The sequence below is a fragment of the Arachis hypogaea genome, chromosome 4, assembly GCF_003086295.3.
Source record: "Arachis hypogaea cultivar Tifrunner chromosome 4, arahy.Tifrunner.gnm2.J5K5, whole genome shotgun sequence".
Classification (NCBI taxonomy): Eukaryota; Viridiplantae; Streptophyta; class Magnoliopsida; order Fabales; family Fabaceae; genus Arachis; species Arachis hypogaea.
Window position 1 is genome coordinate 101,349,264 of NC_092039.1, and position 144,179 is coordinate 101,493,442.

Sequence of the window (144,179 nt, forward strand, 5' to 3'; positions counted from 1 at the left end):
TGGGGACAAGCAAGATTTAAATTTGGTGTTGTGATGTCAGGGCATCTTGGCCAGTTTCACTAGCCTTTTCTTTACATATTTTAGGTAGTTTCATGCATTTTCTTAGGTAATAAGCAAGTTTTTGGGTAAATATGCACTTACATCTTGATTCAAGCAAACATTGTGAACTTTACATGATTTCATGAGAATAATGCATTAATTGAATACCAATTTAGATGATGCAGGATCTCATAATCTAGAACAAAGCTTTGATGCACCTTGTTTGTTTGAAAATGAAGCATAGAAGAGCCACGTTAGTAGCCACGTTAGTACCACTAACGTGGAAAGGGAGCAAGCTTGCAACGTTAGTGGTAAAGTTAACACCATTAACGTCTTCGAAGGCCATCTTAACCCACGTTAGTTGCCATGTTAGTTGCACTAACGTAGGGACTAACGTGGAAGAAAGAAGAAGCTCCAACGTTAGTGGTAAAGTTAACACTACTAACATTGCAAAGGCCACAAACAACCATGTTAAGAGCCACGTTAATGCCATTAACGTGAGCACTAACTTGGAGAAAAAAGAATCGCCAATGTTAGTGACACTAACTTTGTTACTAACATTGGATCAGGCCAAGTTTACCGTCGTTAGTGGCCACGTTAATGCCACTAACGTAGGAGGTAACGTAGAGCAAGGAGTATAAGAAGCCAACGTTAATGACACTAACTTTGTCACTAACGTGGAATGGAAGGAGTTTTGTAACGTTAGTAACAAAGTTAGTGTCACTAACGTCTTCGTGCCATGGCATGCCTACATTAATGGCCACGTTAGTAACACTAACGTGGACCATTAACGTGGAAGAAAAGCAAGGGTGTAGCGTTATTGGCGAATTTAGAACCAATAACGCTATCAAAGGTTAGGAAAGGCTACGCTAGTGGTCACGTTATTGCCACTAACGTTAGAGTTAACATAGCTAAAAGGGGTTGGGATGTTAGTGCCAAAGTTAGTGTCATTAATATCTTCGAGCCAGAATTTATACTTAACGTTAACACCACTAACGCCTTGACTAAACGTGAACCATGCCTGACTCAACTTCTTTCTGCAAGCAAGCTAAGCCCACTGAAGACTATAACTACTTCAACTAAAGATCAAAGGCCCAGATCAAAGACTTGCAGAGCTAATAGAAGCTCAGAGGAGTAGTATATATAGGAGTAGTTTTGAACTAAGAGGGGGATTAGGATCTGGAGGATCCAAAATTGTAAACACTCTGTATATTCACTTTCTCTGCAATTTAGTTTACTTTACAATGCACTTTTCATTTTTGCTTTCCATTCCCAGAGCTATGAACAACTAAACCCCTTTTCATAGGGTTAGAGAGCTCTGTTGTAATTTGATGGAGCAATACTAGTTTTGATTCTTTTTCTTCTTTCTTTTCTCTTGATTTTACTAGAAAGCTTTCGATCTTCATCCAATTGGGTAGTTGTCTTGGAAAAGAGGCTATCCAGACTTGGATCTCCTCAGAACCTTGGAAGAGGAATGAGGAGATCATGCTAGAATGCTGTCTCATGCTGTACCGAATTGGGGTTTGGGTGGATATAGTGACATATAATCCTACCAACACTTTGATTCAGAAATGCATGTGGTATAATCAGTGACCACACTTCATCTCTTCCCATGAGCAATTAAATCAAGAAATTGGGCAATTGTTCAAGCTTAGAGAGATTGGATTGCCAAGGAATTGAGATCCAATCACTTAAGATTGCCAAGCAGATCAATGAATGCATTGATTGAGAAGAGATGAAAATGAACTTGATCCAGAGAATGCAACATCTCCTAAGCCTAATGAATCCCCCATTCTTGATCTTACCCATTCTCTTTAATTTCTGCTATTTACTTTGATGCTCATCTCCCTAATTTCCCATTTAAGATTCTGCAATTTACTTTTCTACAATTTATATTCCGCCATTTATTTTCAACACTTACATTCTATTCCGAGGGTTACCTAAAACTGTAGGTCGATCTCGGACAAGATCTTCTGTGCTGGTCGGAGCCGACGTATCCGGCAGGTGTATAGCAGCCGGAGCTGGTGTTCCCGACTTGTGGAATTGAGAATGCTGCTGATCCCTTGTCACCGAAGGGTGGGGGGGTACCTGCAAGGGACTCCGATGCTTAAGTTAGCAAGGGTATTAAACAGGTATTGAGTAGAATCAGAGTATGAGTTATACGTGGGTGCTCCAGTGTATTTATAATGGTGAGGAGTGGCCTTCTGTGGATAAGATAAGTTAGTTATCTTATCTTATCTTTATCTTCAAGTGAGGTCATCTTATCTTCAAGGGAACCACCCTTCTCTCTGTAGGCTTGGGCTGCCTTAGGATTTGGGGCGTGTTCCTCTATTTGGGCCCTTTTTTGGGCTTTCCTGGTGACTTGGCCGAGCTCTTAAGAAAGAGGTCGGGTTGTCCTGACCTAAAGAGGTCGGTCGCTTTGTCTGTCGACCATCCCAGGTCGGACAGCTCGACCCAGGGTATGAACAGTGCCCCTGCTTGAGCTCGGTCTTCTTTTTTTGAGGTCGAGTCCTTGACTTTGGTCCTTCTTTGGTGAAGCCGAACTCAAGCATCTTGTCGATTCCTTTGTAGTAGTTTTTGAATGTAGAACGTTTCCTCTAAAAGTGCGCGCTTTTATATCGGCACTTTGGGAACGTGCGAGGGTTTAATGCTTTCATTAATTTTAGCATTAATTACCCTGTTTCCCTTTGGCTCTTTACTTTGATTTTGAAAACCCAGAAACGGTTTCTCTTCTTCGCCCTTTTCATAACTTCTTTTCTCTGCTCCCTTCGCTCTCTGTTTTTCATCTGCGCTTCTACTTTCTTGTGCTGCGGCGTCGCTTGGCATTTTTTCTGGAGCTTCTGTTTTTGCCTGGAGTTTTGCAGTTTCGCATTTCTCCCTGCGACATTGCTCTTGTTCGCGTTCTTTCTTTTGCTTGTGAGAGGGCATTTCCAGATTTCGTCTTCCATCTTCAATTTCTTTGAAGCTTGCCGCTCTTTCAGGTTGGTACTAGCTTTCTCACTTCTTTCGTAGCTTCGTCTTCAGTTTTTAGGTGAAGCTTTGATTTTGCATGTTTGAAAGTTTGAATCTTTTCGTGGTCTTGTATTTGCTTGTCACTGTAACATGTTTTTCCTGTCTTTCTTTTATGCATTCTCTTGGCATTTCTGTCGAGGCTTTCTAGGGTTTTATTGTTGCTTCTGGTTGTTTCCTGTCTTTGATGATTTCTACTTGGCATGCTTTGATTTTTGGGAATGCTTTTTGCTTGGTTGACTTGTAATGACTTTTTGTGTTTTTCTTTGATGAAAAATGTTTGCTGTTTTGAATTCTTTCTGAGAAATGCTGGGGTGCAAGCTGTAGATCTTGCCTGGAAACCTTGCTTTGTTACTGCCTCCAAAGGATGCCCCAAGACTTTGGTTTGAGTCTTGGAGTTTTCCTTTTCTTGTTTCTTCGCCTGTATCGTATTGACCGAGTTGTTTTCTCCCATTGTCCGGGATGTTTTTAGTAACCCCATCTTCTTTTCTTACTTGTAGGATTAGTTGGCCTCATGTCTTCTCGCAATAACATTGTAGAGATGTCTTCCAGAGTTCCCGAGGGGATGTCCAATTGGCTAGAATCCCTTGTTTTGTTGTGTGTTTTTGTTGTGGATGCTGAATTTTGCACAGAGCTGAGGAAGCGCCAAAGGATTTGTGGTAACAATGCCCGTGAGGAGGATTACGAGCTTGTTGCTCCTGATTCTGATGAGAGAGTTTGTTTTCCGACTTTCATTGAGAGGGAGCGTCCCTTCTTCTATGCCTATGAATACTTCTTCAGTCAGTTGAACGTTACTTTTCCTTTTACTGCTTTCGAGACCGACCTATTGTGGTCGTGTAATATTGCCCCATCCTAGCTTCACCCAAATTTCTGGGGTTTTATTAAAATTTTTCAACTTCTCTACTGAGAATTAGATGTAACACCCTCTCAGACTCTTTTCCTTTATTTGTTTGTTTCTGCCAAACCTGGCAGTTCTTCAAAAAAGAAAGCTTCCTGGGTTTCCTTCAGGTCCACCCAGGGCCATAAAGTTTTTGCTATGTATGATGAGTCCTTTAAGGACTTCAAGAATTACTTCTTTAAGGTTCGTGCTGTCGAGGGGGCCCGCCCCTTTTTCCTTGATGAAAATGATGAGCATTCTCTCCCTCTAGAGTGGCAGAGGGATGTGAGAGTGTCTCGCTATAGATGGGAGATGCTTGATGATGTTGAGCGTGCCTTTTTTGTTGTTCTTGAGGATCTATGGGGAAACCACCCCATCTTGATACAAAAAGGTTTTTGAATGACCCGTCCTTGGTTCAGACTGTTTTGGGTACTTGTCTGACTTGTTTCTATACTTGTTTCTTAATTTTTCCTTCTTCTTATTAAGAGTGTAACTCTTTGTTGTGGCTGATTCTGTATTTGCAGAGATGTCGAAGAATAATGACCCCATGAGGGCCTTCAAAAAGGCAAAGAGGGCAACTGCTGCTCTGAACATCTCGGCCAAGGTGGTCGGAGAGGGATATTCTCAGGCCCCCGTAAGGCCTCCTGTGCCGAGTTCTCCTGGGCCGAGGAAAGCAATTTCTACTCCTCGGTTTCGTCAGGTTGATCCTCCACAGACTTCTGCCGCTGCTTCTGGTGCTCCTTCTAGTAAGAAGGAAAAAACAACTGATCCTTTCAACCTTGATGCTCCCAATTTTGATCTGGTCGAGTTTGTAGATCAACAAATCGGTCCTTATGGTGCCCTCTCTATGGATGACATATCACTTCTTCATCATTTTGATTATGTAACTCGAAGTGGTATTAAGTTGGCACACATGGGAGCGGCCCTATATCGAACTGCTCAAAGTCTTCCTCTTCATGCCACCAAAGCTTTTATGGAGGAGGCCAAACAGGAGTTTGATCGGATAAAAGGCTTGAAGGAGGAGCTCGAAGTGAAGGTGGCCAAGTTGGAAAAAGATCTGACGAATGAGAAGGCAAGTTCCCTCTCTTTGGCTGCCTCTGTGAGGCTGGCTGAGGACACGGCACTGAGGCATAAGGATAGCTATGTCACATCTTATCGGGAGGGAATGCGTCTGAAGGAGGAGTTGGAGAACGTCTGAGCTAATTACTCCGAGCTTCAAGGTCATCTTGTTGACAGTGTAACTGCTGCCTACGAGAACCTGAAGGAGCAAGTTCGAGTTATTGCTCCTGAGGCCGACCTTACTCTCTTCAGCCTCGACAATATTGTGAGGGATGGTAAGATTGTCTCTGATGACCAGGATGATGATGATGCTGACCCTCCCCTAGTGCCTTCTGTCAAAGTGTCGACCTCCTCGGTTCCTCCCGTTATGTCTAATCCAGATTGCCAGATTCTGAACCGGGATGATGGAACTGTAGATGCTGTGCCTATTCATACTTGCCCTCCTTCTCCCCGTACTTATGCTGCCGGGAAGGCTCCAGATCTTGGTTGACCTCCTTTTTTAAGTATTTGTGTAAATAGCCCAGTTTGTGGGCTTTGAACTCTTTTTTGTAAATGATGTTTTGTTGACTGTTGATACTCCAGTTGCTACTTTTAGCAACTTTATTTTGAAAAACAAAATGGTTTCTCTTGCTCTTGGGGTTGGCTTCAAGTGGCCTGTTGAGTCTTTGTTTTATGGTAACTGCGATATGCTTGCTTGCAGCTTTCTTTAGCATTTACCTGGAATTTTCAGAGTTGTTTTTTATCCATCCTCCTTTGATTGCTTTTGTGGCGAGGTCGAGGTCTTTCGGGTCGAGTTATCTCCCCTCTGTTGGTTGATTTTCTCAATTGATGTTTTTCGAGCAACCCCTTGGGATTACTTTTTATAACTTTTTGTAGCTTTAGTCTGACTTCTTCATGTTGGTCCCCGTTTCGTTACTAGGTGATCCTTTTTCTTAGATCTTGTTCAGATCTCTTTTGAGGTTTTACCTTTTGTAACTTTATCTTTTTCGGGCCGACTTCGTCATGTCAGACGTCGTTGAGTTACTTGATAATCCTCTTTCTTGGACCTTTGTTCAGGTCTTTTTCAGGGATTTATCTTTTGTAACTTTATCTTTCCAGGTTGACTTTGTCATGTCGGGCTCTATCGAGTTATTTGATAATCCTCTTTCTTGGACCTTGTTCAGGTCTCTTTCAGGGATTATTCTTGTTTTGTAGGAGTCGATCTCTTCTAAGTTGTTTTTGTAATCCTCTTTCTTGGACCTTTGTTAGGTCTCTTTCAGGGATTACTTTTGCAACTTGTCTTGTAGGAGATCGACTTCGTTAGGTCGATCTCTTCTAAGTTGTTTTTGTAATCCTCTTTCTTAGACCCTTGTTAGGTCTCTTTCAGGGATTACTTTTACAACTTGTCTTGTAGGAAACCGACTTCGTTAGGTCGATATTTTCTAAGTTGTTTTTGTAATCCTCTTTCTTGGACCCTTGTTAGGTCTCTTTCAGGGATTACTTTTACAACTTGTCTTGTAGGGGACCGACTTCGTTAGGTCGATCTTTTCTAAGTTATTTTTGTAATCCTCTTTCTTGGACCCTTGTTAGGTCTCTTTCAGGGATTACTTTTACAACTTGTCTTGTAGGAGACCGACTTCGTTAGGTCAATCTCTTCTAAGTTATAGCAATTCCTCTTTAATAAGGTTGGCCAGACCTCTTTCTAGGGATTTGCTGATAACTTGGGTTGACTTGGTCCGACTTTTTAGTGTCGGCCAGTCTTTTTAAGTTATTATATAGCAATCCATAAGACCTCGTCAAGTTCTTTTTGGGATCACTTTCGATAACTTCTTGCATTATTCTGTGTTCATCTTTGCCGATTTATAGATGGTGGTTTCTGTCCTGGTTTAATCGACCTTTAGGTGAATCGCGTTTTCACCTTTGTCGGTCGATCATTCCTATCGAGATCGTACAGTGAATCTGTTCTTCACTTTTTGTTCGATCCGTTGCTTTATAATCGGACGATGAATGCTTCAGATTAATGCGTCTTGGGAATTTGTAGAATATCTGAAATGTATTTTATTTAAAGAAAGTGCAAATATATACAAGCGGGAGTTTTTCATACCCTTAAGTCGGATTAAATCTCAATCTTGACGCCTCATTAAAAAACCTTTTCAGGAAAAAGAGTGCATCTTGTGATGAGATCTTTTACCTTTCCTAACTATAGTACCTTCTTTGGTTACAGGCGTGCCATGATCTAGGGAGTTCTCGTCCCTCGAGTTCGCACAGTCTTTAGTAGCCCTTCCAAGTACTTCTGTGACTCGGTAGGGTCCTTTCCAGTTGGATGCCAGCTTTCCTTCTCCGGGTCGAGTTGTTCCAATATCATTTCGGATTAAGATGAGATCATTCTCAGCAAAACCTCTTGGCACTACCTTTTGATTATACCTGGAAGCCATTCGCCGCTTTAGTGCTTCTTCTCTGATCCGAGCTTTTTCTTGGATTTCCGGAAGTAGGTCGAGCTCTTCTCTTTGAAGTTGAGAATTGGTTTGTTCATTGTAGTGGACTACTCGGGGAGACCCTTCCTCGACTTCTATTGGAATCATTGCCTCCACTCCGTAGGCTAATCGAAATGGTGATTCGTTCGCAGTAGAATGGGGGGTTGTTCGATACGCCCATAGGACTTGTGGAAGTTCCTCGGCCCAAGCCCCCTTTGCTTCTTGCAGTCTCCGTTTCAGCCCGGCCAATATGACTTTGTTGGCCGCTTCGGCTTGTCCATTGGCTTGGGGATGCTCGACGGAGGTGAACTGGTGTTTTATATTCAAGTCGGCCACTAGTTTTCTGAAGCCTGCATCTGTGAATTGGGTGCCATTGTCTGTGGTGATGAACCTTGTAACGATGTTCCTATATAGGAATTTCTGGCTTCTTTGAGCAGTGGCGTTGGCTAGGGGTTCTGCCTCGATCCATTTCATGAAATAGTTTACCCCTACTATGAGGAATTTTACTTGTCCCGATCCCTGTGGAAAGGGTCCGAGAAGATCGAGTCCCCATTTTGCAAATGGCCAGGGTGAGGTCACGCTGATGAGTTTTTCCGGCGGGGCGATGTGAAAGTTGGCATGCTTCTGACATGGTGGATATGTCTTTACAAATTCTGTAGCTTCCCTTTGTAGAGTTGGCCAATAGAATCCCGCCCGGAGTACCTTTTTGGTGAGAGCTTGCGCTTCAAGATGATTGCCATAAATGCCGCTGTGTACTTCCTCCAAGACTTCCTTTGTGTTGGAAGTCGGTACGCACTTTAACAATGGTATTGAGATCCCTCTTTTGTACAATGTGTTGTTTATGATAGTGTAGTACTGTGCCTCCCTTTTTAACCTCTTTGCCTCTTTTTCATCTGTATGGAGAGTTTCTGTTTTGAGGTAATTAATTATGGGGGTTGTCCACCATTGATCCCGAACTGTTATGGCTAGGACTTTTTCTTCTTCCAATATTGATGGGTTCTGCAGTACTTCCTGGATGAGGCTTCTATTGTTGCGCCCTGGTTTGGTGCTGGCTAGTTTTGAGAGTGCGTCAGCTCGGGCGTTCTGCTCGCGGGGTATGTGGCAGATCCTATATTCCCCGAGTTGTCCGAGCTGTTCCTTGGTTTTATCCAAATATTTCTTCATAGTAGGATCTTTGGCTTGGTAGCTCCCTGTTATTTGTGAGGTAACGACTTATGAGTCACTGTAGATGTTGAGTTTCTGAGCTCCAACTTATCTAGCCAGTTTCAAGCCAGCTAATAACGCTTCGTATTTCGCCTGGTTGTTTGAGGCCGGAAATCCGAATTTGAGGGAAAGTGATAAACCCATATTTCATGAGTTCTTTTGTGCTTAATTTGAGTGATTTATTCAATCTTTCACCTACTTATTCACATTAATTGCATGATTTTACTTTTCCTTCCTTATTATGTCATATTGTGAAAAACATGTTTCCTAAGCTTTAAAATTAATTGTTTTAATTACCTTTATTTCCATTCGATGCCATGATTAGTGTGTTGAGTAATCTCAGGTTTTCTAAGGCTGAATAACTTAAAGGATGAAAAAGGAAACATACAAAAATGGAAGGAGAAGGCAAAATGGAGCTTTAAGGAAACTGGTATCCACGCGATCGCATGGACGACGCGATCGCGTGCCAGAAGCGAAGAAGCAGCGACGCGGCCGCATGACTGACGCAACCGCGCGCCTCAAGTAGAACACCCACGACGTAGACGCGTGACCGACGCGACCGCATGGCAAGGAAAAGCTCCAGACGACGCGACCGCGTGACCCACGCAGACGCGTGACAGAGGCCACGTATCAGAATTCACAGAATACACCCCAGCGATTTCTGAAGCCCTTTTTGGCCCAGATCCAAGCACAGACAGTAGAGATTAGAGGTTATAAAGTGGAGGAATGCATCCATTCAAGGAGAGCTCGCCAATTTCTAGTTTTCATGATTTAAATTTAGTTTAGAGAGAGATTCTCTCTCTCTCTCTCTTTAGGATTTAGGATTTCTTCTTGTTGTGAAAGTAACTCTGGATCCAGGTTTAATGTTCTTTTATTTTCAGTTTACTTTTATTTATTTATTTGCTTTTAATATTTGAATTGATTTATGAATTATTCCATGTTACAGATCTCTATTTTGAATTAATGATATTTGAAGTATTTTCAGTTAAGATTGTTCCTTTGATTTAAGTTACTATTGCCTTCCATCTAAGGTCACCTCTATTATTCTAGCAATTTTACTTTTTCCCCTTTTAGTTTTGGTTAAGAAATCAGTAACTCAACAGTTATTAAACTCAACATATTTGATAATCGTTATCTTGCTAAATTTGAGCTGAACTTAAGTAATCCCAACCTTTTCTTAGAAAATAAATAGGATTCAAAGTTCAATTTAATTAGTCCCTTGACTTTCCTTTGCTTTAGTAAAGGTTGACCAAGTGGAGTTTAGATTCAACTTTCCTTATAGTTGAGAGAGATAACTACGTTGGACCTCCAATTTCTCATACCTTGCCCAAAAGTTTGCTTTACAGTATTTATTCATTTTTAATTGCCATTTAAATTATTTGTCATATAACATATTCCCACCTTACTTCCAAAACCCCAATTTACAAACTCATAACCAATAATAAGAACATACCTTCCTCGCAGTTCCTTGAGAAGACGACCCGAGGTTTAATACTCGGTTATCAATTTTAAAAGGGGTTTGTTACTTGTGACAACCAAAACGTTTGTACGAAGGAATTTCTATCGGTTTAAAGACTATATCTACAACGTGACTATTTTTATGAAATTCTTTACTGGCAAAAATCCTAACGTCAGAAAGCTCAAGTTGGGTTCCTTGGTTGCTTTCGATTATCACACCTGCACCACTTCCGGCTTTATTCGAGGAACCATCCATGTATATATTCCACTTTATGGGGATCTCCGGGGTGTCTGTGAATTATGCAATGAAGTCGGCTAGGTATTGTGATTTGATGGCTGTCTGCGCTTCGTATTGGAGGTCGAACTTGGACAACTCGATTGGCCATTGTAGGATTCTTCCTGCTAGATCTGTTTTCTGCAATATCCCCTTTATGGGCTGGTTGTTCCGAACCTTAATGGTATGCACTTGGAAGTACGGGCGAAGTCGTCGGGATGTGAGTATGAGAGCGTAGGCAAACTTCTCTATTTTCTGGTAGTTCAGCTCTGACCCCTGCAGTGCTTTACTAATGAAGTAGACAGGTTGTTCCCACCCTCGTCTTCTCTAATTAGTGCTGAGGCTATTGCTCAACTTCCTACTGCAAGGTACAATATGAGTGGTTCCCCTTCTCGTGGTCGAGATAGGATAGGTGGTCGTCCTAAGAATTCTTTGAAGTCTTGGAAGGCTTGTTGACATTCCGTTGTCCACTCAAAGTTCTTTCCCTTCCTTAAAGTAGCGTAGAAAGGGAGGGATCTTATCGCTGACCCTGCTAGGAATCTGGATAAGGTTGCCAGTCTCCCATTGAGTTGTTGTACCTCTTTGACGCAGGTTGGACTCTTCATGTTGAGTATGGCCTGTCATTTATCTGGATTTGCCTCGATTCCTTTTTGTGTGAGCATAAAGCCCAAGAACTTACTGGCTTCCACTGCGAAGGTGCATTTAGCCAGGTTAAGTCGCATGCCATGCTTCTGTATGGTGTCGAATACTTGAACCAAGTCGGACAGTAATGTTTCTTCACTTTGTGTCTTTATCAACATGCCATCCACGTAGACTTCCATGATTTTTCCGATGTGGTCTGAGAAGACCTTATTCATTAGCCTTTGATAAGTAGCTCCCGCGTTCTTAAGACTGAAAGGCATTACGATGTAACAATAATTTGCTTTGGGTGTTAGAAACGAGGTTTTTTCTTGATCCGGTTGATACATTGGGATCTGGTTGTACCCCGAGTATGCGTCCATAAATGAGAGATACTTATATCCCGATGAGGCATCTACTAGAGCGTCGATGCTTGGTAGTGGATAAGGGTCTTTTGGGCAGGCTTCGTTGAGGTCGGTGTAGTCGGTACACATTCGCCACTTCCCATTTGACTTTCTCACCAAGACGACATTTGCTAGCCATAGTGGGTACTTAACTTCTCTTATGAACCTTGCCTCTAATAGTGCTTGCACCTGTTCTGCTACAGCCTGAGACCGTTCTGGCCCGAGTTTTCTTCGTCTTTGTTGTATTGGCCGGGATCTCGGATAGACTGCCAACTTGTGGCTCATCAGTTCAGGATCTATGCCTGGCATGTCGGCAGCTTTCCATGCGAAGAGATCAACATTATCACGTAGGAACTGTATGAGTGATTCCTTTGCATCTCCTTTCAGGATCGTGCCAATATTAGTTGTCTTATCCGAGGTGTCTCCGATCTAAACTTTCTCTACTTCACCTTCGGGCTGAGGACGGAGTTCTTCTCGTCTCTGAACTCCGTCAAGTTCGATTGTGTGGAACTCTCCTCCTTCGCCTCTGAGGTTTAGACTTTTGTTATAACAGCGACGCGCCATCTTTTGATCTGCTTTTATTGTAGCTATCCCTTCTGCAGTTGGGAATTTCATACATAGATGTGGAGTTGAAACTATTGCGCCTAGTTGGTTTAACGTCGTCTGACCTATTAAGGCATTGTAGGCTGAGCTTACGTCGACAACGATGTAGTCTATCTTAAGTGTTCTGGACTGGTTCCCCTTTCCAAAGGTTGTATGTAGCGATACGTATCCCAGTGGTTGTACTGGGGTAGCCCCAAGTCCGAACAGGCTGTTCGGATATGCTCTTAGCTCTTTTTCTTCTAAGTTGAGCTTGTCGAAGGCAGTTTTGAATAAGATGTCGGCGGAGCTTCCTTGGTCAATTAATGTACGATGGAGGTTGGTGTTTGCCAGTATGATAGTGATGACCATGGGGTCATCGTGTCCCAAGATGATTCCAGATGCGTCTTCTATGGTAAACGTTATTGCTGGGATGTCTGGCACCTCCTTCTTTCCTTCGACATGGTATACTTCTTTGAGGTGTCACTTGCGGGATGATTTGGAGATTCCTCCTCCCGCAAATCCACCGTGTATCACGTGGACGTGTCTCTCTGGTGTGCGAGGTGATCGTTCAGACCGTCCGATATCTTCATCCCTTCTTCTTTTTCTTGGCTCTTCGTCCCGGTTGGCCAAAAACCGATCTTGTTTTTCTTCTCTTACTAATTTTTCTATGACGTTTTTCAGGTCGAAGCATTCATTGGTGGAATGTCCTCGAACTCGATGATACTCACAGTATTCGTTCCGATTCCCTCCTCCTCTTTTGCCTTTGAGTGGCCGGACTGGGGGTATTTTTTCGTATGGCAGACTTCTTTGTAAACATCTACCAAGGATAGCCTGAGAGGGGTGTAGTTATGATATTTTTTATTTTCTCCCCGGAGCGATCTTCCTTTTTCTTGGATTCTTTATCTTTATCTCAGTAGGCAGAACCGAACCTCGAGGCTTCCCCAAGTCGAAAATTCTCCTTCATGTTGATGTACTTCTGTGCCCGTTCTTTTACTTCGTCCAGGGATGCAGGGTACTTCTTTGATATAGATTGGCTAAACGGTCCTTCTCGTAGGCCATTTATGAGGCCCATAATGGCAGCTTCTGTTGGTAGACTTTGTATGTCCATGCATGTTTTGTTGAATCTTTCCATGTAGTTATGAAGACTCTCCCAATCTCCTTGCTATATTCCTAGTAGGCTGGGTGCGTGTTTAGCCTTGTCCTTTTGTATGGAAAATCTGGCCAGGAACCTTTTGGCCAGGTCGTCGAAGCTCGAGATGTACTTTGGAGGTAGGTTGTCGAACCATCTAATGGCTATTTTGGTAAGAGTTGTTGGAAAGGCTTTGCAGCGAACTGCATCCGAGGCGTCAGTGAGGTACATTCTACTTCTGAAATTGCTGAGATGATGGTTGGGGTCCAAGGTGCCGTCATACAGAGTCATATCCGGAAGTTTGAATTCCTTTGGGATTTTGGTCTTCATAATTTCCTTGGTGAATGGATCTTGATCCTTGCGAGGGCTGTCCTCTGGAGTGGATCGAGGAGCTTTAGTTTTGAGATCGGCTTCGAGTTTTAGAAGCTTATCTTCTAATTCTCGGCGTCGTCTTATCTCCCGATGTAGATCCTCTTCTTTTTTGCGTTGATGTTGGGCCTCTTTCTCAACTTGTTTAATCGATCTTGAAGTGCCTCTATCACCCCTGGATTTGATGAATTTTTGTCCCCGTTGGGCTCCGGAGTATCTTTGAGTATAGCATCCACGTTCTTGTGCGGCGTTCTATCTTCCAAACCTGAATCGTGGTCGTTGTCATGGTTGTCCGCCATGGTGATGGGATGACTTCTAGGTTCCCTGGCAACGGCGCCAATGTTCCGAGGGTTACCTGAAACTGTAGGTCGATCTCGGACGAGATCTTCTGTGCTGGTCGGAGCTGATGTATCCGGCAGGTGTATAGCGGCCGGAGCTGGTGTGTCCGACTTGTGGAATTGAGAATGCTGCTGATCCCTTGTCACCGAAGGGTGGGGGGTACCTGCAAGGGACTCCGATGCTTAAGTTAGCAAGGGTATTAAACAGGTATTGAGTAGAATCAGAGTATGAGTTATACCTGGGTGCTCTAGTGTATTTATAATGGTGAGGAGTGACCTTCTGTGGATAAGATAAGTTAGTTATTTTATCTTATCTTTATCTTCAAGTGAGGTCATCTTATCTTCAAGGGAACCGCCCTTCTCTCTGTAGGCTTGGGCTGCCTTAGGATTTGGGGCGTGTTCCTCTATTTAAACCCTTCTTTGGGCTTTCCTGGTGACTTGGCCGAGCTCTTAAGAAAGAGGTCAGGTTGTCCTGACCTGAAGAGGTCGGTCGCTTTGTCTGTCGAACATCCCGGGTCGGACAGCTCGACCCAGGGTATGAACACATTCCTTGTCATTTATCTTTTCTGCCATTTAGTTTTCTGCAATACTCAACTCAACTTTGCCCAGCTCAACTAGAACACCCCTCTAATTAAAGTTGCTCAATCAATCAATCCCTTTGGGATTCGACCTCACTCTATTGTGAGTTTTTACTTGACGACAATTCGATATACTTGCCGAGAAAAATTCGTAGCAATACAAGTTTTCGTGCATCAAGTGTGATCTGCCAGAATTTTTCATTACTGATCATTTTTACTTTTTTGAAGAGATTCTGTTATCAGTTTCATCCACCATCGTTAAAGGTCTTCAATTCAAAAAAATGGCAAATTATTATCTCTTTATAACATTTTTTGAATTTTAATGATGAGATTATAGCGGGATATTACATTATTAATTCAAAAAATGGATAATATGACAAGGGTATTTCCATCTTAGAATTTTTTTTGAATAAATAAAAAAAATTTTTAAAAGAAAAGAAAATGACACTATTTATTAGAATAAAAATTTTTTTGGGCCATTATGTGGTTCGCCTAACGGAGAGGCAATCTGCTTTTTACTTCGCCTAAAGATGAGACGATTTCCCTCTTTCTATCCAATTTGCCTATTATTTAGTCGATTTGTGTGCCTCTCAGACCCATCTTGCCTAATGTTGCTCAATCTGCATGACTCCTAAGCTCAGTTCGTCTATTGATTCGGCGATCTGGTGCACCCTCAATGATAAAATTCTAAGCTTTTTGTCTACAAATACTATTAAGTGTGAGGTAAATTTACTCGCACCAAATTTTTAAATTTTTTATTTGAATTAAATAAATATATAAATTATGAAAATACATAAAATATGAAGTAATTACTTAAATGCATAACCTTACACATCTTGGATGCTGAGAAGTAAGATAAAAAATATGCATATCTCGAGGTTTGAGACATCGTTCTATGACCGAATGATGCTGTGACATATCCTGGGTGCACCCGGAATATGTTTTACATGGAAGATTGAATACTGAGCACTCGAGATACATTTGAATTCAGAAGGAGGTCTTAGTACTCAAGATACGCGCAACATGCCTAATTTGGGTCTCAGCATCTGAAATATGCTCAGATGCATATATAAGGTCACAGCAACCGAGATTTGCATTGATTTGAATAGTTTTTAAAAATTTTGTGACTTTCTAGCCGCTTAAGTTCGAGTTCCTTAAGTACATATGACCCTTAGAGAATATGTTCGCGATGGAAACATCAACAAACTAAATGCTACTTGGCACGTAGATGGAGTTTTAGATTTTAAGGTTAGTAGTTCTTTCTTGTTTTATTTTCAGTGAATAATTATTTTAGATGTTTAGGTTTTAGTAACTTAGTTAATGTGGTAGGTATTTTGAGTAAGAAGTTCTATATTAATTTAGTCAAATATAGTATGTTTTGATATTTTGTATAATGTAGGAGAGTTGGGGGACTTCATGTTTGACAATTCCTTGATCTCTGTATTTGTCAAGCGGTGGAGGCCTGAGACATACACCTTCCACCTTCTATGGGGTGAGGTTAGCATTATGCTGTAGGATGTTGCCTACCACATTGGTCTGCACACTGATGGAGAGTTGATTGGGAGTTGTACCAGAGACTTCCAATAATACCATGGACATCCCACGTGGGAGTGGATTAAGGATTTACTTGGTGCCAGGCTGCCACCACAGCTAGAGGGAGGGAAAAAGGTTTTTGGGCTGAGAATGATCTAACTGAGGGATAGGATTTTACATATTCTAGCTGGGGAAGCTCCGGATACAATCGGTAAGTACACAAGGTACTACTTAATGATGCTTATCGGAAGGTTTCTTTTCACGAACAAGTCTTCTACATTTGTTCCTTTGAGGTGGCTACCGTTGTTGGAGGATTTCCATCATTGCAGCCAATTGTCATGGGGGTCTGCACTGCTAGCACATACGTACCACCCACTATGCACCGCGGCAGGGCATGATGTGACCGACATTGTGAGTTGCATGCCACTTGTTCTCTCATAGATCTGTCATAGGTTCCCATATTTTTGTCTGGCAGGATCTGACGTCTGAAGGATGCAGAAGTCATAGAAAATGAGGGGGTTGAATCTATGATCTTTTTTGCTTTAATGAATTAAGCCTTTAATATCAAAGTTACTGTTAAAATCTGTTTGAACTATGTAGCGGAAATTTTATGAGACAATTTCATTTTGTCTCATAAATATCAGAAAAAAAAATTTATAGAAAGAGAAGAAAGATGACACTTTCATGTATCCTGGTTTAGTTGCCTTGTGCAATGCAACCTACATCCAGTCTCCACCACAACAGTGGTAGAATTTTCACTATAGTTAAAGTATTACATACACCAATTTTTTAGGATTCCCTCAATCCTTTCTCTCTCAAGTTCTTATCTAACTTGACTTGGTTATGCTAATACCTAACTCTTCATTCTAAATTCTAACCTAACTTAGAAAGGGGCACCTCACAGGTATAAGACGCAAGACATAAGAAACAACCTAAAGAAATCTAAAATTACTCTAGGCTTTTCTCTCAAGTGTTTCACTCAGCCTTTTGTCACTCATTGGCTTTTTCTTGAATTCTCTCTTTTAGCCTTTTACCTCTAAAAATATTACAGAAAGATATACATTGAAAATAAAATACAGACTGTAAAATATAAAGGAGATTAATGCAATGACAGCCTCTATTGCTTTAAGTTGAAACGGATTCAGTTGACTCTAATTAAGTTCTTCATCTTGGCGAAATACTTCTTTAACTTAGAAAACACTGTCCAAAATTGATGAACTCTTCACAGAGAAACTCTTCAAAACAAACTCAATATTTGGTTCTCTCTCCTGGTCTTTAGAAAGATGAAGATTTTTCTCTTTGTACCTCTTTCCAAGTTGTTGTATTGATCTCTTCTGAGTTAACTCTTCGAGCTGTGTGCTTACCAAGCTTGTCATTTCACTTTCTTCAATTAACTCCCAAATTAGGGATTTTAAAACTGGTCTTTTTGCTTGACCGAAGACCTCAAATTAGCAAAGAGAAATGTTTCAATGGTAAACCAAACTCTGAACCCTGGAGCAAGTTCTGGGTCCACAAGAAACAACTTTAGCCTTTGATTCATAGCAGTGATTATCAGAAAACACTTTCTCCATTTATCCCAAATTGGAGTTGCAGAAATTTGGAGGAGTAAAGAAAGTAAATTGCATGCAAATAGAAATAAATCACCTTTATCCTCTTACTTAGCTTAGTTTACTTTGATTTGGATGATTAGACACTACCTTTTGAGTTTTACATTTCTCCTTCTTTCTTCTCTAGTGAAATGAACAAGAAGAATGAAGCTCTCTCTCTCTCTTTTGCTGTATTTGACCAAAGCAGGTAAAGTGAACGATGGCTTCAACTTAGATGAGGAACTTGGGCTTGGATAGGCTTCTTTCTGTTCAGCCCAAATGACTTATTCATCACATTTTATTTGGGTTTTGCTTGTAAATTTTGCACAGTATAGCAGCTTCTGTTTCTTTGTTCTATTTGTTTGGGCTGCGGCTATTTTATTTCTTTGGCCTGCAACACTAATCAAACACAATCAAAACTAATTAGGTGTTTAATCCAATAAAATAATAATCATCAATTTAAAATTAGTTATATACTTAACTCAACAACATTGTTAGGTTCTCACTTGCAGCTAAGTATATACTTATTGTAATTAATTTTTAATTTAACAAGTAGTAGGCATTGGATCAAGATTGCGAGAACCGGACCGGTCAATAAACCAGTGAGGTCATTGGTTCAATGATTCACTGGTTCGACCGGGGTTCAACCGATTTAATTAAATATTAAATAAAATTATTAAAAAACTTAAAATAATCTTAAGTATATAAATTTAATAATTTCTAACTTAATAAAATTTAATATTTCACATAATAAATTATCAATTACTTAAGATTAGAGGTTCACAAACAACTTCAAAGTTCAAACATCAAAGTTTATAACTAAACAAAAAATAAAACGTACATAATGACAAACCCATAATGTTCTACATTCAAAAGATACAATTACTAGCAAGTTTTCAACTAATCAAAGGTGCAACTCATCAAAAATCATAATTATCATTAAGTGTTCCAACATCTCCATCATAAATAGGTAATCCAAAGCCACCATCAACAGAAGTCCCACCAAAAGAAGCTGTATTTGAAGAATCAGCAACATTAGGGAAATCTTCATCAAGTTCCACATCTCCTCCATCTAATAAAATAAAATAAAAAACCAAGAAAAAATTAAAGTTACAACTTTACATCAGATATTGAGACAAAATGAAACAAGTTTTGCTATTTCAATCACCTTTAGGATATGAAGGCATAGCATTATCCGTATAAATTAAATTTTCAATGCCTTCGATGTCTCCATTAGTAAATTTGGGATCATCTTCATCCGGCATTACTGATGAGCGGATATTTTATACGCTTTTTGGGGGTAATTTCATGTAGATTTTAGTATGTTTTAATTAGTTTTTAATAGAATTTTATTAGTTTTTAAGCAAAAATCATATTTCTGGACTTTACTATGAGTTTGTGTATTTTTCTGTGATTTCAGGTAATTTCTGGCTGAAATTGAGGGAGCTGAGCAAAAATCTGGTTTAGGCTGAAAAAGGACTGCTGATGCTGTTAGATTCTGACCTCCCTACACTCGAAATGGATTTTCTAGAGCTACAAAAGTCCAATTGGCACGCTCTCAACGGCGTTGGAAAATAGACATCCAGGGCTTTCCAACAATATATAATAGTTCATACTTTGCGCGAAGATAGATGACGTAAACTGGCGTTCAACGTCAGTATCATGCTGCTGTCTGGCGTCCAGCGCCAGAAACAGGTTACAAGTTGGAGTTCAACGCCCAAAACACGTCACAACCTGGCGTTCAACTCCAGAAACAGCCCAAGCACGTGAGAAGCTTTAGTCTCAGCCCCAGTACACACCAAGTGGGCTCCAGAAGTGGATTTATGCACCAATTATCTTAGTTCACTTAATATCTGTGAACCTAGGTTACTAGTTTACTATTTAAACAACTTTTAGAGGATTACCTTATACCTCATGACATTTTCAGCTCTGAATTTTGTACACTTTGACGGCATGAGTCTCTAAACTCCATTGTTGGGGTGAGGAGCTCTGCAGCATCTCGATGAATTAATGCAAGTGTTTCTATTCCTCCATTCAAACGTGTGTCTTCCTATCTAAGATGTTCATTCGCGCTTAATTATGAAGAAGGTGATGATCCGTGACATTCATCACCTTCCTCAACCCATGAACGTGTGCCTGACAAACACCTCCGTTCTATATAAGATTGAATGAGCTTCTCTTAGATTCCTTAATCAGAATCTTCGTGGTATAAGCTAGAATTGATGGCGGCCACTCTTGAGGATCCGAAAAGTCTAAACCTTGTCTGTGGTATTCCGAGTAGGATTCAAGGATTGAATGGCTGTGACAAGCTTCAAACTCGCGATTGCTGGGCGTGATGACAAACGCAAAAGGATCAATGGATCCTATTCCAACATGATCGAGAACCAACAGCTGATTAGCCGTGCTGTGACAGAGCATCTGGACCGTTTTCACTGAGAGGATGGGAGGTAGCCACTGACAATGGTGACACCCTACATACAGCTTGCCATGGAGGGAACTTTGCACTTTGCCATGAATGGAATATTACATTACAGAAATTCAGAAGACAAAGCATCTCCAAAACTCCAACATATTCTCCATTATTAAAGTAACAATTATTTATTTCACGCTCTTTTATTTATCTAATAATTCCTACTGATAATTTCAATTGAGATCCTGACTAAGAATAATAAAATAAACATAGCTTGCTTCAAACCAATAATCTCCGTGGGATCGACCCTTACTCACGTAAGGTATTACTTGGACGACCCAGTGCACTTGCTGGTTAGTTGAGCGGAATTGTCAAGAATTGTGATTTTCAATTTCGTGCACCAAGTTTTTGGCGTCGTTGTCGGGGATTGTTCGAGTTTGAACAACTAAAGGTTTATTTTATTTCTTAGATTAGGAATAATTTATTTTTGTTATTAGAGTCATTAAATTCTGATAGGATAATTTTTTTAAAAAAAAAATTTCAAAAATATTATTTTTCTTTATCAATTTTAATCTTTTTCGTGAGTCTAGTGTCTTGTTATAAGTTTGGTGTCAATTGCATATTTTATATTTTTCTTTAAAATTTTCGTATTAGTGTTCTGTGTCTTCCCTGATCTTCAAGTTGTGCTTATTTATTTTTCTTGTTTGATCTTTAATTTTTCTTGTTCTGTGTCTCTTCTTGTTTCACTTGTGTTCTTTTTAAAGCATTAATCTTCCAAAAGGAATATATATATTTAGAACAAGTGTTACATTTACTCCCAATTGGCTAGAGCGTTGGTCTATGTTCTTGGCAATTGGGCATCTTCTTTTTAAAATCTTTTTTTCAAAAATAATTTTTCTTGATTTAATATTGTGCCAAACTTTAAGTTTGGTGTTTTCTTGTTAATCTTTTCATAATTTTCGAAAATTTTATTAAAGTCTTCTAAAAATTTTAAGTTTGGTGTTCTTTCTTTTGTTCTTGGTGTTCTTGTGAATTCTTGTGAATCTTCAAGGTGTTCTTGAGTCTTTCTTGTGTTTTGATCTTAAAATTTTTAAGTTTGGTGTTCCTTGGTGTTTTCCCTCCAAAATTTTCGAAAATAAAGAGCATTAGATCTAAAAATTTTAAGTCTTGTGTCTTTTATGTGTTTTTCTCTTTCATCATAAAATTCAAAATTCAAAAAAATATCTTTTCTAACTAATTTTAAACTATTTTTTTCGAAATTTTCATATAAAAATTCAGATTTCAATTTCAAAATTTTTCAATTCTTATCTTTTTTAAAAAAAATTATTATTATTATATCTTTTTCAAAACAAATTTATCTTTTTCAAATATCTTTTATATCTTTTCAATTTTCAATTACATCTTTTTCCTATCATATTTATCTTTTAAAATCTTATCTTTTTCAAAACTCCCTAACCACTTTTTCTCTCTCTTCAATTTTTGAAAATTATATCCAATTTTTTTAAAATCTTTTCAATTAATTAATTATTTTTGTTTTCAATTTTTTTCTATTTGGTTTTCTAATTTTCGAATTTTTATTTAGTTTTTCACTTACTTTATTTTATCTCCCTTTTAATTTTTGATATTCAAAAAAAAATATTTTTAATAAAATAGATAATATCAACATATATACCATCTCCCTTGCTCCATCATGGAACCAAGTGGAAATGAACAGTCCAAGAGGACTCTGGGATCATATGCTAACCCCACTACTGCTTCATATGGGAGTAGTATTTGTATACCTTCCATTGGAGTTAGTAGCTTTGAGTTGAATCCTCAGCTCATTATCATGGTGCAGCAAAGCTGCCAGTATTCTGGTCTTCCACATGAAGAACCTACAGAGTTTCTGGCACAATTCTTACAAATTGCTGACACAGTACATGATAAGGAAGTGGATCAGGATGTCTACAGATTATTACTGTTTCCATTTGCTGTAAAAGATCAAGCTAAGAGGTGGTTAAATAACCAACCTAAGAACAGCATAAGGACATGGAAACAGCTGTCAGAAAAATTCCTGAATCACTATTTTCCTCCTAAGTGGATGACACAGCTAAGACTGAGCATCCAAGGCTTCAAACAAGGAGATAATGAATCCCTTTATGATGCTTGGGAGAGATACAGAGAGATGCTGAGAAAATGCCCCTCTGAAATGTTTTCAGAGTGGGTGTAATTAGACATCTTCTACTATGGGCTTACAGAAAAAGCTCAGATTTCTCTAGATCACTCAGCTGGTGGATCTATACATATGAGAAAAACAATTGAAGAAGCCCAAAAACTCATTGATACAGTTGCCAGAAATCAGCATCTATACCTAAACAGTGAATCTTCCATGAAAGAAGAAGCTAAAACAGTAACTACTAAACTCTGTCCTGTAGATCAGGCTAATGAATTCAATCAGTAATTAGACTTTCTAACTCAGCAGCTAGCCGAATTCAAGGAAATACTACAGGAAACAAGAATGGCTAACAGGAATATGGAAGTACAGTTAAAGCAAAAAGAAAAGCAACTGTTAAAACAAATAACAGAAGAATGCCAAGCAGTTCAATTAAGAAGTGAGAAAACATTAAATACCTCACTTCAAAGCAGCAGGAAGCCAAGAAATGAACAAACGGCTACTCAAAATCCCTCTGAGGACAATCAGAGCCCAGAGAGGAATAATGCTGGCGCTGAACGCCAGGAACAAGCATGAATTCGGCGTTGAACGCCCAAAGGGAGCATAGTTCTGGCGTTCAGACGCCAGTAACAGATAAGGAGTTGGCATCTAACGCCACTCCAGCTTCCACCCCTGGCATTCAAATACCAGTGGGAGATCAGACACATACAAGTGCTGATAACAACCCTTCTAAAAAGGCTTCTCAACCCACTTTTGTAGGTAATAAACCTGCAGCAACTAAGGTTGAGGAATATAAAGCCAAAATGCCTTATCCTCAAAAACTCCGCCAAGCAAAACAGGATAAGCAATTTGCCCGCTTTGTAGACTATCTCAGGACTCTTGAAATAAAGATTCCGTTTGCAGAGGCACTTGAGCAAATACCCTCTTATGCTAAGTTCATGAAAGAGATCTTAAGTCATAAGAAGGATTGGAGAGAAACTAAAAAATTTTACCTCACTGAAGAATGCAGTGCTGTCATTCTAAAAAGCTTACCTGAGAAGCTTAAGGACCTCGGGAGCTTCATGATACCATGCACATTAGAGGGTAATTGTACCAAGCAAGCTCTATGTGATCTTGGGGCAAGTATCAACCTAATACCTGCATCTATTATCACAAAGCTTGGTTTGACTGAAGAAGTCAAACCAACCCGGATATGTCTTCAACTTGCTGATGGCTCCATTAAATACCCATCAGGCGTGATTGAAGACATGATTGTCAAGGTTGGGCCATTTGTCTTTCCTACTGACTTTGTGGTGCTGGAAATGGAGGAGCACAAGAGTGCAACTCTCATTCTAGGAAGACCTTTCCTAGCAACTGGCCGAACCCTCATTGACGTCCAAAAAGAAGAAGTAACCCTGAGAGTCAATGAGGAGGAGTTCAAGTTGAATGTTGTCAAAGCTATGCAACATCCAGACACCCCAAATGACTGCATGAGTGTTGATATTATTAACTCTCTGGTAAGAGAGGTCAACATGGCTGAGAGTCTCGAATCAGAGCTAGAAGACATCTTTAAAGATGTTCAGCCTGATCTGGAGGAATCAGAGAGAATAATAGAACCTCTGAAAATCCCTCAGGAAGAGGAGAAACCTCCTAAACCCGAGCTCAAACCATTACCACCATCCCTGAAATATGCATTTCTGGGAGAAGGTGATACCTTTCCTGTAATCATAAGCTCTACATTAGAGCCACAGGAAGAGGAAGCACTAATTCAAGTGCTAAGGACACACAAGACAGCTCTTGGGTGGTCCATCAGTGATCTTAAGGGCATTAGCCCAGCCAGATGCATGCATAAGATCCTATTGGAGAGTGACGCCAAGCCAGTGGTCCAACCACAAAGGCGGCTGAATCCAGCCATGAAGGAAGTGGTGCAAAAGGAGGTCACTAAATTACTAGAGGCTGGGATTATTCATCCTATTTCTGATAGCCCCTGGGTAAGCCATGTCCAAGTCGTCCCTAAGAAGGGAGGCATGACAGTGGTTCATAATGAAAAAAATGAACTGGTTCCAACAAGAACAGTTACAGGGTGGCGTATATGTATTGATTATAGAAGGCTCAATACAGCCACCAGAAAGGATCATTTTCCTTTACCATTCATAGACCAGATGCTAGAAAGACTAGCAGGTCATGAATACTACTGCTTCCTGGATGGATATTCAGGTTATAATCAAATTGCAGTAGATCCCCAAGATCAAGAGAAAACAGCATTCACATGTCCATCTGGAGTATTTGCATACAGAAGGATGCCATTTGGCCTGTGTAATGCACCTGCAACCTTTCAAAGGTGCATGCTCTCAATTTTCTCTGATATGGTGGAAAAATTTCTGGAAGTCTTCATGGATGACTTTTCAGTATTTGGAGACTCATTCAGCTCCTGTCTTAACCATCTAGCACTTGTTCTAAAGAGGTTCCAAGAGACCAACCTGGTTTTAAACTGGGAGAAATGTCACTTTATGGTGACTGAAGGAATTGTCCTTGGGCACAAAATTTCGAACAAGGGAATAGAGGTGGATCAAGCTAAGGTAGAGGTAATTGAAAAATTACTACCACCTGCCAATGTTAAGGCAATCAGAAGCTTTCTGGGGCATGCAGGATTCTTGGTGGACGAAATTGTGATCACTTGTTATGTATTTATAAAAGATGTATACTCTGAGGGCATTGTTTATTTTCTTCACAATCTCGTTCAACTAACCAGCAAGTGTACTGGGTCGTCCAAGTAATAACCTTACGTGAGTAAGGGTCGAATCCACAGAGATTGTTGGTATGAAGCAAGCTATGGTCACCTTGCAAATCTCAGTTAGGCAGATTAAAAATGGTTTATGGGTTTTCGAATAATTAATAATAAAAAGAAATAAATAATAAAAGGGATAGAACACTTATGCAGATTCATTGGTAGAGGTATCTTTTAAGTATATACAGCTGCTGCATGGCTCAAGCACGCCTGCTCTCCTACTGCTTCTACTCAATCCTTCTTACTCCTTTCCATGGCAAGCTTTGTATAGGGGTTCACCATCAACTGTGGCTACTTTCATTCCTCACGGGGAAATAACCTGTGCGGCTGTCACTCGCACAGCTAACCAGTCTGGAGGCATCACCCATGGCTGATGGCTACATCCCATCCTCGCAGTGAAAACTATGCAACGCACTCTGTCACAGTACGGCTAATCACCGGTTGGTTCCCGCTCCTACTGGAATAGAATCCCTCTTTTGCGTCTGTCACCAACGCCCAGCAGGTTAAAGTTTGAAGCACGTCACGGTCATTCATGATCGGAATCCTACTCGGAACACCACAGACAAGGTTGGACTTTCCGGACTCCCAGGATCCTACTCGGAACACCACAGACAAGGTTGGACTTTCCGGATCCAGATGAATGCCGCCAACTATCTAACTTATACCACGAAGATTCTGTTGGGGAATCTAAGAGATACGCATTCAAGCTCTGTTGCATGTAGAACGGACATGGTTGTCAATCACGCGCATTCATAAGTGAGAATGATAATGAGGGTAATCTGACTCATCACATTCATCATGTTCTTGGGTACGAATGAATATCTTGGAATAAGAATAAAAGAGAATTGAATAGAAGAAGATAGAATTTCATTAATACTTGAGGTACAGCAGAGCTCCACACCCTTAATCTATGGTGTGCAGAAACTCCACTGTTGAAAATACATAAGCAAAGAGTTCAGGCATGGCCGAATGGCCAGCCCTCTCTAACGTGATCACAGGATCAAAATACAATCCAGGATGTCTAATACAATAGATAAATGTCCTATATATACTAGACTAGCTACTAGGGTTTACATGAGTAAGTAATTGATGCATAAATCCACTTCCGGGGCCCACTTGGTGTATGTTTGGGCTGAGCTTGATCAATCCACGAGCTAAGGCATATCTTGGCGTTGAACTCTGAGTTATGACGTGTTTTGGGCGTTCAACTCCGGATCATGACATTTTTCTGGCGTTTAACTCCAGACAGCAGCATGAACTTGGCGTTCAACGCCAAGTTACGTCGTCATTCTTCGAATAAAGTATGGACTATTATATATTGCTGGAAAGCTCTGGATGTCTACTTTCCAACGCCGTTGAGAGCGCGCCAATTGGAGTTCTGTAGCTCCAGAAAATCCATTTCGAGTGCAGGGAGGTCAGAATCCAACAGCATCAGCAGTCCTTTTGTCAGCCTTCTTCAGAGTTTTGCTCAAATCCCTCAATTTCAGTCAGAATTTACCTGAAATCACAGAAAAACACACAAACTCATAGTAAAATCCAGAAATGTGAATTTAACATAAAAACTAATGAAAACATCCCTAAAAGTGGCTTAAACTTACTAAAAACTATATAAAAACAATGCCAAAAAGCGTATAAATTATCCGCTCATCAATTCTATAGGAGGTTTATAAAGGATTTTTCAAAATTGCCAAACCTCTGAGCAACCTGCTAGCTGCTGACACGCCATTTGTCTTTGATAAGGAGTGTCTGCAGGCATTTGAGACTCTGAAAGCTAAATTGGTCACAGCACCAATCATCTCTGCACCAGACTGGACATTACCATTTGAACTAATGTGTGATGCCAGTGACCATGCCATTGCTGCAGTGTTGGGACAAAGGCATGACAAGCTTCTGCACGTTATTTACTATACCAGTCGTGTTCTAAATGATGCATAGAAGAACTACACAACCACAGAAAAAGAGTTACTTGTAGTGGTTTACGCCATTGACAAGTTTAGATCCTATTTAGTAGGATCAAAAGTGATTGTGTACACTGACCATGCTGCTCTTAGGTATCTACTCACAAAGCAGGATTCTAAACCCAGACTCATAAGATGGTGTTGCTTCTGCAAGAGTTTGATATAGAAATAAGAGACAGAAAAGGAACAGAGAATCAGGTAGCAGACCACCTGTCCCGAATAGAACCTGTAGAAGGGGCATCCCTCCCTCTTACTGAAATCTCTGAAAACTTTCCAGATGAGCAACTCTTTTCCATCCAGGAAGTGCCATGGTTTGCAGACATTGCAGACATTGTTAATAGACAGAGAGTTAAACTTTATCTTGAAAGCAATTTTGAGCAAGAATGCTCAAAATTGAGACTTGATTAGAGCTCAGTAATAGTCCAGCTAAAGATAATAAAGAGCGCTTGCTGGGAGGCAACCCAGCCATTTACAAAATTTAATTTCTTTTGTTTTTGTTAATTTTTGCAGGTATGTGTCAAAGTATCTTCAAAAGGTAAAATAGCAATTGCTTGAATTCACAGAGTTACATGGGAATTTGGAAGCTCACTGGCGTGAAAAAGCCAGTAAGAAACGTTTTGGGCGTTGAACGCCCAAAAGAAGCATCCACTGGGCGTTCAACGCCAGTAAGGATAGCCATCTGGGCGTTGAACGCCAGAAAGGAGCATCTTCTGGGTGTTAAACGCCAGAAAGAATTTCCTTCTAGGCGTTTAACGCCAGAATTACAGCATCCTGGGCGTTTATAAAAACGCCCAGTGACAAAGGACTTCCTGGCGTTCAACGCCAGAAAGAAGCAACAGCTGGGCGTTGAACGCCCAGGAGAAGCAGCAATTGGGCGTTAAACGCCCAAAACATGCAGCATTTGAGCGTTTAACGCCAGGATGGTGGGGAGGAGGTAAAATTCGTTTTTCTTCACAAATTTTCTAAATTTTTATGTTTTAATTCATGATTTCTTGCATAAACATGTTTCAAAATGTCATCCTTTAAAAAATTTTAATCCTAATTTCTAAAATCCCTTTTTCAAAAATATCAAATATATCTTAATCCATAAACACAAATCTTTTTCCAATCCAACTCTTTTACAAATCTTTTTCAAACTCATCATATCTTTTGAATTTCGAAATTGCCTCTCCCTCTATTCCTCTCCTATCCTTTCTTTTGCTTGAGGACAAGCAAACCTCTAAGTTTGGTGTGATTTGCCATGATCACTGAGCTAAAACTCATCAAGATCATGGCACCTAAGGGAACAGGAAGAGCAAGGATGTGACTTGAAGGAACTGAAGCGTCAGAAATTATATCTTGAAGGACCAAGCACCCCACAGACTAGAGGAACATCCACTTCCCAAAATAAAGGTCGTTGAGTTCTAATCTTTGCCTTAACTCTGTGATAACTGTTCTTATTAGAAATTTACCTTAGAAGTTATATATTAGTAGTAGTAATTAGTATCTCTACTTTGATTTTAATTCCAATTAAGTTATAATTTATTTTTCTCATCATCATCAAACATGAATAAAATAGTATATTTTTAGAATAAAGAGGCAATATTTTTTTCGAGTTCTTAATAAGAAAAATTCTAATTATTTATATGTAGTGGCAATACTTTTTGTCTTCTGAATGAATGCTTGAACAGTGCATATTTTTGATCTTGTTGTTTATGAATGTTAAAATTGTTGGCTCTTGAAAGAATGATGAAAAAGAGAAATGTTATTGATGATCTGAAAAATCAAAAGAAATTGATTCTTGAAGCAAGAAAAAACAGTGAAAAAAAAATTTTGAAAAAAAAAGAGAAAGAAAGAAAAAGCAAGCAGAAAAAGCCAATAGCCCTTAAAACCAAAAGGCAAGGGTAAAAAGGATCCAAGGCTTTGAGCATTAATGGATAGGAGGGCCCAAGGAAATAAATCCAGGCCTAAGCGGCTAAATCAAGCTGTCCCTAACCATGTGCTTGTGGCATGCAGGTCCAAGTGAAAAGCTTGAGACTGAGTGGTTAAAGTCGTGATCCAAAGCAAAAAGAGTGTGCTTAAGAACTCTGGACACCTCTAATTGGGGACTTTAGCAAAGCTAAGTCACAATCTGAAAAGGTTCACCCAGTTATGTGTCTGTGGCATTTATGTATCCGGTGGTAATACTGGAAAATAAAATGCTTAGGGCCACGGCCAAGACTCAATAAGTAGCTGAGGTCAAGAATCAACATACTAAACTAGGAGAGTCAATAATACTATCTGAATTCTGAGTTCCTATGGATGCCAACCATTCTGAATTTCAAAGGATAAAGTGAGATGCTAAAACTGTTCAGAAGCAAAAAGCTACAAGCCCCGCTCATCTAATAAGAATCTAAGCTTCACTTAAAACTCTGAGATATTATTGCTTCTTAATTTCTTTTCATCCTATTTTATTTATCTAGTTGCTTGAGGACAAGCAACAGTTTAAGTTTGGTGTTGTGATGAGCGGATATTTTATACGCTTTTTGGGGGTAATTTCATGTAGATTTTAGTATGTTTTAATTAGTTTTTAATAGAATTTTATTAGTTTTTAAGCAAAAATCATATTGCTGGACTTTACTATGAGTTTGTGTATTTTTCTATGATTTCAGGTAATTTCTGGCTGAAATTGAGGGAGCTGAGCAAAAATCTGGTTTAGGCTGAAAAAGGATTGCTGATGTTGTTGGATTCTGACCTCCCTGCACTCGAAATGGATTTTCTAGAGCTATAGAAGTCCAATTGGCACGCTCTCAACGGAGTTGGAAAGTAGACATCCAGGGCTTTCCAGCAATATATAACAGTTCATACTTTGCGCGAAGATAGACAACATAAATTGGCGTTCAACGTCAGTATCATGCTGCTGTCTGGCGTCCAGCGCCAGAAACAGGTTACAAGTTGGAGTTCAACGCCCAAAACTCGTCACAACCTGGCGTTCAACTCCAGAAACAGCCCAAGCGCGTGAGAAGCTTTAGTCTCAGCCCCAGTACACACCAAGTGGTCCCCAGAAGTGGATTTATGCACCAATTATCTTAGTTCACTTAATTTCTGTGAACCTAGGTTACTAGTTTACTATTTAAACAACTTTTAGAGGATTACCTTGTACCTCATGACATTTTCAGATCTGAATTTTGTACACTTTGACGGCATGAGTCTCTAAACTCCATTGTTGGGGTGAGGAGCTCTGCAGCATCTCGATGAATTAATGCAAGTGTTTCTATTCCTCCATTCAAACGTGTGTCTTCCTATCTAAGATGTTCATTCGCGCTTAATTATGAAGAAGGTGATGATCCGTGACACTCATCACCTTCCTCAACCCATGAACGTGTGCCTGACAAAAACCTCCGTTCTATATAAGATTGAATGAGCTTCTCTTAGATTCCTTAATCAGAATCTTCGTGGTATAAGCTAGAATTGATGGCGGCCACTCTTGAGGATCCGGAAAGTCTAAACCTTGTCTGTGGTATTCCGAGTAGGATTCAAGGATTGAATGGCTGTGACAAGCTTCAAACTCGCGATTGCTGGGCGTGATGACAAACGCAAAAGGATCAATGGATCCTATTCCAACATGATCGAGAACCAACAGCTGATTAGCCGTGCTGTGACAGAGCATCTGGACCGTTTTCACTGAGAGGATGGGAGGTAGCCACTGACAATGGTGACACCCTACATACAGCTTGCCATGGAGGGAACTTTGCACTTTGCCATGAATGGAATATTACATTACAGAAATTCAGAAGACAAAGCATCTCCAAAACTCCAACATATTCTCCATTATTAAAGTAACAATTATTTATTTCACGCTCTTTTATTTATCTAATAATTCCTACTGATAATTTCAATTGAGATCCTGACTAAGAATAATAAAATAAACATAGCTTGCTTCAAACCAATAATCTCCGTGGGATCGACCCTTACTCACGTAAGGTATTACTTGGACGACCCAGTGCACTTGCTGGTTAGTTGTGCGGAATTGTCAAGAATTGTGATTTTCAATTAAATCTACTGTGTCAATGCTTTGAATGTCAATTGGATCATAATTCTTCTTCTTGCAATGCATTCTAGATTGAAGGCGTAGATTATAAGTGACATAAACAATGTCACTTAGCCTTTGATGCTCTAATCGGTTCCTCCTCTTTGAATGGATTTGTTCAAAGAGGCTCCAGTTCCTCTCGCAGTCGGATGATGAAGATGTTTGATGAAGAAGACGAATTGCCATTTTTTTCAAGTTAGGAGCACTCCCACCGTGTAGCCTCCACCATTCACCTACCGAATATGAAATTCAACCATCAATTCTCATTCAATATTTAAAAAACATTCAAAGTAAATTGAACATAGAAATATAAATACTTACCAGGTTCAAGTCTCTTAATTGCTTTCAATGTACTTTCCCTTCCAAAACTTCCTTTTCGATCTCGATACAACTGTATCTCTTGCATTGCAGCAACTGAGTCATCGCAAAGAGTTTCAATATCAAATAAATCAAGCAAAGATCTCAAGGTATTTGCCTTCTCAACAAACCCCTCACTATAGAAGAAATCTGGATTCAAAAAGTATGCTGCTGCATGGAGGTCACGCTTCAAATGCTTATCCCACCGCATTTTCAAGATACTTGTATAAGGTGTGTATGCAGATTTCCTATTTCTAAACATTGTCTTGATATTAATTTTGGCTCTTTGCATGCCCGCATACACGATACCCGGAGAAGGTTTCTCATCAGCATCAACAAGCCTCAATAACTTAATTAGAGGACCAACAAGCATAACAGTAGTAAAACAATCCTCCCAAAACTTACTATCCAAGATAATTGAACTAACCATCTTCCCATTGACACTCTTGGATAATTTATGAGAAGTGAAATATTTGTCCACCACCAATGTTTGCAAGTCTTCTTTATGATCATATATACTTTTCAAAGTAATGAAAATAGTAGCAAAACGTGTTACTCCTGGTCGAACAATTTCTTTTCACTCTTTTCTTTTTCTAAGCCATGACAAGAAAATCATATGATTGTAAACAAACACAGTCACTTTTGAAGCACGAGAGGCAAGGTCAGCTATGTGAGGAAGACTTGCTATGTCTTTCAAGATAAGATTGATGCAATGAGCAGCACAAGGAGACCAAAAAATGTTTGGATACTTTTCATGAATGAGTTTTCCAGCAGATACATAATTCGCAGCATTATCAGTAACCACATGCACAATGTTACTAGACCCAACCCACTCAATAACCTCAGCAAACAATTTAAACAAGGTATCGGCAGTTTTTATCATATCAGAAGTATCAACAGACTTAACAAATGACATACCAGCAGAACAATAAACTAGAAAATTAATTAACGTACGCTGCCTTTGATCAGTCCAGCCATCTGCCATCAGTGTACAACCAGTCCTTTTCCACGAGCTCCTATAACCTTCAACAAGCAACTGACATTCCTTCTTAAGATCGGCCAGCAAATGAACTCTCATTTCGTCATACGACGGTCCTTTGAAACCAGGTCCGATTGCAGCAACGCCGTCCAAGGTAGGTTGAAAGTAAGGCGATTGAATTGCATTGAATGGAATCCGTGCATCAATGATCCATCTTGCAAGCCCCAACTTAACCTTGTGTTTAACTTGTTTACTGGCCAAGATACTTTTCAAAGCTGGTTGAGAGCCTGGTGTAGTCCTTTCCTTAAAATCACTTCCAATTGAAGTAGCAGCAATCGCTCTTCTCTTTCCTTTGTCTCCCATTGTTGCAGGAGCCGGAGGTTGTACAGGATTAAGCACTTCACCCTCTTCTTCCACTTGAGTTTCACTTTCCACATCATAACAATCAGATGTAAATTTTTGCCTTATTTTTTTGTTTTCCTCCAAAAGCCTTTTGAATTGAAGTTCAACATCTTTAGTTACTTTGTTACAAACTTTAATTTGTCCAGGGATTTTTGCAAAATGATATTTCATTCTATATATCCCCCCTCCATTGTAAGTATTCAAGCAGAAAATACATGTATATTGAGCCTTGTTATTTTTGTCATACTTCACTGTAAAATACTGCCAAGCTGGATCAGATTTACCTCTGGATGAACCAGTTTGAGAATTTTGAACAGCATTATCTTGTGGCTGTGGGTTACTTTGTGATTGTTCCATCTATAACAATCAGAAAATCAAAGACAAGAAATCAACTTCAGAAAACCATGAAAATAATGAAGCAACAAACAGAACAGGCAGCATAGAGAATCAAAATCTATTTCCAGCAAACAGAACAGGCAGCATAGATCAACTTCATGCAGCTTTATAGTCACAGAAATCAACTGATTCAGGTAAAATAAAAATTTAAAACTATTTCCATTCAGAAGCATAAAAAATATTCATGAAGCAGCAAACAGAACAGGCAGCATAGAGAATCAAAAACTATTTCCAGCAAACAGAACAGGCAGCATAGATCAACTTCATACAGCTTGACAGTCACAGAAATCAACTGATTCAGGTAAAATAAAAATTTAAAACTATTTCCATTCAGAAGCAACAAAATATTCATGAAGCAGCAAACAGAAGCAGCAAACAGAACAGGCAGCATAGAGAATCAAAAACAAAAATCAAGATCAAAACATATTCATGAAGCAGCAAACAGAAGCAGCAAACAGAACATGCAGCATAGAAAATCAAAAACAAAAATCAAGATCAGAACATATTTAGAAGCAGCAAACAGATTAAAAGGGTAATAAAAGTGTTTGAGACTTAACACGACTTGAAAAACAGATTGAACCTGAAGCATATTTAACTGGATTCATATGTTATTTTTTAACTCAAATGCCCTGTTATTTTTTTTTTCAAACAGAACAGGTGAGCTCAGAATTCAGAAGGAAGCATGTTCAAAATCAAGAAGACGAGAAAATCAGTCTTACCAGAGAATGAGGAGGCGGGCTCGGCGAGCTCGGCAACGTTCGGCGATGAGGAGGCAGGCTCAACGCGGTGGTGGTCGCGGCTGTTGTGGATTGGTTTGGGTGGCAAATGAGGAGCACTGCTGGGTGGCGAATGAGGAGCGCTTTGGAATCTGGAGCTTGGTGGGCGGTGGCAATGGTGGCCTTGGTGGGTGAGGGGAGAAGAAAGGGGAGATCGGCTGATTGGTGGCTGACTAGGGTTAGGGAAGAAAGGGGAGATTGGCAATAGGTTAACGCGTACGCCTTTCTATTTTTTTTTAAAATAGCCAAAACAACGTCGTTTGGCATCTGAATTTCCAAACCCCTAAACTACCAAAAAACCGGACGGTTCTTCCAGTTTGCTGGTTAACCGCTGGTTTGACTGGTTTTTCCACCGGTTCTTTGCCGTTCGGTTTTTAAGGTTACCCGGACCGATTAGGTAACCGGTTCCCAATTTTTTTGGTTGAACCGGCCGGTCCGGTCCGGTTTTCAGAACCATGCATTGGATACGTCTTAATTATTGTAAGGGATAAGTATGATTTTGGTCCCCAACGTAGGGGCTAAAAATTTATTTCGCCCATCGCCTTTTTTTCGCTCCAAAATGGTCCCCAAGGTTTCAGTTTGTTTTAAAATCGTCCTTTTTACTAATTTTATTTTTTATTACCAAATTACCATTTATTAAAAAATTATAAAATAAAATAAATATAAAATAAATAAATAAATAAAGAAAAAAGAAAGGGATACAGGAAGAGGGGTGGGGAGAGAAAGAAAAGGGGGGGCGCAGAGAATGGGGCGCAGAAAAGGGGATGAGGGGAGGAGGAGGGAGGAGGGGGAGAGAAGGGGGACCGCTGCTGCACCACCGCCCCACCACCCCGCCGCCCTGCCGCCCTACACCACCGCACGACCACCATTTATTCTTCTTCTTCTTTTTTTTCTTCTTTTTTTTCTTCTTCTTCTTCTTCCCGCCGCCCTGCCGCCCTGCACCACCGCACCACCACCATTTCTCCTTCTTCTTCTTCTTCGCCCCGCCGCTCTGCCGCCCTGCACCACCGCACCACCACCATTTCTTCTTCTTCTTCTTCTTCTTCTTCTTCTTCTTCTTCTTCTTCTTCTTCTTCTTCTTCCCGCCGCCCTGCCACCCTGTACCACCGCACCACCACCATTTCTTCTTCTTCTTCTTCTTCTTCTTCTTCTTCTTCTTCTTCTTCTTCTTCTTCTTCTTCTTCTTCTTCTTCGTCGCCCCGCCATTCTGCTGCCCTACACCACCGCACCACCACCATTTCTGTGAACTGGATTTTTTGTGAAATTTTTGGATTTTTTGTGAAATTTGTTGTGGAATATTGTTGTTGTTGAAATTTGAATTTGGAATATTATTGTTGCTGAATTTGTTGATTATTCATGTTGCTTGATTTTGATTTTCTGATGTTGATGATGATGATGAACATGATGATAATGGTGGTGGTGGTGGGTTCTTGTTCAGCTTGAGCTTTTGGTTGATTTTGGTTGATTTTGGGGAAAGTTCTGATGATGATGATGACCATGATGATACTGGTGGTGGTGGTGGTGGTTCTGGTTGGGCTTCTGTTCTGGTGGTGGTGGTGGTGGTTGTTGATTTTGGGGTGGTGGTGGTTGATTTTGGGGTGAAGGGAGAAGGGTATTTTCGTCCGAAGGACGATTTTCAAACAAACTGAAACTTTAGGGAGCATTTTAGAGCAAAAAATGGTGAGGGACGAAAAAAATTTTCAACCCCTACGTTGGGGACCAAAATCATACTTATCCCTTATTGTAACTAATTAATTTCTGTTTGAAATATTTTTATTCAGCATAGGTTGGCAGGACTAGGGGAACAAAGTCGAAATCGCAATAATGGTAGAATCCAGACTCTATGTTGTCGCATCGATACCCACACATTTGACTATGTACGATATTTTTTGGTTTTTACATTAAATCATGCATTGATATACCGTTCCTAATTATTGTTCTTTAACACAATGTGCACAGTTTTGATGGATACTATATGAGGATCTCCAATTACGTCAGATTATGGCCGACTGGCTTATGAGTGACGTAAAGATATATACATGGAGGGCTGTTGTCCTCTCGTATACTTTCACTTTGTAGAGTTTCATCATGTTGACAGAGTAAAGAGACAGTTCGGGGGACAGTAGCACAGGTCAGCAGATTCGGTGAACATCGACGAGTATTTTTTCAAGACGACGGGAGGAGATGACTCTGGTGGCCTAACGTGCACTGTCAGTGGTAAGATTTATTCAGGGGCCGTTACCAGCTACAACACTTAGTTACCATCAATGGCCACCTGACTTTCGTTCGACACAGGAGTACCTCACTTGGTGGCAGTAGTCATGTAGAGTTAGATTTCTAACCATATCGACGACCTTCATCACAATGTTGAAGTCATAAATCCTTCCTAAAACAAAGAGGCCAATCCAACATCTCACGGGATAATGTACCCAAAGTATCCAATTACCAATTGCAACCCTCATTGTTTGGACTATACGCTGCATTTATACGATATCTCTTATCCTCGGCTGATTTGAACCGTGAATTGAAGTTTAAAACCATGTGCTAGATGTAGTATGCATGATATGCCGAGGGAGGATGCCATCCACTGTGAGGTACATTTAGACCAGCGCAAATAGCTTATGATCTATTTGATATGATAAGAATTTCAGGCTGCAGAGTAACAGCTGTCTCAGATTCGAAAGAAAAAACGACCATGACTCAGTTGTCTCAGATTTGACTAATGCGAAAGCTATGGACAGAATTTTGTTATTACCACCTTGAGCCACAGCAATTAACAGCACGCCCCCGTACTTTTCGTACAAGTGTATCTCGTCCACAAATACAAAAAGCTTGCAATACTTAAACGCCTCAATGCATGGAGTGAATGCCTAAAAGACCCTATCAAATTGGTTCTACTCTCCGTCAACTATGACTCTGTTGTAATAAGAAACAGCAATACAGTCGTGAATCATGCTTGGGAGGCATTCCTGCAAAGCTTGTAAGAGGTCGGGTATCTTGTTGTACGACTCTTCCCAGTTACCATAAATCTGAGCAATCGCTTTCTGCTTTGTCATCCACACCTTTCGGTATGATGGCTTGAAATGGTAACTCTGATGCACCGCACTTTGCAATACCAGGATAGACATTGATAGATCAGTCTTTATTATAGGTAACACGACTTTGAAAATCAAACTACTATCCAATTGAGCATGGTCCGGAGACATGATTGGTGCCAAACAAGTGTATGCTCTACCGAGCCTACGCACCTCTCTACAAATTACTTGTGGATGTCAATGTTCAGTACAACACATAATTAACGTAATAGACTTTAATTCATCCAAAATAAATCGTAAAATATACCAATATTTCAAGTTTTGACATAGTGCCACACAAAGACTCTATCGATAACCCTTGGTGAATTGCTTACAATGACAGTGGTATTTAAGCCTATCTAACTCCAAAACTCTATACTCCTCATGCCTTTGAATATTATAATTTTTCACCGCCATCAGAACTACATCATGGTTCCTGAACTTATGGTTAACTCAGAATTCTATCCCACCATCCGTTGTAATCATCCCCTTCATCGGCATTGAAAGTCCAACTGCATTGCGTCCAAATTCAAAGTGTGATAATGACTAGGAACTTCTAATAATCGAGGAATTGGCAAAGGGGGAGGCAAGAGAAACCGAGCACCACTACTAGTGAAAGTCTCCAACACATACTCATCAGAGGAAGAAGTATCACTAGACGACTCGAATTCGGAAACATAAGTTGAATCGCCCTAACTGTCTTCCTTGTCGGCACTATCACGAGGTTAGGCGCAGTGGATCGTGTTGCATCCAGCGGGACAACTTCAGCACTCGAAGGAGATGGCCTACCACAAACAACCGCGTCACACACCACATCATACCACTCCATCACATGTTGTGGCATTAGCCGTGCATGTACATCAAACATTACCCTCACATGCCGATCTCCGTCAATCCAAAATAACCTGTTGGTAAATCCACTGCTTGGAAGCGCGTGCATAAATCTATATGCAACCCACCCAACCTCTTTGGTACATATTCCCCTGTATTGTTCAATATGACCTGTCTTTAGCGGATGTAGGGTATCAACCCGGTTAGTGCGCAACATCACAGTTAAATCAGACTCGAAAAGCATTCCTTCATCACCGTGTTTTACTATCCCATTAGGAAAAACCACAAAAAAATGATTATTCTCCATGAGAATAAAACGGAAAGAAGAGCAAAAAAATAGAGTAATTCTCCAAAATATCTTGGGCGCCTCCTAAACCATAATACACATATCTTAAGTGTTGAGAGCCAAATTACACGTTTGACTATATCTCGGATGTTGAGGCCCAAATTAGGCATGTTACACGTATCTCGGGTGTTGAGACTCCCTTCTAAATTTAAACATATCTTAGATGTTCAGTATCCGATCTCCCATGTAAAACATATCCTAGATGCACCCAGGATATGTCACGGTGTCGTCCGGTCACAGAACAGTGTCTCAAACGTCGAAATATGCACATTTTTTATGGGTAAAAAACCTAAATAAACCAAAGAGAGATCTTTATTACCTAAATCAGCCAAAACAAGAAATTTTTCAGCAATCCACCAAGTAGCAAATATATATAATTCGAATCAACATGATTCAAACTCCAAATGCAAGTAATTCGAAACAACTTGATTCGAATTACGTTTAAGACAAATTGCATGTAATTTGAATCAAGTAGATTCGAATTAGTGAAGCATAAATCGAATCAAGTCGATTCAAACTAGTAGGCAAACATGACTAGAGGGAGTTCGAATCATATTGATTCGAATTACTCATTGTTGAAGTTCGAATTAACCTGATTCGAATTATCTATATATACTTCAACTTTGGTTGTTTCGAATTAGTGTGTTCCAGGGCTATGTATATATGTGATGAACGTGAGTTGCTCTCAAAAAGTACGTAGCATAAACATTAAAAAGGATTCTCTAAATTAACGTATTTTGCAAGGTATGTAACGGAACTAATATAAATAAGCAAAGTAACATAGTTCTCATAGTACCTGATACAATATAACCACTAATAAACATACAGACATCATCTGATGAAGTAAATGACTAGTACATATAACAGTGATAACTGAAATACATAAACATAAGTATGTAGCAATAGACACCAACAATGAACTAACAAACAAGACACTACACAAATCATCTAAAAAGATGCGATCCCGTGAAGCAACGTCGAGGAACCCGTGTCCTGTGACCTCTCCGGATCAGCGGCTCCTCATCCTCTATGTCATCCTCCTCATCATCCTGGGGTGGCTGGGCAAGTCTGGTAGGCTGGATATGTAACGACCGGGATGAAGAAGGCCCGACAACTGACTGTGATCCAGCACAAGCTGCTGATGGTGGTGTACCGCCCAGAGCAAAATGCTCAGTCTGAGGTACGGATGGAGGCTCATTCAGATCTACATCTAAATGTGCCTGTGACCCCGAAGTCTGGCCAATTCGACGGACAGCCTCATCCTCCTACATGATGGCAGTGATCTCGTCAAGGAAGTGGTCCCCACCGTAGTCGGCATCAAGACCATCACCGGCAAGAAAGTCTGAATACATGGTGCCCGGACTGACCCATGGTGTACTCTCATGTAGTGGATGATCGTCGTCAGGAACACCAACAAAGTAATCTCCGAGAGGCCCCTCCCCCAGTCCAGCGTCAACATGACCCGAAGTATCTCCCATAACTGACCCATGTAACTCTCCAGCAGCTCTGCCAGCATCGGGTATAACACCACCATGAGCAGCACCCCCCGCAATGGCATCGTCACCATGATCACCCCCGATATGGTGCGCTGCAGCCCCTCTCCGTCGGCCGCCACAACGCCGTCCTCGTCTACGATCCCTCCCTGCCTGCTCACCCTCCTCGATAGCATGGTCAAGCCACCTCTACTCCCGATTGCTACGCCGTGTCCCTACACGAGCTCTCCTGTCAACCCGTTGCCTATCGAAAACGTCGTCAACTATGTCCATGTTGGGAACTGTTCTGACACCCCTCTGTGTAGCCTCAACTGGAATAGGAATGTCTCTAGGATCTCCTAAGAACATCTCCAGTGACAAAAATCTCTTTCCGTGCTGACGCCACCAGTCCAAGAAGTCATGTGATGGCCCCGGGTCCGGCACAACGTCAAACCGAAGGACGTGCTCCACACGTGTCTCCTAGTGAAGATGCCAGTGGTGTAACTGGGACGGAAACCAACGATCACCTCCTCTACCATCCTTCGACATCAAGAAGTCGATGTTCAGGGCAGGACGGGGGCAAGCCTGTACTCCTCCAAACTGTGGTAACACCCGATCAACCTGGTGCCACTCAACCACGGCAAAATATATCAGCGAGATAACGGAATGCCATAAAGCCGTATGACGAGGCTCGAACACCTCCGGATGGACCACCTGAACGACCTCTGGTCTGCTATATGGCATCCAGATAAACTGAAAAAAGAATCCCCAATACATTAGAAGATCTATTTATGGAAGTCTAAAATTACATTGACTAAACATGGGTGCTTAGCATACTCACATCCCTAGGCTGTAACATGTCAATCCTCAGCCGGGTCATCTGAACCCGAGGTCCCTTCTCGCTAACCCCAGGATTGTAACCTGACCACATGAAAAGGCCGTTAATTTATGAAGTCAATCATTAGTGTAACGCGGTAGAATAACAATTACAGGCGATAACTTAAATTCATAGATTAATTAAACATAATATAATGAGATAGTCGTACCTGGATGCCAGGGGCCAGCTAAACGTATCAAACCCATCAGGCCGAAATCTAGGAAAACGCCAAAATATCCAGGACTGAAGTAACTGTAACAGCCCAGCTAACTTCACGACGTGTCTGTTGGCCACTCGGCACATACACCGGTGCAAGCGCGGCCAACCCCCAACTGTAGCCACCCATATCCTCAAGCCTAGCCACGTACGATAGCCATCTGATGTGAATACGATTGCCGGACTTATCGGCAAAAAGCTGAGTGCCCAACAACATCATGATATAGGCACGGGCAAAGCACCTAACTGTCTCCTCGTCTGCCCCCTCGGGGCACTCTCCGAAGGTCTCCTGGAACCAGCTGCAGTTCACTGCGAACTTTTGAATTTGGCTCGGGGGGGTAACACACCCAGCAACTCCTGGAACCACTGCCAAGTTGACCGACTACCTTGTATGTATACATGGAAATCCGTCAGGCAACCACTGACGTAATGTCCGTCCACTGGCAACCCCAACTGGTACGCCACGTCCTGAAGTGGGATCGTGCACTCTCCGAACGGCATATGGAAAGTGTGCGTCTCTGGACGCCACCGCTCGACGAATGCACTCACAAGTGGCTCGTCTAATCGGAACCATCTGTCGTTCAGTCTCGCAAGATGGTATAATCCGGCCATCTGCAAGTACGGAACGTACCGCTCATCCAGTCGCATTCCCTGCTGCCGCTGCATACTCGATATGCAGCGCCGGGGCTGCGAAATAAAAGGACCGCATGATTAGAACAAATTAAAAACTAGTCTTAAATCTGAAATTTTAATTAATTTTTACACTTAAAAAATCCTATACTTTAATTAATTAATTTCAAATTAACAACTACCATAACCACCTACGTAAACCGCTAACAAAAACTATCAACAAAACCACATAGAAAATCACTATACAAAACCGCATGCAAAACCACTTATATAAACCACTAGCAATACCACTTTAATAAACCACTACCAATTTCACTTTAATAAACCACTAAAATATAGTAACAACAAAAACCACTAAACATTTACCACTATTAAAAACAACTAAACATATACCACTATTAAAAACCACTAACCTCGTCGTTGATCACCCCAGCGATGTGAGCGACTCCATCCAAACGATACAGCCTTCCCGGATCGTCTCCCATCGCGTTAATCTGCCTCTTGAGTCTTTGTCAAACAGATTCTACGTCATTTTCTTTGGGATTTGGTGGGGTATGAGGAAGTGAAACTGATTCGAATGAGCTTGGTTCGAACTCCTTATATAGGCAACTTACTAGTAATTCGAATCAAGTTAATTCGAATTTCCGTTTGACACCAACAATGAGTAATTCGAATCAATATGATTCGAACTCCCTCTAGTCACGTTTGCCTACTAGTTCGAATTGACTTGATTCGATTTATGCTTCACTAATTCGAATCTACTTGATTCGAATTACATGCAATTTGTCTTAAACGTCATTCGAATCAAGTTGTTTCAAATTACTTGCATTTGGAGTTCGAATCATGTTGATTCGAATTATATATATTTGCTACTTGGTGGATTGCTGAAAAGTTTCTTGTTTTGGCTGATTTAGGTAATAAAGATCTCTCTTTAGTTTATTTAAATTTTTTACCCTTTTTTTATCTTACCTCTCAACATCCAAAATATGTAAAGTTACACATTTAAGTAATTACTTCATATTTTATGTATTTTCGTAATTATATATTTATTTAATTTAAATAAAAATCTCCAAATCTTACTTTCTTTATTTTTTTTTCACTCCTTTTTCTCATTCTTTTTATTTCTAAAATGTATAGAACGTGGTTGTTATTAATTTATTGTGATAGAGAAATAATATTAGATCAAAATAAATTGTTATATTTAATTCTATTTAAAATTTAAACGTTTTTTGTCTACATACTCTCTTGAAATGAGATGTTTAATAACATTAAAAAATTTTATTCTGCATGTCATGGATTAACAATACACAATATGAATAAAAAAATTTATTATAAATATTCAGTAAAAATAGATGACACTTTTTATTACACAAATATTATTTTGTGTTTTTATCGTATTTTTAAAAAATAAGAATCGACTTCTAATTTTGTTTATTAGGGACAATTTTGCCGAATTAAAAGGCGAACTACATTTGAGGCAAAAAAAATCTTAGTAAATAATACTCTTTCATTTTTTTTAAAACAATTGTTTTTTATTTATTTAAGGAAAAAAAAAACTAACATTAACATCTTGCATTCTTACCTTTACAAGGAGTTTCAAAACTTTCTCAAATTAGACCGACACACCAAAGTTTGTGATTCTGAGGACATATGGTTTCTTGCCAATTTGCCATTGAAAAGAAAAGAATGTTTAGTTTCATTTCTCACCAAAATCCAACTTCACTTTCGCCCTCTAAATTCAGCAGTTAGGTAAAGGGGAAACAAATGTAACAATGCCATTGAAAGCAAACCTCCAAGTGGCATTCAACAGATATCTCTCGTCTCCTCCCTCTTGTGATCTTTGCCGAACACATACCATATTATGTGTCCACATGTATTATAAAATATTACAGAACTTGGTCAACAAGAACTTTTTAAAACATCAGAATTAAGATTTCTTTATGGTGATGGAATTATCAATTATCAGCATCCTTCTTATTGTATAAAATATGAATGAATAACTTTTTTCTTTCTTTCAATTTTTTGTGTGAATTAAATTGATCGTTTAAATTTTTAGGGAATCAAAGTAATCCTAGCCTATTTCATTTTGATACCATTTTTTCATCTTTTGCCACTATCAACATGAATCAAACTACTTGAAGTTGGAGAACATATCCCGAACTAAGGTGATGCAAATTAATTAATTAATTCAAAAAATCTATTTTTTAATAAAAATTTGAGAAACCAATTTAATTTGTAAAATCTGAAAAATTAATTGCAGCATTTATTAATAATAAATTTAAAATTTGTTATCAATAACAATTACATTCATTAACCAAATTTAATATTTTATTCAATTATATTATTATAAGTGAGAATAAGTCAGAATCCAATAATTTAAATAACACGAGACTCACACTTTAGTATTTAATTTAAACCAAATTAGTTGACAAATATTTTAAAATAATATGCAGAAAGTCATATAGGTAACAAAATGTTATATAAACATCCAAATTTAACAATTATTCATGATAATTATATAAAAATGAAAAAATATGTTTCAGTGTAATTATAAAAAAATCAATTATTTACTTAACATTTTTCAATGTACAAAAATAACTGAAGATACTTTCTATGATATTAGTTATTAGGAGATGACAATGTGTTGGAGAATGAAGGCATGAGTCATGAGACAATTCCCACTCTTCACTCTCAAACTTCTCCAGATCTACATTCCTGAACTTCTGAAAATTTTTTCTCTCCATCTTCAATTTCCACCAAATATGTAATTCCATCGATTTTTATGAGGTTATTCTAAAAAAACGAAAAATATAATATATTAAGATAAAATAAAATTAATATTTTTCAATCATGTTATTACATATAATAACATATTACAAATTAAATATAAATGTTAAATAATTATCAAATTTAAAACAAAGAATGCATTATACCTTTAAAAATAAAATAAGTATTATAGATGTTGTACAATTTTCATTTGAAATACATTTTAAATTTATAGTATTAGAATATTTATCATAAAAATTGTTGTTATTAAAATATGAGATAATATTTAAATTAGTCCCTAAAATTATATTAACGTTTTAATTTGAAATTCAAAAGTTTGATTTACTTAATTTTATCCTCCAACTTAATATTTGTGACAAAGTTTTTTATCTTGTTTTTGTCACATAACTATTAATGGGTGCTGAGATGGACTTTTTAGATAACGATTGAATTTTTTTTTATCTCAATTTACACTCTACAATGCAGTTAATACTCTAATCATAATTTTACTTGAGAGATTTAAAGACTTTTTGGAGAATTCATTGAAGTAAAAAGTTTCAATAATTATATTAGATAACCATTAGAGAGTTTTATGGAGTAGCCATGAGTACATCTCAACATATCGAATTATCGATAATAATTTTGTGATAGAAATAGAATTAGCTAGAGACTAATACGAATCATAAATGTTAAATTAAGAGATTAAATTAAATGAATTAAAAAATATAAAAACTAAATTAAGCCACAAATATAATTTTAAAAATTAATTTAAATTTAAATATTAATTTCCTAAAATATGGTTTCATTTAGAACAACTAATAAAAAAAATTCAATCCCGCCTTGTCCGTGTAGTAATTTATTGGCGGCAAATCCTTAAATGAAGTTCAGTACCGCGACGAATTAGTTTTTAACCTGTCGGATTGGGGATACTGTGAGAAACCAAAAAATACATAAAAATTCACATCAAATTAATTAATATATAGAGTTTTATTCCTATTTTTAAATTTTTTTAAGATGTGTTTGTTTTTGAAATTAAGATTGAGATTGAAAGAATAGAATTAAATATTGTGTTTAGGAATTAAAAACTAATACTAAAATTTTAGTTTTAAAATATAATTTAATTTTTTCCGTACTAAAAAAATGAAAACACATAAAACTAAGACTTTTTAGAATAAAGGTTAAAATTTTATATTTTTTTTTGTAAAAATATTGAAACATAAATATAGAGATTTAATTTATTTTTTAAATATTTTAAATTTTAAATTTATTTCTTTAATTTTAATATTTATTGTAAATTAAATATAATATTAAAATATAATTTAATTTTATATATTTTATGTTAAATATAATATAAACATTTAATTCAATTTTTATTTTTATTTTAATTTTAATTTCTCAGTCTTTATTTTTTAATTTCGATCTCCTTTCTAAATGAGGTGTTTAGTAAATATGAGCTTAAAAGGAGATTTTTATCTCCATCCCCATCTCTACTTTGACGGCTAAATTTTGGTCCCAATGTCGTTCCGTCTTTAGATATTTCTACACATACCTCCTGTTATTCCAAGTAATAGTACATTGTCGGATACCATGTATGTTTCAAATAATATAATAAAGATTTTATAAAGAGAATAACTAAAAAAAGGAATAAGTCCAATTCTCCACACTAATTATTTCAAAATAATTTTTCTAAATTTGTATGGGACGAAGAAAGAAAGAAAGTGAGAGAGATCAAAATAACAAAAATTTATATATAATTATATTTATATAAAATTAATAATTAAAATTATTAAATTAATAATTTTTAATTATTAATTTTATATAAATATAATTATATATAAATCTATATTGATAAAAATTTATAATAAAAATAATTATGATAAATATATATTAAAATTAATCACTCAAGAATAATATTACACATTTAAATTCTTTTGTTAACTAAATCTAATCAAATTAGTTTAACATAATAAAAATTAGTTATACTTAACATTATTCAAAATTTTATTATTTAATTTGGTTAGACTTGATTCATAAAAAAATTTTGATGTGTAATATTATTCTATAAAAAATATTTATATTTATATAAGGTTTAATTATTTTGTTAGTCCATATAGTTTCATAAAATTTTCAATTAGATTCATATACTTTTTTTTAATTGGGTTCTTGCATCAATTTTTTTTCAATTAAGTTCCTTTTGATCGTAATTAACTTAATTGTATAAGAACTTAACTAAAAAAAATTAATGCAGAGATCCAAATAAAAAAAAGTGTAAATTAAAAAAATTTAGTACAAAAATTCAATTAAAAAAAATAAAAACCTAATAATTTTTTTTTAAAACTATAAGGACCAACAAAATAATTAAACATTTATATAATTAATATTTTTGTGTAAAAAAATTAATATTATACATCTAAATCATTTTATGAATCAAATTTAATCAAATTAAATAATAAAATTTAAAATAATATTTAATTATAACTCATTTTTATTATATTAAATTAACTTATTTAGATTACTATCATTATTGAAAAAAAAAAAAAATCAAAACTCATGAAAGTTGTAGACGAGAGTAGACCACCGCCAAGACCAATGTACCAAACAGGGGCAGCACATAACTAAAAACCAAAAACCAGCACCCTGTATCTCCTCTTTCTGTTTTATTACCACCACCACTCTCCCACTCTTCTTCACTCACCATCACAAACCCACCACCCTTCTTAGTTCTACATATAAAACCCCCCTCCTTAAACCACACTCTCACCAAGAATTCAAACCACAAAAAAAAGAAAGAAATACTTCAGAGTTCAAAACAACCAATCATTCTCTCATTTTCATTCTCCTTCAAACTCTCACTCCACCTCCCCAAACCGCCACCGTCTTCCACCGCCGCCATGGACACAAAGATTGGATCCGTCGACTCACACAAGCCCCCAAGCAACGACATCATCTCTTGCGCCAACAACAACTCCACCTCCGTCCCCTCCACCGCCATCTGCTCATCGGAGGCCACACTCGGCCGCCACCTAGCCCGCCGCCTCGTCCAGATCGGCGTCACTGACGTCTTCTCCGTCCCCGGTGACTTCAACCTCACTCTCCTCGACCACCTCATAGCGGAGCCAGGCCTCAACCTTATTGGTTGCTGCAACGAGCTCAACGCAGGGTACGCGGCTGATGGCTACGCGCGGTCGCGTGGAGTTGGCGCGTGCGTTGTGACGTTCACTGTTGGAGGTCTTAGTGTGCTGAACGCCATAGCTGGAGCTTACAGTGAGAACTTACCATTGATATGCATAGTTGGTGGTCCCAACTCTAATGACTATGGAACTAACAGGATTCTTCATCATACAATTGGTTTACCCGATTTTTCACAAGAGTTGAGGTGCTTTCAAACTGTCACTTGCTTCCAGGTACCATTTCTATACTCGGTTTTTTGAAGCTCGAAGTTGATCGGTTCAGTTGGAATGTATTGCAAGGTTTAGTTTTTTGGTGTTTTTTCTATGTAACTTTTATTTTTTTAAAGATTCCCTTAGTTATTTTATTATTATTTAAATATTTTTTGTTATGGGGATGATTCATGAAGTTTGAAATCTGGGGTGTTTTGCTGTTGTGATTATTCATCGGAGTTGGACATGGGTTTGTTGCTGGTTTTTTATTTTTTATGGAGGTTTTTTGGGTGATTAGACGATGTGAGGTTGAGACTAAACAGTTTTGACTAAACTTTTAATTCATATCTTGCTTTATCATATTCACGTATTCACAAAGACATGTTGATGCTGATGATGGGAGGAGCCATCCTTTTTTTTTTTTAAATTTAATTTAAATGATTGCTTTCTTTATTTGCTGGTTTTGGTGTTGGATGTGAAGTTGACGGGTTCTGGTGATTGGACAGAATGGTTGGTATGGTGATAGATTTGGTGAATAATTTTGGAATATTCCTATGACGGGCTTTGGCATTATGTGAATTTTTGCATATTTGGTTATTGTGGTGATTTTTCATATTATGTGAGTCTTTATACCACCACATTGATTTTTAGCTTTCAGTGGATTTATCTGATTGTGCTGCAAACTTTTGTTGAGTTGTGTTCTAAATGGATTTTGGTCATTCTTTTTTTATAGGCTGTGGTGAATAACTTGGATGATGCTCATGAACTGATTGATACAGCAATCTCAACCTCATTGAAAGAAAGTAAGCCTGTCTACATAAGCATTGGCTGTAACCTATCCGGTATTCCTCACCCCACCTTCAGTCGCGAGCCTGTTCCATTTTCGTTGTCCCCCAAGTAATTTCTAATTTCCTTTGTTCTCGTTAATCATGAATTGGTTTATGAAGAATCTAATGGTGATTAATCTTATCTGATCCCTGTTTTGTTTGGCGTGTTTTGCAGATTGAGTAATCAGTTAGGATTGGAGGCAGCAGTGGAAGCAACTGCTGAATTCCTTAACAAGGCAGTGAAACCGGTATTGGTGGGTGGTCCCAAGCTGAGAGTGGCGAATGCATGTGAAGCATTCGTTGAGCTCGCCAATGCCTGTGGCTATGCTCTTGCCGTGATGCCATCAGCCAAAGGGCTAGTCCCCGAGCACCATCCACATTTCATTGGAACCTATTGGGGTGCTGTGAGTACTGCATTCTGTGCCGAGATTGTGGAGTCTGCTGATGCATACTTGTTTGCTGGTCCCATTTTCAATGACTACAGCTCCGTGGGGTATTCCCTTCTTCTCAAGAAAGAGAAGGCAATCATTTTGCAACCTGACCGAGTTGTGATTGCGAATGGCCCTGCATTTGGGTGTGTGCTCATGAAGGATTTCCTCAAGGCACTCGCAAAGCGCCTCAAGCACAACAATACCGCATATGAAAACTACCACAGGATCTATGTACCTGAAGGGCAACCTTTGAAGGCTGCACCAAAAGAACCTTTGAGGGTTAATGTATTGTTCCAACACATTCAGAAGTTGATTTCCAGTGAAACGGCCATCATTGCTGAGACAGGTGATTCATGGTTCAACTGCCAGAAGCTGAAACTTCCCAAGGGATGTGGGTAAGTAGCTAAGTGAATGTGATTCCAATTGTTTTGGTCTCCTCGTCGATTGGGTTGATAACAAATTTTTGTTAACAGGTATGAGTTCCAAATGCAATATGGGTCCATCGGATGGTCAGTTGGTGCAACTCTTGGTTATGCACAGGCTGTCCCCGAGAAGCGAGTGATTGCTTGCATTGGTGATGGAAGCTTTCAGGTCTGTCTTGATGTTTTTCTTTTATAATATTCCTCACAGTCTTCTGATGAAACCAACGCACGAACTGATTTTGATTTTCTTCAAAATCCTTTGCAGGTAACTGCACAGGATGTATCAACGATGCTGCGATGCGGGCAAAAGACCATAATCTTCCTGATCAACAATGGTGGATACACAATTGAGGTTGAAATTCATGATGGGCCTTACAATGTGATCAAGAACTGGAACTACACTGGGTTGATTGATGCAATCCACAATGGTGAAGGAAACTGCTGGACTGCCAAGGTGAGTTTTGTTGCAAATGTGGCAGATTCTCTTTAGAGAAATTTTTAATGATAGTGTTAGTGTATATTATAATACACCAAATTTATCCACCGATGCATGATTTTATTGTAGGTGTTCTGTGAAGAGGAGCTCATAGAAGCAATTGCTACAGCAACTGGACCAAAGAAAGATTGTTTATGCTTCATTGAAGTGATTGTTCACAAAGATGACACAAGCAAAGAGTTGCTTGAATGGGGTTCCAGGGTCTCTGCAGCCAACAGCCGCCCACCAAATCCTCAGTGAAAACTTCAGATTCAATCCATTATCACATTTGCTGGAATGACCCTCTTTTACCAATTTTGTTGGATTTTGTCAACTCTTACCTGTACGGAACTTGCTTTTGTTAGTTGCATAAATTTCTTGCAGTGGTTTTGTGTAAATTCATTCTCTCTTGATAAATAATCAAAATCATCATGCATCAACTTTTTTGTTGTTGCTTGGTAGCTTCAGTAGTCTTGTGTTTCCGTCTAATGTGAATCTATTGCATGTTTCTGGTCTAGAACGGTTTGCTAAATATCTTTGTGCTTTTTTTTTCTTTTTATTTATTTATGGAAGTGAAGGTCTAGTTCTACAATTATATTGTAATTCTATATTTAATATACTGTAACTTTTTTAACATAAAAATATATTGATATGAGAGTGGTTAAACATTTTGATTTGATTAAATTGTTTGACATAATATTTTAATATATGAACCATCATCATTCGCATAAAAATTCTCTCTGATTAATATCTCTATATGAGTAATATCTTAGAAAGCATTTGACATGTATTATAGTATTAGTTGTTCTAGTAATTTTAACAATTGTATAATTTTATGATTGAGATTAATAATTAAAAATATTAGAATATCTTAAATCACGGTAAATATGACGGTTCTGCCACATAGATAACGGAGAATTTGAATAACGTAAACAACAGCTGAAAATTTAGTCCAGAAATTTATTTAATAATTCAAAAATTTTAACCAACTATTATATATTTACCAAAGCATCAGTTTCTTGTCGTCTCAGCAACCAGCATCTTTTGCTGGCGCCACTCTCTCCTTCACCGGATTGGTTCTTCACGCTGTCACTTGGTTCGTCAACAATGACCCTCATCGGCACTTAAAGATAATCATCCATTCAAAAATAAAAATAATTATCCACATACTCAATAAATTAAATATTTGACATATTTTAATTGTATCTAACTAAATCTATTTCAATCAAATAACCATCCACAAAAAAATTAAAATAATCATTCTCAACTTTATAACCAATGTCAAGGACAAAATAATTAATAAATCAACCACGACCTAGGTAGTAGTTGGTAATTAGGGATTGCAATGATAATCATAATATTATAAGTCGCATGATTGCAGCATGTGGAATTCTTTACTTAATTATTGATTGATGGAATGCTTAGTCATTAACTATGGAGCATACGGAATTTTATAAACAAATTTGTTAACGTTAGATATTATATATGCTATTAATAAATATTTTATATCATTAATTATTAATAAAAATTATTAATAGAATAATAAAAAAATACAAATAATTAATTTATAATCTTTAAAAATTTTAATTTAATTAATAAAATTTTTTAATTTTTTTAAATTTATCTTTTAAAGATTAATTTAATTATTAATTCAAAATTTTTTCCATCCACCTACTTAACCGCTAGCGTTGACGCATTATATTTCCAGTTTCTTATATTTTCGGATAGCTGAAATAGAATTTTTTATTTTATTAATTAAAATAAATGTAATATTTATCAAAATAAATATTTTTACGAGTATTGACGGATTTAAATCTTTTTGCCACATCTCGTTTACACTGTAAATGAGATGATTTTTCACGTAAGTGTAAACGAGATATGGCAAGTCAAACTAACACATGTGTAAACAAGATATATATATATATATATATATATATATATATATATATAAGACAAATATGCAGCATCTATAAAATAATGTGTAACTCTTGGTATTCTTCACACACATTTCATATCCTTTTTCTGTCTCCTTTTTGTCTCAAAAACAAAGCTGAATGGCCAGTAACAATCCATTCATAGTTGTGCTTCTTTATTTCGAATTGTCGTATGAGAAATAACGATAAGGGGGTGACATTTGAGTATCAGGATCCGATATTATTTCGCACTCAGCGTGTGGAGACGTTGTCGGATTTGAAGAGTTTGATATTGAGCAAGTTCGGTGGGACACAAGCGAGGAAAATTTGGAGGCGTATAGGTTGCTGACACCCATGGGAAATGGAGTCTTCCAGTTTCGACTATTCAGACTTTACGGGGACGAGCATGTACGACTGATGTTCGAGATTCATGGGAGGATCATGTGTGAACAGGTAATGGAGCTGTCTGTCGCTCCCAAATGCATGCCAAGCTCCATGTGACGGGGGAGGAGGAGGCGGTGGAGGTGAGGCCTCTCTGTCCTGTGCAATGTCTCCATGCTCGTCCTAGTGGGCATACTCTGCCTCCTCATCAGACTCAACTTTGACCCCCACCCGTCGTGGGCGGGCCTTCTCCCTCCTCACCGGCTCGCCAGGCCGACGCTCTCTGTGGCCCTTGTCCCTCCGAGCAGGTCGTCGAGTATCATCCCTACCCTCCCTCGCACGTCGATGTCTATATGGCACGCCCCAAGGAAGGGCGAGATCATCCCTGGGCTGGCTGGCAGTGGGCTGTACGTCAGGGGGCAACTCCGCCAGCCTCGAGTCCTCAAGAACCTCTTGCCCCGATAGGTGTCTAATACGGCAAGCCCCACGCCCTCATTCATAGTACTCCAGGGTCGGCCTCGTATCGAAGGTGTGGTGCACAGTGATCCGGCAACCGAGCTCAAACCTCTGGTGCCATCTATCGTACCACTCATTCAGGTTGAGCGACCACCATACATCCTCACCTCAACCAGTGGTAGTCAAGTACCTGTCAATGAAGGTGGTGTGTTAAATACTTCCTTAAGTCATAATAACTGAAATCTTTTAATAGATAAGTAAGTAAAAATATAACATCAATTTCACCTATCAAGATTTATCGAAGTGCCTGGTACCTGCTGCTCTCCATTGAACTACCGTTTCACCCGATCAACGTGGTAAAATTGGACGATATTGAAGCACAATAGGGGGACGGCTGACAACCATGTCCCCCATTCCTCCTCCTCACTAAACCAGGGCGGATACAAAGCCTGCAAGGCGGAGTCATCATAAACTCTCCATTCAAACTGAAGAAAGAAAATTTTCAACATAACACAAACACAATTATTATACGAAATCTCTCGAATTATCCATATAACAAGCATACTAAAGCATATGATATCAATCTAATTATCCAAAATAAAAACATACTTGTTTTACAACTAACCTCGTCGAACCGTAGCCAGTCGATCGAAACCCTCCAACGCAGGACCCTGGCCTCATGCTGATCCCTGCTCTGCTGCGACAATCCAACCAACCTAACACATCACAAGAGAGCATATACGGTTCGTTAAGTAACATACCAAAATATTTGACAAAATTATTTAACTCAAATACAAAAAAAGACATTTCTCACCTCGCAGCCAGCGTATACTGGTAGACGCCTCTATCTGGTGGACACCACTGGGGGAATCTCTGATAGATCCAGGACATCAACAAGGGAGTGCAGCCAGTGATATCTGTGACGCTCGGTTGAACCGCCAAAGAAAGAGAGTGATACGTCCAGGCCAGCACAGCCGAGCCCCAAGAAAACGCTCTACACTCCGCAAAGTTGCGGAGCAATGGTAGCCAACGAAGGTGCACCAGATTGTTGGACTTGTCGGTTATCAGATACCCTCCGATCAGTAACATGATATAACACCTAGCATACTGTCGGAGGGTCTCGGGATCGTCTGTCTAGGGCATCTGGCGGACACGATCCCGTAGCCACACAAGCTTCAGCGTGAACGACTCCTTCCTCTGCGCCGCTGATGCGTGAGTGTCTTGTTTATCTTTTCCTAGTGAATTTGCACTTAAATTATTGAGTTTAATTAAGAATTAATTATAATTTAGCCACTATGGATGCTATTTTGAGTTTTGTGCAATTTTATTTATTTCAGGTAGCATTCGGCAGAATTTGATGGAGTTTCTGCAGCACAAGAATCAAAGAAGATGGCTGCGAGGAGCGACGCGCACGCGTGCCTCACGCGTACGCGTGATCTGGAAGTATCCATGGCGACGCGTATGCGTGACCGACGCGTACGCGTGATTTGAGGAGTTGCTCAGCGACGCGGCCGCGTGACTGACGCGTCCGCGTGACTTGCAAAGAAAACCAGCGACGCGTACGCGTCACTGACGCGTACGCGTGACGTGCGCGATCTGCAGAAATTACAGAAATCGCTGGCGTGGATTTTGGGCCGCATTTTGACTCAGTTTTTAGCCCAGAAAATACAGATTAGAAGCTGCAGAATGGACAAAGCAAGTGGTCCCCACCCGTCAGCTGAAGACTTGTCAATTAATTCAAATTTAAATTCAAATCTTATCTTTTAGGAAAAGATATTATTTTTAGTTTTAGATAATTAGATTTTAGATTTATTAGGATTAGTTATAAATAGAAACTCTGTACATTTAGACAGGATACCAGATTGTTACCAGAACCCTTATTTTTCTTCTCTGAACCATGAGCAACTAATCTTTCATTGCTAAGGTTAGGAGCTCTGTCTATTTGTATGGATTTATTCGTTTGATCTTTCTAATTTAATTCATGTCTTGATTTATATTTCAATAATTATTTTCGTTCTCCATTTTATGAAATATGGGTGGAACGGAAGTATGACCCATGTTCTAATTGAGTTCTTGTAAAACTTGGAAAAGCTCTTTACTTGAACAACAGCTTGAAAACATATTATACTGAATTTTAATTGTTTGTATTTAACGGGATACGTGACATATAATCCCCTTATTTTTGGATAATTAGAATTCTTTTGGCATATAAACTAGAAATTGATCATCACCCTCTAATTGGAATTAATTGACCAAGGAATTGGCAATTAATGAATTTTAGAAGAGACTAGGAAAGTCTAAGGAATTAGGGTCTAGTCATATATAGTTTGCCATGAAATTAAATCTTGCATGATTAAAATAGTTAGTAAGAAAATAAATCTGGAAAAATAGATAACTCTGAAACCTTAACTATTTTCTCTAATATTTTATTCCCAACTTATTAATCTGCTTGTCTTTGATATTCTGAATTTACACTTAAACTTTTTGAACATCTCAAAACCAATTTCTGCTTGCCTAACTAAGCTTATCACTCAATAACTGTTGCTTAATCCATCAATCCTCGTGGGATCGACCCTTACTCACGTAAGGTATTACTTGGTACGACCCAGTGCACTTGCCGGTTAGTAAGTGTGGGTTATAAAATCCGCACCAAGTTTTTGGTGCCGTTGCCGGGGATTGACTGTGATTAACAACTATCAGTTGTTTGATTGCTTAGATTAGGCATTTTAACTTTTATTTTAATTAAATTTTGCTTTTAAATTTTCAAAAAAAAAATCTTTTTTCTTTACGTTGACATTTTTTTTCGTTACACTTCTTTTTTTTTCTTTCGTTCCCCCCTCCCCTGTTACGTTTTTCCTTTTTTTTCTTTTCCCTTTTAGTATTTAAATAAAAATATATATATAATTTTTGAAAAAAATATAAATAAATAGCACCAATATTTTTTTATTTTTGAAATTAAGTTTGGTGTCTACGTAGTAATTTTTCTCTAAAAATAATAATAATAATAAAAATAAAAAAATAATATTTTCAAAAAAAATTTGTTCTGTCTTCTTTGCTTTCCTGTTTACCACATGGTGCGTTTAATCCTTTTTGGTGTTTTGTGCTAAGGAAAAATAATGGAGAGAGATCACATGTGATACTACTCACACCCGAGTAGTAATTCATATTATGGTGGATGGAGGAACTATCCAAATTTTGGTTGGCAAAGTCAAAACCAAAGAAACTTCAATGCTCCATGTTCCAACTATTAAGAGCCACCACCTCCATATTCATACCACGAACCACCATCTCCATATTCGTACCAAGAACCACCACCTTTCTACCCATATCAAGAACCATCATCCTTCTACCCATATCAAGAGCCACAATCTTCCTATTCATCTCAAATACCATCAAATCTTGAGCTCCTCATGAAAGAATACCTACATGATATAAAGACAAGTGTTAAAAATATAGAAAACTATGTGCAGGCAATAATCAAGTCACAGGAAGAGGAGCAAGCAAATTTCTTCCCAAGAGATATAATACAAGATCCTATGGAAGAAAGTGAAGAAATCAATCAAAGGAGTTTATACTCTAGTGAACTAGAGAACTTTTCATCCTCACACATGGAAGAAAAGGAAGATGCAAAAGCAAAAGAGGAAGATGCACAAACTCCCATGCCTTTGGTAAGCAATGAAGAAGAGATTGAATTAGAAGACAGCTACCAAGAGGAAGAGGTTGAAATTGAGAATGCTTGCAAAGAGGTAGAAGAATTCAAAGAAGAACACAAGGGAGTGGAGCTTGCAAAATCACCATCACCATCCAATACAACATTCAAGTGGGTAAAATTCCTATCCTTAATCCTTACTTTCCCACTTGAATATGGGCTACTAGAGACGGATGGTCAACTTAGAGCTCTTTGTGGCATTGAGAGTAAGAGGAAGATGGTTAGTGGTAAGAGTTGTCAAGCAAGGTTCAGTATGGTTGCATGCTCCAAATTAAAGTGCAAGGATTGGTGTAGAGCTCACTTGACTGGGTCTAGAAGGTTGTTTGGATGTCTCTGTGAGAATTCAGATTGCTTGCCACCCGGTGGGAACAATGGTAATCCACAAGAAGACGGGTGTAAAAGCAAGGTTTGGGACCCTGGAATTCATTCCCACAATCAACACTCTTGGGGCCCTGTCACTTGCTTCAACTTGCTCAAAGGCGTTATGCGTCTAGTTTGGGATCCCGGTGACCATTGGAATTACAAACATTGGTGGAAATTCCTGGATCAGTACAAGCACAAGCCACCATGACAAGGAGCTCACCACATGTCCAACTTAAGGACTTTAACTAAAATTGCTTGGTGGGAGACAACCCACCGTGGTATGATCGTTTCTTTTCATTCTTAGTTGTTTTTCGTAGTAGTAGTTTTATTGCTTATTTGATTTTTATTGAGTTCTTACTAATTTTCTAATCATACAGCTATTTTATCACAGGAACCGAACACCTCAAGCTCTATATTTCTAAAAAAAAAGAAGAGAGAGAAGAGCATCTGACGCGCAAGCGTCACTGACGCAAACGCGTCAGATGGGTGTGCGTGAAAAATAAATTTGAACAGAGAGTTGCGCGGGAATGACGCTAGACTCCTGCCTTTCACACAAACAGTCCTACGCGAACGCGTACCTCACGCGTTCGCGTCATTTGTGATTTTTGCCATTCACGCGGGCGCGTCCCTGACGCGAACGCGTGACCGGTGAATTCGACGTAAAAGAGTATTGGGCAGAGAGGTGTGCTGGCTTGGGGCAGGAAGTGTGCTAAAAGCACAAATTAGATCACGCGGACGCGTGACTGACGCGTTCGCGTCAGTTGCACATATGGCCATGCACGCGAACGACTCGCACGACGCGAACGCGTTGTATGAATAATTGATTCCCAAGCACTATGAACAGAGAGTCGCGCGGGCACGCAGCTGGCTTCGGGCGAATCGCACAAAATCCAGGGCACGCGGACGCGTGCCTGATGCTAACACGTCATTATGAAGAATGCGCGATCCACGCGTATGCGTGCCGTACACGTACGCGTCATTTTGCGCCGCCCAGTTTTTCTTCCTCTCTCTCTCTCTCTCCCAATCCTAATTCTCTCTTATTCTTTTATCCTTTTATTTTTTTTCCTCATAATATTTGTCTCTTCTATTTTCAGTTCTTCTTTGCTTGAGGACAAGCAAACCTTTAAAGGAGGCGAATCATCTTCACGGAGAAGCACAACTTGAAGAATAAAGTGACCGCTAGGATAATTAAGGTGGTTGAGTTCCTTTCATTTTATTCCTCCCCTCTTTTTCTATGTTATGTTCCGGTCTTCTGCTATTTTGTTTTGTTTGTTGCATGATCTTTTATTAGTTAGAATTCTAGGACTAGTTTTTTTTAATTTCTTTAATGCTGAAAAGATGTTTCATGTACCACTCACTGAACTTGAATCTAAAAAGAAAAGAAAAAGAAGTGATGTATTGCATGAGAAATTGAGTTTAATTCTAAGAATAGTCTTATTTACTTAAATGTGGTGGTATTTTCTGTGATTTTTGAATGCATGATATGAACAGTGGATATTTGAATTTGAATCAAGGGATGTTGATGTATAAGGAACAGGAATTTAGAGAATTATTATGACTTCTCTGAAATAAACAAAAATTTAATCCTTGAAGCAAAAGAAATAGCAAAAGAAAAAAATCATTATATAAATAAATAAATAATAATAAAAGCAAGGTCTAAGGCTCTCAGCATCAATGACTAGGGAGGTCGGACATGATTAAAAGCTCAAAGAGTTATTTCCCTAGTCATATGCTTGTGGTGTGATTGTGTCAAGTAATCTTTGAGACAGAACACTTAGAGTCGAGACCAGGTGCGTTTAACAGAGTATGCCAAAGGCTTTGAGCACCACTGTCTGGGAGAAATTGAAAGAAAAATCAGAACTCAGAGAGAGTTCCCCAGTTAAGTGCTTGTGGTGTTTTGGTATCAAGTAACTCTTGAGACAAAACATTTAAAGTCACGGCTAGGCTCAAGGTGCAAAGCACCAAAGAAAATAAATTAAAGTAAATTTTACTGTGTTCAAGGATTAAACTGAAATATAAAAGATCAGAGAATAAATAATATTATCTGGATTCTAATTTCATATGATAGTGACATCCTTCTGATTTAAAGGAGAGTGAGATGTCAAACCTGTTCAGGATTACAGTTATAAACCCCACTATAAAAAGAGACACGAGCTTAATCGAATTCTCATTCTCATGCAAATTCACATCCTGAGCTTATATTAGTTTTGGTCGCTTGAGGACAATCAACAGTTTAAGTTTGGTATTGTGATGTGTGAGCGTCTTGTCTATCTTTTCCTAGTGAATTTACACTTAAATTGTTGAGTTTAATTAAGAATTAATTATATTTTAGCCACTATGGATGCTATTTTGAGTTTTGTGCAATTTTATTTATTTCAAGTAGCATTCGGCAGAATTTGATGGAGTTTCTGCAGCACAAGAATCAAAGAAGATGGTTGCGAGGAGCGACGCGCACGCTTGCCTCACGCGTACGCGTGATCTGGAAGTATCCGTGGCGACGGGTACGCGTGACCGACGTGTACGCGTGACCGACGCGTACGCGTGATTTGAGGAGTTGCTCAGTGACGCAGCCGCGTGACCGACGCGTTTGCGTGACTTGCGAAGAAGACCAGCGACGCGTACGCGTGACGGCGCGATTTGCAGAAATTAGAGAAATCGCTGGCGTGGATTTTGGGCTATATTTTGACTCAGTTTTCAACCCAGAAAATACAGATTAAAAGCTGCAGAATGGACAAAGCAAGTGGTCCCCACCCATTAGCTGAAAAGACTTGTCAATTAATTCAAATTTAAATTCAAATCTTATCTTTTAGGAAAAGATATTATTTTTAGTTTTAGATAATTAGATTTTAGATTTATTAGGATTAGTTATAAATAGAAACTATGTACATTTAGACAGGATACCAGATTGTTACCAGAACCCTTATTTTTCTTCTCTGAACCATGAGCAACTAATCTTTCATTGCTAAGGTTAGGAGCTCTGTCTATTTGTATGGATTTATTCGTTTGATCTTTCTAATTTAATTCATGTCTTGATTTATATTTCAATAATTATTTTCGTTCTCCATTTTATGAAATATGGGTGGAACGGAAGTATGACTCATGTTCTAATTGAGTTCTTGTAAAACTTGGAAAAGCTCTTTACTTGAACAACAGATTGAAAACATATTATACTGAATTTTAATTGTTTGTATTTAACGGGATACGTGACATATAATCCCCTTATTTTTGGATAATTAGAATTATTTTGGCATATAAACTAGAAATTGATCATCACCCTCTAATTGGAATTAATTGACCAAGGAATTGACAATTAATGAATTTTAGAGGAGACTAGGAAGGTCTAAGGAATTAGGGTCTAGTCATATATAGTTAGCCATGAAATTAAATCTTGCATAATTAAAATAGTTAGTAAGAAAATAAATCTGGAAAAATAGATAATTCTGAAACCTTAACTATTTTCTCTAATATTTTATTCCCACTTATTAATCTGCCTGTCTTTGATATTCTGAATTTACACTTAAACTTTTTGAACATCTCAAAACCAATTTCTGCTTGCCTAACTAAGCTTATCACTCAATAACTATTGCTTAATCCATCAATCCTCGTGGGATCGACTCTCACTCACGTAAGGTATTACTTGGTACGACCCGGTGCACTTGCCGGTTAGTAAGTGTAAAATCCGCACCAGCCGCCTACTGTGCTGCCACGGGAAGCCTGGCATCGAAGAGCTACTCCACCAACACCCACGTCTCTGTATCGTACCACCTACCAAAGTTACGGAGGCACCCCCGACGGGATTACCATGTGCGCATAGGCCTAGATGGTATGCCACGTCCTGCAGGGTGATAGTGACCTCACCCCACGGGAGATGAAACGTGTGCGCCTCTGAACGCCATCGCTTTACCAGTGCCGAAATCAGGGAATTGTCAAAAGTAAAATCTCTAAGGGGCAGATGTCGCCGAATCCGGCCTCAGCCAGATACGGGACGATGGCGTCCGATGGAGGTAAAGTATAGCTCACTCACCGGGACAGTAGGAGGCGAGGCCTTCGAAGGATGACAAACAAAAATATTTTAGCCTTAAGAATAAAATATTTCAACTTTCTAGCCTACACATGTCTCTACATTACATATTCGATAATAGGCAAATCCGAACTTCAGCGTTATAAATACTAACAACATAGCACAGGAATAATAGAGTTCCAAAGTAATAATATGTATGTCATACCAGCCTAGCACAAGCAGATAGAGTTCAAAATTAAGCCTACAGACCTAACTCTTAACTCATATACCAATGTTCCAGATCTTCATGACTACCCTAACAATGGCAACATCATTAAATTTAACAACCATAACGAAACTAACCTCGAAGTCAGCCGCCCCGGCGTAATGTGTCATCTCGTTCAGCCTGTTTATGTCCTCGTCATTCCCCACTTGGCGCGTCATCACCCTTGGGTCAAAGGTATAGTCAGAAAGGGTTAAAAGAGGAGAGAAAGATGTTGACAAAGTGAAAATGGAGCCCAGAACCAAGCTGTAAACGACTTCTATATATAGGCGCGTACGGGGCATATCTCGTTTATAGTGTAAACGAGATATATGCATTATCATTTCGTTTACACTGTAACGAGATATGCCAAGGGAATTTAAATCGATAATTTTGCATGAAAATATTTATTTTGGTTAATATTATATTTATTTTATTTATTAAAATAAAAAATCTGCTGAAATAAGATGATTTTTATGATTTTTTTATTGTGGTGTCTAAATTATTTAATTTATTTTAAAAAATAAAAAATAAAATATTTAAAATTTATTTAAATATTATATATTATTTTTTTTAATTTAGGCACAGTGTGATAGACACCAAAACATTTATTCTGAAATAAACACATATTCGTTCTATTGTTTATTTATTTGATATTTTTTCTAAAATAACAAATTAATGATAAAAAATATGGATATTATATTATTTATGTTTAGATCTAACCTAGTAGTCCTATATAACATGACCCATAACTAATTATGTAGTGTTTTGCTTGGATTTTGTTCGATTTAAATAAATAAATTATCAATTAAACTTGTATCAAAATTTTAATTTAGAGAACATATATGATTTCTTTTGTAAGTTGCTCTTAAGATTTATATATTATACAATAATACTAAAATTGTAAAAAATAATTACTGGAAACGCTAAAAAGCAAAATATACGAAAGTACAAATCCAGAAAATAAAAAATTGAGACAATAGGAGTCTTTTGATACAAAAATTATTAAGCAGTAACAAAAATTGATTTTATGGAGGTTTTATTTGTAATATATGGATTATAACTTAGGAAGGTTATCAGGTGTACTACCATACGGATATGGAACATTTCAATTCCAATAAATTGATCCGTCTAGATTTAATATAGATAATGGTGATGATGTTGATGCAGTGTAAAGAATGTATTGTGAAGAAGCAGCAAAAGAGGCCTACGGTATTTTGAAAACCGGTAGTATCGTTGTACATAATTTAAAAAATTGAACACCAGCTTTGTGGTCAAAGCTGTGACAAGTGTGCCAAATTGAAGTGATTGCTTTAGTTGGGATTAGAAAACTGAGCCGAGCTGACATTCAGTTGGGCTTTGGGCTCAAAAAAATGGACTTACTATAGAGAGTTTTTTGTTTTTTTTTATGGGAATGTTATAATGGAGTAATTTTTGTTGGGATAACAAAAACATAGTGGCATGGAAAAAATTGTTGCGAGTACAAATTAGATAAAAAAATTTGTGAATAAAAATTTTTGGGAATTGTACTGATCCTGCTTTTTCTCTGGTGTGATCCCATTCTCACGCTCCCAAGGGAACACTGTGGTGGTGGCTTGGCCACAATCGGAGAAACACACCATGACCGACTTGCAGCCGCCACCGCGTTCGTCTCGGAAGCCTTCGCTTCAAGCACCGCTCATCTGTTCCTTCTTCCTCCTCGGTGCCGCCTCCTCTGTTTGCCGTTGTAGCGTCGTCGGCACCGCGTGAGAGCTCAGATGTGGTGGTTTGGGTGGTGGTCACGGTACCGTCACCTCTGTTGGTGATGAATCGGCGAAGTTCACCCTCTCCATCGCGACCACGCCGCATCGAGTCCCATTACCGTTACCCAAATTGGTCTCATCCACTGCTCGTACATCCACCTCGACACCGTCAATCCCAATCGCGCTAGGTAATTCCAAATATGCCTCTGAATCTTCTAATTGGTTAATTGCTTGTGTTGTCTTGTCCCGAATTGCGAAACCCTGTAATGTTGATTGAAATACTGGATTGATTGGAAATTTGGCTTGTTCTGTATTTGCTGTGAAAAGTAGAACTGACGGATAGATTTGAATTTTTGGGTTTGAGATTTGAATTTCTGCTTGATCTGCACTTTCTGTTGAATCCTCTTGTTGTTGTTAAGGTAGGAGGATCTGTAGATGTTCGCTCGCAAATGAACTGGTTGGATGTCATTTCCTTCAACTAATCAGACTAGATATCTGTTTGTTGTCAATTATGCTTTTCTCGGAAGAAGTCCTGTTAAGTAATTATCGCACTAAGTCTATTTGGGTCGTGCAGAAGATGACGACACTAACTTTTTGCTCCTTTTGGCTGTGGATTCAATGCCCTTTTGCACCACCTTGTTATGTGTCTTGGGTAAGGTTTAGCACATGCTAGAACCTATATCCCGTGTTTATGTCAATAGTGTAATGGAAATCAACTGATGTATGACTTATAAACTTTGTTAAGTTGAACTTAGGGGATCAGCTGCTCCTATAGCAACTAAAACAAGTCCATTCATGCCTTGGGTGATTGGCCTTATTTTAGTTGTGTGACTCTGAATCCATGAATCCTTGCGTCGTATCTTGTTTTCTTATTCGCACAGGTAACTTAAATAGTTACTGACAATATGTAGATTTTCAATTGAGTTGGCGATATCATCCTTTCAAAATCGCGTAGTGACCTCATAAATTAATTTCTTGCTTAATATTTTTAGGTGTAGTTCTTTCACTCGACTTTAGCTATGGAGGAGAATTAAATCTCCCAACTTTCTTGCTGATTATATTTGTGCCTTGCCGCTTTTGTTGAATACGGAATGAGGCGGTTAACGTACATGTCTAACTTATTTTACATTTAAACAGTATTCATTTATCCCAATTCTAATAAGAACGGTCAGAAAGATGAATAATGTAGATAATTGAACAAGTCATGTCCAACATAAAGGAGTTTTAGGAGAATGAGAGTTGAGTTAATAGCAAAGGTTCAGCTACTTGGATGGGCAATAAAAAAAATCCACGCAACACAGAATTGTATAATGAAAAGAGAAATGGGAGTTCTCTATGAACTTTAAGTCTTTTATCGTCCTTTTAAATCAGATAAAATTATTTAATTAAATCTTAGTTAACCACATGGCTTTGTTGGAGATAAACATGTTGATAACTTAGTTTAAGTTAAGTATTAATTACGAAAAATTCTCTCATTTCCTATCAACTTCAGAGAAAAGTTACTTCATCATTCTCTGTCATTCCCTTAGACCGTGCTTCTCGAATTTTATTATTGTTACAATACCCTAACAAGTTACGAAAATATTTTTTAAATACACCCAAAATCTCAAATTTATAATTTAAAATTAGACGTTAAAAACATGGTTTCACCTCTAAATCTTAGTATTTCTTACTTTTTATTATTAGTAGGTTTTTTCATGAATTACATATTTGAATGTGTTAAAATGATTAAGATGTATCTCTATAAAAAATGTGTTAAAATGATTAAGATGTATCTCTATAAAAAATAGTTTTTCTTTTCGTTTATGACACATCAAAAGTGTTTTCTAAAAATTGTTTTTAAATTGTATTTTGTTAGTCATCTAAAGTGGCGAAACTGAAATGAAAGTTTTCAATTTTGAATCTTTAAATTAAGTTTCAAAATTATGATTTAAAATTCTAAAATTCAGCTTTGAAATTTTCAAGTGTAAATTTTATACATTTTTTTATAACAAAGAATTTAAAACTGATGCTTATTAATTGTTTGCACCAGTTGCGTAACTCAACCTAAGCTGCATGTGGTATCTTGTATGTACTCCTGCTAAATGTTAATTGAGGTACATTTGGACAAGGTAAATTTCAGGTTATAGTAATAGTAATTGAGAAGTACAGTGACCCAATAAATCTATACCAGTCTCTTGTTTGTACATGGATAAATGTTTCTGAAATTTAATAAATGAGTACTCTCATGTGCTTGCTGTACTCATGCGATGACTTCACTCTAAAATCATCTTTGGGGTTGCTTGCTGTACCCAGGTGGATTGCTTTGAGAATCAAAACTTTGGATTGTTACATAACACAGATTGATTCGGTATAATGAAATTGCACATACTTGCAAATGAACCACCCTATTCTATGGGTCAAGATGATGGTAATCACCATGGTTACCTCATATCGAATATAATAACCTCATTTAGATTAAGAAGAAAAATCTTCACACAAAATTAATTGACAGTGCGGGATTCATCTCTTTAGAAACATTTAACATATTCAGTTCAGTTTGGACATTTCTTTACCTGTTGCCAACACACACCTTCCAATTCCTTCATAGCATCTCACCCTTACCATAAATCCTTCTTTTACGTCTAAATTTAGCATACTCTTGTTCGACGGTTGTTGCTTTCATTGCCAGCATATGACACCTGCAACAGATTAAAATCATGGCTTAACATCGACTGTCTGCTGTAAACGAATTCACATGCTTAAAGAATTTTATGCTTATGACATCTCCTCCTGTGCGCAGGCAAGTACTCCAAAACTTTTCAGGCAAAAGATGATGGTTATGGTCATCCACAAAACGTGCCACAAACCACTTTCCTGTGACAATCCTTGACTTTATCCGCATCTCGGCAGGACACCCACAACGGGTGACAACCTTGTGCTCTCTTTTGTGATCCTGCTTTTCTAACCATTTCTTGTCCCGAAAACCTTTTCTATTGCACAAATACGTAATCCGCACAAATTTCTCTCTTGTTTTTTATCTTCCTACCTTGTCGAACAGCAAAACCCTTCACCCGACTGTACTCTTCATATATACGAGCAGCTTCCTTAGGATTGTTGAACTCCATTCGCAAAAAATCATCAGCCGTTATTGTCGTAACTTCAGCAGCGTCCATTACATTCTCAACACTTTGCTGTCCTCCAGCTACCTCAACGTCATCATCTTTCATTCCCATATGTTGTGCTATTTCCTGAAAACATAATTAATTCATGTATTGAGTTCACATTGCCAAACTTAAATAATGAAGCTATTTGCATATTCACATTGGATTGCCGCATTGTAAAATGCATCTTTTAACCAAACCTCCCTACCACATACCTCTTCGAAGGCAACGTCCCCCACCCTTTCACTCACTCCATCCAATACCGCCTCATCCGCAAATGCGCCTTCCATCCAGCACCCAAGAACCTCTTCCATTGCGAATCACTTTGTCTGACCTGCACACCACCTAATCTCAATGGCTCAAACCAAGCAGGTCTTGAAATTATTATTTTTAGAGATATCTCATAAATTCCAATTTCAACAAGCAATTATTTCATGCAACCTGACTGAAACAAGAACAATTCACAACCATACACCTCAAACACTATCATTAAACCAGTAATTTCAATTTCATGATCGTTCACATTAACTCAACATACTCTTAACATGCAATAATTAACCATTTTCCTGTCTCACTTGTAATCTCCCACTCAAACCCTTCCCAAATTTCAATTCCTAATGACCACGTTGCGAGCACACTCCCAACATTACTGCAGTTCGCTCATTCATACTTTCCACTGCATTAGCAGCATTACCCACCTCTCCTACAATCCAATACTCAATAAACCACCATCAATGCCTCACAATACACCATTCTCAATTGCAAGCAAACTATTAAACATGTATATACTTCATCATAAACATCATCTACATCTAATGTGTCTTTATTACTAACTTTAGTTGTAGTATTTGTCCGTCTAACTTTGTCCACTTTGGTCTCGATGCATTCAAGTGAAATTTCCTTCTTAAAATGATGGTCCACCGTATCCAACATCCCCTAATGCTGCCCGTTGCACCCTCCGTTGCCATTTCTACCGACCCTCAAACCTTCACCGTCTTCCATTTCTGACACCACTGGAAGCCCCAATTTTGCTAACTAGCGCATTCGATCCCAACACCAACTTGGTTATTGCTCTCTCCTCACTTCAATCCAGTTGAGTCTGTTACCAACTTGGCTATTGCTCTCTCCTTATTCCAATCCAGCTGACCCTGCATGTAATTTCCTAAATAAAAAACGATGATGTTATTGTAATTTGAGTGTTTGTATAACGACAAAAAAAACACTTCTACCCGTTAGTGCTAGGAATAGCGCTATTCCAAAAAGGACAATGGCACACCTGATAACTTTTCTATAACTTATTCGGTTACTCTCTATAAATGACCTGTTAAGACAAATTTCTACCTATTAGTTTATACTAGAAAGTATTTTTGTAGTCACTAGCCAGTAGCCACCAATCAATTCAATAAGACAGTAATTACTCTAATACCATGCAAATGATTTCAACCCCATTGTCCAAAATATTGAAATAATGAATGTTTAACTCCATCATCTAAAATGATATGAGAATCCACCATAACAGTAGCGGTGGAAATTCATCTAAAATTCCTAATATTCACGCCCCATTTCACAAGCTAGAACATGGAAAAATCTTCCGACAGAAAGGGACTAACATGGAAAATGTATAACACGGCATGAAATTATGAGTTTATGACATTGTTTTCTCTGTACGAGCATGGTTTACTTTGACAAATATCTCCACTTACCGAGTCTAAGTCTGTCTCTTTGATCATGCCGTGCTCAAAACATTTCTATGCTTTTGGTCATTCATTTCTCTGTCTCAAAACTTTCTGAGCCTTGAGTTGTGTTGTGTGGTGTCTCTTCAAATAGTGTGCAATGAACATTCCGTTAGTTTCATGGCTTTTCTTCATATTCTGCTACTGCTGCTGGACTCACCTTGCTGTTACTGTCACATTGGTCCATGGCCAATGTCTTGAGGATCAACAATCATTGCTGCTTCAACTAAAGAGCAGCTTCGTATTCGAGCATGAACATTCAAGCAAACTGGTGTCCTGGAATGAAACCATTGATTGCTGTCGATGGAAAGGTGTAACCTGTGATAACAAGGGGCATGTTTCTGGTCTCGACCTTAGCGAGGAATCAATCTGTGGGGGTTTTGACAATTCCAGTAGCCTTTTTAGTCTTCAGAATCTCCAAGTTTTGAATTTGGCTACCAACAACTTCCATTCTAAGATACCATCTGGATTCAGCAAGTTGAAGAACTTAACTTATCTGAATCTGTCATATGCTTTCTTTGTGGGGGAGATTCCAATGGAGATTTCTCAGTTGACAAGGCTAGTTACTCTTGATATCTCCTCATCCATTGAACTAAATATTCCAAATCTGCAGAAGCTAGTCCAAAACCTCACTAGGATCAGGTACTTGCATCTTGATTATGTTGATATAAGTGCTTCGGGACAGGAATGGTGCAATGCTTTGTTGCAACTACCTGGCCTACAAGAAATAAGCATGTCATATTGCAATCTCTTAGGCCCCCTTGATTCGGCGCTTCACAAACTTAAGAATCTCTCCACGATTCGCCTTGATGGGAACGACTTCTCATCTGTGGTGCCGGAAACCTTTGCCAATTTCAAAAGTCTATCCACTCTAAGCCTTAGTGATTGTGAATTGAGAGGGAAGTTTCCAGAGAAGATCTTTCAGATATCAGCATTATCTTTTATAGATATATCTGACAATACAAATCTGTATGGTTCTTTGCTGGAATTCGCATCAAATGATCATCTCCAGACTCTGAAGTTGAGTATGACAAAGTTGTCAGGAGCAGTACCAGGTTCTATAAGTAAGTTGAGGAAGTTGTCCATCTTAGATCTTTTTGGAAGCCAATTTAGTGGAACACTCCCCAGTTCAATGTCAAACCTCATGGAACTCACTATTTTGGATTTGGGACATAACAAGTTCACCAATTCAATTCCATCTTTTAACATGTCCAAGAAACTGACCCATATAGATGTGTCTAACAATTTCTTCAATGGAAGCCTGCCTTCTTATCTTTTTGAACTCCCATTGCTACAAACCATTGTACTTTCCAACAATAATTTTCAGAGTCACCCACTTGAGTTTTCAAATTTATCTTCTACCATGTTCTTGAGCCATCTAGGCTTAAGCAGTAACAATATACAAGGGCCAATTCCATCCTTCAATATGTTCAAGAATCTCACTCATTTAGACCTGTCTCACAATGATTTAACAGGTTCAATTACATCTGATCACTTCAAAGGCTTCATGGAGTTGAACTACATTGATTTAGGGGCCAATCGCCTCAACGGAAGCCTACCTTCTTCTCTTTTTGAACTTCCATTGCTAGAATATCTTAAACTTTACAACAACAATTTTCAAGCATTCCCACATGAATTTCCAAACTTATCTTCCACCATGTTAAAGACTCTGGATTTGAGCAATAATAGCTTACAAGGCCCCATTCCTGAGTTCATTTTTCAACTCAAGTCACTAGAAGAACTCCTGTTGTCTTCAAACAAATTAAATGTTACAATATACACAAAAATGTTTCGGAGGCTTGAAAATCTAACTACACTAGATTTTTCACACAATAGCTTGTTGATAGAAGCAAATGTTACTGACTTGGGCATAGAAGCAAATGTTACTACTGACTTGGGCATATCTTCCATCCTCAGAAAGTGGGATGTAAATTTGGCTTCCTGCAATTTGACAAGGTTCCCTAGTTTTCTGCGAAATCAGTCTAGATTATCCAATTTAGACCTCTCAGGAAATCTTATTCAAGGACCTATACCAAGGTGGATTTGGCAATTTTCCTCCCTTACTTTCTTAAACATCTCCAACAATTTGTTCACCATGTTTGAAGAGCCGATACAGAATGTTAGTGCCTCTTTGTACTTCATTGACCTTCACTCTAACCAAATCCAAGGGAACTTTCCAACATTTCTCTCAAAACAACTTTATTTTTTGGACTGCTCGATGAACAACTTCAGCTCTATCATTCCATCAGATATTAGCACTTATATGTCTTCCACATTTTTCTTGTCTTTCTCCAACAATAGTTTATCTGGGAACCTTCCTCAATCCTTGTGCAAGATGTCATATCTTCAAGCTCTTGATTTTTCCTATAATCAGTTGAAAGGGAAGATTCCAGATTGTTTAATGCGGATGGAGTATCTTAAGGTACTAAATCTGGAGCATAACAAGCTTGATGGCCACATTCCTGATGCATTTCCTCAACATTCTGCACTAAAGATTCTACATCTAAATGGAAATCTACTTAGAGGCCGAATTCCCCACTCTCTTGTGAATTGCACAACTCTTGAAGTCTTGCATCTTGGAAATAATCAGATTTATGATGTGTACCCATGCTTCTTGAGGAGGTTATCCACAATTCGTGTCGTAGTTTTGCGCGAAAACAGACTGCAGGGTCACGTTGAATGTCCCAAGATAAATGGTTCTTGGCAATCCCTCCAAATTATTGATCTGTCTTTCAATAATTTTAGTGGTTTACTTCCTGGAGAAGACTTCAAAAGTTGGGTCACAATGATGCTTGGTGTTGGTGAAAAGCAAAACCGATATGAAGTCGTAGGCTTCTTTATGAGAAACTACCAGGATTCCATGATAATTACCAACAAAGGCTTACAATTGGAGATGGTTAAAATATTAAGTGATTTCACTTCTATAGACTTCTCATTCAACAACTTTCAAGGGCCAATACCAGAAGAGCTTATGAATTTCACAAGACTTCATGTTCTTAACTTCTCACATAATTCTTTCAATGGCCAAATCCCATCCTCAATAGGGAATTTAAAGCAACTCGAGTCGTTGGACCTATCCGGTAACGAATTTGGTGGACGAATTCCCACTCAACTTGCAAGTTTAAATTTCCTTTCATACCTAAATCTTTCATACAATCAGTTATTTGGAAGAATCCCAACAGGTACACAGCTTCAGTCCTTCTCAGAAGGTTCCTTTCTAGGAAACGCAGGCTTATGTGGACCACCATTAACAAATAATTGCTCTGGCCCAATTCTGCCACCACCACCATCGAAAGTAAACTCAGATTCTGGCAGTTTTGTTGATTGGAGTATCTTGAGTGTGGAGTTGGGTTCTGTCTTTGGACTTGGCATTATTATTATGCCAATGTTGTTCTGCAAGAGATGGAGGTTTTGGTACTGGAATCATGTGGATAACATTCTTTACAGGGTCTTCCCTCAGCTTGATTTTATATATCAGCAGCATGGAGGGAAAAATTATAGAACTCTAAGGTGGATGTCTCAATAATGTATCTAAGTTGAATAACCAGGAAGACAAAGTGTAAGTTTCGCTCTCTCTATTTGTTTCTCATATTTTGTATTTCTTGATCTTTGTTTGTTTTTGAATTCTGATAATCAGTTGTGTAAAAATAATGATTCTGTTGAGCAGGTCATCAAGGCAAGTGAGAGAAAGCAGCAACAACTAAGTTCAATTTTTATCTTTTTTTTTTTTTATTTTATCATGAGACCTAAGTTGTAATAAAGTAGCAAAAGTGATGCATGCATGTGTGCATCCATTGATACATACATAGTTACACATGGAATAATGCATGGTTATGAAATGTTTCAGAAAACTACATATTTGTTATATAGATGTGTTTGAGGTATGCTTTTATTGCTGGTTTTTAATTTGAGATATGGTCGAAGAGTTGAATATGATAAATGAAGAACAATCCATTTGTAAAACAGAACAAGGATGTGTTTATGACAATTGGATAATGCAGCTCTTACTGTTAGCTCATATTTATGAAGGTAGTATACCATGTTCTTGCTCTTTAGACAGTTTAACTTTTCTTTGCAACATGCATGTGTTTTTAAGATTTTATTAATTCTTAGATTTTTGCTCAATAAACTTTTCATACATCAAAACAGAAGATTGAAGTTAAATGTAATCTGAATCCTCAAATTTACTATTTCTTTCAAATAAAATTATATTTTCCATCCTAATTTTTACCAGTGAATCCTAGTTTGTCTTTTCTAAAACCACTGCATAACTCGACAAGATGCAACTTAGTGGGAGAAAAGCTTTGAGAAATATGGGTTTTTTTTTTTTTTTGTTTCCCACGGTATCCCCCAACCCGGCAGGTCAAGGACTAATCCGTCGCGGTACTGAACTCCATTTAAGGGTTTGCCGCTGGCCAATGGGTTGCTGCATGCACAAGGCGAGATTCGAACCCCCGACACTTGCTTAAGCGGACTAGTGAGCTAACCACTAGACCAACCCAACTTGGTTTGAGAAATATGGGTTTAGGACTAGCAATTATGGATGTTGCGACATGCCAGTCTTTCATTGGGTCGGAGGCAGTGATACCCGTTTCTATCCGTTTCGTTATATATATATATATCGCTAAATCTGAGCCAAAAATATATTTCGATTTATTAAACAAATTAAAATGTTTATATTAAATTTCTTAAATTTAAAGACATAACTATAAAGATATATAACAAAAATTTAATTTTTATTTTATGTGTCTAATTACATATTTCGTAAACCAAGCTCCAAAAAGGAAAGAGTTTATGCTTCTAAAATTCTAGAGCATGCAGCAAATAATTTATTGCTTATTTGAAAAGTATTATATCTTAGAGTAATGCTAGAGATAGAATATTTAAATTTATCTTATTTAATTTAATATTTATAATTTTATGTATATAATATTTAAAATTATATATTTGTTATATTTAATATTATATTTATTTTAGAGATAATTTATTTATTTTATTATATAAAAATTAAGATTTTGTACTTAATGATAAAAATGACGTGACATATTTTTAATGTCTTATTTAAAAAATTTTAATTAATATAGAATTGAATTGAATTCTAGTGTTTTGAATGAACAAAAAAAGTATAAAATTAAATTGAATTTTAGTGTTTCAAGAGAAAAAGTATAAAATTGAATTAAATTCTAGTGTTTGAAATATTTTATCAAATGAATTGAAGTTTTATAGTGGATAATTTTATTTTTTATTAATATAATATTATATTTAATAAAAAACATATTTTTTATTAAATTATATAAAATAATAAAAAAATAAATTTTTTACTTAATTTTTTTAATTAAAATTTGCTCACCTCTTTTAAAAAAATTGGGTTAATATAAAAATATTAAATTAAAAAAAATATTTTTATTAATTAAAAATTAAATAGTTCTCTACGAATGATTCTAGCTAATGACAAACCAATAACAAAAAATAAACATAAATTATTAAGAATGAACTTGTTGAATGGTCTAGTAACATAACAAGTAAAAATAAAGTTAGTTATTAGCAACAAATTATAATAACTAATTAATATCATTAAAATGGAATAAAATTATACCAAACATTAGTGTCATAATTGATACAACTTCAATTTAAAATGTTCAGACATTGCAAACAGGTAAATGCTTGGTGTCACTAAGTTAAACACATAAAATTTATAGTGTGGATATTTTTAAAAATTTATATAGTAGACCTTCTAAATAAGCATATATTATATTAAGTGAGTTGAAAAAAAAAAGAACGAAATAAAGGTGGTAAGAGAAGAGAAAGGGTATGTTAAAAGGTAGGGAGCATTGAAAGAAAGTGAATGAGAAAAAGTTAAAAAGTAATTAAATTATAAGCTTACTTAGCTCGAAGGTAATTTCTATTTGAAGGTCTAGACTTTCACTATAAGTTTACTCAATTTTTGGGATGGAAAGAACTTGGCCAAAAATTTAGTGACCACCTTATCCCATATGTCCAAGCTCTCTTTAAGCTGAGAATCCAGCCATAGCTTTGCTCTGTCCCTTACAACAAAAAAAAAAGAGCATGAGCTTGTAAACCTCGAGGTTCACTCCATTTGTCTTAACAGTATCATATATTTGCAGGAAATCAGATATGAACTTGTTGGGGTCCTCCTGCGAGAGTCTATGAAACTGATAATTTTGTTGCACTAGAGTGATCAATTGAGGCTTAACCTCGAAGTTATTGGAACCAATGATAGGTACTGATATGCTGCGCCCATAGAAGTCAGTAGTAGGTGTAGTGTATGAGTCAAGCACCTTCCTTGCTTCTTCTCCAGCGTTTAGATTGTTAGCTGCCATAGTGGTTCCTTCTCAAAAAATTCCGTGAGATTCTCTCCGGTTTATAAGCTTGGATTTGTTGCAAATGCTACCTTAAGATCCTCTCAAATTCAGGATCAAAATCAAGTAGGGATTCTTTATCCCTGTTCTTGCTCATAGATAACAAGAAACAAAGAAAAAGAGGTGGCATGGCAGTCTCTATGTTAAAGAGTGTAGAAAACTCCCAATGAGATATACTAAAAGAAATAAAATAAGATAAAGTAAACAATTAGCTAAAAAAAGAAAATTCCATAAATAAGAATGCAAGATCTAAAGGAGATATTAAAGGACACCAAACTTGGCATTTGAAATTAAATAAAAAATAAATTAACTAAAACAAAATTTAAAAATAAAAAAATAAATAAAATAAAGATCGAAAATCAAGAAAAATAAACAAGATATGATTCGAAAATTAAAAAGAAATTAATTAAACCAAAAAAAGAAAATCACTAAGGGACACCAAACTTAAAATTTGAAATCAAATAAAAATAAGATAGCTAAAACAAAAGAAAAAAAATTTGAAATTAAGGAAAAGATAAATAAGATAACAATCGAAAATTAAGAAACCTAAATAAGAAAGTTTTCGAAAATCAAGAGAGATATAATTAAACAAAAAATAATAAAAAATACCTAATCTAAGCAACAAGACAACTGGTAGTTGTCAATCACGAACAATTTCCGGCAACGGCGACAAAAATTTGGTGCGCGAATTTAGAACTCGCACAACTTAACCGGCAAGTGCACTGGGTCATCCAAGTAATATCTCAGGTGAATGAGGGTCGATCCTACGAGGATTGTCGGACTGAGCAAGCAATAGTTATCTTGTTAGACTTAGTCAGGCAAACAATAAAAGGTTGTTGTTGTTGTAAACACATAAACAAAAGAAAGCAAATAAACAGATTTGGTGTAAAACAATGATGAAAAATAAGTTAAAGTCTTGGAGATGTTTATCTTTCCGGATTAAAACGTCTTACTAATTATTTTAACAATCAATGATTCATTCTATGGCAAACTATAAATGATCAAAACCTAATCTCTTAGCGATTTAATTTCCTCTAATCCTCATTAAAAGCCACTCTCGTATTCATTCAATTCAGATCAGATGGTGAAGTTCAGAAAACTAGTTTAGCGCCATAAAAACCTCAATTACCCAAAGCTAACTGGATTTTATGTCACATATCTTAATTAGTCCAGGTAATTTGCAGTTTAGGAGGAGTGTTTTCAAGCTGTAGCTCAAGCAAGATAGCTCTCTCGAGAATCACAAGAGCTCATGTAGAATAAGGGTCATACTCTCGTTCTACCCAAATTTATAAGATTAAGAACAAAAATAATATCTTAGAATTGAATCAAACATTAATTAAAATAGAAGAATAATAATCCTAATATATAGAAATAAACAGAACTCCTAACCTTAACAGGAGGTTTAGTTGCTCATAACTTTACAAAGAAAACATGTTTCTAAAAAGATGTGAAAAAGAAGAAGATCTCTCAATAAACCTAGGTGATCTCCTCCTTTAAATACTAACCAAATAAATACTAAACCTAAAAGATATTATTTTAAATATAAAAATTACAAAGATAAAATAAGATAACTAATAAGTACTAAAATCCACTTGGAGGCCCAATAGGTGTGTGCTTCGGTCTGCATGTTGGCGTTCAGCGCCAGTCTGGGCGTTGAACGCTCATAGAGGAGAGCGCCCCTTGCTGGCGTTGAACGCTAGTTTGGGTGTTCAGCGCTCAGGGGGGAAAGCTGACAACATTTTCTATTCTTGCTCCAAACTTCTCCAAACTGTTTCGAATTTCACCTAAAAGAATAAAAAACACAAGAAAAACTCAAAGTAGCATCCAAAAATGAATTTTGCACTAAAATATAATAAAACGTAATAAAATCTAACTAAAAACAATTATAAAAGGGTATAAGATGCTCATGCATCAAAGAGGAAGCTTCAAATTTTTGAAATGTTGATTTAAAAATAGATTTTCTTTCCTCTTAGAATCCAAGTAATGATTTTTCAAAGCTAGATCTTTGATAAGCAAGTAATTTGTCAAGATTTTGTGAACCTTGAACAAATTTTGCTAAGTCTTCATTAAGATTGTTAATTTTCTCATTCAACCTTTCATTTTTAGCAATTAAATTAGTAAAGACTGAAACCGAATACTTGAGTTTGAATTTATTTAATTTAGCTCTCAAAGCATTATTTTCTCCTTTTAAAGAATTTTCATCACAAGCTTCGGTTGCCTTAACTTTCTATAATAAATGTTCATTTCTAGCTCTCAATGCTTCATTATCTTTCTTGTATTTAACATATTTATCAAAGAGTTTCTTAGAATTCACAGTAAAATCTTTGATAATGTAGTGCAATTCATCATCAATAGATAAGTCAGAGAAATCTACCTCATCTATGTATCAGTGTGGTCAGCCATTAAGTATAGTTGAGCCTCTTGATCTGAATCTTCTTCATCTTCAGAATCAGTGTCGTTTTCCAAGTCTTCCCATGTTGCCATCGTCACTTTCTTTTTGTCCTTTGATTTTTTGCCTTTCTTCAATTGAGGACAGTCGGACTTGAAGTGACCCGATTCCTTGCAGTGGTGATAGATAAACTTGGGTTGGTCCTTCTTGAATTCTTTGGATGAAGAACCTCCTTTGCCTTTATTTTTGAATTTCAGTAATCTTCTTATTTTTCTTGTAAAGAGTACAATTTCTTCATCTGATAAACTGTCATTAGATTCCTCTTCTTTGGCTATCATTTTTTATTTCAATGCTACACTTTTGTTTTTGTCATCTCTGTCTTGAGACATGTGAGTAGTTTCATAGGCCAGCAGCTTGCCTCTTAGCTCATCATAAGTGATTTTTTACCAAATTATTTCTTTCAGCGATGGCAGTAAGGCTCTTCAAAATTTTCCTTACCAAGGTTTCTTCAGAATACTCTTCCCTATGGCATCCAGGTTATTAATTATTATTGAGAATCTTTCGAACATTTGATCGATACTTTCATCCTCCTTCATGTTAAACATCTTATACTCCTTCATCATCATATTAATCCTGGTCTCTCTTACTTACTTGGTTTCTTCATGGGTGAGTTTGAGCTTGTCCCAGATTTCTTTAGCCATTTTGCACCTTGAAATTTTTCTATATTCTTCAAAACTAATAGCACAGTGCATTAGGTTGATTGCCTTAGCATTGAGTTCAACCTTCTTCTTTTCTTCCTTTGTCCACTCATTGTCTTCCTTTGGCACCACATCTCCATCAGCATTTTCCTTTGTTGCAATGTCTAGTCCATTGATAATAATCTTTCAGATGTTCTAGTCGATTGACTAAACGAAGAGTCGCATTCTCTCCTTCCAGTATGAATAATTGCTGCCGTTGAAGTGGGAAAGTCTATTGTTAGACTGCCCTTCGGTGAGTGTGTATGCCATGATATTATGACCCATATTGTTGGCCATGAATCTTTACTTCAAGTTGTGAAGCTTGACTTTTTAAAACCTTGCTCTGATACCAATTGATGGATTTGCTAGAACTTGAGAAGGGGTGGTCGAATCAAGTTAATTCAGAATTAAAATTTTGAGCTCTGTTTTTGTGGATGTCAATTATGCAGGAGATTTTTTTCATTTTGCCTCATACACCAGATAAAATCAGAGAATGGAAGAAGAGAAAGAGGCCAGCATGTATCCTGGTTCGGTTTCTATGTGCCATGAAATCTATGTCTAGTTTTCACCACAATCATGGTAGAATTTTCACTATAATCAAACTGATTACAATCATCAATACTAATTAATTACAACCTAATTAATCTAGTATCTTTTACTAAGCTTTCTACCCCAAAGCTCAGCTTCCCAAGTGCTGTTCTAACTTGAAAGAGAAACCTAACAAGGTTCAAATTATCACCAAGTACTATCCCAACTTGGCAAGGAGAACTAATCCTAGTTCACTAAAACCAAATTATGTAGAAATAATTCATTTGGCTTTTTTGTGCATCTCTCTTGACTCTTCTCTCATGACTTTTTCTACTCACATAATTAGCCTTTTTTCTCAATTACAGAAAGATAACTTTAGATAACCATAACAAAAAATAGAAAGGAAGCACAAATAGAAGAAAAAGAATTCAACTCAAGTATGTTTAGATAATGCTCTTGGATTTTCTCTCTTTTTCTTGTCTTGCAAATGTTGGAGTGAGGCCTCTTTTATAGAATTAACTTGCTCTTTCAATTTGTTTTTCATTGCCTCTTTCGATTCCTTGTACCATCAATCTGTTGTAGCTGTTTTCAATGGCATGCAATCCTTTTTTCATTCTGCTCCACTAACACTGCTTGTTGATGAGCCACTCTACCACCTCTGTTGTCCTTGGATCTACTGTCTTTCTTGGCATGTATTTTTTTTTATTCTGCTCCATTATTTCTGCTATCCGAGAGGTTGCTCCACTACTTCTGCACTCTTGCAAGTTTATTTTTTGCTCTCCTATATTTTGAACTTCACTTTACTGATGTCCTTGGAGTAGTGAAATTATCCTTATGTCTTGTTGCTTTGCTAGAGTCACAACTGTCCCATAATATTGATGAATGTTACTTTACCTTTTCTACATGTGTTCAAACCATGAACATTTAGATCTTTCTCTATATGCTCATATGTTTTGATTTGTATCTCATTAGCATATAATGGGCTGAAGCTTTAGAGTTGCTGAAGCAACATTAACTTGGGCTAAGGAGTAAGCAAATGCGCTTGCATCACTAGTACGCATTCATTAAACAGATTTGGACTTTCAACTTAAATAATGTTTGTCATCATATATGTATAACCCAAAATCAAACTTAATTCAACAAAACTAAACCTGGGCAAAGCCCTGATCCCTCTATTGGGTTCTAGTTGGAGTCAAAATTTTTGTGCTACTTAAACTTAGTTTGGTAAAAATTTTATTTTTTAAAAATAACTTATAAAAGTTAATTTTTAAAAGATAGATTTTTAAAAATTGTAACATTTGTGTTTGGTAAATCAAATTTAAAATAGCTTGTAATAAACACAAGCAACAATAATTGCATTTGGTAAAATAGCTTTTAAATTTTAAAAATACTATAATAGATATAAATGCAAGCATTAAATTTGAAAATTAGTTAACATATAAGATTATATTAGACTTTTAAATTTTGAAAAACACAAGTCAACTTTGAAAAACTCTATCTTAGGTGTTTTCAAAAGTATCCCGATCTTTTAAAAGCTGCAAGTACAAACACATGGTTTTTTGATTTACCGAACACAAAATGAAGAGCTTGAGATTTTAAAAAGTACAAGCATATCTTCAAAAAACTTTACCAAACCAAGCCTTAATCCACATTGACAGTTATATCTATAGCACCTTGGAATGTAACCAATCCTTTTGCTCTAACTATATCTTATACATGCAATATTTTTCACTCATTTGAATTGCTAGCTATTTTCTCAGCAATGCAGAAAAATCGGTACAACTACAAGTTCATGCAGTTGATAATGCAGAAAGAACGTCCACTTGGTGCATAATGTTAGACATTGTTGCAATTTCAGTGACTGGTCCTAAATGTATTAAGTATTTGATGGAAGTCCTTAATGAAAGGTTCTGGCATTCCATTTTTCAATGAAATTTGTGATAATCACACAATGCCCCCAGAACCACCTGAAAAATTGCTTTTTCTCATTATTGTTTGCAACCCCTGGGATGAATTCTATGTGCAATTGTAAACATACATACATACATACATACTAAGAAGAACATGATTTTGAATAAATAGAAATTGAAACAATTGGTGAGTGGTAGCATGTACACCTCGGATCATGTAGAACCTTCTTGTTGCTGATGTCAAACTTGGAGCATGAAACACAATACCTCTCTTGAAACAGATAACTGAATATATCTTGATCTTCACTATAATCACTCTCCTCGTCCATATCTGAGTCCTCTTCTTCAGCATCTTCTTCTGTCTCATCATCATTATCAATGGGTGTATATGACTGACCAAACATTGGAAGAACAGTTAGGAGAATGGTATCAATTATGTGGTTGATCCATTTCTTTCCCCTCTTCCAAAACATACATGGGGCAACAACCAGTCCTGCTCCAACCCCAAAACCCACTCCACCTAATAAGAATGACAAATCTAATGTGTCTCCTGAATCTGTGTGTGCTTCATCTGTTGAATTGGCATTAGGAATATCAGAGGCCTCATTACAGTTTCGGGTTAAAGGAGGACCGCATAATCTTGCATTGCCAGCGAAGCTAGTTGCTTCAAATGATTGAAGCTGTGTACCTATAGGGATTTTTCCAACCAGCTGATTATAGGAGAGGTTCAGGTATGAAAGGAAACTTAAATCTGCAAGCTGTGTGGGAATGCTGCCTTCAAAATGATTCATAGACAGGTCCAACGACTCGAGTTGTCTTAAATTCCCTATTGATGGTGGTATATGGCCTGTGAAAGCATTATGTGACAAGTTCAGAGCAACAAGTCCTGTAAGGTTCATGAGTTCTTCTGGTATTGGCCCTTGAAGCTTGTTGGATGAGAAGTCAATAATAGTGAACACATTTAGGATTTTAACGAGCTCTACTTGTATACCTTTGATGGCAACTGTCACTGAATCATGATAGTAAATACCACCACTACTATATTTAAGTACCTGAGATTGAATTTGACTGAAATTTAATATACCCGGATCCTCATCAAGCATCATTGATTTCCAAGTTTTGAAGGCTTTTCCTGGAAGTAAGCCACTAAAGTTGTTCAAAGCCAGATCAACAATTTGGAGCATCTGCCAGTTACTGCTGATATTAGGACATCCAATGATACCATGCATTTTATTTTCCCGCAAGACCATCACACGAAGTGTGGATAACTTCTTTAAGAAACATGGAAATCCATCATTAACATGATTATTTCCAATGTTTAAGACCTCTAATTCTTTGCAATTCGAAAGAGTTTTAGGAATTGGACCAACCAGTTGATTTCCATTGAGATTTAAAGTCCTTAATTTACAAGATACCGGAAAGGTGAAATCGATGTTTCCACTGAGTTGGTTATGTTGCAGATTTAACACCACAACGGTCTCAGATTGCATTAAGCACCTTGGAATTGTCCCTTTAAGTTGATTGTAGGAAAAATCTAGAACTAGAAGATTTGAATTATTGCACAATGATTCAGGAAGACTCCCAACTAATCTATTTCTTGAAAGAGACATGAAAATTATGGATGAAAGGTAGCTTCCAATCTTTGGTGGAATAGAGGAGCTGAAGTCATTCATTGAGTAGTCCAAATAAGTGGCATGTACTGGAAATACTGGAAGGTTGCCCGTGAGTTGGTTCGAGTGAAGGTCAATCACACTCAAAGTAGAACTAGCATTCTGCACAGGTCCTTCAATCATGGTGAGAAAATTGTTGGAGATATTGAATTGAGTGAGGGACCCAAGTTGCCAAATCCATCTAGGTATAGATCCTTGAATATTGTTGCTTGAGAGGTCCAAAGAAACTAATTTGGATTGGTTTCTTATAAAACTTGGGAATTTTGTCAAATTGCAGGAAGCCAACTTTACATTCCTCATTTTGGGGAGGAAAGATAGATGTGAGTCCCTAACATTTGCATCTATTAACAAGTTATTCTGTGAAAGATCTAGTGTGGTTAGGTATTCAAGTTTTTGAAACATATCTATCTGTATTGTTCCATTGAACTTGTTGGAGGACAACTGCAGAACACCAAGTGATTTGAATTGAAAAATAGTTACAGGAATGGACCCTTGTAAATTGTTATTGCTTAAATCCAGAGTCTCCAACACGTTGGAAGTAGAACTTGAAAGTACATGCAGAGGACACTGAAAATTGTTGTCGGAAAGTTGAATAAGTCGAATGAATGGAAGTGTAAAAAGAGAAGGAGGAAGGCATCCATTGAGGAGATTGAAAGACATGTCTAAATGTGTGAGATTCTTGGACATATAGAAAGATGGAACTGGACCACTAAAGTTATTGAATGATAAGTCCAGATAGGTGAGTTCCTTGAGTTTTGACAATGAAATAGGAAGTGTTCCATTAAATTGGCTGAAAGAAAGATCTAAGTGGGATAACTGACTCAGATTACTTATAGATACAGGTAGTGCTCCTGATAAACTTGTGTTACTTACAACCAACTTTCGAAGATGTCCATTCAGCGAAAATTCTGGCAAAGGGCCGTGAAGATCCATGTTGAATGAGATGTCTATATCAGACAATGTTGCTACCTCAAAGATCTTCACTGGAAACTTTCCTCTCAATCTGCAATCACTAAGGCTCAGGGAGGTTAGGTTTTTGAAATTGGCAAAGGATTCTGGAACAGATGAAAATAAATCATTCCCATCGAGTCGAATCACCGAGAGATTCTTAAGTCTAGTAAGTGAAGAATCAAGGGATCCTGAGAGATTGCAGCATGACATGCTCACTTCTTGCAAATTTGGTAGTTGCAACAAAGCATTGCACCATTCATGTCCCTGAGCTGTTATAGTGACACCATCCAGATACAGTTGCCGAATCCTGGTGAGCTTCTGGACAATCTTTTGCATGTTTGGATTCTTTAATCTTAGTTGTCGCTGCGCGAAATAAGAACAGAAGGAAGAAATATCCAGAGTAACTAACCTTGTCAACTGTGAAATCTCTACTGGAATATCTCCCACAAAGCCAGCATATGACAAATTCAGATAAGTCAAGTTCTTCAACTTGTTGAATCCTGCTGGTATCACTGAATTGAAGTTATTGATAGCCAAATTCAAAACTTGGAGATTTTGGAGACTGAAAAGGCTACTTGAATTGTCGAAACCACCCTGGATTGATTCCAGACTCAGGTCAAGACCAGAAACATGTCTATTATCAAAACATGTTACACCATTCCACTGGCAGCAATCAATGCTTTCATTCCAAGACACCAGTTTGCTGGAAAATTGATGCTTGAATTTGAGGCTGCTCTTCAATTTAAGCAGCAATTGTTGTTGATCCTCGAGACATTGGCCATGGACCACAGTGATTGCAACACCATGATGAGTCCAATACCAATAGCAGAATATGAAGGAAAGCCATGGAACAAATGAAATTCTCATTGGATTCTGGTATGAGATACAGAACACACAATGCAAGGATGAAGAACTGTATAGATTAATAAATAATGATGGAGACAATGTGGTTCAGGACCTATGAACAAGGCTCTTTATTTTTCTGTACCGTGGTTTGCATTCCAAAGTAACAGCAAACTGTGGCCAGAAGCGTAGAAATGAATGCAAAGGAAGACTAGAGTGACACACAAGGTGGGGTCACACACAGAGACTTGGATGAAGCTGAGTCAAAGTAAACCGTGCTCCAACATAGAAAAAAAAAACGTTATCATTATTCCATCAACATTTTTTCCACGTTAGTCTCTTTCGGTTGTCTGAAGATTTTTCTTTTGTGGCTTAGCTTTTGAAATGTTCCCAATTAGCACATAAACTCGTTTTTTTTTTTTTTCTTGGAGCTTAGTTTACGCAACATTTAATTACACACATAAATTAAAATTCAATTTTGTTATATTATATCGTTACAGTTAGTTTTAATTTCAAATATTTAATATTACGGCTCCACTACGTTACCAACAGTATATCTGCCAACTTCTGCCAACTCTTATTTATAATTGTGTTTCATAGAAGTGTGTACGTGGATGTGTCTAATAAAAATGTATTTTTTATAATTATGTTTAATAGAAGTGTCTTTATAAATATATTTTCTGGATGTGTCTCTTTATATATGTATTTAAAATATATTAATTATTAGACACATCTATGAACACACTTCCATGAAACACAAATATAAATAAGAATTGGCAGAAGTTGGCAGATAATATGTTGGTACCCTATACTTTTCCTTAATATTAATATAAACATTTAAACTTGTTTAATAAATCGAAATATATTTTTTACTCAGTTTTAGCGATTTATGATTTTGGTAAAAATAAACTATATCATCCCTGATTGCATTTCTCGTACAGATTAATTTCACATATCACATTTACCATTCAAAGTATAAATATAGGCATCTCTTGGGTGATTTTAAAATGGTTACCAATAAAAATCAACCATGCTTAAGTGTAAATTAATCTGCAGAAGATCTGCCTTCCACCCGTCCCCTTCTCTTCTCTTTTTTTCCTTTTGTCCCTTTCTGCTCGATTTATTGCTTTCTTCCAATTCCGTGTGCATGGAAAATTCATTACTTTTTCACAATAACGTGATTAACATCTCATCGTGTTCGTCCCATCACCATGTGAAAATTCAACATGTCTTTAACAATGCTAGTCGAAGGCAACGTGGAGGTAGCTCTAACAAGTTGCAAGTCTCCAACATGTAAAAAGAGAAACATTTAGTGACAAGGACACTTAAATATTGCTCCTAATTAATTCCTAATAATGGATCACAGTATATATACATTTTAAACTATATACTAGTGTATGTTCCGTCCTGCACGCAATAATATATAAAATTATATAAATTTTTTTATTAAAATTTAAATAAAAAATATGTATAATAATTATTATTATTTAAAAATATTAAAAATAATTAATATTTATTTTAATCAATTTAAATTGGTTGGATGATCATCTCATTTGTCTGCTTAAGCAAGTATTTAGAGTTTAAATTTTGTCTTGTATATATAACAATTCATTAGTTAGCGACTGACCCTTAATAAATAGAGCATCAATATGTGGTGGATTAGTTCTCGATTTACCGAGTTAAAAAATTCGTAAAAAAAATGTATTTATCTTTAAAATAGATTAATTTTTCATTAATTGCAATTCTTAGAAACTTTTGTCTTTATTAAAATTTACTTGGGACAATTTTATTTGTTGGTATCATATTCATTCTTAAAGTCAAAACAATATTATCAACATTGTTATTTGTTAAAACTTCACATTTTATGAAATAATTTTTAAATTTTCAAATTCATAAACTTATGTCATTACAAAAGTTATTAGATCGATTAATATTTCTTGATAACATGGTGTACCAAAATACCATGGTTGAGTAATCGTTGAGTATTAGTTAGTGTGAAAAGAAACCAATAACAACTTTCGTTATTCAATATATAATTTATTCTATTGAAAAATAAATTAATATTTCCTAAACTTGTAAATACATTTTCTTTTAATTTCTTACACCATTTTATTTGATAATATTTACCATTAAAAAATAGCAAATGACCATACTATCTTACAATATATATGATGTATAGAGTAATTTCTTATTTTGAAATTAATTATGGTTAGTGAGATAAAATTTAAAATATTTTTTTATTGTCTTAGTTAAATTCAAATTTAAATTTAAAATTGATTAACAACTCATCTTTTTTTAATTTCAACAAAAAAAATTAATTGGTTAGATGCAAAATATTCATCATTTAATAATTTCAATCATTTAAATTTAATTACCAAAAATTAAGTTAAAAATTAATTATAAACTTAATAATTGATAATATATATTATATTAGTACGTAAATAATAATATCCAATGTATTGATTATTTATTTATTTTTTGACAGAATTAATGTATAATCTATTGAGAATTGATTTATTATCTAAAATTTTTTTCATAAACTTTGTAATATGTGAAAATAGTGATCTTATTTTTTATTATTATTTAAGAAATTCTTCATAATTTTTTAATTATGTAATTAACTTAATTAATAACCTTTATTATTGTTTTTATACTAAAAAATATTAATTTATACTATTTACATATTTTTTATTACTAATAAATAAATAAGTATTTGTACTATTATATTTATTGTCCTAGATAATGATTTAAGTTACTTATTTTGTATGTTAAATTTACTAAATATTAAGATAAAAAAATTGTTCAATAAATTATATAAATAATTATTATAGAAAAAAGAATTATATATCATATATAATAATAATCCTTGATATATATAGTGTCATGTATATATTAAGATTATCTATTTTAATTATGTGAGTAATTATTGTTATTTTTACTTTTTTGTTACATTAAAAAATAATATTTAAAACTAAAAAAGAGATAATTAAATTTTTTAATTTGAATTAAAAAATATCTTGTAAATATACCCAATTTTTATATATACTAAGTATTATAATGTTAAATAGTAGGATCCCGCTAGGAAGACAATGGACTATTTGTACAATGTGTACAATGTATACAATGGGCTATTGAGTTACAAAATGAACATCCCCCATACTATCTAGAATAACTATCCGACTACTAGGATAATAAACATCTTCCCAAAAGGTTAAACTGATTTTGGGGTTCACCAATAATTGAACTCTTGACCTTTCGAATCTAGCACTCTAATACCATGTTATGATACCACTCATCCCAAAAGTTTCAGCTGATGAGAAAAAGTAACAATAATGGTTATATCTCTAATACTCTATAAACCTCCATTGTACACATTGTACAAATATTCTATTGGCTTCTCATAATTTTCCTAAATAGTATAGTATTTGCTATAACAATGACTCAAAATATTAATCTAAGATATATTTTGGCTTAATAAGACCTCAATGCAAGCAAGATCAACTAAAATCCATTGTTAAGGTGCTAAATCCGACTTAGTTTCATTATCTTAAAGGCCTAATACAGATGAAGTCCACGCGTCTCCTCTTAAATCGGCTCAAATTGGATCTCCGTTACTAGTTCGATATGGTAATGAGTACTCAGGAGAGCCTAAGAAGCCTCCTTCCCATCCCTCACTCTTATTTAAAAAAAATGTCCCATTTCCTTCTCTGTTATTGCAAGTTCCTGTTTCATTACTCCTTAGGAAATACAGATCTCCTCGGGTATCTATGCATATTCTTTAAAATTTTTTGAAAAAAATTAACACAAAAAGATATAATATAATAATCATAAATTAATCAATTCAATATAATTCAACATAATTTATAACATATTCGTTATGAAAAATAACATTTCAAAAGGAGAAAACATAAAAATATATTCCAACATAATAACATAACATAATTTTTTGGAACGATACTGAGCAACGTAGTGACAGACTTGAGAGGCAGAGAAAGTGAGTTAGAGAGATAGAGGGGAAGAAAAAGGTAAAATTCGAATTGAAGGCAAAAATTAGAGTTTCTAAATTCAAAAAATAGATTTATGTATATATAAATTAGGATAAATTAATAATTTTATATTCGCATAGATTTAATAAGTTCCATGGACGTATATTTATGTCCGTGTCTCTATAGGGGTGGCAAACAGAAAAGTCCGCCCTATCTCGCCAAAAGTCCGCCATCTGGTGGGTTGGCTCATCCTGCCTCGCCTAGTGAGGCGGTCCTGAATTTCTCCCCCACTCCGTCTAATGGTAGGCTGGCGAGCTCTCCTTTCTTTATAAACCATTAAATATTAAATAATATATATAATTTCACAACAATTTCAATAAATTTATAATTTCTAAAAACATAAAAAAATTATAATTTTTAAATTCACACACATTAAAGTCTTTATAATTATAAATATGTAATAAACATAATTATAAACCAAATCTTTTGAAACAAAATAATAAAACCAATATTATCCAAAGCAAAACAAATGTTTTCCAAAATATATAATTAAACATCTTCAAGTTTATAATCAATCAAACATAAAACATAATCCAAAATATAACTTAGAACATCTTCAATTATCATCTTCATCCTCTTGTAAATCAATAATATCACAGAAATTTATAAAAAAAATGGCCCTAACAAAATAAAAACATGGCCCAGTGGAAAAGCCCGCTCCGCCAAATCTCCTGGATTAGACGGTGCAGGGTAGGCGGTCTTTTTAAGTTTAGCGCTCTCAAATCTCTAGTCTAAGCCATCTTTTTTTGCGGGTTATGCGGGCCAGCCCGATGGATTTTGCCTCGTTTGCCACCCCTAGTCCCCATCTAGTCTCAAAAGGTGAGTAATTCCTTTAAATACCCATTTCGGTTGTTTTTATCATCTCTATTGCTAGCATTCATTGGTTCGTAATGTGGAGCTATTCTAGCCACTCAATAAATTCTCAGATAATCAAAGTTTATGTTATATCATTTTTATAAAGTCACGTGTATCCTTGTTATAATAATATTAATAGAAGATAAATGGATAAACACTAAATTATTATTTGGATATAAGATGAAAAATAAGAGGAAAGAAAATGGAAAGAAAATGAAAAGAAAGAAAATAGAAAGAAAAGTATATTTTTTGTGTGTTGTTTAGATGAAGAAAAAATAAATGAAAAGAAAATAGAAGAAATTTTTTTTTGCTTGGATGGAAAGAAAAGTAAGAAGAAAAAAAATTATAATAGAGTAAAATTATATTAATGTTTTTATATATTATATATAAATTATAGTTCAAATGGTAACTCTGTATTTTTACCCATATTTACACTTTTGCATCTATTTTCTTCGCAATTTTGAAGAGAAAAAATTTACATGAGCTCCACATACATTTTTATGTTTTCCATTCAATTTCTTTTTTGATCTAAACAATGAAAAAATATTTTTTTCATCCATTTTCTTTTTCAGCATTTTATTTCTCTACAAATTTTTCTAATCCAAACAATGCATAAATAAGTCATATTTTTCATATATATAACAATAACTAATATCACATATTAGGTTAATTTACGTTGATAAACCAAAGTCACCCTAAAATTACCTGAATCTCCCAAACTCAAAAACGTTACCTAGTTGTCTTCATTTACATTTCTATATAAATCAAATTTAATGAATTCAAATTAGGATAATAAGTAGTAAATCGAATCTATAGAATTCGAATTCCTTGACATTGTAATTCGAAAGTAAATTGAATTCAAAGAATTCGAATTATATCAGTCTTTACTAAATTGAATTTATAAATTTCGATTTATATAGTCTATGCTAAATCGAAGCAATAAGGTTCGATTTATACTCACTTAGTAGCAATCCAACTCATTATAAATCGAATCTCCTTCATTCAATTTAGTAGTATAGATAGCATCCAAGTAATTCGAATCTTATAGATTTGATTTGATTTACTACGAAAACTCATAATTCGAACTCTATAAATTTATTAAATAATTGAATGTTTATTTAATTTTAGTCAAATCAGATAATATAATTGATTAGTTATAATTAATGATGTTCACCCTAATGGTATAATTGAAACATATTGAAGCTTTAAATGTAAAATTAAAACTAAATGTTAAGGATAAAATTAAAATAAAATTGCATTTGCTATCTTGTAAATTTTTTTTAATAAAAATCTCATTTATATACCTTTAAAATGCATTACTTTAATACACTAAATTTTTTTTATTAAAAATAAAAATTATGATAACTATCTCATATATTTGGTAGTAAATTATATACAAATGTTTTTTGAAGTATATCATTTTATTATATGAAAATGACTTAAATACCTTTAAATGTGATTATGATAATTCATTAAGTATTATATTTTTTATTAATTTATATTTAATAATTTACCTCTAATTTTTAATTATAGTAAAAATGTAAGATATGATGCAAAAAAAAAAAGCTAAAGCGACATAAATTTTTTACTAACAAAAAAAATATTTTTTCATTTTGTAGATACCTATCTATTTTTTTAAGTTATACATTTTAATTTATATAAATTAATGACAATTAAATGTACAAAAATATACTGATTAATGAAGAAATAAAATTTAAGGTAAACATGCCCTAAAAAAATTGAAATAAAATAAAGACTTTTAATTATGATAATTAATTATAATCACATATATTTACTTCAAGATTTATACTTCGAAAATTCAGTATATTAATATTTTGTATTTTTATTTCTCAATTTTAGACTATCACAAACATTAGTTACTCTCCAATAATGACAATACTTAAAAAAACTTAATTAAATGATCTTAAATTATATAATAATTAAAAAAAACAAAAAATATATATAATTACCTAAAATATATTATTTGTGTAGTAACTAAAATTTAATTACCAATATAAAAACTATGATGCACGGATATTGATATGGATACGGGACACGACACGACACGGGACATGCCGACATATAAATTTTAAAATCTTATAAGACGTAGGGACACGCATACATATAAAATATAAAGTATTTTTTTAGATAAATCATAATGAATTTTGATATTTTATTGATATTAAAATGTAAATTAATTTTTTTAATTATTTTTAATATCTTATTTTAATTATATCAAGTATTTAATTAAAATATATTTTTGTTTTAATAAATAATAATATATACTATATCTAAATTTATTTCAAGAATATATGTTAAGAAAAAGACTTGACACGCTGACACGTGATGGTATTTAGGTGTGTTCAAGTGCGTATGGAGAAGAGTTTTTTATTTTTTATTAAGACACGGTTGGACACAGCATACATGCGTATCGGGCGAGTATTGTTGAGTGTCGTGTCCGAAATGTATCCAATACGCGGACATGACAACTCAGCGAAGTGTCCGTACTTCATAGTATAAAAGTAACATATAATATAATTTCATAATCAGATAAGTGTTTAATCAAATAATTTAATATTTATATAATAATATGACAAAATAAATTAAAATTTCAGTTTAACCATAGCAAGCGCTCACATTTAAATTTTCATAAATTAATTTATTTTTGTTAAAGTGAATTGCACAATAAAAAAACTCATAAAAAATTCATATATTAAAGTAGAAAATAGTTTATTTATAAACACAAAATTAAAAAAATTATTCTTAAAAGTTGAATATGTAGATAAAAAAATGAATTATAACTTGTAAAAATTATCTCTAAAATTTATTACAATAAATAATAAATCTGTATAAGTCATGTATCTATATAAATTAAATTATATTAAATTATAAAATATCTAGATATTTAATCAACCTAATTAATTATTTTGTAATTGATTTGATTTAATAATTTAAAAAAACTAAATAACCCTTTTTAGAAATATGCCAATCTAAATAATATAGATTGAAGATAAGAAATATATAACTAAATTATATAATACAATATAATATTTCTAAAAAATTAATTTATAGCACATCTAATGCCAAGATATTTATCATCATCTGTGGTATAATCTAATTTCACTATTATTTAAACGTTGTTTTTATAAAAAATCGCATTATTTATTTTGAAAAAAATATTTATTCACTATTATAATTTAAATAATAGAATATAAAATAGATATTAAACCAATTTCTTTTAATAATCACTTAGTCACAAATATCCATCAAGGAGATTAGATTAAAGAGCATACAAAATAAATATAATACATACAACTTTTACACTACTACGGTAAAATAATTATCATAAGTGTTTTTAGCATAAATTAAACAGAACAACATACAATAATAAAGAAACAATCAAATTCAAAAAAGTTATAGAACACCTATCATACACTACGGCGGTCAGTCACCAAAAAAATACACTACGGCAGTTAGTATTGAGAAAACTTTAATCATTTATTCTTTTATTAGCTTTTTTTTGTCTACTCTACACTTCATCTACGAATATGTTAAGAATTAAATTTATGCTTTAACCTTTCAAAATTTCATATATTCTTACCAAACACAATATTAATATGTCTTCTTTTTCCATAGAAACCATTGAGTGAAAGAATCGTTGGTAAAAAGATGAGGTTCTCTTATAATATATATGACTTTTTATGATAATAAAATAAAAATAAAAAGTATGAAATAATATTGTGTATATTTAAGTTAAGTTTAATCTTTTTTAATAATCAGATTTGTCATAACGTAACTGATAAATAATGACAGTTAATACGGATTGGATATGTTTTGAATATGCTATACATTTTATGATTTTGTACGAAACAATATTAATTTTAATTTATATATTTATTATTGGATATTAAAAATAAAAAGTATTTGTATTGTTAGCATTTTTCAAACCTTTCTTAACTCTGACCATGATTAGGCCTAAAAGACCATCTATCTCGTTGAAAATAAATGCATGTAATCCAATCAATTTTCATCTGATATTGCTATACATTCGCATAATCATAAGAGAATTAATTTAAGCGATATAACAATATGGTACTTAGTTACCACATGAGTATTTTCATATATAGAATTATCAATCAATTATGTTTGACTTCTGATGAAAATAATATATTCACAACGGATATTGTTTGTTAGGTAAAAGATAACCAATATTTTGAAAACCGAATCGGACCGGCCGGTCAAACCGGTTCAACAGAGAACCGGCAAAAAAACGGTCCGATCCTGCAAAACCAAAAACCGCTCAAGAACTATTGAACCGGCCGATTACCGGTAAGTCGAACCGAACCGAAACCAGGCCAGTTCACAGAAAAATGACCTCGTTTCCTTCCTTGAAATGGAGAAAGTTGCGCGTTATACCCCATTCCCCCTTCTCCAACTCCTTCCTTCATCAAACCCTAGCCTCCACCAAATAAAGCAAATCCTAGCCTTCACCAATAGTTGTCGCCGTCCATCTGCTCAACCCCCTGCACATTTGGTCTATGTTCACTTATCTTTTCAATCATTTGGTTGCCAAAGAATCAAGGAGTTTTAATTTTTATTTGTTTTTTTAATGAGTTTCAAGTCAATAAAATTATTGAATGTGACCTCTATGATGTATTGCACATAAGATGCTTTTCCATTCAAATTTAACCTTACATAAAGGACATACATATTTGGTAACAATTGTAATTGGAAGCTTTCAACTGGTACTTTCTCATGTTTTTAGAATTTTGCATATTTCTAATAAGCTTACCTGTATAAAGCACCTTATAATTTATTTATTATTCTATTCTAAAACAGTTTATCTGGTTGAACCACCGGTTGGATCGGTTAGACCAATAAACCAGTGAATCAGTGACTAGAGCGATTTGATGACTAGTCCAATATTCTGAACCTTGAAGATAACAGATTGGCAAAGAAAATTAATTACAATAGGTATATTTATTTTAAAAAATATTTTTATGTAACCCTGAATTACTACAGATTTAACTTCCATCGGCAATGGTAGAATGTCAAAATTGAGACATTTTCAGACTATAATATTTATCAAACAAATAATTAATGAAACACTCATCCATACCTTCTCATTTTGAGTATATTTATACATAAAAAATGAGTTGAAATAGCAAAAGTGAAAAAATGATGATTTTTATAATTTTGTGTGGCTATCTATATAAAGAAGACCAGAAGCCCATGATTATCTACTAAAATTAATTTTATTTATTGCATTCAATTTGAATAAGTAAAAAAATCATCTTATTTTAGTTTAGTCCTTAATTCACATGATTTAAATTTAGCTCAATATATATTATTTGATTTGATTTAATTATTAATAAAAAATATCTCGAGAACCTATTTTATTCATAAATTTATTATTTTAATAATTAATTAATTAATATAATTAATTAATTAATACAGATAATTATTATAATTACTTTGGTTTAATAAATTTAAAAATAAATTAAAAAGTACTAAGAAAACATTAAAAGAAATAAATAAAAAAACACTACTAAAACAAATTGATATAAATTATAATAAATTATATGATATTTAAATATCTAATCAAATCAATTAGTTGATATAGTTAATTTATCATAATAAGTTTTATTTAATGAGTTAAAAGAAACAAAATTGCTAAACACTCTCATAAGCATGTCATGTCAACTGCATCATTAGGTGTAGAAACCTGATTTTTATATAAATGAATAGATAATAAATAGAATATATGAGAATATTATATGTGACATATTTTAATTATAAAATTGGTATTATATAATAGATTTTTCTAAATCCTTATTACTTGTTAGTTGCTAATTCTTACGTAATTACTTAATATATAATTTTCGCTTATGAAATTATCAACTGCCTAATATAATGATTTAATTAATAAGAACGATGACATTAATATTTTTTCATAAGTCTTGTTATTATTTATAACTAGAAAATAGTCATAAATAAATTTATTTCCTTAATGAATGTTAATTTTATTATCAAATTCTATATTACCTTTAAAATTTTAATGTAAATGAGTCTAATTTCTACATTTTGAAATAAATTTACTCGAAAAAAATTAATATGTAAATTACATTATTAATACAAAATTACTTTTTTAACATAATTAGTGGTGCTTATTTGAACCATTGAATTTAGTTTCTAATGATATTAACGTGAACCTATTTTATTATCTTGTACCTTCAAAGAATTTGTAGGACTAACATAAAAATATAACAATTGAAAAAAATTATTACAATGAAAATATTCATTTTAACAAATATTCCTCCATCAACAATAGTAGAATGCCTAAATTAAGATATATTTATCAAACAAACAATAAATAAAATATTCATCCATTTTGGGTATATTTATACATAAAAGAAATTATACATAAAGAAAAAAAAGAAGAAGAAAAGAAGAGTTGAAATAGCAAGAGCGATACAAATCACGATTCTTATAATTTTGTGTGACCATCTATATATAATAGACCAGACAACAATGATTATCTAAAAAATTAATTTGTATTTATTGCACTTGTAAGACCCAAAACCTTTGAAAAGTATTTTTATGAGTAAGTCTCAAATCATATAGTTATTTATAGCCTTAATTTCAGAAATTATTTTATTAAAGATAATTAAGGCAAGTTTTGATTTATTAAATTTGAGACGAGTTATGATTATTATCCAATTTTATAATTATTGGATTATTTTCTATATTCAAATTTATAAAGTTGGTAGTTATGAAATAATAAGGATTTTATAAGATTTGGATTAGATAATTAAGAACACAACAGTAAATAGGAAGTGGCTAGCCTCGAAGTTGGTGAAAAAATAAAAAAATACCCCAACCTAAAGTATGGAGAGGCTTCTGATTATTTCAAATGAAAGTATGATATGGACTTGAATAAGTTTTCTCTATCTAGAGCACTCACTGATGTAAGAAACATTGTTTATGGGGATGTGGCAGCATAATATACATTGATTAGAGACTATACAGAAACTCTTCTAAAAAAACCATGATTCAACCGTAAAGCTTGGAGTCATACCACCACCAGAAGAGGATCCAATATTTGAAAAAATATACATCTGCCTTGATGGGAGCAAGAAGGACTTCAAGGATGGATGTCGCCCTCTGATAGGGATTAGGTGGAGCGTTCTTGAAGACTCAATTCGGTAGCCAACTCCTTTCTGTCGTAGGACAAGACGCCAACAACCACATTTATGTAATTGCCTAGGCCATTGTAGCAGTGGAGAACAGAAAAAGTAGAGATGGTTTCTAGAACTGTTTCATGAGGATCTGGGTGACCCACATCAAGACGATTGGTGATTCATATCAAATTTGCAGAAAGTTAGAGCTAACTTAAATTCACTTTGCTTCATTTTTCATAAGTTTATTTTAATCTACATAAATTTGTGTTGCTGTTTGCAAGGACAATTTAGTTTTAACATAGTTAAATTTAAGGTGTGTATTAGGTCATACTAATTTATTTATTAATTCAACTTATTATTTATCAAATATATGATAAATTGTGTTTTCGGAACAAAAATGTGTACTAAATCTTTTACCATCTTTATTATAAATAGTAGATTATTATTAGTAAAAGTGAAATGTTGGGTTGAGGATTTGTCACTGTGAAATAGGTTTGAGTAATCGAGAATTTTTAAAATTATTTATATGTTATTAACTATTTTTAAGTAATTGCTGATAAATTGTTACAAAGATTAATTCCAATTGTTCAAGATGTATTCCCTAAAGTATAGCATGGATTTTGTGTTTGGCACATGTGAAAGAATTTTAACAAGTAGTAGAAAGAACAAAAATTGAGAGATTTGTGATGGGAGTGTGCAAGAGAGACCACAAGACATAGGTTTGAATTAAAGATGGAGATGTTTAAAAGAATGAATGAAGATGCTTAAGCCTATCTGAACAAATGGCCAAAAAAATCATGGACTAAACATACTTTAGGCATGGTCTGAAACTGGATAATATATGTAATAATGCATGTAAAGTGTTCAATGCAAGGACTAAAGAGTATAGACTATAGAGCTAAGCCTATAATTATCTTGTTGGAGGAGGTTTGCATATTTGTGATGAAGACAATTGCAAAAAATAAGGTTAAGCACTTAAGCTACAACATCACATTGGCAAATTATTCTCTATACAAAAGAACAGACTTGAGAAGATAAAAAAAGAGTCACAAAAATGACATCCAGTGTGGTGTGGAGATGATAGTTATAAAAAATTTTAAAACCATGGTTATCCGACAAACATGGCTATTGATTTAGGTAAAAAAATTTGCACATGTAAATTCTAGAAGATTACAGAATTTAATTAACCATTTTCATATAATGATATGCAAATCTAGTGTATTCTAATACTAATTCTAAAATATATCCACTCAATTTTAGGCATGCTATGTGTTCATGCATGTGTTGCCATTTCCAGATTGAATGGTAATCCTGAAGACTAATGTCACTCTTGATTAACTATGGATTCTTTAGACAAACATATATGCATACTCTAAATATGATTCCCAGACAAGTCTTATGGAAGAAGTTTTAGTATAGTAGGTCTCAAGTTCCAAAAATTCGAAATAAGCCAGGTCCGTTAAAGAAGAAGAGGAGAAGGAAGGATGTTGATGAAGAACCTTCGGGGACAAAAAAAAAATCTAAGGTTGGAGCAATCAAGTTGAATAAAAAGTACAAGGAGTTCACTTGTACTACTGTGGCATAAAAAGCAACACCAAGAAAAACTACTAATACAAGAAGGCTGAAGATGTTGCAGTTGTCCTTATTGAAACAACCGCAATTGTTCTTGTTAAAAAAAAGGTAAGGGATCTGATGCTATTATAACTGATCAGGATGGAGATGGTGCCTCTGATCAAGTGACTCTTTTGGAGACTTTTATTGATAATGCTAAAAATGTTGTTACTAATGATGCTCCTAAAAATGTTGTCACTCCTTCAGAAATTGTGCTAGTCCAACCACCTGACTCGCAATCAAAAAATAGATATCAAGTGATTTCACCCTAACTTAATTTTATTTGTAGATTTAAATTGTATTTATGATTATATACTTGTTATAATTATGTCACTAACTTAATTGTATTTGTGGTATGATAAAATAGGTGACTCCAACAGGGAGGTCCAACAAACTGCTGCCTAAAAGAAAATTCTCTCCAACTCCAAACTCAGCAAGCCTTGACTCAATACAAGGGGCAAATTCTAGAACATCTTCAAGAATAGCTGCATATATAAAATTTGTCCTCACACCCGAACTAAAATCAAGGTTCAAGCCTCCTAAAAAGAAGTTATGGATAATTAAATTAAGAATATGCATTAGTATTATGTTGATTTTTTCTTTTTTTTTTGTGATTGGAGCATAGTTATCTTATTTTGTGACTTGACTATTAATATCTTTTTAAGTTATATTTTATTCATACACTTACTAGGTTTATGTTGCTCAGTTTGTTTTGGTTGGTTTATGGCAAACAATGCCCTTGAATATTGGTTATGCTATGTATGCCTTATTTTGAATACATGTATATGGTGAAAAGTTTGAAATTTATAAAAAGTTCTAATAGGTTTTATATATTAAAATTTATTTGTTAAGAATTGCTAACAGCTACAATATCCCAATTATAAGAAGGATGCTTTAACAACATATTTATTTTTACATTGACTTACTTCATATTATTAATTTATATAAACAACTACATATTTCTAATCACATCTTACCCATATTTATACCATAAATAATAATCAAAGATACAAACATACAAATCATCAAACTCAAAAAATTTATCCATAATTCCAAATACCTAATCTAAGATTCTATTATGCTAATTTTTTATGCTAAATTCATTTTTCAATTATCATCATATTATTTGCAAGTACTTGTCATCTCACTATGCTGCTTTCTTTCTCATCATCTGCTCACACAAAAAAATCACACCACATCCTTTCAGCTGTCTGTTATTTTAGACACAACAAAAAATAAAATATTATAAGAATACCTAAGAAAAATTTTAGTCTAGTAACAGATTGAAGAAGACAACGCACAAGAAAAAAAATTATATAGCAAAGAACTTACATTATAATTTGGACACCCATAAAAGAATCTTTTAGGATTCACATATGTCCCAGATCGTCAAAGCATAGAACACATTCCATAGCCACACCAATATGGATTCTTCCCTAATCTATCATTATTAGGGTTCCTCGCAGAAATGCCATGAGAACGCAACCTTGCAGATTGCCTGCCTGAACCCATCATCTTCTCAACAAGATCGAAGATGGGGCTGCAATTTAGGATTTTAAGTCTATTTTCAGGGGTTTATTTGGGTCATTTTAACCTTTTTCATATTATGTATCCATCGACATTCTACCATAACAATCTAAAACTTAGGTGGCAACACAATTTGACAACTTAATGTGCCACATTAGCGCTTCGTTAATGGAGATTACTGTAGAGACAAACGTGAGTCAATCTTCAATATTTGGGGGTTTCAATTAAATAACTTAAAAATTTGAAGTCAAAATTGAGGCCGACGTAAAATTTCAGAAGCCAAAATGAATTTTAACTCAGTTTATAACTGCATAGACTTATAATCAATACCCATATCTGACCGACCATAATAAATTTTTAAAAAAATACATGTATATTTTATTATTTTTTTAATATTAAATTTGTAATGATGTATCTCACCAAAATAATACAAAAAATGCGTTTAACCCTGTTTTGAGAAGTCGACGTTTTGTATTACAAAATTTTAAAAAACCCTTTTTAATCAAAATAGTTTTGTGTTTCAAAAAAAAATAATCAAAATATCGGCGCCGTTTTCTTTTTATAGTATTTGAAAAAGAATTTAATTTTATTGTATTGTCAGTGTAAAGTAATTTTATACATATATTTAAATATCTAATATCATATCAATAAAAATAATTATATTTTATATTAACAGTATAAATAACTATCTAAAAAAATAAATATAATTATATAACTATGTAAAATATTTTACATTATCAATATATCAAAATTAAATCCAAAACAAAAAATATTGGATACACACAAAATGTCAGTGACTTTTTATTCTTCCATAGCAATATAAAACTCACTTGTATGAAAATATATAATAAAATATATCACATATTTTGTTACGATATCAAAAGAATTGCTCCAGTTATGAAGAGGAGATGATCAAGTAAAAAAAATCATTTATGTGTAAAAAGGTAGGAGTAAACATTCATCGTTGAATTTTGTTTGGAGGACATTAGTAAATTTTTTTCTTTAACAAAAATGTTTAAGTATTTATATAATTTTATTTTTTTAAAAAAATATTAGAAAACCAATAGAATATATTAGGGATAAGTATTCTTTTGATCCCTCAGGTTGAGGGTCGGAATCGAAATCATCTTCAACGTAATTTCTGATTTAGAATCATATTTAACGATTTTTTGTATTAAAACTGTCTTTTTTATTTTTTTGGACAAAAATACCCTCACTATTACCGCACAATTACCTCTTCCACTACCACCACCACCACCACCACAACTAGCACCACGCCACCACCACCACCACCACCACCACCACCACCAAGAACACCAAACAACAGCAACAACACCAAACAACACCAAACTAAGAAGCAGAAACAGAAAGCAAGACCACCACCCACCACCACTACCAAACAACAGCAACAACACCAAACCAAGAAGCAAAAACAGAAAACAAAAAAACAGAAAACAAGAAAGCAGAACGGCGAGGCGAAAGTGGCAAGCCAGAGGCGGCGAGGCGACGAGGTTGCAAGGCGGCGAGGCGGCAGTGGCTCGCGTCTCTTCTCTCCCTTGCGATCCCCAACGACGACGGCGCGGCGGCTCCAAGCTTTGCCGCCGCCGCCGTCCCCCTCCTCCCTTTCCCCTTCCCCTCACCCTCTGATCTCCCCTTCCCCCCACCCCGACCCCGACCCCGCGTCCTTTCCCCTTCCCCCACCTTGAACCCGCGTTCCCTTTATTTTCTTCCTCTTCTTCTCCGGCTTCTTCCACTTCCCCTCCTCCCTCTCTTCGCCGCCGGCGCCGTCTCCCCTCCTCCCTTCCCCTTCTCCCTCCCCCTTCGAATACCCTTTTCTTCCCCCCCCAACGCGTTTTCTTTTATTTTTTTAAATTTTATAATTTTTTTATTATAGGGGTAGTTTAGGAATAAATTAAAAAAATTTTATTAGAAAGAACGATTTTAAATTTAAATACGACTTTAAGGATGATTTTAAATCAAAATATACACTAGGGACGGGTTCGATTCCAACCCTCAACGTGAGGGGACCAAAACAATACTTATCCCAATATATTATTAGAGCAATGCTAGGGGGCCAACAATTTTTGTGATTGTTAGCCATCAACTAGCCATCAATGATGATTTGATGGTGTGAGATTGGTGTGAGATTTCATCCAATGGCTCATCTTTTTCTACTGGTTACATGCTGGCCAAAATTCAATAAAACTGCTGCCCCTAAACTTTTCCATATTATTATTTGTTATTAATAGTTTAGTTATTAGTTCAATTTTTTTAATCTAAAATTTATTAATATATTTTTAACTAATAGGAAGACAATGGACTATTTGTACAATGTGTACAATGGGGAGTTACAAAATGAACATCCCCCATACTATCTAGAATAACCATTCGAGTACTAGGAATAATAAACATCTTCCTAAAAAATTAAACTGATTTTGGAGTTTACCAAAAATTGAACTCTTGACTTTTCGGATCTAGCGTTCTAATACCATGTCATGATACCACTCATCTCAAAAGTTTCAGCTAATGAAAAAATGTAACACTAATACTTATATCTCTAATACTCCATAAACCTCTATTGTACACTTTATACAAATATTTCATTGGCTCCTCATACTTTTCCTATTTTTAAATATTATTGATTAACTGTTGGTAAAAAATAATAACTGTTACTAGTTCGATATGGTAATGAGTACTCAAGAGAGCCTAAGAAGCCTCCTTCCCATCCCTCACTCTTATTTAAAAAAAATGTCCCATTTCCTTCTCTGTTATTGCAAGTTCCTGTTTCATTACTCCTTAGGAAATACAGATCTCCTCGGGTATCTATGCATATTCTTTAAAATTTTTTGAAAAAAATTAACACAAAAAGATATAATATAATAATCATAAATTAATCAATTCAATATAATTCAACATAATTTATAACATATTCGTTATGAAAAATAACATTTCAAAAGGAGAAAACATAAAAATATATTCCAACATAATAACATAACATAATTTTTTGGAACGATACTGAGCAACGTAGTGACAGACTTGAGAGGCAGAGAAAGTGAGTTAGAGAGATAGAGGGGAAGAAAAAGGTAAAATTCGAATTGAAGGCAAAAATTAGAGTTTCTAAATTCAAAAAATAGATTTATGTATATATAAATTAGGATAAATTAATAATTTTATATTCGCATAGATTTAATAAGTTCCATGGACGTATATTTATGTCCGTGTCTCTATAGGGGTGGCAAACAGAAAAGTCCGCCCTATCTCGCCAAAAGTCCGCCATCTGGTGGGTTGGCTCATCCTGCCTCGCCTAGTGAGGCGGTCCTGAATTTCTCCCCCACTCCGTCTAATGGTAGGCTGGCGAGCTCTCCTTTCTTTATAAACCATTAAATATTAAATAATATATATAATTTCACAACAATTTCAATAAATTTATAATTTCTAAAAACATAAAAAAATTATAATTTTTAAATTCACACACATTAAAGTCTTTATAATTATAAATATGTAATAAACATAATTATAAACCAAATCTTTTGAAACAAAATAATAAAACCAATATTATCCAAAGCAAAACAAATGTTTTCCAAAATATATAATTAAACATCTTCAAGTTTATAATCAATCAAACATAAAACATAATCCAAAATATAACTTAGAACATCTTCAATTATCATCTTCATCCTCTTGTAAATCAATAATATCACAGAAATTTATAAAAAAAATGGCCCTAACAAAATAAAAACATGGCCCAGTGGAAAAGCCCGCTCCGCCAAATCTCCTGGATTAGACGGTGCAGGGTAGGCGGTCTTTTTAAGTTTAGCGCTCTCAAATCTCTAGTCTAAGCCATCTTTTTTTGCGGGTTATGCGGGCCAGCCCGATGGATTTTGCCTCGTTTGCCACCCCTAGTCCCCATCTAGTCTCAAAAGGTGAGTAATTCCTTTAAATACCCATTTCGGTTGTTTTTATCATCTCTATTGCTAGCATTCATTGGTTCGTAATGTGGAGCTATTCTAGCCACTCAATAAATTCTCAGATAATCAAAGTTTATGTTATATCATTTTTATAAAGTCACGTGTATCCTTGTTATAATAATATTAATAGAAGATAAATGGATAAACACTAAATTATTATTTGGATATAAGATGAAAAATAAGAGGAAAGAAAATGGAAAGAAAATGAAAAGAAAGAAAATAGAAAGAAAAGTATATTTTTTGTGTGTTGTTTAGATGAAGAAAAAATAAATGAAAAGAAAATAGAAGAAATTTTTTTTTGCTTGGATGGAAAGAAAAGTAAGAAGAAAAAAAATTATAATAGAGTAAAATTATATTAATGTTTTTATATATTATATATAAATTATAGTTCAAATGGTAACTCTGTATTTTTACCCATATTTACACTTTTGCATCTATTTTCTTCGCAATTTTGAAGAGAAAAAATTTACATGAGCTCCACATACATTTTTATGTTTTCCATTCAATTTCTTTTTTGATCTAAACAATGAAAAAATATTTTTTTCATCCATTTTCTTTTTCAGCATTTTATTTCTCTACAAATTTTTCTAATCCAAACAATGCATAAATAAGTCATATTTTTCATATATATAACAATAACTAATATCACATATTAGGTTAATTTACGTTGATAAACCAAAGTCACCCTAAAATTACCTGAATCTCCCAAACTCAAAAACGTTACCTAGTTGTCTTCATTTACATTTCTATATAAATCAAATTTAATGAATTCAAATTAGGATAATAAGTAGTAAATCGAATCTATAGAATTCGAATTCCTTGACATTGTAATTCGAAAGTAAATTGAATTCAAAGAATTCGAATTATATCAGTCTTTACTAAATTGAATTTATAAATTTCGATTTATATAGTCTATGCTAAATCGAAGCAATAAGGTTCGATTTATACTCACTTAGTAGCAATCCAACTCATTATAAATCGAATCTCCTTCATTCAATTTAGTAGTATAGATAGCATCCAAGTAATTCGAATCTTATAGATTTGATTTGATTTACTACGAAAACTCATAATTCGAACTCTATAAATTTATTAAATAATTGAATGTTTATTTAATTTTAGTCAAATCAGATAATATAATTGATTAGTTATAATTAATGATGTTCACCCTAATGGTATAATTGAAACATATTGAAGCTTTAAATGTAAAATTAAAACTAAATGTTAAGGATAAAATTAAAATAAAATTGCATTTGCTATCTTGTAAATTTTTTTTAATAAAAATCTCATTTATATACCTTTAAAATGCATTACTTTAATACACTAAATTTTTTTTATTAAAAATAAAAATTATGATAACTATCTCATATATTTGGTAGTAAATTATATACAAATGTTTTTTGAAGTATATCATCTTATTATATGAAAATGACTTAAATACCTTTAAATGTGATTATGATAATTCATTAAGTATTATATTTTTTATTAATTTATATTTAATAATTTACCTCTAATTTTTAATTATAGTAAAAATGTAAGATATGATGCAAAAAAAAAAAAAGCTAAAGCGACATAAATTTTTTACTAACAAAAAAAAATATTTTTTCATTTTGTAGATACCTATCTATTTTTTTAAGTTATACATTTTAATTTATATAAATTAATGACAATTAAATGTACAAAAATATACTGATTAATGAAGAAATAAAATTTAAGGTAAACATGCCCTAAAAAAATTGAAATAAAATAAAGACTTTTAATTATGATAATTAATTATAATCACATATATTTACTTCAAGATTTATACTTCGAAAATTCAGTATATTAATATTTTGTATTTTTATTTCTCAATTTTAGACTATCACAAACATTAGTTACTCTCCAATAATGACAATACTTAAAAAAACTTAATTAAATGATCTTAAATTATATAATAATTAAAAAAACAAAAAATATATATAATTACCTAAAATATATTATTTGTGTAGTAACTAAAATTTAATTACCAATATAAAAACTATGATGCACGGATATTGATATGGATACGGGACACGACACGACACGGGACATGCCGACATATAAATTTTAAAATCTTATAAGACGTAGGGACACGCATACATATAAAATATAAAGTATTTTTTTAGATAAATCATAATGAATTTTGATATTTTATTGATATTAAAATGTAAATTAATTTTTTTAATTATTTTTAATATCTTATTTTAATTATATCAAGTATTTAATTAAAATATATTTTTGTTTTAATAAATAATAATATATACTATATCTAAATTTATTTCAAGAATATATGTTAAGAAAAAGACTTGACACGCTGACACGTGATGGTATTTAGGTGTGTTCAAGTGCGTATGGAGAAGAGTTTTTTATTTTTTATTAAGACACGGTTGGACACAGCATACATGCGTATCGGGCGAGTATTGTTGAGTGTCGTGTCCGAAATGTATCCAATACGCGGACATGACAACTCAGCGAAGTGTCCGTACTTCATAGTATAAAAGTAACATATAATATAATTTCATAATCAGATAAGTGTTTAATCAAATAATTTAATATTTATATAATAATATGACAAAATAAATTAAAATTTCAGTTTAACCATAGCAAGCGCTCACATTTAAATTTTCATAAATTAATTTATTTTTGTTAAAGTGAATTGCACAATAAAAAAACTCATAAAAAATTCATATATTAAAGTAGAAAATAGTTTATTTATAAACACAAAATTAAAAAAATTATTCTTAAAAGTTGAATATGTAGATAAAAAAATGAATTATAACTTGTAAAAATTATCTCTAAAATTTATTACAATAAATAATAAATCTGTATAAGTCATGTATCTATATAAATTAAATTATATTAAATTATAAAATATCTAGATATTTAATCAACCTAATTAATTATTTTGTAATTGATTTGATTTAATAATTTAAAAAAACTAAATAACCCTTTTTAGAAATATGCCAATCTAAATAATATAGATTGAAGATAAGAAATATATAACTAAATTATATAATACAATATAATATTTCTAAAAAATTAATTTATAGCACATCTAATGCCAAGATATTTATCATCATCTGTGGTATAATCTAATTTCACTATTATTTAAACGTTGTTTTTATAAAAAATCGCATTATTTATTTTGAAAAAAATATTTATTCACTATTATAATTTAAATAATAGAATATAAAATAGATATTAAACCAATTTCTTTTAATAATCACTTAGTCACAAATATCCATCAAGGAGATTAGATTAAAGAGCATACAAAATAAATATAATACATACAACTTTTACACTACTACGGTAAAATAATTATCATAAGTGTTTTTAGCATAAATTAAACAGAACAACATACAATAATAAAGAAACAATCAAATTCAAAAAAGTTATAGAACACCTATCATACACTACGGCGGTCAGTCACCAAAAAAATACACTACGGCAGTTAGTATTGAGAAAACTTTAATCATTTATTCTTTTATTAGCTTTTTTTTGTCTACTCTACACTTCATCTACGAATATGTTAAGAATTAAATTTATGCTTTAACCTTTCAAAATTTCATATATTCTTACCAAACACAATATTAATATGTCTTCTTTTTCCATAGAAACCATTGAGTGAAAGAATCGTTGGTAAAAAGATGAGGTTCTCTTATAATATATATGACTTTTTATGATAATAAAATAAAAATAAAAAGTATGAAATAATATTGTGTATATTTAAGTTAAGTTTAATCTTTTTTAATAATCAGATTTGTCATAACGTAACTGATAAATAATGACAGTTAATACGGATTGGATATGTTTTGAATATGCTATACATTTTATGATTTTGTACGAAACAATATTAGTTTTAATTTATATATTTATTATTGGATATTAAAAATAAAAAGTATTTGTATTGTTAGCATTTTTCAAACCTTTCTTAACTCTGACCATGATTAGGCCTAAAAGACCATCTATCTCGTTGAAAATAAATGCATGTAATCCAATCAATTTTCATCTGATATTGCTATACATTCGCATAATCATAAGAGAATTAATTTAAGCGATATAACAATATGGTACTTAGTTACCACATGAGTATTTTCATATATAGAATTATCAATCAATTATGTTTGACTTCTGATGAAAATAATATATTCACAACGGATATTGTTTGTTAGGTAAAAGATAACCAATATTTTGAAAACCGAATCGGACCGGCCGGTCAAACCGGTTCAACAGAGAACCGGCAAAAAAACGGTCCGATCCTGCAAAACCAAAAACCGCTCAAGAACTGTTGAACCGGCCGATTACCGGTAATTCGAACCGAACCGAAACCAGGCCAGTTCACAGAAAAATGACCTCGTTTCCTTCCTTGAAAGGGAAAAAGTTGCGCGTTATACCCCATTCCCCCTTCTCCAACTCCTTCCTTCATCAAACCCTAGCCTCCACCAAATAAAGCAAATCCTAGCCTTCACCAATAGTTGTCGCCGTCCATCTGCTCAACCCCCTGCACATTTGGTCTATGTTCACTTATCTTTTCAATCATTTGGTTGCCAAAGAATCAAGGAGTTTTAATTTTTATTTGTTTTTTTAATGAGTTTCAAGTCAATAAAATTATTGAATGTGACCTCTATGATGTATTGCACATAAGATGCTTTTCCATTCAAATTTAACCTTACATAAAGGACATACATATTTGGTAACAATTGTAATTGGAAGCTTTCAACTGGTACTTTCTCATGTTTTTAGAATTTTGCATATTTCTAATAAGCTTACCTGTATAAAGCACCTTATAATTTATTTATTATTCTATTCTAAAACAGTTTATCTGGTTGAACCACCGGTTGGATCGGTTAGACCAATAAACCAGTGAATCAGTGACTAGAGCGATTTGATGACTAGTCCAATATTCTGAACCTTGAAGATAACAGATTGGCAAAGAAAATTAATTACAATAGGTATATTTATTTTAAAAAATATTTTTATGTAACCCTGAATTACTACAGATTTAACTTCCATCGGCAATGGTAGAATGTCAAAATTGAGACATTTTCAGACTATAATATTTATCAAACAAATAATTAATGAAACACTCATCCATACCTTCTCATTTTGAGTATATTTATACATAAAAAATGAGTTGAAATAGCAAAAGTGAAAAAATGATGATTTTTATAATTTTGTGTGGCTATCTATATAAAGAAGACCAGAAGCCCATGATTATCTACTAAAATTAATTTTATTTATTGCATTCAATTTGAATAAGTAAAAAAATCATCTTATTTTAGTTTAGTCCTTAATTCACATGATTTAAATTTAGCTCAATATATATTATTTGATTTGATTTAATTATTAATAAAAAATATCTCGAGAACCTATTTTATTCATAAATTTATTATTTTAATAATTAATTAATTAATATAATTAATTAATTAATTAATACAGATAATTATTATAATTACTTTGGTTTAATAAATTTAAAAATAAATTAAAAAGTACTAAGAAAACATTAAAAGAAATAAATAAAAAAACACTACTAAAACAAATTGATATAAATTATAATAAATTATATGATATTTAAATATCTAATCAAATCAATTAGTTGATATAGTTAATTTATCATAATAAGTTTTATTTAATGAGTTAAAAGAAACAAAATTGCTAAACACTCTCATAAGCATGTCATGTCAACTGCATCATTAGGTGCAGAAACCTGATTTTTATATAAATGAATAGATAATAAATAGAATATATGAGAATATTATATGTGACATATTTTAATTATAAAATTGGTATTATATAATAGATTTTTCTAAATCCTTATTACTTGTTAGTTGCTAATTCTTACGTAATTACTTAATATATAATTTTCGCTTATGAAATTATCAACTGCCTAATATAATGATTTAATTAATAAGAACGATGACATTAATATTTTTTCATAAGTCTTGTTATTATTTATAACTAGAAAATAGTCATAAATAAATTTATTTCCTTAATGAATGTTAATTTTATTATCAAATTCTATATTACCTTTAAAATTTTAATGTAAATGAGTCTAATTTCTACATTTTGAAATAAATTTACTCGAAAAAAATTAATATGTAAATTACATTATTAATACAAAATTACTTTTTTAACATAATTAGTGGTGCTTATTTGAACCATTGAATTTAGTTTCTAATGATATTAACGTGAACCTATTTTATTATCTTGTACCTTCAAAGAATTTGTAGGACTAACATAAAAATATAACAATTGAAAAAAATTATTACAATGAAAATATTCATTTTAACAAATATTCCTCCATCAACAATAGTAGAATGCCTAAATTAAGATATATTTATCAAACAAACAATAAATAAAATATTCATCCATTTTGGGTATATTTATACATAAAAGAAATTATACATAAAGAAAAAAAAGAAGAAGAAAAGAAGAGTTGAAATAGCAAGAGCGATACAAATCACGATTCTTATAATTTTGTGTGACCATCTATATATAATAGACCAGACAACAATGATTATCTAAAAAAATTAATTTGTATTTATTGCACTTGTAAGACCCAAAACCTTTGAAAAGTATTTTTATGAGTAAGTCTCAAATCATATAGTTATTTATAGCCTTAATTTCAGAAATTATTTTATTAAAGATAATTAAGGCAAGTTTTGATTTATTAAATTTGAGACGAGTTATGATTATTATCCAATTTTATAATTATTGGATTATTTTCTATATTCAAATTTATAAAGTTGGTAGTTATGAAATAATAAGGATTTTATAAGATTTGGATTAGATAAGTAATATTTTAAATATTATTACTGCTATTTTGGAAAAATGGATAAATTAAGTATATTATTTCTAATTTTTGGATTTGGGCATTTTATTGAAAATAATTTGTGAAATTGATGAGCAAATAGTATTTTCTATGTACAAGTAGTGTTGGATTTAATTTTGGTTTTCAATTACTATATTATTTCCAATTTTATGTGAAATTACCATAATGCCCTTAACCCTAATTTTCAAAAATGAAACCCTAACCCAATGACCCGTTACCCGACCCGGTTCCTTCACCCACACTCAGCAGCAGCAGCTGCTGCCCCTCTACCCTTGACACACACACACACACACCCGCGGAGACAACAGGGAAAGGAAGAACGAAAAACAAACAAAGGGGAAGGGGGATAAGCAAGGGAAGCGATCAGTGGAGAGGGAGACAGGGAACTGCGGCGGGAGAAGGACTTGGCGCCGCCGCTGTTTCTGTGTTCCCCAACGGCGCTGCTGCACACGAGCCGGAGAAGCTCGTCCCTGCTGAACCGCCGCCACCACCACAAGGGTTTTGATGCCGCCACTTGTGCCACCGAGGGCGATCACGAAGAGAGAGGAGAAGGAGATCGGGCAGGAACAGGGGACCGAGGGCGGGGGAGCGCAACAGGGGAGGCCATTGCCGCCTGTCACCGTCGTGTGCCTCTGCTGCGTCACCACCGTGCCTTGCCTCGCCGCCGTTGACCTCTCCATAGTCCACTGCCGCCGGAGCTCATGCCATCGCCGATTGAGCACCACGAAGAACAGCGCCGCGTGAATCAGAGAAAGGAGATGCCTTTCTGTCTCTGCTCCTGGGTTTTGGATTCTGACCAGGCGCCACTGCCGCTGTGGAGTTAGTGTTGCTCTGGTCTTGTCCTGACTCCATTGGAACCGCCGTGCCCAGACAAGCCGCCGCTGTGCTCCTTGCTGCAGTATCGCTGCTGTTGCTCATCTTCCGGAGCTGCAGCTGCTGGGGTTCTGCCACCGGTCTGATCTGAGGGAGAGGAGAAGCGATCGGAAGAGCAGGCACGGAGCTATTGCCGCTGCTGCCAGCTCCTGGATGCCATTCAAGCCGCCGCTCCTGCCGCCGTCGCCGGAGAAGTATGCCGGTAAGGGTTTTAATTTGCGGTTTTGGTCATTTTGGATCTTGAGGAGGTTTTGATGCTGCGCGATTTTTATAGTTGATCCACCGGAGCTTCTGGCCGCCACCAGAGCTGTTGCCGGGGGCCGGTTCAAAATCGCAGCTGCTTTGTGTTGTTATTCCGGTAAGAGATTATGTTTCGAAAAGCCTCGCGTTAGTATTTTGTTGTGTATAGTTGATGAATATGAATTCTAATAGCGTGGGGTCGAGTTCTGATTATTGTATGTTGTGATTAGTGTTGTTATGGTTATTGCGAATGTGGCTTGAAGCTGAGGTTGCAGTTGTTGTTGATTTCGGGTTGAGGCGGAAAGGACTCTGTGACGCGTTTGGGTTATGGAATTGCGTTTTGAGGTAGGGGCGCTTTCCAAAAACTATGTTTTATGTATTGGAATTATTACATATGGATACTGATGTGAGATAATGTATTTGGTGATTGTATAATCCTTATGTGATGTTGATTATCCTGGATGAATGTAATTATATGTTGAACGGATTATTATTTGGTTTTGATGAATGGATTGTTGCGTGGTTTTGTGAAACGAGATGCTTTTGAAGTTGATTCTTTTAAAGCTTTGAAATCTGGTTTAATCCGTTGTGAATTGATTTGAGTTGAGTTGATTTTCTGGGTAATGTGGAAAGTAGAACGCACTTTTAAATTCAGCCTGGTTTACTTTAATTGACTTGGTTTTGGACAAATGATTTGTTATTGAGCTGTTTCTTTAAAGCTTTGGAAATGAGCTATATCGATTGATATTGATTGATTTTGAAATGATTTCCTTGAGATACGCCACTGAGGCGATTGTTGGATTTAGCTTGCTTTAAATTGATTCCTGGTTTTGAGCTGTTAAAAAGGAATGAGAAATGGTTTAGTTGGGACCCGAACCGGGTGGCAAAAGTCCAAGTTTTAGGGGAGGTGCTGCCGAAATTTCTACAAAATCCTACAATTGTTTGTAAGGTTATTTAAAAAGGGTTGGAATTGAGAAATTGTATGATTTGATTTATTAAAAGGATATTTATGTTTTCAAGCTTAATTTATTTGATGAACCTTATACGTTGAGTTCGGCTTATTTAGAACTGAACTATTCTTACCGTTTGAATCACTGAAGGAAAGAATGATGCTCCAATATCGATTTTAAAATAAAAAGGAGTTTTTAGTGATTTCAAAGGAACCTAGACTTTTGATTGATTAATCAAGTTTGAGGCATTTTGGAAGAGTTAGAAAAATGGGTTCTAAAAAGAAACTTGAAAGTGGTTTGATTCAAATGAACCGGTTTCGTTTCAAATGAGTTGATTTTTGGACCGGGTTGGAACTTGTGATTTTGTATGGCCGGTTTTATAGTAAATTCAGTTTTATTTACTTGAACCGAGAAATCTATGATTTTAAGAGTTTCAATGAATTTTAAGGAATTGATATAGGTTGACCTTCCCTAAAGACTTGGAACTCTGCCGAGAAACTTTTGTTATAAAATCCCATTGTTGGATGGGTGATTTTGAATGCTTTGAAATAAATCCTTAACTTGCCATGGTTTTGGAAGTTTTTGAAAGAGAATGCCGAGATTGGCTTTGTTTTAAAAAGGGAACTCACTTTGAGTAAAATTTGGCTTATGAGCCTGAGATGATTTGAGAAAATGAGATCCTTTAAAGCCAAGGCTGAAAAGAGTTGAAATTTGATTTCAAAGTGAAATGGCTTGAGAAAAGTGAGTTATGGCTTAATTGCCGGTTTTATGAATTTGATGATGTTGAATGATGGAAGTACTGTTTTTGTTATGGGCCAGAATGGCTGTGTATGATTATGAATATTGGCTGGTTCTGGATTGAACCGTGAGCCGGAATGGCTGTGTGTGATATTGATTTATGGCTGATTGCCGAACGAGTTATAAGCCGTATGGCTGGCTATGAATTATGAATTTAAGCCGAAGGGCTGTATTTATTGATAAATTGGTTGGTTCTGAATTGAACCGTGAGCCGGATGGCTGAGATGGATGGTGATCCATGATTGAATATAAATGCATGTATGCAATTGAATGATTTGTGAATTTAAGCCGAATGGCTGAGATGAAAGTTGTAAGCGAGTATGCTTGTGTTTTCTCTCTGTTGTAAGGGTGACAGGGCACCGATACCCTCTAATGGCGACAGGGCGCAGATACCCTCTAATGGCGACAGGGCGCAGATACCCTCTAATGGCGACAGGGCGCAAATACCCTCTAATGATAATAATGCGCAACAGAGAGACTGTGTCCGGGTTAGCTACCGGACACGTCGGGTTGGCTTGGTAACCGACAGATGATATCATCAGCCACTAGGGACAGGCATGCATCATATGCATCTATGTGACATTGTTTGGGTGTGCATATTGTACTTGTTTTGCCTATGTGATTAATTGCTAATTGTTCTACTTGCAATAACCGTTTGTTTGTGCTTGCATCTTCCTATCTGTGTTTGCAACTGGAACTCTGTTGGATTGTGGTGATTTGGTTGAAGGTTGGATTGTTTGGGCCTAGGGCCGTGGTTGGATTGTTTGGGCCTAGGGCCGTGGTTGGATTGAGATGGACCGATGGTTGATTTCGGTTTTTGTGGTTCTGGTTTGGAATAAGATATGAAAGGTTATTTTGGTTCAGTATAGATAAACCTTTTTGAAATGTTTTGATGTTTTGAAAATTGAACGGTTCCTCTTTCAGAAAAGATTTCTGACTTTACTTTATTTGTAAACTGTTATTTTTGAAAAGAGGCATAAGATGGTTATTAAATCACTGGTACGGTTTATCTTCATGTATCCTATTACAGTAATTCCTAAAAACCCTCTACTGAGAACCCTTTCGAGGATGATGTTCTCACCCCTTACAATTTTCCCCTTTCAGGATATGGGCGCAGAAGTTACGAAGAATTTATTTAGTTATTGTTGTGATGTTCTGTATTGCTTTAGATTATTAATTATTGTACCCTCGCTTTTATCTTGATATATTCTGTAAGAGGGATAGGAATTGTACTGGTTAATGTCTGTAATATTATTTGTATATGTATGTATATATATGGATGTACTCTTTATGAGTTTTTGTAAGTTGTATGGTTTCTTTGGATGTACGTTATCGAACGAAAGTATTTTTGGGAATGGTATTGCGGTTTAAAGTATTTAAACAGGCTCATATTTTAGTATTAAATAGTATAAGTGTCGTCGTAATGTCCGAGCTATCAGAGTTGCGCAGCCGGAAGCGCGAGCTTTGGTAGTTAGGGTGTTACATAATGGTATCAGAGCAGTTCTTCCTGTAGAGCCTGAGGAATGGACTGACTATGCTTCAATTGCATACTCTGAGTGTTTGTCATGTATTAGGTCTTGTCGAATGACGAGAATTAGAGCTTTATGCACATGATGATCTATTGATTAACGCTGTTAGTCTTGCATTGCATAATTCTTGGTATTAAGTTTGGCCGGCTTAATACTAGTAAGTTATGTACATGAAAGCACTAATGAGTTATCATAGATAATATGCGAGTTTTGAGCAAAGCGAATCACGGGTTTTGGGAACGTTGGAAACTATTTCTCGAGGCTATTCAGTTGTGTGTTTTGGATTTTGTTCGAGTCGACCTGTTCTTTCATGTCCTAACTTGAAATTCTTGTTTGCTACTCCTTTTGAAAAGTAGTTTGATATTTCTACTCTATTCCCTTATTCATATGCATTCTTGTTTGATCCTAAGTGCATATGCTTGTTTGAGATCCTTGTTGCATCTGTCTTTCTCTGTTTGAGTCCTTCTTGATTCCAATATTCCTTGACATAGCTTTGAACTTGTCTTGACGTGCTGTGACTTTTAACTCCGGGTTCTGATTTCATTCTTTGAGAAATTGTTGATTCAGTTTTTCTCTTACTTGACAGTGATCACAGCCAATTTTGAGATTTTATAAATTGCCGTTGATTAGATATATACTTTTCCATATATGATACTTTGAAATTATTTATACAATTTAATAACTATTTATTTCTAATACCTCGCCTGTACTTTTACTGGTTTACGGAACTGCATTTACTTTAAAATTACAATTTGACTTTCTAGTAATTTTACTATAGTTCCAATGCACATCTTCATTTGATTATGTATTTGGATATTTTTCGAAATTCTGGAAAGGAAGGATTTTTTTTTTCTTCTATTCCGGTCGAGTTTTGTTTGATAAACTTTACTTAATTCATTTTTATTTGAGTCTGATTTAGCATACTACATGGTTTATGCCACTGTTGTTCTTTTGAAAATGTTGGACTCATAGCTTTCTTCTTATGAACGGACTAAATTCTTTGTTAAACCTATCATCTCTATGAATGTCATACTTGACTTTGTTTTTAACTAATTTCTTACATCTTATAAACATTACCATTGATCTTGGTTTTTCCAATCTTGTGAATCTCATTCTTATGTGAGTTAGTCTGATTCGTTTCAAATTAGTGCATCGTTTATTCTCTCAATATCTCTACAAGAGTTTTTAGTCAAAGATTTAATTTTGAGAAATTACTAATGATTGAGTTGTCTTTTTCTATGACTTTTGTTTTCCGTTGGATCAGTTGAAAGCTTGTTTGATGTCTCATGCATAGTGGATCTTGTTTGAGCTATCCTGGTTTAAAATCCTTTTTTTTTTGCATGGCTTGACTTCTTTTTAGTACATCTTAAACTTCTTGAATGTTCTTCTGAGATGGTGATTTCAAGAACACTTTTGGAGTCTTGTTTTGAACCTTTTAAAGAAGTTTTGAATTCTCTTTGAAGAAGTTCTAAATGGAATTTATTTTCTATTGCTTGATTGAGATTGAAACCATTGTTCGATTTCTGACAAAATTGTTTTAAAATTGACATGCGCTATTTTAAATGAGGTTTTGAAAAGTTTCCTTGTTTAGTGGAAACCGATTCGTTTGTAACGCACCACTTATTTCATTTACCAAAGTGTAAACAAATTTTTACTTTGGAGTTTCTTTTCTAAAAAGAGTTTAACTTCCTCTTTTGTACTTACTATAAATGTTATACACGCTTGTTTGAATATGGACTTTGGAGATTTTTGAACAAGCATTTGATTCCTCTCCCGAGTTTCGTGATTGCTTTTGGTTAAGTTGTGCACCTAATTATCTTTCTAAAGTAATTGAGGAGATATTTTAGCCTTTAGCCAAACTTGTGTGCACCTTGTTTTTTTTTAAATTCTGCATGACCTGTTTCAACATAAAATTGTATTACCGCAAAGCCGTGTTATTGCTTTTGTTATTCTCTTGGAGAATGTTTGTTACTTAACTTTTCCTCTAAATTGCGAAGTGATTTTTCCGTAAGTTTTCAATTCTTTTATGAACAATGTATTCGGAAGTATTTTTAATCATGCTCTTGAGTTCTGTGAGCTTTATCTTGGGTTTGAAATATTTTCTTCTGTAAACATCATGCTTCCTCGACTTATCTTGAAATTGTTTCAAACTAATGCGCTGATTCTCCTTCCTATTGACCCTAATGAATTGCCTTGATCCAAGGGTTATCTTGAAGTTGTCAATTGAATTGAGTCTAGCAAACTTCATTGCTTGAGTGTCCTTGTTTATTTGGAATTGGATACATTCCCTTAAATCTTTGAGTACTACCCTTGACATTTGACTCTCCTTTCTATGATCTTGTATCCTTCTGAGTAGACTCGAGAATTGTTTTAATATCACGTGCGACTTATAGACATAGTGATGCGATGCGTTAGTTCTTTAAGACGTGATATGTGTATATGGAAGTTGAAACGGTAGGTGTGCAGCGTTACGAGTGATGGGCGTTTTGTTCCTTGCGAACGGATTTGTGGTTGTCAGGCTAATGATCGAAATTGGGGTTTGTAAAGTGCTTGATGGAGTTGGAAAGTTGAAACTTTGAGGTTGATATGAGATTAGTGTGCGGAGGCTAAGCACGTCGTTTTAACTCCATCCTGTTTGATAGCCTTTGATGCCTTGCCCTTCTATCACATGATTGACCCATGTTATCTTTTGCATTGAGCCTACCTTGTAACATTTGCTTTGCAATCACACTCCTACCTTTACATCCTTATGCATATGATAATTAAAGTATTTGAAAACCGTATATATGTTTATATATTGAGATATTTTGCTTATTCTTGAAATGTATTCAAGGGTGAACTGTTATGAGGCTTCTTTCGTTTTGTATCAATTTTCGAGGGCGAAAATTTTTATAAGGTGGGTAGAATGTAAGACCCAAAACCTTTGAAAAGTATTTTTATGAGTAAGTCTCAAATCATATAGTTATTTATAGCCTTAATTTCAGAAATTATTTTATTAAAGATAATTAAGGCAAGTTTTGATTTATTAAATTTGAGACGAGTTATGATTATTATCCAATTTTATAATTATTGGATTATTTTCTATATTCAAATTTATAAAGTTGGTAGTTATGAAATAATAAGGATTTTATAAGATTTGGATTAGATAAGTAATATTTTAAATATTATTACTGCTATTTTGGAAAAATGGATAAATTAAGTATATTATTTCTAATTTTTGGATTTGGGCATTTTATTGAAAATAATTTGTGAAATTGATGAGCAAATAGTATTTTCTATGTACAAGTAGTGTTGGATTTAATTTTGGTTTTCAATTACTATATTATTTCCAATTTTATGTGAAATTACCATAATGCCCTTAACCCTAATTTTAAAAAATGAAACCCTAACCCAATGACCCGTTACCCGACCCGGTTCCTTCACCCACACTCAGCAGCAGCAGCTGCTGCCCCTCTACCCTTGACACACACACACACACCCGCGGAGACAACAGGGAAAGGAAGAACGAAAAACAAACAAAGGGGAAGGGGGATAAGCAAGGGAAGCGATCAGTGGAGAGGGAGACAGGGAACTGCGGCGGGAGAAGGACTTGGCGCCGCCGCTGTTTCTGTGTTCCCCAACGGCGCTGCTGCACATGAGCCGGAGAAGCTCGTCCCTGCTGAACCGCCGCCACCACCACAAGGGTTTTGTTGCCGCCACTTGTGCCACCGAGGGCGATCACGAAGAGAGAGAGAGAAGGAGATCGGGCAGGAACAGGGGACCGAGGGCGGGGGAGCGCAACAGGGGAGGCCATTGCCGCCTGTCACCGTCGCGTGCCTCTGCTGCGTCACCACCGCGCCTTGCCTCGCCGCCGTTGACCTCTCCATAGTCCACTGCCGCCGGAGCTCATGCCATCGCCGATTGAGCACCACGAAGAACAGCGCCGCGTGAATCAGAGAAAGGAGATGCCTTTCTGTCTCTGCTCCTGGGTTTTGGATTCTGACCAGGCGCCACTGCCGCTGTGGAGTTAGTGTTGCTCTGGTCTTGTCCTGACTCCATTGGAACCGCCGTGCCCAGACAAGCCGCCGCTGTGCTCCTTGCTGCAGTATCGCTGCTGTTGCTCATCTTCCGGAGCTGCAGCTGCTGGGGTTCTGCCACCGGTCTGATCTGAGGGAGAGGAGAAGCGATCGGAAGAGCAGGCACGGAGCTATTGCCGCTGCTGCCATCTCCTGGATGCCATTCAAGCCGCCGCTCCTGCCGCCGTCGCCGGAGAAGTATGCCGGTAAGGGTTTTAATTTGCGGTTTTGGTCATTTTGGATCTTGAGGAGGTTTTGATGCTGCGCGATTTTTATAGTTGATCCACCGGAGCTTCTGGCCGCCACCAGAGTTGTTGCCGGGGGCCGGTTCAAAATCGCAGCTGCTTTGTGTTGTTATTCCGGTAAGAGATTATGTTTCGAAAAGCCTCGCGTTAGTATTTTGTTGTGTATAGTTGATGAATATGAATTCTAATAGCGTGGGGTCGAGTTCTGATTATTGTATGTTGCGATTAGTGTTGTTATGGTTATTGTGAATGTGGCTTGAAGCTGAGGTTGCAGTTGTTGTTGATTTCGGGTTGAGGCGGAAAGGACTCTGTGACGCGTTTGGGTTATGGAATTGCGTTTTGAGGTAGGGGCGCTTTCCAAAAACTATGTTTTATGTATTGGAATTATTACATATGGATACTGATGTGAGATAATGTATTTGGTGATTGTATAATCCTTATGTGATGTTGATTATCCTGGATGAATGTAATTATATGTTGAACGGATTATTATTTGGTTTTGATGAATGGATTGTTGCGTGGTTTTGTGAAACGAGATGCTTTTGAAGTTGATTCTTTTAAAGCTTTGAAATCTGGTTTAATCCGTTGTGAATTGATTTGAGTTGAGTTGATTTTCTGGGTAATGTGGAAAGTAGAACGCACTTTTAAATTCAGCCTGGTTTACTTTAATTGACTTGGTTTTGGACAAATGATTTGTTATTGAGCTGTTTCTTTAAAGCTTTGGAAATGAGCTATATCGATTGATATTGAGTTGATTTTGAAATGATTTCCTTGAGATACGCCACTGAGGCGATTGTTGGATTTAGCTTGCTTTAGATTGATTCCTGGTTTTGAGCTGTTAAAAAGGAATGAGAAATGGTTTAGTTGGGACCCGAACCGGGTGGCAAAAGTCCAAGTTTTAGGGGAGGTGCTGCCGAAATTTCTACAAAATCCTACAATTGTTTGTAAGGTTATTTAAAAAGGGTTGGAATTGAGAAATTGTATGATTTGATTTATTAAAAGGATATTTATGTTTTCAAGCTTAATTTATTTGATGAACCTTATACGTTGAGTTCGGCTTATTTAGAACTGAACTATTCTTACTGTTTGAATCACTGAAGGAAAGAATGATGCTCCAATATCGATTTTAAAATAAAAAGGAGTTTTTAGTGATTTCAAAGGAACCTAGACTTTTGATTGATTAATCAAGTTTGAGGCATTTTGGAAGAGTTAGAAAAATGGGTTCTAAAAAGAAACTTGAAAGTGGTTTGATTCAAATGAACCGGTTTCGTTTCAAATGAGTTGATTTTTGGACCGGGTTGGAACTTGTGATTTTGTATGGCCGGTTTTATAGTAAATTCAGTTTTATTTACTTGAACCGAGAAATCTATGATTTTAAGAGTTTCAATGAATTTTAAGGAATTGATATAGGTTGACCTTCCCTAAAGACTTGGAACTCTGCCGAGAAACTTTTGTTATAAAATCCCATTGTTGGATGGGTGATTTTGAATGCTTTGAAATAAATCCTTAACTTGCCATGGTTTTGGAAGTTTTTGAAAGAGAATGCCGAGATTGGCTTTGTTTTAAAAAGGGAACTCACTTTGAGTAAAATTTGGCTTATGAGCCTGAGATGATTTGAGAAAATGAGATCCTTTAAAGCCAAGGCTGAAAAGAGTTGAAATTTGATTTCAAAGTGAAATGGCTTGAGAAAAGTGAGTTATGGCTTAATTGCCGGTTTTATGAATTTGATGATGTTGAATGATGGAAGTACTGTTTTTGTTATGGGCCAGAATGGCTGTGTATGATTATGAATATTGGCTGGTTCTGGATTGAACCGTGAGCCGGAATGGCTGTGTGTGATATTGATTTATGGCTGATTGCCGAACGAGTTATAAGCCGTATGGCTGGCTATGAATTATGAATTTAAGCCGAAGGGCTGTATTTATTGATAAATTGGTTGGTTCTGAATTGAACCGTGAGCCGGATGGCTGAGATGGATGGTGATCCATGATTTAATATAAATGCATGTATGCAATTGAATGATTTGTGAATTTAAGCCGAATGGCTGAGATGAAAGTTGTAAGCGAGTATGCTTGTGTTTTCTCTCTGTTGTAAGGGTGACAGGGCACCGATACCCTCTAATGGCGACAGGGCGCAGATACCCTCTAATGGCGACAGGGCGCAGATACCCTCTAATGGCGACAGGGCGCAAATACCCTCTAATGATAATAATGCGCAACAGAGAGACTGTGTCCGGGTTAGCTACCGGACACGTCGGGTTGGCTTGGTAACCGACAGATGATATCATCAGCCACTAGGGACAGGCATGCATCATATGCATCTATGTGACATTGTTTGGGTGTGCATATTGTACTTGTTTTGCCTATGTGATTAATTGCTAATTGTTCTACTTGCAATAACCGTTTGTTTGTGCTTGCATCTTCCTATCTGTGTTTGCAACTGGAACTCTGTTGGATTGTGGTGATTTGGTTGAAGGTTGGATTGTTTGGGCCTAGGGCCGTGGTTGGATTGTTTGGGCCTAGGGCCGTGGTTGGATTGAGATGGACCGATGGTTGATTTCGGTTTTTGTGGTTCTGGTTTGGAATAAGATATGAAAGGTTATTTTGGTTCAGTATAGATAAACCTTTTTGAAATGTTTTGATGTTTTGAAAATTGAACGGTTCCTCTTTCAGAAAAGATTTCTGACTTTACTTTATTTGTAAACTGTTATTTTTGAAAAGAGGCATAAGATGGTTATTAAATCACTGGTACGGTTTATCTTCATGTATCCTATTACAGTAATTCCTAAAAACCCTCTACTGAGAACCCTTTCGAGGATGATGTTCTCACCCCTTACAATTTTCCCCTTTCAGGATATGGGCGCAGAAGTTACGAAGAATTTATTTAGTTATTGTTGTGATGTTCTGTATTGCTTTAGATTATTAATTATTGTACCCTCGCTTTTATCTTGATATATTCTGTAAGAGGGATAGGAATTGTACTGGTTAATGTCTGTAATATTATTTGTATATGTATGTATATATATGGATGTACTCTTTATGAGTTTTTGTAAGTTGTATGGTTTCTTTGGATGTACGTTATCGAACGAAAGTATTTTTGGGAATGGTATTGCGGTTTAAAGTATTTAAACAGGCTCATATTTTAGTATTAAATAGTATAAGTGTCGTCGTAATGTCCGAGCTATCAGAGTTGCGCAGCCGGAAGCGCGAGCTTTGGTAGTTAGGGTGTTACAGCACTCAACTTGAATAAATAAGAAATTATCTTATTTTAATTTAGTCCTTAATTCACATTATTTGAATTTAGCTTAATATATATGATTTAATTTGATTTGATTTGATTATTAGTTGAAGATATCTCAATTGTCTATTTTATTTATAAACTTATTATTTTAATGACTAATAAATTAATCAAATTAATTAATTAGTACACACAATAAATTTGATTTAATAAATTAAAAGAAATAAATTAAAAATACTAATAGAATATTAAAATAAATAAATTAGAAAATACTACCAAATCAAGTTGATATAAATTATATAATATTTAAAAATCTAATCAATTAATTAGTTGATATAGTTAGTTTATCGTAATAACTTGTATTTAATGAGTTAAAAGAAATAAATTGAGAAACACTCTCGAAAACATGCCACGTCAGTTCCATTATTAAGTGTAGAAACCCAATTTTTATATAATAGAATAGATTAGGAAAGAGCCATATATAAATTTATTTCCTTAATGAATGTTGATTTTGTTGTAAAATTTTATATCATCTTTAAAATTTTAGCGTAATTGAGTCTAATTTTTATATTTTGAAATGAATTTATTTAAAAATTAATATGTAAATCACATTAGTATTACAAAATTACTTTATTAACATAATTAGTAGTGCTTACTTAGCTTAAACCATTAAATTTAGCTTCTAATGATATTAAAGTCAACATATTTTATTATCTTGTGCCTTCAAAAAATTTACACGACTGACATAAAAATCTAATAATTGAAAAAAATATTACAATGAGTATATTCATTTTAATAAATATTCTTCTATCTAATACTATAAAAAATATATTGGTCACCTTAAATTACTACAGGTCAACTTCCATCCACAGTTGTAGAATGTCTAAATTGAAATATATTCATCAAACAAACAATCAATAAAATATCATTCGTACTTTCTCATTTTGGGTACATTTATACATAAAAAAATATACATAAAAAAGGAAGAAAAAAAGTTGAAATAGCATTTGCGATAAAAATCATGATTCATATAATTTTGTGTGGCCATCTATATATAGTAGACCAGATGACTATGATTATCTAACAAAATTAATTTGTATTTATTGCATTTAATTTGAATAAGCAAGAAATCATCTTAATTCACATGATTTGAGTTTGGCTCAATATATATAATTTGATTTGATTTGATTTAATTATTAGTTAAAAATATCTCCGTTGCCTATTTTATTCATAAAAATATTATTTTAATAACTAATAAATTAATTAAATTAATGAATTAGTACACACAATAAATTTGGTTTAATTAAAGAAAAAATAAATTAAAAACCACTAACAGAACATTAAAAAAATAAATTAATTAAAGATACTGTCAAATCAAATTGATATAAATTATAATAAATTATGTAATATTTAAATATCTAATCAAATCAATTAGTTGATATAATTAATTTATCGTAATAACTTATATTTAATGAGTTAAAAAAATAAATTGAGAAATATTTTCAGAAACATGCCACGTCAGTTTCATCATTAAGTGCAGAAATTCGATTTTTATATAATAGAATAGATATAATATAAAATTGTATTGCAAATAGCCAAACAATGCAATTAAAGCATCAAAATTAAAGCATGGTAGCATTAGATCACCTTATGGGTGTTGAGGTCTTTACATAAGGCTGATTGAGAGCAAGGTAGAGAGAGTGTCAGTTACTTGTAGAGAGGGAAAAGAGAAAAATGGCAGAGATGATTGAATGAACCAACTGTATCAATTACCGAGTCGTGTGTTTAACGTATAAATAATAAGTTAACTAAAGTTAATTTTTTGTACTTTTAGTTTTAAAATATAAAAAATTAGGATAGTGGGAAGATATTTTTTCTTTTATTATAATAAATTTCTTATTTTTTAATTAATTAACTCTAGTTGGTTATCCTCCTAATTAGCGAAACCACTACTATTATATTATACTAAATTTAGAGTAGCATAATGCGTAAGAATTAATGTTATAAATTCTTTTATATTAACTAACCGGGGTTTGCCTATCATTAACTGATATGATATTTACGAACTTGGATAACATAGTAATTTAAACTACACTGACGAACGACAACCCATCGGTAGGGTTGAACCAATCCGTTACATGTATATACACGAAATGACACAAATCGACGGTGATATAAAAACTACAAAAGTTCTTTATAATTTACAAAAGTTTTAATTACTTTGTTGATTTTTATAATTTTATAAAATTTTTAATTAGGTCTTTATATATTTTTTTAATTAAATTCTTGTATTAAATTTTTTTTAATTAGATCTTTATACTTTTTTTTTATTTAGGTTTTTGTACTAATTTTTTTTAGTTGGGTCCTTATAAAATTAAACTAATTACTGTTAAAATAGACTTAATTAAAAAAAAAATATTTAATACAAAGACTCAATTAAAAAAAATATAAAAATTTAATTAAAAATTTTGTAAGACTATAAAGACCAACATAACAATTAAACCTTTACAAAACCGAAGAAAAAAAAATATTAACTTACGTTTTTGCCCTTTTTACACACCAAGAGTATACCAAGCCCCTTTTCTGTTTTGGACTTTTGGCCGAAACTTAATCCAAAAAAAAAACTAATATTTCTATCAACAAAAATTTAAAACATTACCTATGAATAAACAAAACTTACTTTATATCCATAAAAGACGATAAAGTTCATAATATTTATAAATCTACACATGAATAAAATTTATGTTTAAATTTGATACTTTATTGACAAAGAAATTATTTTGAGAGTTACTTGAAACTGTGATTTGGGTCTAAACGTGAGATCTAAACTCCTTTTGAAGTGGAGTTCGACGTCTTAGTGTAGATAGGGATGGTACCTGTAAAAAAATTCAATGCATAAGTTAGAAAGGGTTTTAGGCAAATTTTTAATAGATTGGAGTTCAAAAAATATCTTTGAGTAGGGATGCACATGATTCGGATCGGTCCGAAGACCCGGTCCAGTCCAGAATATTTTGAGGCTAATTTGGTTTGATTTTACTGGGTCTACGGCCAGGTAAAAGTCTTAAATATATATATATATATATTTAAAATTAATTCTAATATTATGTTATATTAATTATAAGTTTATTATTTTATTTTTAATTACATTTGTTGAATTATGAAATAGATCAAAGAAGCATGAAATTAGAATTGATGGACACATTCAAGTTCAACTATGGATATCAACTCCTTGGTAATAAGTATATTTTTTTTCATAAATAAGTGCATCATAATTTTTTAACATAAAGCTTATCAAGACCCAGTTTTAGCGTAGCCCGAAAGTAGTGTGATTTCACCGGGTCTAGGGTTGGGTAAGAATCTCAAAAATAAATTCGATCATTATTTATGGCTAGGTGCGGGTTAAGGCGAACCCGACTTAACTCGATCTCATGTGCACCCTACCTGTGAGTGTTAGGATATTTATAAGTATAGAGGTGGAGTTAATAACCACTTTTTAAATAGCTCCACCTTTGATAGTGGGTTGGTTACTCCCCTTTGGTAGGGAGGTTGTTGAGATCTCTTTTCTAGATAAAAAAAAGAGATTGTAGGAGTTAGTTACTTATTTAGATAAGTAGGGCTAGGTCTATGTTGCTATGTCCGACCTCTGTGTGGTTGGGTAAATGGTAGTGTAGAGCTAAACATTATCTGAAGAGTGATGATTGGATTTTATCTCTTTTGGGCCTAGCTAAGTTGTAGGCCAGGGTATGAACAGTGCCTTTTGCTTGATGTCGAGCTTCTTTAAGTTGGGCTCAAGCATTTCTAAGTCGGTCTTGGTCTTTTGTAGCTTTTATTCAGTTAAGTCAAGTCTACATTCTTCCTTGAAAAACAGGCCGAATACTCGATACGTTTTTGAATCTGAGCGTTACATCTTTTCATAACCATTTGTGCGTCTTTTCGGTTATATTGGTAACTGTGTGTGTCATTAAATGGGGATAAAGTTACCATTTTACTCCTGGTGGTTATATAAATGTAATCCTCTTTCTCTTTCTCTTTCTCTTTTTTCGCTTCAATTTCTAAGAATTTACTTCCTTTCTCTCAAGACTTTTTTCTTTTTCATTGTGACTCCATTTCTATTGATCCTTTTACAAGATTTATCTATCTTAAAATTATGTTTGATTGCTATTGCATACATTCCTTCTATTCTTTATCAAGGTTAGTTCTTCTTTCTCTTTTATTCATCATTGTCACACCTGGATGATGTTTTTTTGATGAGTGATGTTTTTGATAATATTGTCTTGATGTATTTTTTAGAAAATGGTCTCTTAAAAAATGCAATTTTTACTACTATTTTTTCTTATTTGTTGCCGTGTGTAACTTTGTAGTAGTAGATTTTTTGTTTATCATTTTTGTGATTTAGCCATTTATTGTGGACTTTTGTTGTTGCTGCAAAAACTTGTAAAATTTGTAGATTCTGAATTTGTATTGAGTTATGGAGCTTTACCTTAGTCCCAAATGGTGCTATTTTCTTGATAAATGGTATCATTTCATGTTCTAGTAGAATAGGTTAGATTTTCATCCTTGTTTTGATTTGTACTAAGAGATTTGAATCCCTTTTTCATGAGTATGATCCAACTTCTTTGAGTATGTGTTGGTTTGGAAGGAAGGTCGATGGAAGGACTCCGAAAAAAAAAATTTAGGCAGTAGGTAAGAATGGAAGTGTGAGAATGGTTGAACATTTGTAGGCATAAAATAGGTGAATAAATTTAACGATTATGAGTTGATAGTAAAAAGGATATTTTTATTTAAATTATGTAAGTAATTAAAAGATTTAAATAAAAAAATAATTTGAAAATCGTATGAGAAAAAATTTTTCATTGTGAATATTCTTTTTTGTATAATTTAAGGGACTAAAATAGGAATTTAATAGATTTAGTGTCTGATTTTGTTTTGTTGATAATGTGGTCTAGTTATGTATTGTACCAGCAGCGTAGTGTGTGTTTAAATTAACGTTTGCATAAAATTAATTTTGTAAAATTAATTTTGGTTAAAAATGCGTTGGTATCAACGTAATTTATATTTGACAATTTTATATCAAAATGAGTTGTAATAAAGTAATTGTTGTTTGGTTTATATTGTTCAAAATCACTCTTAAGTGAAAATTGACTCAGAAAAAATGAATTTAAATAAATAATTTATATTAATTTATTAGTTTAAGTTGAATATTTAAATAAATTTTATAAATCAATTATATAAAAAAAATTAATCTTAATAATTAAATTAAAAATAATATATAAAAGTTGACAAAATATAGTTTATATGAAAAACAAAAATAATATACGAATAATATATCAAAACATATTTTATTAAATTATGTCAATCAAAATTTTTTAGTATTTTCAATACTCTTTTAGTTGATATAATTTTAAACTATAAATTTTAATTATTTATGATTTTATTGTTAGTTATAATTAATATTTTATTTACTTTGTTTTTTTAATGAGATTAATAATTTTGTATTATGAAAAAATTACGATAAGAAACTAGTATATAAGAATTACACTAACAAATTTTACCATAACGAAATCAAAATTAAATTTTTTTATATAAAACAAAAAATCAAAATTTAAAAAAATAATTATATATTTAAAAATTTTGAGTACTAAAAAAGCTACATAGAAGGAACTAAAGAGTAAGCTTGATAAGAAAAAAATAAATTTAATCTCAACGCAATTATCTGAACAGAAGCTACAACTTTTAGCTTCTTATAAATCTACATTGAGAACGTATAATTAATTTAGCGTTTAGGGAAAAAAAAACAGCAATACATAAAAAGGAAGCAAATACAACTTTAGTTGTGTGAGGACTAAACTAGCAGTTAATTCTTTTTTGAACAATTGACCAAATGTATGTAAATAGTGTTAAAAAATTTAAAAATGTCATTTTTAGTCATTTAAATTTAATTATGTATTGGGAAAAAATAAAATTTATTAGTATGTATGTGATGGTGAAAAAATTATTGAAATCCATGATGGACATAAGTCATGTTTAGCGACAATAACTTTTTTGTTAATATAGTTAAGTAAAGTATAATTAAAGAATGTTATTGTAAGTTCATTTTTAAAATTTAATTTTCTGTGCCTTAGTTTTAAAGTTTTAAGATAAGGTTGCTGAGAGTGTGCCAAAAGCGTGTTGATGTTGCATTGATTGAATTAGTTGTTGATATGCAAGAATAAAAAAAATTGGACGTGTATTAAATATTTTTTATATTTATAACAATTTGAAAATGAAAGAAAAATATGGTTTTGAATAAAAAATTTTGAGAATATTACGGTTACAAAGTCTAAGGAGTTAAGTTTTTTAACAACATAATCACAAGGTAAACGTGTAGCAAGTGGACGAGTGGGCATTTGTTAGTTAATATTTTTTATATAAAAGGTTTACTGAGAATCTGTTTATTGTATTGTGTGTGTGGAGTTGATGTAAAAAAATTTTAATACGGATCAGTTGGTTGGATTGGTTGGTATGGTTGGGTCCTCATAAAAGTGAAAAGTTGAAGGAGAGTCTATATTATTTACTTTGGTATCGACTGAACTATACGTGGTATTCTTAATGTGATTCAGTTGGGGTTAAAAGCGAGTAGTGGTAGTCGTTCTTAGGAGATGGAATGATGTTACAAGGGGAAATATGAATGTTAAAGAACAGGTTCAGCAAAGAATGATGGAAAGCATGCATAGTTATAAGTTCCCACAAAGCAAGTATTTAAAGAGTACAAGCATAAGGTTGTAAAGAAGGGTTGGGTTGCAGAGAGATGTGATCTACATTAACAGATGATGATAGCCTCAAAATAAGGAGGACAGACAGAAGATAGATAGTTTAGTCATGTTGGTTGGTAAGGAGCAACTTTTCAGCTGACCGAGACACAAGACGATAGTCATGAAGGGTCTTCAGTACGCCGTCGTTAGAAGTTGCAGCCCCATGCCTCCCATGGCAAAGCTTGTCTAAGGTGAAGAGCCTCTCTTGCGAGGCATCATTGGACTCCGTGACATCCTTGAGCCGAACCTCGAGGGGGTCAATGTATTTCTATTTCCACCTCTCAGCCAGGTAGTAGTTGTAATCGTGGATGTAGGTGTTCTGGGTTTTACAGAGCTCCCGGATGCATAGCCGTGTCGCGTCCTCGACAGAGAGAGTATGATTGAATGCTATACGGCCGACAACCAGTAAGGCTTCAGACGTTGAAGGTGGGACCACGGACACGAGTTGGCGATAGCAAGTCCGACCGTCAGGAACCCTTTGGACGAGGATCCTATAAATGGGACCTAGAATGTGCAGGTTGTCGCAAGCATTGTCCAGGTAAGCCCTCATGCTTAGGTTAAGCAACGGAGCCGTTGGCAGTGTCTCCAGTACTAACTGATGGCCTACGCACGGTGGACATTGTTAGGACACAGTAACAAGGAAAAATGGAGGATACAGTAAGGGAAGTGGTTGTAGGTGAAGACTTACGATGTGGTTTCTTTGGCAACATGTGCTAAAGTTGGTGAAACCTTGCATGCAAGGCTCTGAGGGCAATCCTCTGCTTTTCCCGGAAGTCATCCGTCTCAACGGCATGGGGTGCTTCACCGTTCATGATTTTTCATTGGCCTTCCTCTAGGTCTCTAGGGCCAAATTATGAATGCCAGGCTTGCTCGGCTTTAGGCAACGTGTTGTATTTTTTCCAGCAATAATCCTCGTACTTGTTTATCTGCTCATGAAGTTCCGGTAGGGAGGTGTATATCTCGGGAACCCATCCGTCAAAGACACAGTAGTAATCAGGGGTGTCTCTAGTACCTATGAATATTGTTGGTTGTGGAAGGAGCAGTCTGAAGTGAATGAAAAGGGATTTTATAGGCAAAGAATTGTGAATGTAATTATGGTCAAAACGGGGATTGAATAGTTGAAATGTTTGGTTTAGCTTTGGAGGGGGGAGGGGACTGTGAAAGTGGCAGTGGAATCTGAATTCTGATATGTCCTGTGGACCCGTCCATTCGTGGTAGTAAATTTTGGAAGAGAAAAGCGTGAAGAGAGGCACATGCTATGTTTTTATTTTTTAACATTTACTTAAAGGATATGGACGCTTGGATAGGACATAGCTAAATGTGTATGCTTAGTTTGTACAAAAGTATACTTTGTTAGGAGATTATTTAGCACTATGACAATGGAATAATAATTGTATTTTGGTTGGAGCTAGTTAACAATTTTTTTTCTGGTGTATATTCTGCACATGTCACGACCTTTAAATGTACCTGTTTAAATCACAGGTTGTGCACTAATGAAATAGTAGACGCAGGGTAGTATGAAAGACATTGGCGTGAAATATAAATGAGGATAATTGCAGCTCTATAAAGCTTAAATTGTTGGTGGTGTTAATTTTGAACATATATGTCCATGATATTTCGAACATATATGGATTCAGTAAAATAAGTTGTGTTGTCGAGTAATAAGTAAAATCCAGGATGAGAATTTTCTCAATAATTCCCGTGGGGGTTTTCTCTTTGGCAGGTAAGATAACTTCATTTTCCTTCATTAATATGTGTACCTCGAATAATGTGTATCATGTGATTGATTGAACAAGGATGAAACTTGAAATGAGAAAATGCTGGAAATAAGGCAAGTGACTGTACACGCAGAGGTATAAGGCATGATTTGGGGGATCAGAGATACAATTCGATGGATTTAAAGTGTTACCAATTTGTCTTGCCTTTATATTTACTTTTATTTTTAGTTTTTAATTTTTTTAACATTTCTTATTTTCACCAAAATTAGGATTGACCTTGAACATTTTATCTTCCTTTTATGTTTTTTTTTCACAAACATATATTTATCACTCCCTAAATATTTTATTAAGATAGTTATGAGATTTTAAGTTTAAAATTGTCGTTTCTAAACTTTTTGAAAAAATTGTCTTGTCACCATTAATTTATTTTTTTAACAAAATAATACTAGTAATAAAATAATTATATTTCATATTGTAGTATGAAATAATTTTTAATAATAATTTATTAAAAAATTATGAAAAATATAGACACCCAAAATATGATAAAAAAAATATTTGGACTTTCTTAATTTTGATATTTATATTTTAACCCACTAAACTATTAGTATTTATGCTTTCAACCCCAAAATATTTTAATATTTACGGTTTGACCCCTAACAAAATCAAAGTGGTATTCTTGAGTGTTTTTGGTTACATGAAAAAATGTTCTTCGTATTTTTCGTAAGTTTTTCAAATTCTTTCTTCAATTTTAACCCGTATTTCAATCTTTTCGGTAACTAATATTTATCCTAATGCAAAAAAACAAATTAGAAGCCATTAAAGCCCCATGATTTTCACTTGATTTCAACATAATTTGACCATTAACTAGGGTCTATGGTTTTGGTTTTCAGCTGTATTGAAGAATAACATTCATAGCTTGAATATTATCAAAGTTTATGAAATTTTTATCGAAATTTCAACCATAATTACTCATATAAACAATTAATTTCAAACATAACCATACCATACAATAATAACACAAGTCAAATAGAACTAATAAAGATTAATTTTACCGAACTCTTCCATTGATTTACTGCTCCTATTTCGGCTATCTTTCAAAGTGCTTAGAGCACTTTTTTTTCTCCTAAATTACATTAAGAATAACTTTAAATCTATGAAACTAATGGACCGAACCTTCAGCTACATGTTAGGATGATATTCGTTAAATTAAACTTGCTCAATATTAAAGTTTAATTACCCACAAATCAAGGTAAGCAAGAGATCTACGGAAGAAAATCAAGAAAACACATGTTTATGCATAGTTCCTCGAATCCAAACCAAACGTTGATAATTCATATGATTTTGAAGAGGAAGAAGAGAGGATCACTTTAATCGATTTCAAATTTTGATTTGAGTTTTAAAAAAATTAATTGTTTGAAATCGTTAATTTTTAACTAAAAAATAAATACACTGGTATGATTTTTTTAAGTTAAAATTTTGTTAAAAAATGTACTCTTCTTTTTTCATTTTCTTAATTTAGATAAATATATTCGTATTATTTTAAATAATTTTAAAATTAATACAAGTAGGTTTTTTTAAACTTGAAATTTTAATAGTTTGAATAAACATACTCTTATTATTTTAAAATTTTTTAAGTTTAAATAAACGTACTCATATTATTTTAAATTATTTTAAAATTAATACAAGTAGATTCATTTTTAATTTTAGAATTTTAAATAAAAATATTTTTATTATTTTAAATAAATATATTCTTTTAATATAAAAATAATATTTATGTATTTAAATAAATTTACGATTATGCTTTAAGTCGTACTAGAGTAGTGTGGGATAGATTGTTGCACGTTAATCATGTTAGAGAATATGAAGTAGCTAGTTTCACGTAAATTGTGCTACCTGATAGTGGTTTAGGTGAAAAAAGGTAAATCATGCTATTCTAAGATTGATTTATAAGTAATTTTTAGAAAGAATTTCATGCATGAATTATTCTAGGCTGTGGTGTTTAATATAACATCTAATACACATTAGCTTAGCACGATTTATATTTTAGTAGATTTAGGAGATTCACATTTTTAAATTTAATTTACGGAAATAAAAAAATTGATCCCTCTTTACTTTCTTTAAATAAAAAAAAACTATTTTCTTCTCTCCTTGTATGTTAAAATGAAAAACAATTAAAAAATTCAAACACGTAGTTTAAATTAACATAAATATTGCTACAAAAGTCAGGAAATCTTTTAGGATCTACATTAGGTCACTACCTAAAATAAAACACAATGTAGATAACACTCAATAGATGAATCAAAATTTTCTTACTTAAACCAATTAAAATAGACTAACAATGTTCATAACCAACGTTACCCCCTATCAAATAACAACTTCAAACCAAAAAAATCAATGTAACGTGTTCAAGAAAATTGGCATTTGATTACTTAACCATGAAAGACAAAAAATAGATGCACAGAAATTTAACATTGAACAAAGCGATCATTAAGTAAGAAAATTATACAAAACTTACAAAGACGATTAAACGTGAGGAGTTTTAGAATTTCAAATTCTCATAAACCCAAAAGGAGTCACCATAAACAAACAACAAAAATTTAGCATTATAGGCAACTTCCATCAGAATTCATGCGACATAGTAAAAGCACCGTGACTGTTTGACACATTTAAGAAAATAAAAATAAAAAAGGAAAAAAGAGTGGTTATATTAAGTATGAAAATAAAAATGGTAACAAGGAAATGCATTGAATAAAATTAACAGAGAGAGAGACGTTCTTTAACATATGTGCATAAATTTATCGCCATGTGAAGCATTCATGTAGAACATGCGTGCATCGAGTGAGAAGAATTACCGCTTTCTACTTGCTTCTATATCCCTGAATGCTTCATGGTGATATGGTAATCCATGCAGCGTTCCATGGACAGAATTACAGTTATACCCTTGCCGTGCTCACTGCGCCAGTTTTGTTACATTCCAATGCATGCCAACTTTCATAAGGTTAAAACTGGAAATTTGCTTTTGCTAATCTCAATCGAAGAAGTGTATCCAGGTGTGCATAGATGTAATGATTACATGGCCTTCTAAATAAAAAGTTTGAACCATCTAACACGACATAAGCTTCGGTCATAGGTAAGCCTAGATCCTGTGAATGTGTATATTAGTCCTGCCCAAATACTAGAGAGTTCATTTTTTCTACTGGTGGATTACCACAACCCTGAATAGTTTTGCAGCGAAACACTCCTCCCTTAGAACAGGAATGACCTGTTCGCCACCTCCCGTAGTAAATAGTCTAAACACGAGCAAAACAGAAGCCTCTGATTCCTTTCTCCAATATTTTCATGATTTTTCTTTGACAGAGTAAGTTATCTATATACGCGACATGTATTAATATTCATTTGGTAACAAATTTTTTGTCCTTCATATTTGGTAGCATTGATCGGGCTGTTGTATTGGCGGTGTAGGTTGGACCCTGGCAAAAACAAAGTACAAGAACGTGTCCAATCCATAAATGATGTCAACCCTGGCATGAACCTTGAGCTAGCCATAGATATAGTGAGCAAAATAATGCGGTTGACGTACATGCGTAATGGTTTATTATGGAAGATAACAATAGGATATTTAAAATATTCATCAAGAATTTTTTGTTGTAGCATGTGTTATTAATGCCGTTGTTAGTATTGAACTTTTTTGAAACTTCTAAATTGTATGTTTCATGTAACCACCCCTTCCAAAGCAGCTGACACAGCAAAATGTGATGGGTGAACATGATGCAGTGGAGAAAGACGTTGTGGCACGTATTTTCCTTCATGAGAAGGTATATCGTGAACTATTCCCTTGTCAAATATGTTTGGTATCTAATATTGTAGATGACTTTTTAGTGAGTGAAAGTCTGGTATGGAGTGATTGCACTCATCTTCAACATATTCACTACCGATATGTTTTTCTACTCTTCGTTTTTATTGTTTTATGATATTCTTTCCTGTAAAGCATAATGGAACTAAAGTTAGATCTCACAGTTTGATGTAAATGACATAAAAAAATTATTTAAAATCAAATTAACAAATTCAAAAGTTTTTTTTAATCGATAAACATATTTGAAAGAAATTATGTTGGTATTTATAGATTATGATTTAAGAGATACATGGCATATTTTAAGATTTTGAACAACGGAATGATACTTGATATTTCAGAATATTTTAATTTGAGAAAATATATTAAATATTTAGAGATATAATTAAAAAATTATAAATATGAATATAAATTTTGGCAAATCTATGTAAAAGAGCAACAAAAATGTTTTTTTAGGTTGGTAATTTTATTTTGAATGATTTTTTCTGTATCTTTCAAGTAATTGACAAGATATTAAAAAGAAATAACAAATAGTCTAAAGATCATTTTTTCATTGTTTTATTCATATATATATTCTAAATAAATTTTTAGATGAACCAACAAAAAGTTAAATTAAATACATTCAATATTTTAATAGAATTTTTTTTTCACCAAAGGAAACAAGGCTATAATGCTATTTTATAACTGTTGTATATTTTTTTTGCCGACATACCATTAGGCTAATTAGGCCTCAGTACAGATGGGAGATTAAAATGGGCTTAACTGTTTCCTAAATGGGATAGTTAAAATGGACCTCTATTCGGGCCTTACCACCCAAAAAGATTAGTTATTATATTCTGCAAATAAAAAACCACACAAAAATTTTTTCGAGGAAAAAAAAAGCGCACACACACTATTAAAACTAAATTTTGTTCAAGCATAAGCCCAAAAACAACTTTAGTTAAGCAAAGGCATAAAAAAGGGTGAAAGTTAGAAACGGTTCTTCCTTGGTTTTCTTTTATGAACCGAACTTGCCTCATCTGTGCCTCACCTCTTTATCCGGTGAGAGATTCACGCCCAGACCCACAAAGCCCTAGACCAACACCACTTCTCTCTTCTGGAAGCTATGTCACTGCCGTAGTCCTTTCTGCCGTCATTCCAGTGTCGCTTTCCAATACACCCCAGTTGCCGTTCCAACTGGTCCACCGCCGTCGCCAGTCGTCGCAAGATACAACACCCATTTGTTAGTTGGCAATGTTAATACATGATTCAGTTTTCATGAGTCTAAGACTCTTACTTGTTTATTATGATGAATTTTGTGTTTATTCTTGTGGTGTGCTTTGTCAACGTAGGGTACCAATGAAAAGCTTGCCGACATTGAGTCTAGATTGGCCACCATCAAGAAGAGGACAACTACTTTCGACGGTTATTTGCTTCAGATTTTGGACCTGGCTCAGCGGCAGCATGACCAAAGCGATAGCATTGTTATGGTTCGTAAGTCGTATATGCCACGGTTGCAGGAGGACGGCGCCAAGAGGAAGTCCTCCTCAGACGTCATGCCGCAATCGGGTAACGTCAAGACTGTTTTGGTCACGTTGAGACCCATAACATCAGCCAACAAAATGGTTTGTTCACTCATCTGAGGCCACCTTAGGAGAAGGGAAAAGGCATACAGCAAGGTCCAAATGCAGAGGGCTCCCAATTTGATTTTTTCGTCCCTGACTTGTCGTGTGATAAGGACGACCTTTTCATAGACGAAACGAGATCGACACCAAAATATATCACAAGGGTCACTCTCCTTAGTCAACAAATGAATACCCAGCCACACTGGGTTTTTTGGTTGTCAAAGGAAACTGGGCAGTGGCCCAGCAGGAGATCTCAAATTCCTTCGTCGACTTATGACAAGGTACATTTTAGTTCTGATTCTGAATAACATGATGGTCATCCTGCAACACGGGATGTACTCTGAAGGTGATTTCATGTGTTGACACGAGTCTAAACATATTTCATTATAACAGGACATTTCGAGCCTCTTATCATGATCCGACTTTGACATCACCATTGAACTGTGTGGCCTATTCATGTCGACTCCAGATATGGCCAAAACATCTAAGCTTCCAAAATTGGAGCGCATTGAGATGACATATTTAGGTAGGCCAGCATCCTCAATGACTCGAGACATGCAGGTGCTGATACAAAATTCTGTTACCCAAAGTCGTCTGAAGAGGAATGTCCTTAGGCAGGCCTCACAAGGTCGTGGATGTGGCCGTCGCAACAACAACGCTGTTGATCCCGCCGAACCCAAAATGCCAAAGGTAGGTGCCTTGCTTTGTCGAACATAGACACTGTTATCGAAATTATGTCATTTTTGCTGACAACAATCTAAACCCTATGTAACTCTAACCCTCTGAGTCTTTCAGGCGTACGAAATGGTGTTCAGACTATTTCATAGTATGGGACTCTCGTTGCAGGAGTGCAAGTTAGTAGCATACATTTTCGGCAAAGAATTTCCACTTGAGTGAGCACCTAACACAAGTATTCCGTTGTGTACTAATGTGCCAGTTCCTCAATTTTAATTTTGACTAAGTAGTTCCGATGATTTTTCAGGGAGATCTTGTTTAAGTATTCATTCTTTGACTTGCCTCAGGCGCTATTCATGTCACTGTCCCCCCCAGAGACCCCTTGTCTTGATGTAAGTCATCAAAACTGCTATTTGAAAGCAAACTTTGTACCTTCGACCACCACATTTATACATAATCAACATTCGGCATGGTTGCAAATAATTAACGCGGCATGTTTGATGGCATCGGTTCAGGCACAGAAGTGCAAGACTCTGCGTGCTTAGTATATGCCAACTAACTTCGCAACGGATGTTCTGCTTGACACCCCAGTAAGTGAGCTGGCCCAACATTACCAGCCAAAGTGGATGCACGAGACAAACCAACTGGAACACGTATGATATCTATCCCTCAAATCCTATTAGGGATTTGACTCCATTATTGCCATTTGTGTAATTACTTATCCCTCATATGAACTATTATTCTTAATCAGAAAAACATTTTCACCTTAGATAATGTAGGCCTATGTACCTATTTAGGAGGCCATTGATACGTGTTATATGCTGTTGTTGGATGTCAAGGGTGCAAGATTGTACGTTCTAGACGTAAGCAGAAGTCCTGAGAGTATTGTCCGTTTAAAGGCTAACATGCGGCGTATAGTAAGTTATTTCTTCATGAGTACCTTCATACTGTGTAACTTTACCTTGTTGGTGAATGCTTTTGCCTGCCTGCCGCAAATGTAACTATTTTTTCCCCTGCTAGTGCCATGTCTAGGGTAAAATCTTCTCGGCGAATAAGAATATTGTTAACTTCAGACGCACAAATCCAGACCCTTCTAATTGGGGATCCTTTTAGTATCTTGAAGCCATTCCAAACGCAATGGATAAGTAACTCAACTTACTTTAATCTACTCGCATAATGAGTAGAATGATCAATATCATAACCATGTATTTGATGTAGGAAAATAAATTTTTTTGATCCCAATTTGTTGAGTATTTTGTGTCTTTCCTTTAGTAATTTATTTAATTTGCATTGATTTTATTTTATTGCATAAATATTCTTTAGTAATTGTTGGGGTTAGAAGATAAAAGAAATATAATTATAAAAAAGCAGTGTGATCAAAGTTTGAAGGTGAAATGATCATTTATCACATAACCATAGGTACACATAAAGATTACTCTCAAAATTATTTTGTTATTCTCTTTTTTTTCTATATTTGTTTTGTCACTTGACCAGTATTTTGCTGTTTTAAATTATAATATATGATTAACTTATGGCTTTGTTAAATCATATTTAAACTATATTTTCTTGTAATGTTGTCTTAGGTCTTATGCACTTTTAAATTTTCTAAAGTTTCTTTATATATTCGATATTGCTTTTTAGTATATCCATATACAACTAAGGAAAGGTATACACAAAACTTCTTTCATTCTACGAAAGAGCAGAAACCTAAACCCAACTTCTGAGTTATTTAGAGGAAAACTATGCAATAAAACTAGTGTGAAGCAAAAAGTTATGCATGTTTATATGATAGATAAGTTTGTGTTTTTGTTGGCTCAGTTTTTTTCTCTCCACCTATGTTTTTTTATATTCTTCGTCATGCTAACGCGTTGACCCAATCTTGCACGAGTTACTAATGCAGCAAGGAGTCATCTACATGGCTACTGTACTGGTTGCAGCAGGATGGAAGATTTTCTACTCGAATTTTTGTCCCATGGTGAGTTTCCTACAATGCCCTTGATTAAACCGTAGCTCCTAGTAACTACAACTAATAATTGTTTTTCCATATAATTTCTTTGTGATTATTTTACTTCAAATGTTCATAACGGTGTGTAACTATCATTATGCAAATCCACCCCGAAGCTGTCAGGATGAGGATTGCTACTAGCATTGCTAGCTGTGATGCGAACGAACATGCATGCTTCATAGATGTTAAAGCCATGCTGTTTTGGCGTGATCTCATGGATCGCACCGACTAAAGCTGTCCACTTTGATCCTTTTCTATTTTGATAACCATGTGACTTGTATTTTTTGTCTTTTGGATGTATTTTGAATAGAAATTTCGAATACATTGTATTCTCTCCCTCAGGAATATGATATTGTTGTAAATGGTGTTAGGCTTCAATTCTGAGTTATTGTGATGTGAGTAACTAGCTTGCCTCTATTTTGGCTTTAGGATTATTGCAGGCAGTTTATGTAAGCGCATAGTAACGTTAGGCACAAAGTCGTAGATGTCGCATGTATGGATGTCAATTATATGTGAATGTGGCATGATTTAACATAATACTCTTTATCTAGTCAAGTTTTTTTCCAAACAGGTGCACTTTTTACCCAAACATAGCTAACTGTACAGTGTGCGAAATGGTCCATACCTATCTTCATAGGAGAATTATAGAACAACTATAAGACCTCACCAACTACATTTGACTTTCCAAGCACAAAAAATTATTGAAACAAGATGCTTGATAAACCACTATTTTGTGATTCATATTGTGTTTAATTGTGTGGTTTTATCAAGTCTTTGCCCACTTATTCATATGATTTGCATGTATTTACAATTCCTTCCTAAAAATATCCTATGATTAAAAACTTGCTTCCTAAGATCTTTTAGTTATATATTTTTATCTTCCTTTGTACCATTCGATGCCGTGATCTGTGTGTTAAGTGTTTTAGGCTTCATAGGGCAGGAATGGCGTAAGGAATGAAGAGGAAGCATGCAAAAATGGAAGGAACACAAAGAATTGAGGAGATGACCAGCGAGAAGTCACGCGATTGCATGGCTGACGCGACCGCGCGAAACGGAAGAAATCATAGTGATGCGCTCGCGTGCCTGACGCAACCGCGCAGATTGGAAGCTGCACGAATGACGCGAATGCATAAACGACGAGCACGCGTGGTACGAGAAACGCTGAGTGACGCGAACGCGTAGACGACGCGGCCGCGTGACGTGCGCAATCTGCAGAATTTCAGAAGTCGCTGGCAGAGTTTTTGGGCCGCATTTCAACCCAGTTTTCGGCCCAGAAACACAGATTAGAGCCAGGGAACATTCAGAGACAAAGAACAGCATTCATTTCGCATAATTTTTAGTTTTTGAGATCTGAATTTACTCCTCCCCTAGGTTTTCTCACTTGAGCATTCATAATTAGGATTTGGAAGATTTTGGCTTTAGCTTTTGAGAAGAGTCTACCTCCGGTACTAGTCACTATCGTTTGTTATTTAATTTTCATTTATTCTTCTATATTCTTAATTCCTCCAGAGTTGACATTGGATTATTTTCACAAGTTATTAATACAGGACTATTTTTATTTTTAATTAATCCCTTTTATCGTTATTTATTATGTCTTCTTTTATTTTTCCCATTGATTCTGTGAAGTCTATAATTATGATGAGTGAGTAGTTCCATAACTTGATTGGGAGATAATTGAAAGGAAACCTTGAGTTGGATTACTCAAGAGAAAAATTGTAATTGGATTTATTGTTGGATCACCCTCTAGTCATTGACACTAGTCCTTCCCAAGGGAGAGGATTAGAACTTGTAACTAGAAATAGCTTTTCGACTTGCTTGACTTTCTCTTACCTAGTAAAGGATAACTAAGCAGAGCAACCTTCAATTATCAATTAATCTTGAGAGTACTTCAACAAGAATAGGGCTTCCAACTAATCTACTCCCAGTTAAGGCTTTTATTTAAATTATCTAAATTCTCCGATTTAATTTTCTGTTTATTAACTCAACCATTTTTGAAAACACCTGATTAATAAAATAGCACATCTTTTTGCAACTCATTGGGAGACAACTTGGGATTCATACTCCCAGTATTTTAATTTCAATATTGTGACAACCCTTCTAAATTGATAAGCGAATTTTTGGCTGGTTAAGGACTGTACTTGCAACGTATCTCTTATAATAATTTCTTAACTCGCCAATTTTCGCCACGTCAATGCTCTTTAAAATTATGATGGTTTAATACTTGGAAAACAAAAACAGAAAACCAGAAACAAAATACACAACATAGAGGCATCATGATAACGGTATATTATCATGGATATCATGGCGACATAACTTCATCAAAAGAAGTTATTGCAGTTTTTCTTCTGGTTTGGAGTGTCATACGATTTACACGATACACAATTCGGCTTAGTCTTCATTGCCGGTTTAAATAACCCTAAACCAGAACCATTTCCCAAATGCTTGAAGTCTGTGGCATCAACATGATCCCCGTGACAATCAAAACTAGTACCCCGTTTCTCCAAATTGACCAAAATTATCTCTTTACATGGTTTGTTGCAAACAAAACTGACCTTATCAACAACCATGAATTTATCAGCGCATTTCTTACCAAATACACGCCTACATGAACTAAGGGTCACAAGTGACATCGTATTGGTAAGAGTAACTTTGCAGCTAGGACAAAGGTATGTCCTATCCAGAGACTTGGACTTTTTCAGCTCACTAGTATCTTCGTGAAGTGGACAGGAAAAAGTGTCTTTAACCTCAGTTCTCCCTACCTTCTGGACAGATAGTACTGATATAAACATAACATGGGAAAAAATATAATATAAACGAATAAACCAACGCAAAATATAATGTATTAAAATTACCATATATTCCTTTCATAGTGGTATTAAATTTACCATATCATACATTCAACTCAACCACATAAACCGCTGTCATTAAAAGGCTAACAAATTTAATTAAAGTTTCAGGAACAATATATACTCAACACACTTTAATCCACATACATCCGAGGACATTACCATGACCAGTAACACATCTTTGCCACGTTGGTGACCAAGACTGAACGACCACTTGTGAATAACCAGCTATGCATAGATCCAAACCGCTTCAAGGATCACCACCACACACTTCTCCCTTGTTCTTAGATTCAAGGACCCTGCAAACCATTATGAGCACCCATATTATTGTTATCATATTGTTAATTTCACACATTGTCTAGTACCACCAAGTATTATACACGTGTTTACAATATTTTAGAACAACATTCATAAAAGCATACATCTACTCTAGAGAAATATATGTCCAAAGTGAAGCATGGTTGTCGTGCTTACCATGTTAACAATTTGTGATAATATTTTCGCACCCTCGTCCTAGGTTGACTGATGAGCGGATAATTTGTACGCTTTTTGGCATTGTTTTTAGTATGTTTCTAGTAGGATTTAGTTAGTTTTTAGTATATTTTTATTAGTTTTTAGTTAAAATTCACTTTTCTGGACTTTACTATGAGTTTGTGTGTTTTTCTGTGATTTCAGGTATTTTCTGGCTGAAATTGAGGGACCTGAGCAAACATTTGATTCAGAGACTGAAAAGGACTGCAGAAGCTGTTGGATTCTGACCTCCCTGTACTCGAAGTGGATTTTCTTGAGCTAAAGAAGCCCAATTGGCGCGCTCTCAATGGCGTTGGAAAGTAGACATCCTGGGCTTTCCAGCAATATATGATAGTCCATACTTTGCTCAAGATTTGATGGCCCAAACCGGCGTTCAAAGTCACCATCAGAATTCCCAGCGTTAAACGCCGGAACTGGCACAAGGATGGGAGTTAAACGCCCAAACTGGCACCAAAGCTGGCGTTTAACTCCAAGAAGAGTCTCTACACGAAAATGCTTCAATGCTCAGCCCAAGCACACACCAAGTGGGCCCGGAAGTGGATTTTTATGTCATTTACTCATCTTTGTAAACCCTAGGCTACTAGTTCTCTATAAGTAGAACCTTTTACTATTGTATTTTCATCTTTGGATCTTTGGAATCTTTTGATCACGTTTTGGGGGCTGGCCTCACGGCCATGCCTAGATCTTGTTCTTATGTATTTTCAACGGTGGAGTTTCTACACACCATAGATTAAGGTGTGGAGCTCTGCTGTACCTCGAGTATTAATGCAATTACTATTGTTCTTCTATTCAATTCCGCTTGTTCTTGTTCTAAGATATCACTTGTTCTTCAACTTGATGAATGTGATGATCCGTGACACTCATCATCATTCTCACCTATGAACGTGTGCCTGACAACCACCTCCGTTCTACCTTAGATTGGGTGGATATCTCTTGGATTCTTTAACCGGAATCTTCGTGGTATAAGCTAGAACTGATGGCGGCATTCAAGAGAATTCGGAAGGTCTAAACCTTGTCTGTGGTATTCTGAGTAGGATTCAATGATCGAATGACTGTGAGGAGCTTCAAACTCGCGATTGTGGGGCGTTAGTGACAGACGCAAAAGAATCACTGGATTCTATTCCGACATGATCGAGAACCGACAGCTGGATAGCCGTGTCGTGACAGGGTGCGTTGAACATTTCCACTGAGAGGATGGGAGGTAGCCACTGACAACGGTGAAACCCTTGCATACAGCTTGCCATGGAAAGGAGTAAGAAGGATTGGATGAAGACAGTAAGAAAGCAGAGAGACGGAAGGGACCAAGCATCTTCATACGCTTATCTGAAATTCCCACCAATAAAATACATAAGTATCTCTATCTTTATCTTTATGTTTTATTCATCATTCATAACCATTTGAGTTTGCCTGACTAAGATTTACAAGGTGACCATAGCTTGCTTCATACCAACAATCTCTGTGGGATCGACCCTTACTCGCGTAAGGTTTATTACTTGGACGACCCAGTACACTTGCTGGTTAGTTGTGCGAAGTTGTAGTGATCACAATTTCGTCCACCAAGTTTTTGGCGCCGTTGCCGGGGATTGTTGAGTTTGGACAACTGACGGTTCATCTTGTTGCTTAGATTAGGTATTTTTCTTCAGAGTTCTTAAGAATGAATTCTAGAGTTTCATGATGATCTGTTGAAGTCTGGCTGGCTGTGAAGCCATGTCTAATTTTATTGGACCGAGGTTTCAACTTATCATCACAAGAGCTTGTTGATTTCTATCAATCTTGCTGTTGGAGCAGTAATCTGCTAAGGCTTGGCTGGCCATTGGCCATGTCTAGTGTTTTGGACCGGAGCTTTCTTTGAAAGCTTGGCTGGCTATGAAGCCATGTCTAATTCTTGGACCGGAGTCTTAGACTAGCATTGCAATGATTCCTGGAATTCTCATTAAGAATTTTGATACCTTTATTTTCTTTTCCACTTAATTTTCGAAAAAAAAACCAAAAAAAAATTTACAAAATCATAAAATCCAAAAATATTTCTTGTGTGAGTCTAGAGTCTCATGTTAAGTTTGGTGTCAATTGCATGTTTCTGTTCTTTTTGCATTCATGCATGTATCTTCATTAATCTTCAAGTTGTTCTTGATGATTTCATTACTCTGATCTTTAAATTCTCTTGACTTGAGTGTTTGTGTTTCTCATATGCATTCTCACTTTGTTAGTGTCAGTAGTATACAAACTGCTAAGTTTGCTGTCTTGCATGCATTGTTATTTGATTTTAGTTGCATATTGATTATTCCTTATTATTAAAAATCCAAAAATATTTTTAATTTGTGTCTTTTCAAGTCAATAACACAGAGAATTGAAGATTCAGAACATACTGCAGAGGAATTGCACAGAAAAAGCTGGGCATTCAAAACGCCCAGTAAGGAAGGCAAACTGGCGTTTAAACGCCAGCCAGGGTGCCTGGCTGGGCGTTTAACGCCCAAAAGGGTAGTAGTTTGGGCGTTAAACGCCAGAATGTGCACCATTCTGGGCGTTTAACGCCAGGATGGCACAAGAGGGAAGATTCTGTTTTTTAATTCAAATTTTTTTTCAGGTTTTCAAAATCTTTTCAAAATCAAATCTTTTTCAAATCAAATCTTTTCAATCAAACCTTTTTCAAAATCAATTTCTTTCCATTTTCAAAGATACTTGCTATCAATTAATGATTTGATTCAACATTTCAAGTATGTTGCCTTTTCTGTTGAGAAAGGTTTAATGTTTGAATCATATCTTTTCTTGTTAGCCAAGTTATTAATTTTTAAGATCAAATCTTTTTAAAATGTTTTTCAAATCATATCTTCTCAATCACATCTTTTTAAAACCAATCATATCTTTTTAATCACATCTTTTTCAAAATAGTTTTCAATCAAATCTTTTTGACTTCTAATTTCAAAATCTTTTTCAAAAATCACTTGATTTATTTTCCACTCTTATTTTCGAAAATCAATTAGTGTTTTTCAAAATGTTTTTAAAATCTCTTACTTAATTTTCGAAAATTTCTTCCCCTCTTCTCACATCCTTCTATTTATGGACTAACACTATTCCTTAATGCACAATTCGAACTCCATCTTTCTTAATAAGTTCAAATTTTCTACCTCTGTCTTCCATTTTTCTATTCCTCTGACACCTCAAGGAATCTCTATACTGTGACATAGAGGATTCCATATTTTCTTGTTCTCTTCTCTCTCATATGAGCAGGAGCAAAGACAAAAGCATCCTTGTTGAGGCTGATCCTGAACCTGAAAGGACCTTGAAGCGAAAGCTAAGAGAAGCTAAGGCACAATTCTCTGTAGAGGACCTAACAGAAATCTTCAAAGAAGAAGAACACATGGCAGCCGAAAACAACAACAATGCCAACAATGCAAGGAAGGTGCTGGGTGACTTTACTGCACCTACTCCCGACTTCTATGGGAGAAGCATCTCTATCCCTGCCATTGGAGCAAACAACTTTGAGCTTAAGCCTCAATTAGTTTCTCTAATGCAACAGAATTGCAAGTTCCATGGACTTCCATTGGAAGATCCTCATCAGTTTTTAGCTGAGTTCTTGCAAATCTGT

The 144,179-nt window shown here is 35.0% G+C and overlaps 7 protein-coding genes and 2 long non-coding RNA genes across 9 annotated transcripts; 5 read left to right on the forward strand and 4 right to left on the reverse strand.

Moving 5' to 3' along the window:
* Positions 1 to 30,787: 30,787 nt before the first annotated feature.
* On the reverse strand, positions 30,788 to 31,631 carry LOC140184191 (uncharacterized). Its single transcript, XM_072234495.1, has 2 exons — positions 31,166 to 31,631; positions 30,788 to 31,077 (listed from the first exon to the last, which is right to left on the reverse strand). The coding sequence occupies exons 1-2, from the start codon at positions 31,629 to 31,631 to the stop codon at positions 30,788 to 30,790; spliced, it is 756 nt and encodes a 251-aa protein (XP_072090596.1).
* Positions 31,632 to 31,778: 147 nt separating this feature from the next.
* On the reverse strand, positions 31,779 to 32,939 carry LOC112795087 (uncharacterized). Its single transcript, XM_025837046.1, has one exon. It carries the CDS (start codon positions 32,937 to 32,939, stop codon positions 31,779 to 31,781), a length of 1,161 nt encoding a protein of 386 aa, XP_025692831.1.
* Positions 32,940 to 46,486: 13,547 nt separating this feature from the next.
* LOC112797063 (pyruvate decarboxylase 2) lies at positions 46,487 to 50,185 on the forward strand. The gene is made up of 6 exons (XM_025839823.2): positions 46,487 to 47,370; positions 48,080 to 48,243; positions 48,349 to 48,999; positions 49,078 to 49,195; positions 49,292 to 49,480; positions 49,592 to 50,185. Exons 1-6 carry the CDS (start codon positions 46,858 to 46,860, stop codon positions 49,760 to 49,762), a joined length of 1,806 nt encoding a protein of 601 aa, XP_025695608.1. The 5' UTR covers positions 46,487 to 46,857; the 3' UTR covers positions 49,763 to 50,185.
* An 11,746-nt stretch (positions 50,186 to 61,931) lies between these two features.
* LOC112797064 (uncharacterized) lies at positions 61,932 to 63,274 on the forward strand. The gene is made up of 2 exons (XR_003199573.3): positions 61,932 to 62,515; positions 62,747 to 63,274. It is a non-coding gene; the product is annotated as an uncharacterized lncRNA (long non-coding RNA).
* A 1,491-nt stretch (positions 63,275 to 64,765) lies between these two features.
* LOC112797066 (uncharacterized) lies at positions 64,766 to 66,783 on the reverse strand. Its single transcript, XM_072234686.1, has 3 exons — positions 66,305 to 66,783; positions 65,686 to 65,815; positions 64,766 to 65,557 (listed from the first exon to the last, which is right to left on the reverse strand). Exons 2-3 carry the CDS (start codon positions 65,782 to 65,784, stop codon positions 65,300 to 65,302), a joined length of 357 nt encoding a protein of 118 aa, XP_072090787.1. The 5' UTR covers positions 65,785 to 65,815; positions 66,305 to 66,783; the 3' UTR covers positions 64,766 to 65,299.
* Positions 66,784 to 67,116: 333 nt separating this feature from the next.
* Positions 67,117 to 71,214, forward strand: LOC112797065 (uncharacterized). The gene is made up of 3 exons (XM_072234687.1): positions 67,117 to 68,437; positions 68,639 to 70,762; positions 70,871 to 71,214. Exons 1-2 carry the CDS (start codon positions 67,304 to 67,306, stop codon positions 70,727 to 70,729), a joined length of 3,225 nt encoding a protein of 1,074 aa, XP_072090788.1. The 5' UTR covers positions 67,117 to 67,303; the 3' UTR covers positions 70,730 to 70,762; positions 70,871 to 71,214.
* Positions 71,215 to 78,961: 7,747 nt separating this feature from the next.
* On the reverse strand, positions 78,962 to 82,792 carry LOC112797067 (uncharacterized). The gene has a single exon (XM_025839826.2). The coding sequence runs from the start codon at positions 82,633 to 82,635 to the stop codon at positions 79,291 to 79,293; it is 3,345 nt and encodes a 1,114-aa protein (XP_025695611.1). The 5' UTR covers positions 82,636 to 82,792; the 3' UTR covers positions 78,962 to 79,290.
* A 26,481-nt stretch (positions 82,793 to 109,273) lies between these two features.
* On the forward strand, positions 109,274 to 112,862 carry LOC140184460 (uncharacterized). Its single transcript, XM_072235761.1, has 5 exons — positions 109,274 to 109,721; positions 109,794 to 109,877; positions 109,990 to 110,104; positions 111,855 to 112,097; positions 112,612 to 112,862. Exons 1-4 carry the CDS (start codon positions 109,673 to 109,675, stop codon positions 112,027 to 112,029), a joined length of 423 nt encoding a protein of 140 aa, XP_072091862.1. The 5' UTR covers positions 109,274 to 109,672; the 3' UTR covers positions 112,030 to 112,097; positions 112,612 to 112,862.
* A 4,721-nt stretch (positions 112,863 to 117,583) lies between these two features.
* LOC140184335 (uncharacterized) lies at positions 117,584 to 120,439 on the forward strand. The gene is made up of 3 exons (XR_011880787.1): positions 117,584 to 117,680; positions 119,432 to 119,674; positions 120,189 to 120,439. It is a non-coding gene; the product is annotated as an uncharacterized lncRNA (long non-coding RNA).
* The last annotated feature ends 23,740 nt before the right edge of the window (positions 120,440 to 144,179 follow it).

Bases quoted from the DNA above. Each gene is read 5' to 3' on its own strand.
- LOC140184460 (XM_072235761.1), top strand. From the start codon at position 109,673: ATGCCATTCAAGCCGCCGCTCCTGCCGCCGTCGCCGGAGAAGTATGCC. The intron at 109,722-109,793 runs GTAAGGGTTTTA...CGATTTTTATAG, and splicing joins GTCGCCGGAGAAGTATGCCG to TTGATCCACCGGAGCTTCTG. The intron at 109,878-109,989 runs GTAAGAGATTAT...TGTTGTGATTAG, and splicing joins TGCTTTGTGTTGTTATTCCG to TGTTGTTATGGTTATTGCGA.
- LOC112797063 (XM_025839823.2), top strand. From the start codon at position 46,858: ATGGACACAAAGATTGGATCCGTCGACTCACACAAGCCCCCAAGCAAC. The intron at 47,371-48,079 runs GTACCATTTCTA...CTTTTTTTATAG, and splicing joins AAACTGTCACTTGCTTCCAG to GCTGTGGTGAATAACTTGGA. The intron at 49,481-49,591 runs GTGAGTTTTGTT...ATTTTATTGTAG, and splicing joins GAAACTGCTGGACTGCCAAG to GTGTTCTGTGAAGAGGAGCT.
- LOC112797066 (XM_072234686.1), bottom strand. From the start codon at position 65,784: ATGGAAGAGGTTCTTGGGTGCTGGATGGAAGGCGCATTTGCGGATGAG. The intron at 65,558-65,685 runs GTATGTGGTAGG...TTATGTTTTCAG, and splicing joins GGGACGTTGCCTTCGAAGAG to GAAATAGCACAACATATGGG.
- LOC112797067 (XM_025839826.2), bottom strand. From the start codon at position 82,635: ATGAGAATTTCATTTGTTCCATGGCTTTCCTTCATATTCTGCTATTGG.
- LOC112795087 (XM_025837046.1), bottom strand. From the start codon at position 32,939: ATGGAACAATCACAAAGTAACCCACAGCCACAAGATAATGCTGTTCAA.
- LOC140184191 (XM_072234495.1), bottom strand. From the start codon at position 31,631: ATGGTTAGTTCAATTATCTTGGATAGTAAGTTTTGGGAGGATTGTTTT. The intron at 31,078-31,165 runs GTAAGTATTTAT...CATATTCGGTAG, and splicing joins AATTAAGAGACTTGAACCTG to GTGAATGGTGGAGGCTACAC.
- LOC112797065 (XM_072234687.1), top strand. From the start codon at position 67,304: ATGAACATTCCGTTAGTTTCATGGCTTTTCTTCATATTCTGCTACTGC. The intron at 68,438-68,638 runs GTGTCTAACAAT...AATATGTTCAAG, and splicing joins AGAAACTGACCCATATAGAT to AATCTCACTCATTTAGACCT.